Source organism: Megalops cyprinoides, chromosome 6, assembly GCF_013368585.1.
Source record: "Megalops cyprinoides isolate fMegCyp1 chromosome 6, fMegCyp1.pri, whole genome shotgun sequence".
In the NCBI taxonomy this organism is placed as follows: Eukaryota; Metazoa; Chordata; class Actinopteri; order Elopiformes; family Megalopidae; genus Megalops; species Megalops cyprinoides.
In genome coordinates, this window is record NC_050588.1 from 3,344,655 (window position 1) to 3,488,833 (window position 144,179).

The window sequence follows — 144,179 nt, forward strand, 5'->3', positions numbered from 1 at the left end:
AGCGATTTGTGTGGTGTGACTTTTGTGTTGATGCTAAGTGCGAAGTCAAATTTCAACATGCAGTTTATAGGACACATTTACTAACCTTGGTCTTTAATTAACATTAACCTTAATTTGTGTGTAGCCTACATTAAAGTAAATAATGGGAAAACCTGCCATGGCACTTATCAAACTCTCCTCCACTCTCCTCCAACTAACGTTTGTTGGGAACAAAAGTTTACACGGTTGTGTTCTGTAGAATTCCGATTGGTAGCCCATAAAGTTACCCGAACTTCAACTTTATTCTGACGCCCACACCGCCCAAGACGCGCAGCCAACGGTAATGCCGCTGCTCGCCGCCCCTCCCGGTGTGAACGTACGGTAAGTAGCAGCCATTTTTTTAAAAAAACTATGTAAAGATATTTTCCATGTCAGTATGGAATAATTTAAAATTTGGTTTCTCTTTGGTTCATTTAATTATATGCATATGAAAATTTCCACATATTATAAAATACTAATAAAATGTTACAATCAATTTCTTCATTATTAAAACTGAGCAAAACAATGTTATCTGTACCTTGAGTGGAATAGACAAATAATATATTCTGTACCACAAAATAGTCTTTTTCCATGTCTGTTTCATATTTGGATAGTGTATATCTGAGTGGGTATTAAATGCTTTATACTTTAAAAGATACCTCTTTCACTTTGTCAGACAGTACTTCCATATTGTTTTCCATACAGTTTGTACCATTGTAAACCAAATTCCAGTATACTTTGCAGGTAGGAAAGTTACATATACACACATTTTCATTTACATTCACATTTATTTATTTAGCAGACGCTTTTATCCAAAGCGACTTACAGAAGTGCATACAGCAAGTATAGCGACAGTACGGGGACAGGATGTGTACAGTTCCACAATGAGACAGTTCTCAGCTGAGAGCAAGCTATTACTACATTTCTTATCTGTACATACACCATCTAATAATATTTCAGATTTGACCTCTCCATCGGAGCAGCACATCTCCCCAAAAAAGACTTAAGGCCTGTGGGAATTGCATGAAATACAATAGCCAATTCCTTTACTGTAAATGGTTTTTCAAATTTTTGAGAAATCCAGTGTAATCGTATAACTAACCATTCTCTATAAATAACTGTCTCACCAACAAAGTGCCATTTTCATACCATCAAAAACACAGTTTTGTTCTTAACCCTGATGACTATTATTCCACATTAAATATTTATATGGAGAAAATTGTGCTTAAACAGGTTGACTGAGTTGTGAATGGCCCGATTCATGCAGGTCAGCATGACCCTCTTTATTGATCCACCTGACATATGAAGGAAGACACAGTGTCCAACACCATTTCATTGTATCTCCTGAAGCATACCCCCGGCAGTAAGCTAGCCAGCTCCATCGAACAAATAAAAACAGTATTATGTTTTATAGCGCAATGATATACACTACAGTTTAATTTCAAACCAGCTTTCAATGCAAACTGGCAAAATTCAGCATCACCATTTCATCATAATGGCTGCTGACATTTTACACACCAACTCTGATTATGTCAAGCAACAAATCACAAACTGAAAAAATCCATGCTGTAGCTTTTGTGGGGGAAAACACACAAATACATTAGCATTTTCATCATTGCAAACTTTGCTCTCAAATACAAAATAAGTTACAAAATAGTTTGAAATAGTTTAATAGTTGCAACACCTTTTCCTAACTGAATAATTAATATTTTGCAAGCACCTGGGCCCGTAGGTTTCTTTTGGGATGGGCCACACACACAGATTAATCTGCTTGCTGAGAGAGAAGGGTCTGGCTGCAGGCTCCACTGCAGGTCGGTCCTATTTTCTATATCTATGGTAGCTCATGTCACTCTTAGCCCTCTGACCTATCAGTGCAAGATGTCCCTTTGATCCTAAGCCAATGGGAATAGAGTCAACTTGAAGATGACTCGTTATTCTGTTTAAGTTTTTTGTGCAGCCAGACTCTGTTGTGCTGAGAACAGGATTGTAGGGGATTTTAGTCTTCCTCACGCGGGGTACCAATTATGTAGGTGACATGCCTATCCCCACAGAGGCACCGGCCATTTGGCGAGGATAGTTAACATTCCTCAATGAACATAATTAATAAAATGAGGTCTTTAAGCCTATTAGAAGCCAGTTTGTCAATATAAAATTAAGATGAGAACAAGTTTATTAACACAACGCAGACAAACACTGACAAAATGAAACCAAATAAACTAGAATATCTAAACAAACAGAACAGAAAATTAATATCGCGAGAAGGTTACTGTGAGACAGGACAACACGAAAAAGGGAAATGTGATGATAAGGATTTGTGTGTTTTGTGTGAGTGGTTATCAGCAGCTAAGGCAAACTACAGGAAATCATGAAGTGATAACAGTAGTTTGACATACGCTGGCAAACATTAGACGTGCTTCTAACCGTGCAAGTTTCCTTACTTGACAAGTTTAGATAACTATCTGTAAATCAGTCTAACCAGTCTCGTAATGGTAATTGTAACGGGGAAAAATTATTGTACGAGTCGCAGATATGTCTAATCACATCTCGTACAAGATCAAATCAGCTACGCAACAAAACGATGCAGATACAACGTTGCCTTGTACCGTGCTCGAGCACAATTGTCCCCCCCCACCACCCCACGCTGGCCTGAGCTCACATTACGCTAAATGTTCCGGGCCCGAGTACGCTTACGTTATCACGATGTGAACTTTTTGTGTTGAAGAAAAGCGCTCTCACACAGCACAATGGAGTTCATAATTGTACTTTGTGTCTTATTTTGAGTCGTTTTGGGTGCGGTGACACACGACCCTCTTACATGCCTTATAGATTTATCGATTATGTGTAGCAGGAGTAAGAAGTACCTGCATGTTTATACATTGAAGTTCCTCAAAATATTGCACTGTTGTTACCAAGAGGGTTATGTCCCAATGGTCTTTAATTAAAGAAACGTTTAATTGTATTTCTGGCGCCCTCTTATGGTTTTAGTTGGCACTGGCTGTGATCAAGTTCACTGTAAACGTCACTCTCGTCCCTTTTTCCCGCGACCGGTGACAAGTGTTGGGTAGAATCTTTGCTCCGTCCTTTTTAGCGAAGTAAAATGTTATAAACCACTTGAAAGTATGATCCACACGTATTAAGTGTTTTATGAATGTATATGCAATGATTTGTGTGACCACCTCCCAAGGTGGTCTCAGTTCAGTTCGTTTCAGAGGGGTCTGAGTTCATTTGGAGTGTTCACATATGGGCAAAAAATGCTGACTAATCGCTCTGAGTTCGTTTTGAGGGCTGAAAGAGACCAAGTGTGAAAACACCCTAAGCCCCTGACAACAGCAATGCTTACATTGCCACGTAAAGTATTGTTAGTTTAATTTCGCTTGCTAGTAATCAAGCTAACGTGGGGTGGACAGAGTTATTTTTAGGAATAGATCTACAGAACTAACCAATCAAAGATCATTTTGTAGGTAGCCAGCTTGTTATATTAAAGGAAGTCAGCTAGCTAATCAAATGATGATTTAAAGGATTTATTGTGACTGGGCGTGTAACTAACGGATATAGTTGTTAAATGGGAGTCACATCATTAACGTCGTGTTCGAGTTCCGTGCTCCGACACGGTTAGCGATCACACTAGATGCGTACCGTGCCCGAGACCTACTGAACCGTGCCCCGAGCCCACCTTTTCAAGTGGGCCCGAGTACGGTGTGGAGCGATCACACTAGTCAAATGAACTGGACTTTGGGGGCCAAAGGTGCTCTGGCACTGTACAGATTTCCTAGCGTGTGTACAGCCTAAGGTTGCGTCATTGGCCTCTTTTCCACCAATGCAAACTAGGTGCTAGTTCTAGGCTGTTGCTAATGCCAGCTCGGAGCTGCAAACCTTTGAGAACCGTTTTGCTTTTCCACGGGTTAAAGAGCCACCATAGAGCCACGTCATTACGTCACTATAAGTCTGTATACATCTCTGCTTTCCTGGTGGCTGGTGAGCTGGAAACAGGGGAAGCCCAAACACTACCTTTAAATCTGTCATTACTTTCAAACTGTTCCCCTTTATCCTCCTTGATTGACAATAAAAACAGATAATTCACAGAATAATTGACACCAATCGCATAAATAGAATAAATGATTATGCTCGCGAAACAGAGCAGGTTGTAGTTTGTGTGCTTGCAACAGCTAAAACGTGAGATTGTTTAACAAGGATGACATTTATCGATTTAAATTCGACTACATTAAATGCTTGTGACACATCACAGCTTTTGTGAAGTCTGTGTTCCAAACGTTATTGTTCATTGCACTCATCCTAACCTAGCTCCTAACTTAGCTCCATTCTGTGATTTGAATTTTGTAACACACGAAAGCTATAATGTGACACATTTAAGAGAAAGATTTGGGATTACTTGCCACTTAATTATTCAAATTGCCATCCTTGTTAATCTCATGCTGTAACTTTCGCAATAGCACACAAATTTCAGACAAAATCTGCAGTGTTTTGTGAGCATAGTGTTTCGCTACCTTGCAGTGGCGGCTGCAAGCTAGCGAACAAACAACAAAAACAACAGAGCAGTGCTTTAAAAACAAACTTGTCCACTACACTTTAAACAATGTTATCTTTTTGTGAAGCTAAATGTTAAGTGACATTGGTAGGTGAGTCAATTGCAATGTTAGAAAGTAGCATGCTAACGTTAGCTACTGTTACCAAGGTTACGGTAGCTGGCTAGCTAGCTGTTGGTCAGCTAACATTACCCAAACAAGCATAGCTACTAATTTCTCATGATACGAATGTCGAATGTAACATTGATGTGAGAAATTAGTAGCTATGCTTGCTTGGGTAATGTTAGCTGACCAACAGCTAGCTAGATAGCCAGCTAGCTAGCCAGCCATCAATTTTACGTTCGTAACATTGATGTGAGAGAAATTAGTAGCTTGCTAAACAGCTAAGAAATACATAGCTGGCTGGCAACAAGGCGAAACATTTGAAAAATAAAACCCTGCTTTTTCTTCTTTTTTTGGGCAGACTAGACACTACACTAGCTCAGATTTTTTTTTTAAATGGCGATCACAAAGTTTAGTTGGTCTTATTGGTCACGATAATTCCACCCCCAGCGCCTGACGTAGCGGTTCTTTGTTTGAGTTCAGAAAAAATTAAGTGCATCTGTTTCGGGGGGAAAGGACTCTCCCCCACTGCCATACTATATAGTATGCAAAAAGCAGTATGTCACAATCCGTAGGGTGTCCGAATGCTCAGCAGGCATTTAAAGGTAGTCGAACGGTACCCGGATGACCTAACTACATCTGTTGAAATTTTCAAGTATGCAAATGTACTACACTACGCTAGCCCATAAATCAGCTGGAGCCCGAATAACCGAAGAAGAATTCCCTGGAAAAAAAGAGAAAGACAGCGGTGTAGACAATTTGGTTAAGCTAACAATTGGCTTGTTAGGTAACGTTAGCCTTTCGTTTTACCTCAAGTTTACAGTCAGCTAAGTAAAGCAGACTGATTTTTAAAACATGTAAACATGTAAACATCAGAGGTCAAAAGACAGGTAAGATGGCAGCGGAGTACGTCCGAATTGTGTCCTTACTACTCGCTCGCATTCTCATAGAACGTACTACAGCAACGGTTAGGTAGTACGTTCTTAACCGAAGTTAAGCAACACCAGTGTGATCCTCTGATAAACCACCACTGGACGCATGCAATTGTATCACCTATAGGTCTCATAGTGCACCCACAGGAGGATGAGTGCTACTGTGCTGACAAGATCGCCTGCAGACATGCCCATCCCTATTCCTGGTGGAATGAAGCAAATGTGTTATTCCACTGTAAGCAAAAAAATGCAATATTTAAGTATTATGTGCTTTATGGGAATGAATGAAGTTTAAATGTTGCATTCAATTAAAACAGGACATACTTTAATGAGCCATGACACATTTCCAGGAGCAATGTTTCCTATTTTAGTAGTGGTGGTAGTTGCACAAAAGCTGGAATTCATAAACACTGTTTTCAAACAAATTTAATACATTTATTTACATTTAAAATGCATAGAAATTATATCAAATCAAATGTCAAGCAATTTAAAAAAGTAAAATGACAAAATTTAGTTTCTCAGTCAAATACAACATAATTCTTAAAAAAAAAGTTTAAAAAGTCAGATATTTTTTATTGTGGGTTGAAAGGTACACAATACCTGACAATCTAAGACTAAGATCAAAACAAATCCACAAGTAATGTTAAGATAAGCACAGAGATGGCTATTCTCTACCCACACACTTTGCAATAAAATGTCTTACATATCCCACAGGGGGAACTCATGGTAATCAAAATGGCAACAAATTCCATTGTATGGATGTTCAAGAGCTTCAAACAGACCTGATGTTCTTTGCTGTCTGTGAGTTAAAGAGCCTTCAACAAAAGTGAGGGGACGACACCTGTCCGCTTCTGTGTCACTTAAAAATTATCGCAGGAAAATGGGAAGACCGTACACTACAGGTGCCGCTCCAATCAGATGTTTAAGATAAGTGGCCTGCCGGGAGGAAGCCATGTGATTCAGGAGGGGGGCCCCATGGCCAGCAGAGAGCCACGACTGCAGAAGAGCTTTAGTGAAACGGTCAATGTCACGGTCCGTCACATCCCAAAGGTTGCCAAGAATCAGTGGGCTGGTGAGCAGTGGGAAAAAGACAAGATAAATAAATATGTATACAAGTAAGAAAATATGCATTGTGTGTGGATGGCAGTGTAACATAGTGGTCAGGAGTAGGGCTTGTAACTGAAAGGTTGCTGGTTCGATTCCCCACTGGGGCACTGCTTTTGTACCCTTGGGCAAGGTACTTAACCCAGAATTGCCTCAGTAAATATCCAGCTGTATAAATGAACAACATGTAAAAACTAACCTATGTAAGTCGCTGTGGATAAGAGTGTCTGCTAAATGACAATAATGTAATGTATATGCATGCATGTATATACACGGAGTGGCCAGTTTATCAGGTACGACCCCTGTCCATGAAAATGGATCACTGTGACATTGAGTCATGTGGCTTGCTATACAAAACAGGCAGACAGGCAGTGAGGGATCCAGTTACTGTTCCACTGAGTTTTAGAACATGAGTGGATAAAATGAGTAAGCTATGCGACTGAGGCCCTGTTCACACCTGGCATTAACATGCGTCTTGGGTGATCCGATCACAAGTGGACAGCTTTAAGTACGTCTGTTCCCACCTGGCATTAAAATGCTTCTCCACATGCACCTCGAGTGACCACTCGTGATCGGGTCTCACTTCCCCGCTCAATATGCAAATAAACACGTACATCATTTCTGTTTGCAAATGTAAGTCTAGGCATCATTTAAAGGTCTGTTTGAACAAATCTTGTTATAACTGTCACTATGAAATAATGTGTGTTGTATCTGTAAAAGAAAACCTAGTTGACTAGCAAGCTAGATTCCGTTCATCACTGAAATTACATACCCTTAACCCTGATCTTTTGTTAAATTCTGTTTATCGTTGGAAAAAGCAGAAACGCTAAATTAGAACATTTCGAACTTCACCGTATTTTTCTGTCACCTTGCCAGTATGGTAGGATTAAATAGGCTAAGCAAGATATTATGTTTCGTGTTCATGATCAGAAATGTGTTAGAGAAGTGTAGTCCTAATAGGTCGCTGTTTTGGTCCATAATGCTATGTTAAGCTTTTTCCTTATAATGGGGTCAATGGAGAGGCTTAAAGTGAGATATTGACCATACTCCTAGGATTTCAGTTTTGATTTTTTTGACAGGAAGAAGTGTTTCTGACAAGAGATGTCAGATAAATTTGGTGATCATTGATCGCAGTTTTGGTACATTAAGCCATGTTAAGTGTTTTAGAATGTCCCTTGATATTCATGATATCGTAAATCTTGACTCCCACAATAGTCTACTAACATTTATTTGTAGAACTACAACACTTCACATATTATTCACAATACAATTTTTCCATGTAATATATTGCATTACACCTTTGGGGCTTGGAAGCATTTGAGCCAGGTAGCTTGCGAACTCTAGTTGTTGTTGCCTGTTGTCGCACTTTAAAACCCTTTCGCTCGTAACTTATTTTTCATGCTATGCAGCACGTTAGGCTACGTTACATGGTTTATGTTTTCATTAGCGTTAAAAGCTTCTTATAGTTTTCAGTTAGCATTTGCTATATTTTCTAACGTTAAATCACTGTTTCCTCAAAGCTAAAATTAGCTAGAATTTTTCCAATCTCGTGTTCTAATCACACTGGTTTTAGCATATGCGCTAAACAGCTAACAACACTGGTGTGAATGCTGTTGGTGCGCAAATGAGTATGTACTTTTGCTTACGCAGAGGACATCACTTGAATAGACGGTCCTTCAATGTGGCCCAGGACATATTCACGTTCACACTGCTAAAAAAAAAAATGTGGCCGTATGCGACCCAGACCACCTCCGAATGTGGTCTGAGCGATCGGTTTTCAATGCGTCTTGGGTGCATTTACACCTGTACTTAGCTCTGTCCACTTGTGATCGGATGACCCAAGACACATGTTAATGCCAGGTGTGAACAGGGCCAAAGTATCTCAGAAACTGCCCCCCTCCAGGGCTTTTCATACATGACAGTGTGTAGGATTTACAGAGAATGGTGTGAAAAATTAAAAACATCCGGCAGCAGGAGTCCTGTGGGCGAAAAAAGCTCTCCGGTGAGAGTTTGAAGGAGAATGGCAACCTATGAGATGGGCCACAAACAGGCAAATAACAGCGCAATATAACAGTGATGTGCAGAACAGTATCTCAGAAAGCACAACTTTCCAGTCCTTGTTACGGATGGGCTATAACAGCAGACGACCACACCAGGTTCCACTTGTCAGCTAAATACAAGTGGCGGCTCCAATGGGCATGTGATCACCAACACTGGACAACTGAGAACTGGAAAAACATCACCTGGTGAATCGAATCTCAGTTCCTGCTGTGTCATATTGAGGGCAGAATCGGGATTTGGTGTAAGCAACATGACTTCATGGACTCATCCTTCCTGGGGTCAACAGCAGAGGCTGGTGGCAGTACTGTAATGCTATGGGGAATGTTTTCCTGGCACATGTTAGGTCCCTTGATACCAAGTGACCAGCGTTTGAAGGCCACAACATATCTGGACATTGTTGCAGACCAGGTGCATCCCTGCATGGCTACAGTTTACCCTTCATCACATTGATGCTTCCAGTAGGATAATGCACCGTGTCACAAAGCACGAACTGTCTCGGAATGGTTCCAGGAACATGACAGTGAGTTTACTTTGCTCAAGTGGCCAGCGCAGCCTCCAGACCCCAACCCAATGGATCACCTTCTGGATGAGATGGAACAGGCTGTTTGCAGCATGAATAGACTACCATCCAATTAGCAGCAACTGCATGATGCCATTCCATCAGCATTAACTAAAATCCCTGTGGAATGTTTCCAACACCTTGTACAATCCATGCCCTGAAGAATTCAGGCTGTTCTGGAGGCAAAGGGGTGGGTCCAACCTAGTACTAGATGGGTGTACCCAATAAAGTGGCCATTGAGTGTATATTAGTTTGACAAATGTACACAGCACAAAAACAGTAACATTTTCCAGCTACATACAATGTGATTGTTCATATAGTCTTTGGTTTCTGATTTGTGGTCTTCCTCAATTTCACCTGTGAAACAAGTGGCCCATCTTTTTCAAAAAGAAAACCTGTCCTGTTTAAGTCAAAGAAATGCTTGTCAGCTTTGCTCTAGATAAATAAGTTTCATCCAGGCATTGGTAAATTTCTAGGCACTTATAAATCAACGATATTTTAGCTTAAAGTAATATTTTATGTAATTATTCAACAAAATTCAACAAAAATTGACATCTTCACTTATACATCCTATTACACAACTGTCCCGTCACAAAAGAGGTTGTTTGCTACTTAAGTAAATTTCAATGTTTGATAACCAAAAGCAAATTGGGGCAATTGCTCTGTCGTTAGCTTAGCTGCGGTTTAGAGTTTAACACAGTTTTTCTTGATTGCTGTGTCTTCAAGAAATTTCATATCAGCCACTAGAGGTCACTTTTTGTGCGTATTTGCTTAAACCTGACACTAAGGTGGTTTGAGAGACTAAACCATCTCATTTCCAATATGAGACCTACATCACATCCATCACATCCTGTAGTAATATTTTGTTAATGTCTGCCCCAATGTAGGCCTATGTCGTCACTTACTTTGACCGTGTGAAATAAAAGCTATATAGACATATGTCTTTATATAGTCCTATAATTAAGGTTTGCAGAGATAACTTTCTACATCTTTGAAAAATTGTAGGCCGTTTAATCTAATCTGTTTAATTCTTTATTCAACACCAGGATTTTATTATATATATATATATATATATATATATATATATATATATATATATATATACACACACACACACACAACAAACAATTTAGCGATCAAACACATTTATTAATTTCACAGCCACTTTCATCCAAAACAAATGTCTATGCACATCCCTGATTACAATAAAGTTGTAACTTTAGTTCCCTTTCAGACACTTCAATGACGACAGGATCCAGGAAGGGCCTTATTCATTTATTGCAGGGAAATAAACTTTTTTTTGGCGGATGTGAAGTCTGTATAAGAACTGTATAAGAAATATATACGCCTAATAACTATTACAGTAGCCTATAATATTTATATTACATCGAGGATCCAACTCGCAAAGAATCATAAATTATGTCATTAAGTGGCATTCTTGTTAACTCAATGTTCTGGCAGATAATATCTATATAGATGGGCTCTGGTTCTGGGTAGATCTCCAACTTCCAGTTTCCAGACGGTTTAACTGCGAATCAGCTGAACCCGTGCATGTTGTTACACAGCAATCATGTTTATCTTAACACACAGCTGTGCATTAAACTCGTGATACTTCTGTTTTAAGTAGTACAGTTCTAAAGCACAGCTAACCTAGCTGACAGAGCAATTGCCCCATAGTGTTTAAGCTTAAAGGGGATCTTTGACATAAGCCAGTTTCAGAATGCATGGTTACAGGAGACTGGGGGATTCACTTCTTACACCATGAAAATTTAATGACTCAGTGGAGCTCAAATACAAGGCAGCGGCTTTGGACTAAATCAACACATTAATTTAAAAGTTTTAAATCGCTATAAAATGGAAACATCAGTAAATAGTGACAATTTAAAATCCAGCCATGTTAAAATGTACAGTCAGATGTCACTTACCAACCAGCCATGAGATAGTTGAGGATTACGCCAGCCCCTTCAATCTCTCCATGGACAGCCAGAGCTGCACTGCTGCAGCCAAACAACAAGGAAGCAGCGTGCAGCTCCCCCTTCAGCAACTTCTGGCCATCTAGAAACCGTGCTCCAGCTCCATGTCCCACATAACTGGAGAAAGAGGGGGCACAAGTCGGGCATGGGCACACACAACGCACATATGTACTGCACACATATAACCCAGGGGAACCTATCAGGGTTAAACCTAAAGGTAGTTAATGAACAAAAGCCATTTCAATCGTATGGGTCACTGCCTGGTTCTTTATGAGCATCAAACTCTGTGGATCCATTTTTCATGGAAAAGGCAGCCATCTACAAATTTTCACTGAGCAAACAGAGCAACATGACATTCTTTTTGTATAAATTTGGAATAACCAATGCTTTTCTACCATGCTTTCCACTACCTGCACTGGGCCTGTGCTGTATTTAGTAAGCGAACCTTTATAAATAAACCTTACCATATAAATAAACCTAGTGCTTTATTTACAAAGTCGTACATTTGTACAATTTGTTAGTTTGATGGAAAAGGAAATTGTGATACTTGTGTTTGTCTTTCTGGTTTTGGAGGAATCACAGTGAAGAGTATGATAAATGATACTAACAGGTGGATCCAACATACAACATGGGCATGAAAGGTTTTTCTCTAGCTTGATCTACCGACACCAGCAAGCAGGAATAAATAGCTTTCTGGCTGTGACATTTTACAGGATTCTTTTATGGAGCTGCTCTCATTTTGCCTGGGCTTGGGGCAAAATCTACCACCATACATTGAGCTGGCCAAAATACTGTAGGCCCGGGTAAATTTGCAGAAGAATGCTTCTGATATAACTGATATACAGTGTAAGTTAGTCAGTGGCAATGCAATCTAAGGTTGTACTGTTGATGCAACTAAACATAATGTGCAGCAGGCCCTGAAATACACTTGTCTTGTTAAAGAAATTCAGACTGTCAAAACAGATTTTAAAAATCTTCTACTCTGGTTCCACTGAGAGCATTCTGGCAGGATGCGTCACTACCTGGTATGGGAACTGCTCTTCACAGGACCATATGGCCCTGCAGAGGGTGGTGCGACTAGCTGAGCGCACCACAGGGACCGTTCTAACTCCCCTCCAGGACTTGTATACCAGGCAGTGCAGCACCAGAGCCAGTAGGATAATGAAGGACCCCCATCACCCAAACCAAGAACTCTTTCAGTGGCTGCAGTCAGGCAGACGCCTCCGCAATCTCAAGGCCAACACTGAGAGGCTCCATGGGAGATTCTTCCCCAAGGCCATCAGACTCCAGTATGTGCTGCATTTAGCGTTCTAACCATTTTTCTATGTTTTGCACATTTTTCTATTGTGAGTTTTATAGTATATCTTCCTTAAGTTATTTCTTTAAATTATATTTTGTTCTATTATGAGCATTATGTTATGTTCTATTGCACAGTCTGCCCTGCTGCCGACCATCATTTCACTGCTTACTGTACATTTTACATTTTACAAATAAAACTTTGTACTTTGAGCTTGAACTTGTCTCCTTTCTTTTTGTCATGATAGCTTTAGCTCCATGGTTCTGTCAGTAATTAAGAACAGTAGTGAACCTAATGACACACCAGTAGTGTGAGGTGTAGCCTGCAGCGACCAGCAATCGACCCCGCCTCACCTTCAACGGCCTTGTGCAACCACTCCTGGATGTGCGCGAGGGAACACATAACATATGCAGTCAAATATTTATGCACTCACATGTAGAGGTCTTTTGTCGTTACAGCCTCCTGGAGTTGTTCGGGAGAAGGAGCGGTTCCACACACACCCTGCCAGACAGGCTCACTTAGGAGAGGACCAAAATACACAGGACGTCAACAAAGCCGGTATCTCCTGAAGGAAAACTGCTGCACACCTCAAACGTCAGTTCTTGACTATCAGCACATTGAGAGTGAACTTGAAAAATCAGATGCATATCGTAGAATGTTATCTGCCATGTCTGTTGAATATACAGACAAATCCAGTTATACTCTCACTTTGGTCTTCCTCCAACTCATCTCTGTACTAGCTTAGCTTGTGGACCGCAGTGCGAAAAGAAGCAGCGGCTGACATCACGTGTCTCGGAGGAGGGCACGTGTTTGTCCACGCCCTCCCGTCTTGACAGTGGGGGTTGTGCAACGGGACCGAACATTGAGGACAAATTGGGCATTCCAAAAATTTGGGGAATTAGCCATTCCAAATTGGGGAGAAAATGGAAAAATGAAGAAGAAGAAAAAAAAAGCAGTCAACAGAAGCCCCACTAGAATAAGGACAAATATCAGTAAATTTTGAGGCTTGTCAAGATCTCAGACAAACACAAATATAAGGTACACCTAGGTTGACGAAAGAATGACAACAACCTCAAATCAGTTTGACTATTTAATGACTATTTAATGAACAGTAAAGATTAAGCAAAACGAACAGTAACTACTGAGTAAAACCTCAACATTAGCTGCTAAAATGTAGGCTATTATGAAACATCTGTAACCTGTAACACCTGTAGCCTGTTTAAAAAAGGCTATGTCTACATGGCATCAAATGTAGCCTATAGGCTACCGGGTAACACTTTCTTTTTTTTCCTTGCGACAAGTCCTTGCAAGTCCTCTGCTGCTGACTTGAAATCAAACGTGTCCAATGTGTCTTTGCGGCTTGCAATGCGCATAAGCTGCGTAACTCTCTCCTCCTCCAGATGACTTTGCAGCACCGTCTTAATTCGATTCTGCAGAGAGAAGCCCCTCTCTGTTGGCACGCTTGACATGGGCAGAACACAGGCAATTTTAGCCAGTGTAGCCCAGTCGGGGTACAGCTTGCTGAACTCATAAATAAGCACTTTTCGTTGTCAAAACACAAATGTCCTGTTTAGGGAAAGCCTTTGTTATAGCTACGTTTTGTATGAGCATTATTACCGGACATTTTGACCGGCAAGCTTATAATTTACCAGGCAAAAACTGGTACTTACCGGCTAACGGAACCCCTGCTATATATGTCGCACACACTCGGCCAGGAGAGTGGTCTGGATGGGCGGGTGAGTGTGTGTGTGACGTATGTATGCGAGTTTTTTTCTTTTTGTGTCTATGAGAGGGAGAGCCATAGGAGAGAGCGAGAGAAGCAAAACGCCAAAGCCAGTCTCATGCCGATGGCTTAAAAAAATTACGACAATCTGTACTCGATGTTCGCAATATAGTCATTTATTACATCCCACATAAAACAAGCCGCGATGCATCATATATTCGATATATAGCTCACCCCTAGTCCAAGTTGGATCGCAAATTACCAACACAACATTTAGCCAGTGCAAAATTGCTGCGACACAACAGATAAACATTGGCCGCTGCCATTGGTGAATGTCATCTTATTTGCCGATAGGCCGATGGCAGTCAACAAGGTGAATATTGACCGATACCGATGTACGGCTGATAAATCGGTGCATCCCCAGTTTAAACGTCTCCAAATGGGCATGTTTTGGATATTCTGTAAACACAGACTTTGCCACTCTCCATTCATATTACATGTAAATCATGGATGTTGCGCACATTTAACAATGGTGAACACTGGCTTTTTCAGTGCTTGGAGGGAAAGGATTAAAGAGAGCTTTTACTCCTGCTGCTCATGGAGACTTCCTGTTAAAGATCATGTTCACATGTAGCACCATTGGCCTGTTGATGACCAGTCAGTGGCACAATGACACATTTGGTGTCTCCATCCAAGATCACCAACATATCCTATCACTGTTCTTCAGTTAATTCCTACACCCCAACATCAACACTCCTCCTCCCACCTACGGCGGGCGCGCACGCGCACACACACACACACACACACACACCTGTTGGCTTCATTGACCACAAATTCTAGCTAATAAGTTCTGCAAAAACTGCATAGCAGCTCTACATTTTAAAACTCACAATCCCCACTAGTAAAAAAATACTACTATAAAACTAAAATAAAATTTAAAAGAGCATTAAATGGGCAATAATAGGACAGCCTGCATCTCAAAGGTTTACAGTGTCAAAAAGAAATGACCCTTCTGAGGGGGTCCAGGTCCACTTACTTGGTGAACCACTCTTTGAAACGCTCTTCTGTGTCTTTCAGGTTGGCATCGGGGTTGAGCACGTAGAACACTTGCTGTGGGTCCACACCATGATTCAGAACAGACCCAGGATCCAGCTGAGTATGACAAGGATATGATTTTAATTTTCTTTTTTTTCCACAAGACTGTAAACCATTACAAGTGGCAAAGACAAATGTAATCATTTCAGCAAAATCACTGCAGACAGTATTGGGTCGGTCAATGTCAGACAGCTGTCGGTCCTCGGCACCTTACTGACAGTGGCTTTTAAGGCTGGATGTGTCCAGTCTGACCTGTTTCAAGGCAGCATGACCCAGCAGAAAGTGGAGAGAGGGCATGCGGGTGACAGAGCGGGACCTCAGGCAGGAGATGCTCTCCCATGGAAGTTTCTGCAAGTACTGGGGAGAGACACACAGTAGTCAATACGTCAGAGTCACCAGCATCTCCAGTCCTGCTGGTAAATCCACTAATTGCTGAACTGGGATCAATCTGAGCAAGTCTGCCCCAACCAAGGAACATTACTTACAGTAGAGGTATTCAAAGTGTGAGGCACCAGAGTTAGAAAGGAGGCGCAAACTAAGCCACAGACATCACCAACATATATAATACAATTTTTGGAGAGAGGCTTCAAATACAAGTGGACTAGTTAGCTAGCTACGTTACAGGGAGCAGGTACTTCTCACTGTCAGTGGTGATATATTTGAAATAATCACATGGTGCTTAGAACAGACTGTTCCACAGAAAATTATTGTCTTAGAACGTTGCTGTCACCAATGACTTCAACAGAAGTAGAAAAAATTGCTTCCACTTTGTAACATCAAATATAAGGGGTAGTGTTCAGTGATTCAGAAAGAAAAATAGTGTGGTATTGATCACAATACTTGGAGTGTTCCAGCTTACGTTTTTGTGTTTCATAGACCAGTAATAGTTTCAAAATATTTGGGCTAAATATCTGCTAAAATATTTGTTTTGGGAGGGGAAGGCATACCATTGTTGCCATGGTCTTTTTAGAAAAGTGCGCAAAGTCAAACTCCTGGTTTAGCGGTAAAGTTTGAAACTGCAGACAATTTTTGCAGATAAATGTCCTCGCACACAGTATATGTTGAACTTGACACAACTGGCGATGCTACCTTGTCTAGCACAAGGACAATGTGACCCTGCGGCTCTGCAATGTCCTTTAGAGCAGACGCTGCCTTCTGCAGCACTGCCAGGGACTCCTCAGATCTGCCTGGACATAGGCCCTCTGCCAGAGAGCACATGTCTTGTTGTGAGAGAAGGGGGGCAGCAGACAAGATGGCCTGGAGGGAGAAAAAAATAGGAAATTTAGGGTGCTGTGGGGGAAATGAGGGCAATGGTTTTTGGTAAAAGGTAGGAGGTGTTCAGTGGACATGCAGACCTTCAGGAGTTCCTCAGTGGTCCGCGCTCCGCACTCTGTGAGGGTCTGATGCAGATTCCTGGCGTAGCTGCCGAGCCTGGGGTCAGAGGAGACTGGAAGCAGCAGCCCCTGCCAGCAACCTAGAGTCTCCCTCATGTCCTCCAACAATCTCTGGACAAAGAACCACAGAAAGGATTGCCACCTACTATCCACTTGCTGATACCAATCTCACCATCGGATTGTCTCCCACTCCTTTAAAACCTTTATCCAGACCTTTTTCTGTAAAGGCCCTCTATGGGAAAGAGACGTTTGCTTCCCCTCATCTCTACACTTCTCCAAACAGAGGAGTGACCAGACCCAACACTGTACATTTACTGTCTTAGCAGTAGTCAAACATGCTAGGCAAACTTTCCCTCTGTTCCTAAAAGGGTAGACTTGGAGTTGTTTAATGAAAGGCCTTCTGGCTGCGTGTATCACTGGAGGCTACTTTACCTCCATCCTTTGATCCAACGCTCTCCGTCCCTCCCACCACTGGGCCTTGTCTGCCACATTGCTCACCATCTTCTGCTGCTTCTGCACACCCTCCATCTCTTGGACAATCCTGCTTATGGGACACTACAGAACCAGGGGGAGAACATCCTGGATGAGCTGCAGCTTTTATTTATTTATTTATTATTTATTTATTTTAGGCCCCTAAAATAAATGACAATAATGTAATGTAATGTAACACACTATCCAGAGTGACTTATACAGGTTACAATGTTTTCCATTTATACAGCTGGATATTTACTGAGACAATTCTGGGATAAACATGGGTACAGCAGCAGTGCCCCAGCAGGGAATGCTGCTGGGGCATGTATTGCTGTACTGTGCCAATACTTTGTAGCACTGCCTACAAAGTATTGGCACAGTACAGCAATACATTTGTGGGATTGAAAGGCAATGTTTCAGCCATGGTGAGCCGGCAATTTTTCAGAAACGCTTCACAACTGGTGTATGACACCATTTTAAACTCAGAGTGAATGTTTTCCACCAATGAAATGCGCCATACCTCACTCTGAGTGGTTGGAATGCGGACAGTGATGGGGAGAGCGCCACTCTCCAGGCGAGACAGCAGAATGGTGTCGCCCATCGCACTGGGCTGTTCACCAACCACTGACAGAAGGCATACAGTCATCCCTGTGGAGAATTGGCAAATAAACAACCAGAGCTGCACATCAAATGCTGGTGTTCAACCGGGGGTCGGGTAAGCTTCTCCTGACCAGCAGCATCTTCACTTACCGGAAGGTATGTTCTCGAGCTGCCGTGTGAACTCTTGGCCATGCTGATGAGGGAAGGCCTCAGGTTTGAGAGTGAGGAAGGAAAAAATTCTCTCCAGCTGGCTAAGACGTTGCTGCAAATGAGGCTGCGTTGAGGGGCCATCTAGACTTAGAGACCCCAATTTGTCTGCCAGATCTTGGGCTGCTGCCTTTCTTAATTTCCTGGGGAGGCAGGACAGGTGCACATAAACTGTGTTACAAAATCTTCCATGGATGTCCTCTTGGGAGGAAGCAGAAAAATGTATCACTAGTCGGTAGAACAGCATTAGTAAATTGAAGAGTTTAAAGGCAAGAAAAAAAAAAAAAGGTACTTACGCAAGCCTTCCAGCTAGGTGCCGAGTCATGTGATGTCTAATGGTGACACCCAAGGACTCTGAATGGAGCATTGCAGTGGTCACAGGGTCGCTCTGTCCATGACACAGTGCCAGGAGGCCACAAAGCTGGGGGTAGAGTCTGGGTGGGGGGAAGTGTTGGAGGGACAGCCAGGCACTAAGCAGGAGACATCGCACCGAGTCCAGTGACAGCCCGTCTACAGAGGGACAAGGCAATCCTTACAGCAGTGCAAATAATGAACAGCCCATGGACCGATCTTTACTGCAACTTGGCATTATCCTGTACCCAGAGCACCTGGAGTGGGCAGGAGTCTGGGGGTCGACTAATTATCAGCGTGGCCGATTATCAGATCCAGTATTCAGCATTTTTACGATTATCTAAATCGTTATGTTTTTTATCCGATTGCCGATAAAATAAATTAACTTAAAAATGTGCTACTTTGCTCAAGACCACAGAGTGGTGACTACAGACAGAGAGAGGTGGCTGCATCAGAGCCAGTGTCCTGCCCACAGCACTATCTGATTGGTTACATGTCACTAGTAATAGCCTATCAACACTGAAGGCTACTGTGCCACAGACAGGCACAGAGGAACGCATTTGCAGACTGGAGCAGCTCCGGTGAGCAAGTGGAGCTGTGTTTCGAAGGTAAGGCAGCAGATATTGCCAAAATCGCAATAAACGTCAAAATCCTCTATGCTGAAGTTGCAAAAACACCACAGTCTAATGTTCTATTTCTATAATGGCAAGCATGCTCAGTTTCCCAGTTGCACTGAAAATGCCAGAATAATGCACTTTGTTGCAGTAATATACAGTTAACTATAACAAGACAACAGTTTATTTACGTAGTGATAGCTATATCTTTGAGTAACGTTGGTGCCAGTGCAACTGGAACTTATTTTAGCTTCCATATTCCGAACATAACATTACTCGCCCGTATGAGTTGGGGATTTTACATGTTATAGGTAGCCGATGGTCGTAATAACGTAAGCTAATGTTGAGTCTTGTACAGCTAACTTGAATGCGATAGCGAACGTCAACAAGTTCATTTGTTGATCCATAATTTAGCCAGCTGACTAGCAAAAAAATTGATATGCTATAACGTTATTTCTTGCATGTCACTTACCAGGGCTGGTCATGCTCTCAGTCTCAACCCATGACTACTAGTAACATTACTGAAGTGTGTTCTGAAGCTGTCTCTGACTGTTTCTTGTAGAGAGGTGCAGGATATTGTTGTTAGAGACTTTAGACATAATGGAACTGCATCTCAGGCTGTTTTCACACTTGGTCCGTTTTGCTGGTCCCCCCTCCCCCTGCCCCCACTGGTCTCCTTTCCCATTACATTTTTTGGTTACGAACCCTGGTTTACATCATCAACATATAAGGAATGTGCAGCTTTTCTTTACTGATGTCGCTAGGCAACAATGCAAAAGGGAGGCAAAATAGCATTTACTTCCTGGTTTTACATCAGACCGCTTTCACACCAAATGCAAACCGCACTGGAATTCAGGTGAACCGTACCCCAGACCCCTGTTTTCTGGAGGACTCAGGTATGGTCCCTTGGTGTGCACCCAAGTTCGAAAACAACTGTCACATAAACAAAACGAACCAAACTAACAGCTCGGGTGGACTCGGGTCCGCACCAAAAGCTCTAGTGTGAAAGCACCCTATGGCCTGTATTTATCCATACATGGACTGCATAGATGGTGTACAGTTGTCTGAGTTGAATACAGTTGTCTGAGTTCACTTCTACTGCTATTGTACATATTCAGCTATACTAATCATTAGTAATGAAGTAGCCTAGTTTTGAATGGCAGGTTCCCTGCTATCACGTTGTTAATATAAAACATTTGCATAATTGAAACCAACTAAATTTTGACACCTAGATTTTCATTTTTATTGCAAATGTATATCGGTTCCAAATATCGGTTATCAGTCTCCTTGATTACTAATAATTGGTATCGGTATCAGCCCTGAAAAAAAAAAAAACCATATCGGTCGACCCCTATAGGAATCAACAATGGGTTTTCCCTAAAATGCATAAGCAAATACATCCATAAAGTCTCACCTGGCCCTGTGCTGGGGTATACTGTAGGGAAGGGCTGGGTGCCAGTGTGGTCTGCTCTGCCGAGTTCACCAAGGTGCTCCATCTCCTGGTGTACCCACAGATCCCTTCTAAGCACTTCAAAATCTGTGTCTGGGACATTCTGAGGCCTCCCTGTGGAGTCATGGAGTAGGAAGGAGACATTTGTATGTATATTTGTGTTCCCCCTTTTTTACCTCTATTTTTGGAATTAACATCTATACATTAAGCTCACCTTACAATAGCATCATCCTCTGTGCCCACCAGTAGCAGTACAGCACAGCAAATAATGCAATTTCACACTACAACTCCCACAATGCACCAGAACAGCAAAACCAAATGGGGAATAGGCCCACATCCCTGATGTCATCTGATCCAGTCAGGCATCTACTGAGCCATCAAGTGAAGTGTTCTGCTGCTATGGATTTTAACAGCTCTTAGCCTTAGCTTGTGCTGGGAATGAGTGCCTTCCCCAACAACCACTCAGGATCCATTTGAAAGTTAGTCAAGACCAAGGAAGTTTACACACACAAAACGGTCTCCAAATATATCTGGATCATAAAGACATAACTCCCCCAAATCAGTATTAAATGGAAAAATACATAGGGTAACTCTGGCCATGTAGTTTGCAAACAACATTGCGTTGCACAACACCTGTACCATAGCAATTGCACTGCATAGTAACTTAAGAAGTTTGAATCTCCTGCAAAGGCACCGCCTCTTCTGTAATTAAACAATGCCCAGACTAGGCATGCAAACAGCTTCTAGAGGCCACCGCCCCTTACATTTCTTTTTTGTCTAAAAACAGGGGCCAGTAATCAAGCGTGTCCTTCCAGGGGGTCGAGTGAGACATTTAGGCCAATCTGACAGTACGCAAGAACAGGAAATGTCTCACCATCTTTTTCCTCCTCCACCAGGTCAGACACTCGCAGCTTCTCCACACTTATGTCCATGCTCGGGTCCATGTCCTCTTTTATGGCCCTCAGCCTCTCTGGCTCCTCCTTGCTAGTGGAAACACCTCTGGCCGCAGTGGAGGGCATGCTCTGTTTTTTAGTTCTGCCTCTCCTAAGGGAAGCATAGGAGGAGACGTCCTCCTCTACAGAGGAGCTGCTTGGAGAAGGAAGGGCCGTGCTCTTCTTGGTCCTACCTGTTTTTTTCTTCTCTGATGTTGCTTTAGAGGCACAGCTGGTTTTGGAAAGTGGCCAGATCGCCCCAGGTGCCTCTTGAGTGCTGGTCTCGGCATCACTCTCATCACTGAATTCTACCTGCTGCAGAAAAAAATTAACACCAATAATTTCCCCAAAACAAATCAAGTGGAGGCAATGACTGAAAAAGTACAGAAATGATTAAAAGAAGCAAATGAATGTTTTCTGATAGATTCCAACTTTCGACAAACCCTGCAGTAGATACACACAGAAGCTAAGCCATGGCGCGTAGGCCGCCTGCCTGTCACCTCACCTTAAAGCGAGACCTCTTGCTTCGTTTGGGAGCAGCAGGTACTGGTCCTGGTTTGTTTTGTACTGGGGAAGACTCATCATACACCTGGAAATGGAGCTTAGAGCGTGGCTTTGCTTCACCTCGTCTTGCTCGGGGTGCACCTTTAAGCTTCTGGTTGGGGGTGCACACAGCACCAGGAGAGTGTGTTCTCACAGAAATCTGGGGCACTTCATCATCAAAGTCAAATCCGCATTGCACTTCCACAGCAGCTGACTTTAATTTGGAGCTTTTAATTACAGGTTTTTTTTTGGAATGTTTGCTCTTGGTGGAAGGAAATGTTATCTTAACCTTGGGCACTGTTAAGGATGCAGCTGGGTCTTTGCATTTCTTGGTGTCTTCTATCACCAGGATCTCTCCAGGTTGCTTAATTGTTTTGGTTGAGCGGAGCCTTTTAGGCTTAGTTTCACACTTGGACGCTAGATTCCAGGACCAGGCCGCAGAGAAGAGCTCTGCTGTTCGGCAGTCTTTATTGGCAGCAAGAGCTAGGATGGAAGCCAGGGCTTTGGTAGTCTGCAGGTGGGCTCGAAGGGGCACCAGTTCGGGGGAACGTTGTGAGGCCATGAAAGTGAGACCAGATTCCAGGAGCTCCCATGTCCCCTCAGTTTTTTCCAAATGCAATTCTAGACTGGTGAGGGACATGTGCAGGTAGATTTTGCCCACTAGATCATGGACAAAGGAAGGTGAAGGCACCTCCTTTGTGGGGATGTCATTTTCCAGCATTAAACTGGCAAGTTTGAACCCAAGTTTTGCTGTCAGCGTTTTACAGCGTGACAAGGCAGCAAGAAAGAGCTTACTGCTCTGCCTCTCTCCCCCTTCCTGCTCTAGCTGATGGGCCAGCTCAGCCTGGGCCGCAGCCCATCGCACCACAACCCGGCCCAGTCTAGGGTCTGAGCAGCAGGGGCAGTCACAGTCTGCTTTATGAGCCAGGGAGGACAGCCAGTTCTGAGGCTTGGTCTTGAGTTTAGGTGAGGCTGTCAGGGCCCACTCCTTCACTGTGTCGACAGGTTCCAGAGGAAAGGCTGCTGTGCTGAGAATGCTCCTGTAGTCCTCCTCCTGTGTTAGCTCAGGGGGCACCAGCTTCTTCGTGGGGCACCCTTTCCTCAGCTTGATTTTCACCTCCGCCTTTCCCTCTTTACTGATGAACTCTGAAATACGAAACACTGTTCAATTGTGACTTATGCTAAAAAGATGTGGCATACAAAGCCACAGGACCTGCTATCAATGTAGGCCTAGCGTAACGTAGCATACTGACCAGTGCCCAGATCCAGTAGATCCTTGACCTTCTGCAGGTCCATACCACTCAGGTCCCTCTCACCTCTCTGCAGTTCTAGCTCTGCCTTAACCACCAAGAGCTCAGAACACCTGCACAGAGCAGAAGCAGAAAAACACAGCCTTTTACACAGTCTCCACGAACTCTCAAACAGAATGGTATAGTATGCACGCCATCTGTCTGGAGACCATCCTAATTTTCGTTTCACAAGTTCCAAGGGGCCAATCCCAGCCTGCTGCCTTTTTCACAAATCCTCCCTGTGACTTACTGGCTGATGGTCTGCAGTTTGGTGGCCAGTTTGAGAGCCTCCAGGCACTGTGCCTTTGCCTCAGGGACAGCTCCACTGTGGCTCCTCACTGCCACCATCCTCAGGGAGCAGCTCAGCACCTCTGACAGCAGCTGCCACTTCAAAAAAACACTGTCCCCTGTGGTCCCAGCATATGCATATGCATCAGCAACACTGGCATCTCAGAACTGAACAAGGGCATTTTTCATTCACATACAATGCACCCTAACCTATGAATGTTATATTTAGCATCCTGAGCATAGTGCGTAGTACTAGAAGAACAGGAACAAGTCCATACTCTGACTTGTTAGTCAGTATATTAATACAACCTGCTGTCAAAGGAGCCCATCAATCTAAAAAGGTTTATAATCCCTGTTTGTAAAGTCTGCTATGGCGTTTGCGTGTGATGTAACTTTACCTTGGTCAACAAAATGTGTGTCGGCGCCATTGCTGTGGGCACCATAGAAGCCGTTCCCTACCAGTGTCACCAAAAGGCTACACAATAGCTTCAGGCTTTCGTACAGTGCTGTGTCAGCAGTCTTCAGCCCTAAAACACAGACTCACTATTAGCAATAAAAACCACCCATCCACTATGGTTAAAACCATTATGAAGCAAGCTCATAATCGGATCCAAAATGAGTTCATCAAACAAAAACAAATCAAATAACAGCAAAACTGTTAGGATCTGATTGCGACAATGGCTTGCTGAACCACCTGGCTAAGAATACAGCAGACACAGCTTGCACGTGCTATCCAATAACAGCCCTGGGGGTTTAAAAAAAAAAAAGGGGGGGGGGATGGCAAAAACAAACACACAAACACAGGATTGAGGAACAGAGGGACACCACAGGCATACATCATCTACTCATATGCCCACCATGTTGTGTGATTTTTTGGCGGAGGTAGCAGGGCAGTGTAGACACGTCGAGGCCGAGGTACGCGCTGGCCGTCTGGAGAGCCATGGCCTGCAGCAGGTACCAGCTCTTGGAGTGCTTGCGCTCAGTCACCTCCTTCATCACTTGGTCCAGTAGGGAAACCCCCATCTCCACCTGGTGACACAGATGACCACACTCTGTTAACAGCAAAAGCCATTTGCTATGGTGGCACCCCCGATTCGTCAGAACTGAGGGAATGAGCACAGAATTGCTTGAATAGTCAACAGCAAAACCTTCACCAAACTGAAATAAAGGTTTGTTTGTAATCTAAACCCCTATGGCCATTTACCTCCTTGTGCAATCAAGCTCCCTGTGTTTAGGTGGCGTGATAGAGGGGTGCCTATAGCCTGTCAGCTGGAATGAAGTGTATCCCTCAGAGAGGTGCCACAACTAAAATGAAAAAGTCTCCTTTACCTGAGCAGTACTGTAGCAGAGCTGAGCTTTCAGAAGTCTGGCCAGCACACTGAGTGGGGAAAGCCCATCAGAGTCCACAGATGGCAGCAACTTCTCCACCTGCTCCAGCTGCAGCTGAACATGGTGTACAGAATGAAACCGCCACATTTGCATGCATTCACTGACTGGTTTTATATTGTTTTACTATTCTAATACTAGCAGAACCTTTGAGCCAATATGAATATTACAGTACCCACTGGCACAGGGACACCAATGTGCCTCCACTGCTTTGCCGAGGTTGTAGCAGAACTTTGTGATATTGGCCTGTAGATGACAAGCATCCCAGTATCACAGTATCCCATGGAATCCACTGTAATATCTGACAGCACATAACTAATTTGTATTGCTTGCCGGTGGGAGCAGCGGCATTAGAGAATACACTGGTGGAATAAAATTATTTTCGCTATTTAACAGTATTATTACTTTTGCCTTTTCATCCACTTGGAGTTCATGATTAAAACATACAGCCACTCACTGCCATTTTCATCTCAATGGCAAATCATCTTTTCCACGCCAGCATAACCAATTTCTGTTGTTTTAGAGTATTTTTTTAATCAAGCTTTTCATGTCTGCAAACAAAACAAAGCCAAATACTGTATGTCTAGCTTATGTTATTCAATAAGAAAAAAGCAAACTGGTCTATCCCGGATGAGTATAGCAATGTATCTAAGCTTTACTATGGTGAGACATATGACCATTGTGGGACTGCGGGTGGGAGCAGGTTGATGCCTGGGGAGAACAGGATCAGTTCAGAAAAAAGTCCCACATGGTACTCTACCATAGACTCTCCAGAGTTATTGCCAAGTTAGTGTTGGTCATAAAGAAATTGTGTTAAAATGTAAAGTGTGTAGGAAGTACCTGTGCCAGTTCAGGGGCACCAACATCCAACAGCAGCCTGACCACATGACACATGGAGGTGGCACAGCTGTGGGTATCGCCCAGTCCACGGGAGAGACCCGTGGCCAGCTGGTAACTCTCAAGAGCCTGCAGTGGCTGGAGCAAGGGAGGTGATACAGACATAATCGAATTGGCCCATGCTCGGGCAGACATCGCCAATGTAACATCATACCTTTCATGCAACCACCAATCAGATACATCAGTCTGCCATTAAAATCCACTAAGAGCAGGGTTGTTTTTGACCTTCACCTTGCCCATCAGCCTGAAAAGGCCTCCCATAAGAACAATGGAGGAGACTGTCTGCTTGGCTCTTCTCACAGCTGGAACAGTGCCTCTGCTTAGTAGGCTCCTCCACAGCTCCAGAGACCTTTGCAGTGGCTGGCACTGCCCTGAGAACCACACACAAATGTAATTGAACTGCAACATGGAAACACACAGAACTTAGAAGCACACATTTTTTTTCTTGTTGCCTTAATTCAAATGATATGGCACAAATGCTTTTAATCTAAAAGCACAACTCCTCTAAGGTCTTACTGCTCTCAGCTCTGAGGCTGAAGTGCAGGCAGTCGTAGACAAGCTGGCTGTCCTGTTGCTTCTGCTTGTCCTCATAGTCCAGGTCGTTTGTCCCTAGGGGCTCCGCGTAGCTCCGCACCTGCCTGTGCGCCTCGCACAGCCTGCGGTCCCGCTGTATAGCCTGCAAGTGGAATGAGTTTTTACATGGAGTGCCAAAGCAGCGCAACAGCTAATATAGCCAGCAGCGGCACTCAAGGGTGGCTACAGCCCATTACCTCCTTCAGGTTTCTCTCCATGGTGCAGATGTACAGCCATAGCGATGCCTGCGCCTTGTGGTCCTTCAGCTGGTCACCGTTCTCGGCTGTCTCCGGCTCCTCTTCCAGCAACCTGAGCGCCTCCTGGGCAAAGTCCACCGCCGTGCTTCAACAGCACAGAACATTTAAAGGTAAAAATTATTTTGTGCTGACATTACTCCGTTCTAAAGGTAGGCTGATCAATGCCTCTGTCTCTGTACTAAAGCTATACGTATTATCATTAGCACTCTTGTCTAATACATTGTCATGCTTCTTGTAATGTGATGGCCTGAAAAGCAATTTTGCAAAAGTACATGCATAATCACATTTGTTCCCCATCATATATAATGTATACAGTATATTACATATTTTAAATATAATACACATTATAATGTAAATTAACAAATATTTTAATTTTTTTTAACCAACAAATTTTATACATTTATAACATTAATTGCTTGCAAACAGGGCGAGACAGTGACTCATTTACACGCTTCAGACCACCTGTACGGAAGTACCTACAGTGTGCATTTGTCAAAGAAACAGGGCTAGTGCTAAACTGAAGCAGTTCCCACCAGTCGGTCTGCTGGCTGAAGTCCTGGAAGCAGACCACCTGGGCCATCTCGCAGAGGTAGACAGCACGGCTTTGTGTGTGTGCGCTGCCCTCGTGGCAAATGTCTAGCAGGTCACACAATGTATTGTAGCGCTCCTGAGCTGTGTCACCCACCACCTCCCTGTACGCCCTAAGCTCCTCCTCCAGCAGGCGGAGCATCACCCCCTCTGCGGGGGCGTCTGGCCCGAAGCCGTCGCGCAGGGTCCTGGTGCACAGCAAAACGCAAGGATCAAGCTAATTCAACCTACACACAAAGTAGCAAATGTAATCGAGTCTTTAGTGCTAACGGTGGAAAGCTATGAAAAAAATCAGAGCCGAGAAGTGTGAAATGTGAGCAGACTTGCTGTTATTTTTCCCCTCACCAACCTGAGCCGCACATCTTCCTGGCCCCCACGGGCTGCATCGCCCTTGATTTTCACCCAAAGAGAGACAGGCTCTGCCATGTGATCCACAAGCCGGTTCCCGAGGGCCCGCATCCAGTGCACAACCCAGTCCAGAGCATGCTCAAGCTGGCCACCTCTCCTGGAGCTCTGAACGGCCAGCATGAATGCTCGATTCAACTGGAAGATCACACAGGTCAGGGTGGGTGAAGCATCGTTTATACTCATTGCTTCATCATGCTGAGGTAGGTTATGCAATGAGTACAAGTCACGTCACTAACGATCCCAGAAAGCCCAAGTTCAATGGCCCTGACAATCTGTCACAGAGTGCCTTGCATTTAAGGCGGCTCAGTTTTAGGGATGCACCGATTGTGAAATTCTGGGCCAATGCCGATACCAATGTTTTTTTTTTGTTTGTTTGTTTATTTTGTTTTTGTTATTTATTCCCCCTTTGTGCCAGGGAAACTAGCTAGTTACCCAACTAATGTTGCTAGCTAGCTAGCAAACGGTACTTAAGATCAGACGTCAATACCTTGGCTTGCCATACGAATGTTAATTTTAACTCTTTGTTCATAAGACGTGATGAAACTGTATTCGTTTGATAGCTAGCAAAGTGAGTGAAAGCCAAATTAGCTAGCTAGCTACTTGCACATTTAGCTGAACAAAAGCTGTACAAATACCACCTTACAAAGACAAATCTAGCTAACTAGCTAGCTACAATACAAACAAAACAATAAATGTAACTAGCTAGTTACTATCACATTCTGCTGACAATTATATCACCTTGCAAACACATAGCTAGCTTGCTACAATAAAGACAACACAGAAAGCTAGATAGTGTGCTAGCTAATTTGGCTTTCACGCACTTTGCTCAGCTGTCATATTACTAAGAGCTAGCTAGCCAACAAACTAATAAAGCCTCATCACATCTCATCTGATCAAATAGTTAATTTTACCACAGACACTGCAAGCAACCTGTTCTGACAACTTGAGTATTGTTAGCTAGCTAGCTACCAAATTAACATTAAAGTTAGCTAGCTAGTTAGCTAAGTGTGCCAGGTCTTTCTTTAAACTTAGTGGATATAACCTTAAAACCAGCTACTGTTTTGTTTTATTTCTTCAAAAGGTAGATATTGACACACGTCAAACTTTTGGTCCACTTTGCCATAGATGCTGACTGAAGAATTACCCTGCTCCCACCCTGAGCATGACATAAGAGCAAAATGGCTGCCATGTGAATAATCTAATTATAGTACCACCTATTGGATCTTCTCCAAAATCTGCAGCTGGGTAGGCTACTGTTGTCTGAGTCAGACCGCAAATAACCAACACAACATTTAGCCCGTGCAAAACTGATGCGACACAACAGATAAACATTGGCCACTGCCATCGTTGAATGCCATCTTATTTGCAGATATGCCGATGGCAGTCAACAAGGCGAATATCGGCCGAGACTGATGTTCGACCGATATATTGGTGCATCCCTACTCAGTTTGAGTTCATTTCCACTTTCCACTTGAAAATTTCCATGAAATTAAATTCATGGCAATGGCCTCTTAAAGGAATTTCTGCCAAAAAAGCAACAATGACAAGTTAGATGCTGGGAAATTTACATATATCTCACTATGCATGTAGCAATTTTTTTGTATTGAAATATTTTCCAGGAGTTTACAGGAGTTTCACCTGTTTGCTAGGGGTCAGGGACTTTCAGTTTTTCCCCATGGATCCCATCTGCTTGACTGGCCCATGGGTTTCTTTCTAGTTTTTTATTTCCCCGGAAAGCCTTTGTACAACGCTTTGTGACTGCCCTGGTTGTAAAATGTGGTATATATAATACATTTTTGCTGTTAATTTCATGTTGCATGGCCTCTTAAGTTTTGCACTTCACACCTCACACATGCATGGATAACTAAAGTAAATTAAACCTAATCATAATGCACTTCCTCCCAGATCCCCCTTCCCCCAAAATTGCCGTAACAAAGGCAAAATACAAAAGCGTGTTACCTTATTGACAGGAAATGATGGGTGGCTGTTCTTGATGAGTTGCTGACAAAGGATCTCAGCCAATGAGAAAGCCTGGTCATATAATTTGCGATTATACAGTCCACAAACTAGATTGTTCACTGCAGTAGCTGTAGGAACATAAAAAGACTGATTAGCATATATACATGTCAACCAGTAACATGCCAAGAGCATGTTGCTGTACGTTTTATCAGTGCATATAACCACATCAATACATCAAACCAACATGACTTGAATTATGTCATAGAGCATAAAGGGTCAGATCTGGACAGAGGACAATGGAAAGAGCACATCCTAAACAGAGAGTAAATCATGTAAAAGGAATGGTACCAGCTTTAGTGAAAGTATTTTCAGTTGTCAGCTTCTGCAGTTCACTCATCATCCGTGCTGCCGTGGCTTTGCAGTAGAGTAGCACTTTAGAAAGAGTCTCACAGTCCTCCAGCTGCACATAAAAACACCACCCATCAGCTACTTTATCTTAAATGGCCAAGGACTGATCAAGCACGGTATTTTATAGTGATTGCTAAGACAAGAGGGGCACTTTGAGTACACCAATTCACTTTGATCCCACTACCTGCGCTTCCATCAGACTGTCACAGGCATTTGTGAAGCCTTGGTACAAGCTGTAGCACAAGGTCTTCTGGAGGAACAGCTTCTGCTCTTTTGGCTCTTCTGTGGCCTTGGACAGAACATAAAATGTTGATGTGTAATTTTAAATCCATAGCCTCAGTTTTGTACTACTGTTCTACCAATAGTTGTTTCTTGACAAGAACAACTACTTGATTTCCAAAACAAAATGGTTTCAAAACAAAACTTTCAGTCCAAAAACAAGGCAACAAATGGCTTATCTGAATATATCCTGAAAGGCATGCTAGAATTTTCCAGACACTCACTACGTGCATCTGTCTGAGCAGGAGTTCCTGGTATTCCTTTAGGAAGGAGAACCAGGCCAGAAGAGATGTCCCTCCCAAGGCCTTGCATGGGCCAGTCTCGAGTGCCCAGGTGACAAGTTGGCAGCCCTGCAGGACGACGTGACACTCCTGGTAACCCAGAGAAGCGGGAAGAGCCCTGAGAGAAAGCACACACTCACTCAGTGCCTCCCTGCACTGCTCTCCTGACCTAAGCAGGTGGTGGATGCCCACAGCCTGCCTGGCAAGGCCCAGGACCAGACGGAGGCTGGGCGACTCCTCTGCCCAGCTGACGGCCCACTCCACCTGGCCTGCAGCCCGGTCCCACAAGCCTGCTTTGCACAGGCATTTGCAGATGTGAAGCGCTGCCTCACACAGCGCAACCCGGCTCCGGTACCCGCTGCCGGCCCGAGGTCGGAGGAAGCACTGCGTTTCCTGCAGCAAGCAGTCGGCATCATCCACCGTCAGCATCTTGCAGCCTCTCTCAAATTTCGCCACAGCATCTTCGGTGTACGCAGGGACCTTGGAAGGGGTGCAGGGCTGGCTGGGGTCTCCGTCCAGCAGCAACAGGAAGCTCAGGGCCTGCATGTGGCAGCCCAGCCTCTGATGAGCCGTCTTGACTGGCGCATTCCACAGCACCGCAAAGCAGTTTCGTACCAGTAGATGGTAGTCCTCCATCTAAGGACACGGAAATCGAGATGCCATTTCAAGCGCAGTCGACACATTAAATAGCAAGGTACATATTAGAAATGACTACCCCACTTCCCTATACAGTATGTGTGCTGTCATATATGTGTGGTGTTATTTATCAATGCTTTGCTATTATTGACAGGCAGTATAATTTAAATGTGTCTTCCTACCATACTTCAATATTATAGAAAGGATATGACTGTAGCGAAGGGCGAGAGCAGTCACCCCACCTGGCCTTGAACCCGGGTCTACAGGGTACCAACCATGCGACTTTGACCGCGACGCCAAAGAGCCAGGCTCGTTGGTATGGCAGTCAGAGCACATACTCAACCGTAGTGACGGCACTCCGTCACAATGACACTTACTTTAAGACGGCATAAGTAACATATCTCCTGAAAGCATTGGCTGTGATCTTTGTCAAAGCTAAATATGGAGAGCCAGGCATGTGGTTAGAAGGAAATGACTCCACCCCTCCATTCTTTGCTTACTTCTGCAGCTGAAGCCAGTCTGTTATACATTAGAGCTCCCAGCTGCTGACAAAGCTGGTGGGCTCCCTGTGTGGCCAGCTTCTTGACAATGTGGAACAAAATCTTTTCCACGTAGAAGGGGGTGCTCTGCATCCCTGGCTGCCCCGCAGCCTCATAGCCATGGACAGCCAGCTCCACCAGCTCCACCAATTTACTCAGGTGTCCCCCGTCTAGGGGTGCAGTCCCTAGCTGGTGGTTGCAAGCCCTGATCACTCGGTCACACAGCGTCCTACCCTCCGGTCCCGGGCCTTTATTCACATACTCCTGTCGGGAACACAAATCACAATCACAGCAAGCCAGGCATTTTTTATTCTAAATTGTTGGCGTGTCAGCTATCGATTAATTGAAATTAATCAGACATCAGAGTTAAATGGTACACCACGCAATTTCGTTTCTTAACACATCTAAACGACGTAACTTTAACATTAGCTCTACAAAATAAGACTTCTTCACGTTACCTGTAGCTCTCCACAGAGAGCATCGGTGTCTTTCGGACAAGCGGTCCGTTTGACGTACTCGTCGACTTTCAAACACTTCATTCTCAGCTTCAAAGGTTTTTAGAGCTGTGAAATTGGTGAACATAAACAAAATTCGCTGGTTGATAAAACCTGCTGAGAAAGAGCTATAGGCTAGCTAACGTAAGTTGTCGCAAAGGTTTGCCAGTTAGCGTCTTTTCAAAATATACGTTATATGTACAATATATGTACAGAGCTACAGATGCACTAACCACAACATTTTACTAACACAAGCATAGCCAGAGCTAACTAGAGTTAGTTTTTCGGCTAGAAAGTCTCTTAGCCTCAGCGAACATAAACGTTGCTGGTTAGTCTAGCTGTGGCCCGCTAGCATCTTCTAGCTAGCTGCACAGTTTCACGTTAACGAGCTGTATGACCAAATTACATCGGTTCAGCATTGTTCTTACCATTTCCTACCTAGTTCTTCCGAGATATGGAAGCATGCCTGTTGTAATCTTTAAAATTGAAAACGCGTATTCCTGTTTACATATGAACATGAACGATGGTTCTTTCGTTTGATTAGAGACTACAAGCTTACGCCACTTCAGATGACAACCATCCATGCAAAGAAAACCGCGCACCTTTTTTAAAAAAATTAACGCCTAGCCAACCATAGTACGCGACTGAGAACGTCATGCCGCTAACGTGGAGGAGATAGTACTCGGTCATTGTAGTTCTTTTACTGTACGCCTTTCCGTTTGGTATGCAATTAAAACTAGAACACTAGATAGCAGATCAGCAAATTTTCGCATAATTTTTTGGATTTTATACTCCAAATGCTTTGAAAATAACTACTTTAAAATTACCTTTTAAAAATAATATACATGTCATTATCATTAAAATCTAAATATTGTCCACACCTCACGTAGCATATTCACCTACTTTTTTTTTTTTTTTTTGCCATAATACTCTTTTCAAAACTCTCCTGTCTAAAAGTCGTATGGGGCCACATGTATCAACGGTGCGTACGCACTAAAATCGTGCTGAGAACTTTTCTACACATAAAACGGTATTCATGAAAAGATACTTCCCGGCAAAACATGCGTACCTCTGTGCATGGTCTCGAGGTGGCGTACGCATAAAATTTGTAATTAGCTAACTATATATACATGAACTATGAACATCATGTGTCAATACGGAGTGGGCACGGAAAATGCACTACTTGAACGCGGCACTTCATGCAAAGGCGTCGGACCCAGTGCCTCTGATTCTGGAGCAGCCGCCGCTGCATTAGCGGAAAGTTGTTTAATAGGAAGCAGAAATCGCTGCTTGGCTGTTCGACTGTAACTATGCAGGATATCAGAAGTCCTCCACGTAATTTAGCCAGGTAAGAAATTATTTAAATTGAAAGCAGACTAGCTCAGAAAGCTAACATTAGGCAATAATCTCTATAATTCTTTGACACTATTCACACCTTGGAATTATAACCAGACACTTTCTAAGTAAGGAATAAAGCACGACTGGCGGTGCAGTTCTATGGAAATAAACCACGACAGGGTGGTGTGATGCGGCCCTACAGGGCCAAGGGGCTGTTAACCACCCTGAAGTGAAATAATGGGGAAGGGAATAATGCACAGCCCTCCAGCTAATTCGTCTTCAGGGAAAAAGTGATTCGTCTACAGGATTCCAAACGAGCGTAACTACTCTGACAGGTATAGCCTACACATGCTTCTGGCCAGAAAATTTGGGTGGGCAATGCCCACCCCTGCCCACCTCTAGATCCGGCCATGATTATAAAAATAATTACCCCGCCTTAGCTGTACACTATTATCTCCAAGCCCACACATATCTAGTATATAAAAATGATTAAAGAATATCAATCCTGCTTCGGTTGCCCTCCAATATTGCAGAGGCCACGCATACCTAATCTATGTATAAAAATAACTATCCCTTCTTGACCTGTTCTGCCTTGGCTATATCCCATGAAGAATCCCTGTTCAGCAGCCCCCCTGGACACAAGAAGGTCGTGTGGGTGTGATTGCGATGAAAGTGACCAATCATAAGAGGGCCAGTGCTTCCCTTGGTTTCCGCCCCCAAACAAGGACATGTCCTTGTTTAGAGACGCGTGTTTTACGTCCCAAAACGAGGACATGTCCGGGAAAAATCTGACGCCATACAAACACTGCTTGTTTAGCCTACACACTGCAGTCTCCATGCTTAACTTGTGCGGACTTGAGTCGAGGGAATTCACTTTTTGCGCAGATTTAAGAAGGAAGATATCTGGGAGCCCAGTTGACCAACAGGGGTCGCCGTTGAGCGACGGAGTGAACAAAGCAACTGGCCAACCCCTCCCGTATATCCTACGGCGAAACAGCCAATTTGTTCCGCTGCTATGGGCTTCCGATAGACACATGGGGCCCTATCTTAAACCCGGTGCATGGCGGCTGGCGCGGCGGCGCAGTTGTCTTTGCTAGCTTACAGGCAGCGCATTGTCAGTTTTCGCGTCATGCGCTCACGCCGTCAAAATAGCAGGTGAACATGCGCGGCCTTAGACGTGGTCATTAAAAAAAGAGGTGTGGTCAAGCGCATGGTCTATAAGACGCTATTTTGACAGCAGTGAAAATGCGCCGCTGACCAAGTGCCATTGACCAAGAAAAACCTGGTCGGAAGTCAGTGGCGCATTGTTTAATGTTATTTTAAGGGCGCAGTATCAACTTACTCATGTCAGGTTGCGCGATCATACACCCTGCTTCTGTCATACAACAACAAGCAATAGCACACATCCATGCAATTTCCAGGGGAATTTCCAATGCTGTACTAACAAGGCTAACTTAAAAGACGTCTATATTATGCTGATATTTTGTATCTTTTGTGATATATTGAGTCTTTTTGGGTGTCTTATGCCTAGAATTAGCCAAGGTTGTATGGTTCATTTGGTTCCTATGATGAATTGTGCATAATGACATGTATATTTAGCAATAGGGTAATAATGTAATAATTCGATTCTCTTTTTTATTTGTATTTATATATGTGGCAGACCTGAAGTGAGTAGCTTGTGTGAGCCCTGCGTAAAGCCTTAGGTAGCAGGTAGCCGAGCAGTTACGTCACTTCCTGAGACCTGGTTAACTAGCGTTGTTGTCGACAAGCTAGGGGAAATTTGCCTTTAGCTCAACTGCCAACGACGCTGGCTATAATGGGTTGGTAGTAAGCAGTAAGAACGCAGCTTCGAAACTCGCTCACTCGCTGACCCACATAACATCTATTTAAAACACACAACGCAGTCTACACCCCTTACATATACTGCAGTTTGTTTCTATTTGTCTTTGTTACTTCTTTTATATATTTATGAGTCTTATTTTTGTGTATATATTTATATTTATATAGTTTTAAATGTTATGATTACTTATTTGTGTTGTTCCAAAGTTACTGCAGAATGGTGCATTTTTTTGGCCTGGGGGGGCTGAAGGGGGGGTTCGCCCAGGGCACCATACAAGCTAGAACCGCCACTGCATGGTAAATATCAGCTCTTCAAACATAACATCAAACAAATTGCAATGCTCAGGCCTGCTACACTAAACAGTCTCTCAACAGGTGCACACAACACTGGAATGGCCAGATAGTATTAGCTGACTGATATCCTTCTCTTGTTTGCAAAAATTCAAGGAATCAGGATCCTCAAGGACACATGACACCTTCCTAAACAAATGTTCACTCAAACATACACTTAACAAGGAGAATACATACTCAAACAGTACATAAATAACACCACAAGAAAATGAGCTTTTCATGTTACCCCAATGTTAAAAGTTCCATTGCTTTCCAGGAGTCTCTTGAACATCTTTTCCCATTTTTTTCTCAGTTGTTCCTGGGTTTTATATTTAGTAATTCCATCTAGTACAGTAAGTGCCCTATATTACATTTTTAGCTCTTTATGCCAATTTCAAAAATAAAAGCTGGTTGACTGATCAACTGAAGTTCATCTACATGCACTGAGAAAGTGTTAGTCATTTGCCATGGGAGAACACACTTGGGAGAACTGTGATATCTGTGTTAGAATTACTGTATATGGTGCCTGCAATATATATACATATATATATATACATACATGTATATATAATGTGCATTCAGAAAGTATTCAGACCCATTCACTTTTTTCACATTTTGTGATGATGCAGCCTTGTGCTAAAATTGTTTAAATTCATTTTTTCCCTCATCAATCTACACTCAATACCCCATAATGACAAAGTGACAACAGGATTTTAGAAATTTTTATTTATTAAAAATAAAAAACTGAAATATCACATTGACATTAGTATTCAGACCCTTATTTAGTTGAAGCACCTGTAAGATTTTGGTCCAGATCCCTAAACCAGCTCACTCAGTGCAGCATAAGATAACACAGATCCTTTCACTTAAGGTATGCAAATACCTGTATTCATTTGTCTAGATGGCCTTATTGTAACCACAGTTCTGCTCACAGACTTCAATTGTCACTTTGGCCGCAGCTAGCCATTGCAGCAACTGATACTGTTAAAGAAACTGGTGATAGGTGATTGAGAACTGTTCTTGTTAGGGAAGATAATCTAATTACCAGACCTCCTGTATTTCACCACCTGTATGCTAATTATTGTTGATCCTGATCAAAGCTCTGTATCAGTATAAAGAATGCTTTCACTGAGTGCTCAGGGTTCAGATTGACTCCGCTGAACCCAGAGTGCGTTTTCATGTATTTCTGACAACTGCCATTCCTGTAAATAAAGAAGCCTTTTCTACGATAATCGAAATTGCACCTTGTTTTTCCTTACACACCTTTGGCAGTGATCACAGCTTCGAGTCTTCTTGGATATGATGTGAGAAGCTTTACACACCTGGATTTAGGGATTTTCTGCCATTCTTCTCTGCAGATGTTCTCAAACTCTGTCAGGTTGGATGGGGACAGTTGGTGGACAGCCATTTTCAGGTCTCTACAGAGATGTTCAATTGGGTTCAAGTCCGGGCTCTGGCTGGGCCACTCAAGGACATGCACAGAGTTGTCCCTAAGTCACTCCTGCGTTGTCTTGGCTGGGTACTTAGGGTCATTGTCCATTTGGAAGGTCCACCTTTGGCCCAGGCTGAGGTCCTGAGTGCCCTGGAGCAGATTTTAAGTAAGGATATCTCTGTACTTTGCTCTGTTCAGCTTTCCCTTTCAACCCCAGCTTTCAACCCTGACCAGTCTCCCAGTCACTTTATTTTGCAAAATAAATTTGCAAACATTTCTAAAATCCTGTTTTCATTTTGTCATTATGGGGTATTGAGTGTAGATTGATGAGGGAAAAAACAAATTTAAACAATTTTAGCATAAGGCTGCATCTGCATATGCCTTAAATGTTCTCCACACAATTCAGTTCCCTTCAATCTCTTACCCATACAATTATTTAAATTAGTTTGAAGTTAAATGGGTTGCCCCTAGCCTGGGCTGCAACTCCGACAATGGTACAAACATTTGTTCCCATTGCTTTTGGCTAGTCAGTGCTAAAGCTGGTAGGTGCAGTGCGGAGAGTTTTGACTGTAGGTGACATAGCAAAGTAACGATAGCCTAATCATAGGCTGCATTGACTCCTCACCCATATACTTAACACATTTTACATTTTTCTCATTTAACATATGCTCTTATCCAAACCAACTTCCACAGATACAAAGCTGCTCAAAAAGTGTATCCTGGAAATGGATACAAGGTAAAATATAATGCATTAATTTCAAAACCTGGTTGAACTATCGCATCAATAAATGCTCAGAGGCGAAATACACTAATAACTGATACAGTTACACCAAAAATAGATATAAGGTATATACACTTTACCTTTTAAAAAAAATCTTAGACCACATCAACCTAAATTAAAGCACATGTCAGTTATTTATCACTGTCAACTCATCCTGACAAAACTTTAAAATGGAACATATTGTCAGGATCGGAGATCGGGACACAAACGCGGACCACAGGGTACACGGATCCAAGCGTATAATCGGAATCGGTAGGCAGTTCGTAGTACAGGGACAGGCAGGGTTCGAAAACACGGGGAAGCAGTCCGGGGGCAGATCCAGAATAGGTAGTCGGGGCGGGCAGAGTCAGGAACCAGGCAGGCGAATGGCGTCAAACAGATCCGAATCGGCAGGCAGAAAACGAAGTCAGGAATCAGGCAGGAACGGCGACAGCAAACAAATCACGGGAATTAATGCGAGGACGAGACAGGGAAAAATCACTGAAATGAACTAGCAACAAGACAGAGACACGCAGGGAAGATATAGGGCTGGGGTAACGAGGCAATGGGATGCAGATGAGCAGGCAGGCAGGTGCAGGTAATGAGATCAGGTGGGCGTAGACCAGGCAGGGAGCGGGGCGGGGCTGGAACACAAGGGAAACAAAAGCACAGGTACGGGGAAAAACAAAAACACCGCGGCTTAAGGGGGCGGAGCCCTGACACATATAGTATGCTTTTCATATTTATAAAAATATTTAATTACTTTTTACTATTAGCACTGTCATAGTGGGACAAAAACTGAAACAAAGTCACTTTTTTGCTTTATTGCCACTTTTATGGGCATTTATACTCATACATTTTACATACCGAGCAACTGAGAAGAATGAATCTAGAAACTGACAGCTCTTGTGAAGTTTCTTTCCTCTGTTGTTTTCAAATGTAATATATTAAATGCAAAAATTTAAAAAATGACACATCTGATTTCAACGCAAGTACAGCTTTCTTTAGTAGGTAACATTACCTTCAGTGCACAGCAGATAATTGATTACTTGATGATCATTGTTTACTTTATTCATGAAAAATAAATTATTTCTGATTTAATTGCATGCAGATCATGATGTTTTTGCTGGGGTTACTGTCTTTGACAAATACCAAAATGGCCAGACATTCTCCCACTAAAAAATGTTTATTAAAATAGCATCTGCATTTCAGTCATCTGTTTCATCGTGATTAACCTTTATGCATACACCCCATTATGTTTACATGACTATCCCAATGGTTAGAGATCTAAAAACAGACAGCAGCGGGTGACTGGGTCTCATTCTTGAACATGCATGGGGTTGTAGACTGTGGTCGTAGCACCTTTAAACAGTGGATTTGGAGTCTGTGGAACAAACAGAGAAAACAGGTTGGGTTGAATGAATATTGTATTTCAGCTCTGTTAATACCTAAATATTCAATGGATTGTTTGCCTACAAATTGTTGAATACTCTCAAGTTAAATTCCTCTACAGAGACCAACAAAAGCAGGAGATATGGGTTCCTAGGGATGAGCGACAAAAAATACAAAAATAAAACAAAACGCAGCAATCAAAGGATATCACTAGGTGTAGACAGAGGCATGTCATAGTGTAAGTCCTACATCCTTCTTACTTCATCCCATTTGGCATTGCTCTGTTCCTTAATGAAGTTGTGGTACTCTCTGCGGTAGTACATCTCCAGCAGTAGGCGGTAGACAATAATCACAGCGATGCCGATGAACACAATACCAGATACAGCACTACCAGCAATCACCGGGGTCTTGTCAGTAGGGCCTGCAGGGCCAAAAGGACAGAAAACAAGGGCAGACAAGAAGTGGGGAGATAGAGAAAACATATTGAGGGAAAATGTGCATAGGATAGGCAGAGAGCAGCAGCATGGGGGCTACAACAGCTTATGAGACTGCTATTAACACTTTATACATCCTCATACAGGACAATTTATATACATTATTGTACATCCACTCAAGCAAATACTGACAGGTTAAATGCCTTGATCAAGGTCACAAGCCAGGATTCAAACCTGCCACCTTTTAAAGCTGATTTCTGTACCCACCATTCCATACATCACACTGCTTCAGTCACCTCAGCAGTGAGTTCAGATCAAAGGAGAGGTGGTGCACAGCCCTGTCATCAATTTCAAACCTGTGCATTCCCTGGAGAGTGTAACAGATTGGCCTGTGTCTGCACAATTAAATGTTTTAAAAGGACATAATGGTATGGGGCTGTTGCTGATTGCATATTCACAAGATTCACAATTCTGATTATAATAAGACTACTACTACTACTACTACATTAATAGCTACTGAAACTGTGTTCTTCAAAGTACCTTCTAAAAAAGATTAAAACATGAACTACAACCATGATAAAACAGGGTAAAAAAGATACAATAAAAGCAACAAAAATAAGAATAAATGAAACACATAGCAGGTTACAAATTAGTTAAAAGCCAAACTGAAGAAATGAGTCTCAATTGTTAAACAAAATCAAAAACAAAAAAAAACTATGAACAGCTCTAATTGTCAGGGCTCAGGCATGGACCACAAGTGCTCTGATTCCTGGCGTTTATTTGCAGAATCGTCAAACAAGCTGGCAATTGAAATCAGGCAGAGTCAAATAACCAGGCAGGCAGTCCAAGGGCAAAACAAGGATCAAGACTGGAACAGGCAGGGTCAAACCGTGAAGGCAGGCAGATCAGGCAAATCAGGGAACGAGACAGGCGGGAACGAGACAGGCGGGAACGAGACAGGCGGGAACGAGACAGGCGGGAACGAGACAGGCGGGAACGAGACAGGCGGGAACAAGACAGGCGGGAACAAGACAGGCGGGAACAAGACAGGCGGGAACAAGACAGGCGGGAACAAGACAGGCGGGAACACTGTAACGATCTGGCAAACAAGACAGAGACAAGCAGGGTTGATATAGGGCTGGGCTGATGAAGTGATGGGAAGCAGGTGTGCAGGCAGGCAGGTGGAGATGATCAGGTGGGCGGAGACAGGGCGGAGAGCGGGGCAGGGCTAGAACACAAGGAAAACAAAAGCACATGGACAGGGAAAATCAAAAACACAACAGCTAGTTGGCGGGAGCACTGACACTAATGTTTCTGGGTAGACCATTCCAGAACGTATGAGCCCTAACTTGGAAGCCCAATCTTTTTTGTTTTTAGTCTGGTGACAGTGGTAGACAGAAGGGTCTTATTTGCAGAGTCAAGTTCTTCAATGTAACAAGGAGCAATGCATTTTGCTGACATATTAAATTTAAAATCTTAAATTCAATTCTGTAAGCAACAAGTAGCGAGTGCAAAGATGTCACAGTCAGGGTGATATGAGACATCCCCTTGATTCTTGTTAGGAGGGCAGCAGAGTTTTGCACCAGATGAAGCAGAGATGGGACATTTAAATTAAGGGAAACACAAAGGTAAGAACATGAGAAGCTAAAATAACAACACATTATTGTGATTTAGTAGAGGGTGGTCTCAGAGTATGGCTGGAAAGCTCACCTGGGGGATCAGTGTAGAGGATCGTGATGTCGCTGTTTGTGTCAAGATCGATTTTGAAATGGACTTTGGGATGTTGACAGGTGTAATTTTTGAGGTCAGGTAATTTTTCAACTTTTACAGAGTCACATTCTTCACTGCAGCTTCCATTTATTGCGCACAGGACACAGGCCCTAAAATATGACAGGATTACAACCTGAGACATTTGTCATCAAACTTCAAGGTATCAGCACACAGTGGACACAGTTTAAGCACACAAATAAAAAATGTTTTCTTTTTATATCATTTCCCTTTTTGCACCCCACTGCCACAACCTCTGCAGTCAGGCAGGAGAGTAATGGACGGCAAATCTGCCAATACACTCATACACCTGCAATGACTATTTTGTAAACAAATGCTGATTGGAGTATAGCTGCATCTCTGCTGATGTCATCTGAGCAGCTGTGGCTCACAGGGTGTCTGTGAGGAGGGAGATGGGAAACCCCTGCTGACAAACTCCTCACACCCCTACCCCATGGAAACAAAGCAAATTTGTTCTGTTGCTGTGGGCCCCTGATAATGGTCTTGAACCCAGGCCTTTGAGCTCAGAATGCACTTGGAAACCAAGGCTTAGTAGAGTGAGCCAAGTAAGAGCTAAAAAATGTGTTACTTATTTTACAATGTATAACACTTACTAGTTTTATAATTTGCAAACATTTAATAATACTTTTACATTTACGTTTGTTGTTTATGAGATGCTCTCATCCAGAGAAAAGTACAAGGTGAGTACATTTAGCACTACATTTACTTCCCTCCTAACTGCTACACTCTTCTACCGAACAGTGCCTGGTGGTCCTGTCCCATTGCGACCTAAATTACTTTACAGGACTCTGCCATTGACCCCCGACGGTGGAATGAACTTCCACACTTCACCCATTCTGCTAAGTCCCTCTCTGTCTTCAAGAAACATCTGAAGACACAGCTCTTCCGCTCTCACCTGAGCACCTGAAACACTACCCCCTGAAGGAACTTCTCATGTCTCAAACTGTCCCCTACTAAACTATAAATTAAAATAATAAAAAAGGTAATCTAATGGTTAACACACATGTTAGCTTTACCTGCTAGTTTGCATCTTGCCTTGCCAACCTTGGAAACCTGGTCATGCAGTGTTTCTAATATTGTTAACTCCATATGGTTTTTCGCTTGTGTTGTATCGTACCTCACAAGTTGCATTGTATAAAAGCGTCTGCCAAATGAATAAATGTAACAAGAAGAGCCAGTGTCAAACACACAAGGTTGAGGCCACTAATTCTCACCTGGCCCAACAGGCATCAACAACACAATATACCCAACAGGATCGCACCCATCCAATACAATACCAACATGTACTTAGGGCCTCCCTTTGTGCCCCAGTGGCCTCCTAGACAGACTCCCTTGCCCTTGAACAACTAAGTCTTCATACAGCAAAGCTGAGAAACAAGACCGCCATTTAAGAGGAAACCAATAAATTCCCTGCTTTAAACTAGTATAAACTACCGTTCTAATAAAACGCACTGACAACAATAACCAAAGCAAAAACAATCAATTTCACCCATCAACACTTCTATATGTAGACACATTAAAATATCAAGATGCAAAAAGAGGCTTTTTAGAGGTGTGCAAAAATATAGTTTTTTCAGTTAATGGTTTTTTAAAATTCGTCCGATTCGATATCGATCTGTAAAATTTATGGATCGATCTTTTAGGCTAATATGCATTTTTTCCGGTTTTGTAGGTTCATTTCCGAAATGGTTAAACATAGCCAGAAAATTAAATAGACGGGCTCTGACATAGCCTAACTGTCGTATTAAAGGCAATTACTAGTCCCCATCATTAGATGTTGCTCTCTCGTTTAACTTTTAACGTTTAACGACCTGCGATACAGGAAAACCTGTTACATCAATTTTTTAAACTGTGATGCGACCTCTCAGTGTTCACCATGGCTAACCCTACGGTCACACGGACGACACAGGAGAGAGACAAAGCGACCGGCCGCCATTCATTTTCAATGAGAGTTGGCGATTTACAGCGACAAGACACAAGTGACCTTTGGCTTTGCAACTAGGTGGGGCTAAAATAGACTAAACTCGAGTTCTGTTCTGCGACACGGAGAAGGCAGCGTGACACATGTTACTGAAACTAATGATCCAACATTTGGTTCCAGTCAAACATGGAGGAGAAGCTTATTGTGGCAGTGTCGGGTTTCCCCCATAATCTACAATTTGTCTCTTGATACGTACAGAGATATAAATAAAAAAATGATGCGTGGAGAAGGGTGTCCGAAATAATGGAGATGCCTGGTATACATATTCATATACATTTACACTACAGTCACAGCTTTTTAGCTTTAACTTTAATACAGTGCACAACCACTACCTAGCTACATAGCTAGCTAAACTGAACAGCAGCACTTGCTCACGAATGCAATGTAATTTAGCGCAACTCAAGAGAAACGTAGTTGTTCATGTTCGTTTGCTAGCTAGCTAGCTAGCAGCTAGTTGTTCATATTAGGCTAGCAAGAAAACGTTCACAATTGCAAAGTTGCTACTGGCAGTCAGCCAAGTTTTGTCAGTCATTGTAGCTACCTTACAAACCAGCTTCACCTGTGTTAACTAATGCAAACACATTGCTGCTTCGTGTCATTACTAAGTAGGCAATGATACAGGTTGGTTTTGTTTTCAAGGAACTATACCCATGTGTTCCCCAAATAAAAAGATTTTGGTATACAGTCATGCGTCGCTTAACGTCCACGATACGTTCTGTGAAATAGGACGTTATGTGATTTGGACTTTGTGCGAACACCATACTATATACAGTACTTAGCAAACCTATGTGGAGTAGGCACGAGATTGGATGCTGCTGCCTACGAGTGGAAGCATATAATGTTATACGGTAAACTTTTTAATTGTAAGTATGCAAAGTTCACATTAAAACAACGATAGAAAGTACAGTAGGTTAGCCTACAGTACATACATAAGACATTAGCATAGGCGTTTATTATAACTATCAAGACATGTCTATGTATTATATGGTATAGTATGTACTGTACCATTATACGCCTGGCAGCGCAATCTCTCTTCCATGAGACATGAGATACACATGTTATTTGCGGGAAGCGTTGCCTGCGCTACGTCCGGTCACGTCCGCTATGTCCCATTCCGCGATCGGGATTTTTAAACTTTACTATAACCTTATGGGACTACGGACGTTGAACGAATGGACGTTAAGGGGCGCATGACTGTTCAAGCCTTTGGCCTTTTCTTTAGTGATTTTCACAATTTGTTTTCAGTGACTCTGCATTTGTAAATTTGTGTTCCCTTTAGAGCTTTCTAAACATCTCTCCAAATATGGAAAGCTGCTATAGTATTTCGTATCTCATTCCTATCGAAAAGATATCGAATTGAATCAGAATGAATCGAATCATTACCTTGTTAATTGGAATCGAATCGAACTGGGACATCTGTGCCAATACCCAGCCCTACTTATGATAATGCATTAAATGTAATAAAATACACAGATTTGAACTGCAACGTAAAGCACTCACAAACACAGATGCGTTTGACACACACAGATGCACAAACACACATACAAATATGTATTTGTAACATCTTCAACCTGCTTATACATCAAAGTCTTTGATCACTTCCATCACTGACAATCACAAACATGTGGCCAATACATTTTCTCTTTTCTCTTGTTTAGTAAGAGATGTTCTACTTCCATAATAAACAGTAGCAAATGTGAAGCCATCTGCTGGAACAGAAAATGGCAAAGGTCATTACTGCTTTGGTCTTTGTCTGTTGGTGTGATACTCACTGGTATTTCTGGCAGTTAGGCTTAATCATGGAACAGTGTGCTCCATAGAAATCCGGGTGACAGTTACATTTGTTACATTTACACTCTCCATGTCCACTACAGATCTTTCTGGATTTTGCCTCGCACCCATCTGTGAGGCTGGAGCACTGACAATCCTGGCCTGTGTAGTTTGAGTGACACTCACACACGCCGCACTTACATGTTCCTTTGCCTGCAGGGACAAAATCAAGAACACCCTTCCTTACTGTGAGATGACAAATCTGAGAGGCACTCTATCATGATACCAGTTCACCTAAAGCAGGCCTCACACATGGAGGCAGGTGCAAATGGCAATGGTATGGCACAACAGACAGTAACTGTATTACATTAGAAATGACATATACATTAACCAAAATGAGAGCAAAAAGCAGTACACATTTCATACTGATCATCACTTCATTAACTCCCTCCAACTTATTTGTGGTGATGCTAAAATGGGGTTACACAGAAATTGCACAGAATAGGACAAGCCTTATTTTCTAGTGAAGACAATATCTGACCAAATAGATCATGTTACATATAGTACTGTAGAAAGAAGTGTAGCTTTAATATTTATGATTGTAGTATTGGAAAATGTGATACAGTTCAAATTTCAAAATTTCAAATTTTTGAGCTATCTCCAGAAAGACCAAAATGGAAAGGAGGCAAGACTGCCTTTTCACAGGTAACTAGTGCAAACTTTGTTTTGTTGTTCTCACAAATCTTCAGTTCACAGCTAGAAGGCTATAATATCAGTCAAAATTACCAAAAAGTGGAATCTTTGCGTTTTCTGAAAAAGACCACTACAGCCAGAGAGGAAATCACTGAGGTTTTGTAACTCTTTAACAAAACATTTGAAAGTCACACTCTGCCTTCCTCCTCTTTTCTTTTTGTAATTAGTGATCCTTCAATTAAGTTATTTATCTTGATCTGAAATTTCCATGAAACTCTGACTTACTATACTGAGGTAATATAATTCAGGATTAATAATTGGGAGCTTCCCAGAGGTATCTGATGTGATCTTAACCAGAAACAAATATTCACTTTGTGATGAGCCAGATTAGTTCAAGGGTCAGGTTATTCTTGGTGTGTCAAATACCTCTAGGTAGCTCTGATTGTCAATACTTTCTTTGTTTTAAAAAAGAAATAAAAGGATAATCATTTACATTCACATCAGATGCTTTGTAGCCAATGGTACTGTGGTGGGGTGTTTAGACATTAGACTTTATGAGCCAAGAATCGGATCGGATGTCTCCAATTCGACACCTGCACCCCACGAACCCCACCCCTCCAACCTTTCCAGCAGCTCCCCTGCCTCACCAGCACACAGCTCGTTGTTGTAGCGAGGGCAGCTGGTGTCATCGCACTCGCAGAACTGGCCCCTGTGGTTGCCTCGGCATACACAGTGCCCACATTCACAGTTCCCTTGACCGCTGCACAGCTGGGAGGTGTTGGTCTCCCAGCACAGTGCCTCCACAGCCAGCATGGTGTCTCCAGCAAGCTGCTTTTCACACTCACACCTCTGCCCCAGATGTCCCTCATCACAGCTGGCCAAAACAAACACCGACATAATATCAGCAGTGTTAACTGTAACAAATTGCCCACATCCACATCTACCAAAATGCTAACATTGCTCTTAACACTCAGTAGGCTGCTAGTATTAGCACTGCCCTATACACATACAACTACTGTACTTTTCAAGCAGAATATAATATCCAACTGTCAAAATGCACTATTACATTTAAATGACAATAAGTTACAATCATTATAACTATTAGAAATCAACTATGATCAATCAAAAGAATTTACTACTATAGAGTGGTGTGTACATGGAGGAAATAAGCTTCACTGTTACAGCTGGGAACACAAGCCACACAACAGCACAGCCATATTACCACATGACATGCATCTCCCTGCCCAACAGTCGTGATTGCTGCAATAAACTACAAAAAATTTAAATAATGATTTCTTTTCATGTTCCTCTGTGTTAACAAATCTTTAAATAAATCATTATTTATAATGAACATGAACATGTTGATGGATTTCATCCAAAAGCTGAGGGAAAGCTGGTGAAGTAAAGATCAGGTCAGTGATCTCTTTACATCTGTGCACAGTTTTCACAGTTCACTTGTTTCACAAAGCTTATGAAAACACAATGTTCTTTATATTGACTTTTTTCACTGGCCTAAGTTGACACATTTTTTTCAAAAGTATTGTCCTTGAAATGATCTTGCTCTTAATATTTAAACGCTCAAAAACATGCATGAATCCCACAACATTCTCATTTTGATTTACAGCAGGGATGTCATTTCCTGGAGGGGCATTTTTATGGCTTTTGGTACTGCAAATTGCTGTAATGGTAAATTTAGACCTATTATATCTAGCCCACTGGGCAAACATTTATACCTACTTCCCAAAACTACACTGCAGAAAAATATTTACTGTGCAGAAACAATTTTTAAAATTAATTTATCATTTCCAAAAATGTCAAAAAAAAGTATGATTAAATGATTGGGTTAAAAAGTAAACATCGAACAAAAACCAACTGCTCTTGTCATGGTAATGTCTCATGCATATAGAACACATACAATAATATATTCCTCCTGTGAGAAGTGGGATCATGTACACCCTAATTTACACATTTAAAAAAAATAGTGGCAGCTGGGGCATTATGTGGAGACCTGCCTGCAGATGCCGCAGCTGAGGGTGCCACTCGCATTGCAATGAGGCGACCTCTCCTCCTGGTCCTTGCAGTTGCAATCGCATAGTGTCTCCACTGTGATCTTCAGCTCCTCGCTGATACCTTGAGGTTTGATGACGAATGTCTCAGACTTCGCCAGGCAAGAGGAGATGTTCAGACTCACAGTGAAATTCACCTGAGAATTGAAAGTGAAACATAATGAGTTGTACTCCCGGTCAGAACACAGAATACAGCTGTGCCTCCCTTCAGCTCTGTTAGCCATGCTGCACCCCCTTCTACCCGCAGCAGGAGCTATCAAACCTGCTGGTTGATCTTGACATTGCTGCACTCGCCCCTCTTCCGCCACTGGGAGTGAACTCCAATGCTGCAGTGCGATTGGTAGGAAATTTCCAGCTCTGGAGGAGCGTGCTGGTGTTCCAGTAAGATGGTGGATGATAAATTCTGTGGATGTCCAGAAACACACCACCATCAGGGGCTGCCATTACTCCCCCTCCCATAATGAACATTAACAGTAGATTACACAGATACGATCACTATCAGTAAATTATACCCCATGCAGAAATGATTTCTAACATCACATTACACCACCTCCCTCTCCCGAAGTAATTGGTGACAGTAGATAATTACACCTCTTGCAGGAATTATCACTAACAGTAGACTACACAAATACAAAGCTCATCTTAAAGAGGATGCAGTGTTCATGCTTCATACACTGCTATAGCGGCAATGCTAACGATTACCAAGACTGTTGCTTCCCACCGCTGACCACTGCTCAATAATATCTGTAACCATTTTCATGTGGTATTACAGCAAATGACCAATTATCTTGAAAAACCGACTTCTGAATTGCATTGCAATCAGACAAGAAAATGTTTTCTGCTCTACACTGACCTCCATAGTTACCCACGTTTGACTAGCAAATTGAAGCTGCAGTGTGGAAATGTGGACAGGCAACTATGCCTGCTGTCACAAGGAGGCAAACTGGATAATATGTGAAGCACTTCATTACTTCAGGAAATAGGCAGTTATTCAAAGATAATGTGTCAATTCAAACTATCTACAACACCCAAGATAATGGCATCTCCTACAGAAATAAACAGTAAGATAACCACCTTGGGTCATCAGTGAGTAGAAGGAGAGACTATGCTGCCTGTCCAATTGAAATGTCTACATCTGGCATTGTTGGTAATTGTAATAAATATATTTACACTAGAAAGCTCACACTGTTAATTTAAACTCATCTTCAATACATAAACTCACTGCTTCTATATGACAGCTGATGTCAGCAGAAACTGCGCTATTTCACACAGACCTACATACACATATCATACACAATATAGCAAACGTGGTATGTGTCACATATATGAGACATTGTACTTTGGGATGTGAAAGCTAACTTGAGGTAAGACTAAGAAAAGGTCAGGGGCTTTATTTTCTAATATGTGATCACAATGTTCTTACACAAATTATGAAACCCCTCACCACAGGCCAGGTATAACTTTTATGTAACTTAACTTTTACTTATGACTTTTACTGTTTTTTTGAAAATTTCACTCCATTTAGTCCTTTTATGTCTTTCTTTATTGAAATTTCATGAATTCTGATAATGTTGACTTGATTCCATTTTACATCATTATGCTAATTTAATGACATGAAATAAATAAATTATATCTTAAATTGATTTCACAAATAATTAAATGTAAAAACATGTTCTCACTATATATTGTATTGAAACACTCTTCAGCAGAGGAATAGAATAGAATATAATTTGAATGTAATGGCTGACCACTGAACCATTTCCATACACTGCTGCCAACTGAAGAGGAAAACCCCTTTAAGGACTGTGACATAGATATGGAGTAAAGGGTGCTATGTCAAACAGATATTAGTGTCTTGACTGATGGGTGGACGGATGGATAAATAGACGTGTGGGCTTAGGATGAACCCCAGGACTCACCCCATAGGCCTCCGAGATGAGTTGGACCACGTTGCTGGAGTCATCCTTCAGTACACCCACTACTGACTGGGGGATGAGCTTACTCAGTGCCTGGGGAGATACGGCGGGTACGGGGAGGGAGAGGTCAAATTCATAGCCAGTCAGAAAATTCTTAACACCTCTTCAGCTCACAATACTGCTAACCTGATAGCTGGGAATGCTCCTCTCTGTGACAGCAAAGATGAGCTGAATGTTGTTGGCTGACAGAACCTTAGACAGATGGCCAACAGAAGGGTAGTCCTGAAACATGCAGGGAAATCAGCAGCCTCTTGAGACAGGGGGTGGGCAATGCTTAAAAAACAGCCTTTCAAGAGCCTGAACCATTCTGTAGAAGAGGAGAGCACTAAGAAGGACCACAGGACAAGGAGGAATGAATGAGCATCAGTGTCTTACTTACATATGTGGTGCCTTGTTCATAATACCCTTCGCTGTTAAGGTGACATTTCCCATCGTTAGGCTGGTAGATTCCAGCCAGCCTGCCATCTCCAGCCATGTGGAAGGTGTCATCAGAGGTGTAAACTAGGATGCGTGTGTCATTGTTCCAGCCAATATATTCCTGCAGAGGTCAACCCATGACAATCATCAGCAACCATCTGTGGCTCCATTGTAAGCTGTAATTAAGTTGTTCAACTACATTTAAAATGGCAAAGATGTGAAATTTAACCACACTTTATTCATTAATAAATTGTTGCTATAACAATACGAATGCAGTAATAACAATAATCAATATGTTGTAAATAATAATAACAATTAGTGGGTTGTTCTCCAAAGACTGTACATCTGCCTTTGACTGATTCAGACGCTCAATTTTTTTAAATCACATCAAATGCAGGGTCCAAGCCATTCTGTGTGGAAAAGAGCTTAAGTGATAAGATTAGCGGGCAACTGTTTTCAGTTTTTTTTTTTTGCCTTTGATCTTCACATTTAAGGCTGAGGAGTATTTTAAAATTTCAACACACTGTATAATACAGAACATTGGTTCTCAAACATGCCTGCGCCCCATCTCCTGTATTTTTTCAGTGAATGCTAACTGCTAGCATTCCTGCACTTGCAACATAGGATAAAGATTAGACAGATGTAAGTCATGGTCTCTAATCAGAAACAACCTGCATAGATTCAGTGAAGTGTTCAAGTCATTGATACAATATGGATGTTTTTATTTTCTACCAGCATTCCTAACCGATCGCTACATTTCTATATTACATTTTAATTCACACACAGGATCAACTACAGACTATTGACATTTTCTAAATTTCCAAATAGGAGCATTATAAGATGGAGCTTAATTTCCAAACCACAAATACAAATAGTAAGATTCCAGACACAATTAATGAATAGCAGCCAAAAGGTTTGACAGCAAATGTACACAACAACAGAAAAGCAACTCCAGGGGCAGAGCTATGAAGGATAAAAGCTGGCTAGCTGAAAAATAAATACATGTTGAGAACAAATGCATAAATAAAAAATGAAATAAATAAATGTGAAGAATAAATAAATACATAAATGTGGTCATGTAGTTATTTATTTAAGATCTAAGTTAAGTCTTCAACTGTCCCTCTCTAGCTCTGACATGAGTAATTAGCAAAATTTGCTATGATCAGACTTTTAAAATAAGCTCTAGACTCACACTTGAACAAATGTGTGGAATCATATCTGGCTACATATGCCTCATTCATGTATGCTAGTGATATTTTATTTTAGATTTACAAGTGCACTTCATTTAATGTTGAAGCAGTGTCACCTTGGCCACATGGCTGTTGATGTGCATTAACCACTGCTTGTCTATCGGGTTCTTTCGGAACCAGCCAATAACTCATCTTTCAGAACAAAGGACGATGTTACAGTAATATTCAATGTTAGGCTAGTTAAGGTATCTTTTTCAGTACTGGCAATGTATTAGCCACTGGAGCCATTATTTAGTCCAAAGCATGTTGAACATGTTCACTTTATAAGGGATGTGTGTGGCACTTCCTTATCACTTTCATCTCTAGGTTGGGAAGGACAGAACCCCACTATAAGCTCTAATGTCTTAGGGGTATGCCGTCATTGCTGGCTACAGTACATAGCACCTAGCACAGTACATACCAAGTCATATAGCTAGATACAGGAAGGTTAGTGCTGCTATCTAGCTTACTTACTGGTGGTTTGTGCTAACGTGTTAAAACATAGCTAAGAAAAGTTGTGGTATGCGGACCTAGTGGCAGAGCGCAGAGAGAAAAGCTGGAGAGAAACAACCTACCCAGTAGAAGTTGGCTGCCGTGGCTTTGTGAGCCTCTCAACCAAGCGCTTCCTGAGAGACATTAGCTTCATGTCAGCGAAAGTCAAGAAAGTCCTAAAAGATCTCCAAAGAAGCAGAAAAAGGAAGTTTTTGGCTCTGGGTGCGAAGAAGAGACAAGAGCTGGGGGAACCGAGAAGCCACTTAGCGACCATTTAAGTCCAGTTGCAGGGAGCAGCAGGGAGACGTCCCTGACCGCTGCCCCACCATCCTGAGATGTCGTGGTGTTAAAGTGGTGAAACATCAATGAGGGATGGCTCCCAGCTGAAGACCCTGCAGCTGGTATCCAGGCACTGGCGGAAGTGCGACAGGCAGAAATGCCTCGCAGGTTTCAACATCAGCCTGTCCCTAAAATAAGCTAGCTACTTAGCCAGCCAAATCATGATACAACGAACGAAAGTGGTGCCCAGTTTGGAATTTTGGTGCTACTGTGCCCACCCATATTAGTGGGAGGATGTGCGTAATTCTCCTGATGTCCCTTCAAAATGAGCAAACTAGAGACCTTGACAGTACTACTGTACATTACTGAGATGGCAAACATGATGGAAAGCCCTGCCTACTGGGAAAGCTCTGTTCATCCCCACCTGACACACAGCTGCCTGCATCATAGCGTCAAAGCCACCCTCTGGGGAGTCCAGGTTGCCTGAGATCTTCTGGTTGCTGACGCGATCTTTAAACTCTGCGGCATCACTTGTGAGGGGTAGCACATTCTTGAAGCTGAAGGCAGGTTGGCAGGTGTCCAGGCGGCTGGGGCAGGGGTTAGCCAGCTTGGCCTTTACTTGACTGACGTATGGCATGGCTTCCTTGTCCACAAAGGAGCCAAAGCCTGCAGGGGTAGAAGAGTAGAGTTTGGCCAAGAGGCAATAAGATAAGTAGAACAAAGATAAACCAGGAGACCAATGACTTTCACAGAAAGCATGATCTCACAGTTATCACTCCAGAATAGACATCTGCACTTGATACTGTTCATCAATATCTCACCAATTTCAAATCAGGTACCCCTGCTTGCATTATGACCTCATAATTCTGCTGTATGAGTAAATCTGAATGTCATGATCACTGTCAAATCTGACTTCTGTACTCACCAATCCTAACTGAGTTTGTAACACGCGTTAGGTTGCTGAGAATCTCCTGTCCCAGATTCTTTATTTTCTCCAGATCGTCTTTCATGGAATAAGACAAGTCCATCAGGTAATACAGGTCAATGGGGTAGCCCTCTGCCCGTTTGAACATCACTTCAAAGGTCTGGGGGACACCTGACATGAAGAAGGAATGGGAAATTTGCATCTGAATCAGGGACAAATAACTTCCCACAGAAGTAGGGTTACTTTCCATTGTAAAAAGATCATAAAATAATTAGGCACATGAACAAGAATTAATACACAAAATTAAGTATCACATACTTATTGAAGATGTTCAATGTTGATGGTGTTTCAACAGATTGCATATGAAGTTGATGACTTGTCATACTGTGCCTATATTACAGTGCAGACTGCAATTCTATTTTCACTCAAGATATTCTGATGTGAATAGCCTTAATGTCAGTTCTCTCCACATTATGAAAATTCATGAATTGCTAAAAGCATGAACTCCAACTACCTTTTCATTCAAAGATAAAGAGTTTCAACACAAAGATTCAATGTGGAAGCGGCAGTCCTTACCGATCCGCAACTTGAGATGGAGGTTTTGTGGTCGCAGCTGTACAACATTGTGTGGGTCATTTCGGAGGTTGTTGTCTTTCATGGGGTCCTTATGGGGCTTGGGGTCAATCACATGCTCCTCTTTACAATCCTTTTCCTTAAGAGCTTTTGCTGTAGCACATCTTCGCTCATTTGGTTCCCCAGGCATCAGGAAGACCTACAATATACTCATCTGAGTTCCCTCTTAAGTGTGGAAATGCAGCTTCACACATTGTGATTGATGTTCTTCCTTTCTGTTTCACCAACAGCTCATACTTCCTTTTGGTGCTGTGCTTCATTGACAGCTCCAGAGGCTAAGTTTCAATCAGGAGCTAATCTGGAGAGTAATAAGCTATGGCAATTCAAATCAGTCAAGCTTCAACTATAAACAAAAACTTAATTATAACTGTAATTATAATGTGCTTACTGACAAGCTGCAGCAGTCAATTATGCAGTTGGGTTGCATAGTAGCATTCAGCTTTAAAATGGTGCACTCATGTCAGATGTGATAAAAGAGAGTGCTAGAATCCTGTATACTGATTGATTAATCAGTTCTGCAACAGAATGTCATGTGACTAATGCTGGAAATGTCTGCTTGAGAGATGATTTCTGATTACCATCATAGGTTATCATCGTGGCACATTTTGAGTGACACATTCACATGTTCTCACTTGCTGCCTTGGCAACACATAGACTAAAATGCATGAACAAAACCCTTCAGTTCCCCTTGAAGGAAAGAATGCCCAAACACAACAGCTAAACCCAACCATCACAATGGGTGCTTGATGCTAATAAGGTATTGAACAATGATCTTAGTAGTGTGGCCAGAAACACATCAAACATCTACACATGGGCTCAAAAGTGCTTCAGCAAGCAGAGCCACTGGCCAGCCAGGGCTGGGGCCAATTCAGATTTAAACTGAAGTTCATGGGACAATTCATAAATTCACTCATGATGTGGAGAGTTTGTCATGAATTGGAATATCAACAATCTTCAAGCAATGGAATTGGAACTGAATCAGAGTAAGACATTTAAAAATTTGAACTTAATTAGAACTGAATTAGAATTGTTCACATTGCATACTGGGGCTGGAATTGGCATTTTCTAGTTAATGGAATAAACATTTTAAGTCATTTCTCCTTTTATTTAAATGTTAAGCACAGCTGGGCTACCTGAACAGTGACATTGCATGTAAAGTACAGTATTTAGCAGTTATAATGAAACAAAATAACTTGGTGTTAGTTAGTGTCTTTGGTAACAGAGATGTCAACAGCTTCTCATTGCATATAGTTTTATTAATTGATTGAAGTGTATTTGTTAAACCATACTTTTCCCATGCAAAACTGTCACAAAGTGCCGAACATGTAACGTAATGTATTTTCCAGAGGGAATAATCAAAAACAAAACAAAACAAAAAAAAAAAAAACGAAAACCCATGTCTAGTTATAAAAAACTGACAAATTATTCCCACGAAAAGGTGGTTGAAAGAGTCCTGGAAAACATAGGAACATATAACATTGGGATATCAGGAAAAGGCATTGGTTCACTATCTTGTAGTGTTATATATGTACTATACTGTTATATACATTCAGTACAATCAATAATCCCCCCCTCAAGCCTGGGTGATGATATGGGCAATGATGACGGTCTGAAGTGAGCAGTGATTAATAACTAATTAATTAACTAATAATATTTTAAGAAATAAAACACAATCTGCAGGTGAAATGCTTCAAATACATGGTTGACCACTCCAATGGAACACGCTGGAGTGTGGCCATCAAAGATGCCTCTGATGAAGTTTAAGCATATTTAATGCAACCATGCCATGTGTCCTTGAGTGTCCAAGGTCTCTTGACTTTTTTGGAAAGGGCAAGAAAAGAACTTTCCCCACCTGACAAAGCTAGCTCTCAAGTATCTGACCATACCAGCATCTTATGTGCCTGCCGAGAGACTGTTTAGTGTTGCAGGCAAAGGTTTTAGATCTGAGCATTGCAATGTGCTTGATATTTGATCAGATGTAATGATTTAAGGGATTAACATTGTGTCTATATTGTTTGCTGTAGACCTACTCATTACAAGTTTTCTGGCCTTGGAAATTACTATCGTGTTTGTGTATAGATTATTGGGTATGAGAATGTGTAAAGAACCCCATACAGGACTGCAGTCTATCCTGTCCCTGTAGGTTTCATCAATGTTTCATCAACAGTTACATACTGTTGGTAGCACTGTTGTGTCTAGTGTGCCTGGCCTGCTCCATATATTACCCTTTAGCAAAATTTACAGGACCCCAGGGAGAGATTTAAGCTTATTGCTGGATGATTTTTTTTATAGGTGTACTCTGTACCTGTCAACTGGCAATTAAGCAGAAAAAAACTGTTTAAACCATTAATAGAGTTCACAGTAACAGAGTTGACATTTTCCACCACTTTGTGCCTTAACTCCATGTGCTAACCTCAAACCAGATACCACATGGAATGTCTAAAAACAGAATTTCATGGATTTTCATCATATTATTGTTTTTTAAAAATTGAATGAGAGATTCACTGGACTATCACAATAACAGAGTTGACAAATAATTAATCTACTGTTGGTGTATTCTCAACATTTTGTACAGAATAATGAGGGAAGAAGCATGACATACCTCACTGCCTTCCAGATGTTTCCCGCCAGGGGAAGACACATCACTGGGTGCAGCTCACATGCTTTTAATACAACTCTTTGCATATTTTTATGCGGTTTTATAACAGAGGTAACAGAGTTGACCAGAACAAACATAAAATACTATTTTTTATTACTGAAATTACATATTATACAGAATATTGATATTCTGTGGAATTTATTTTATAACTGTTAACAGAGTAAGCACAAAAAACTGAAAATTAGACTTAATTATTTCATGTTAATTCAAGTTGAATGTATGAATCAGGAGCCAAAGACAGTCAATAATGTGTGGGGTGGGAGTCATTTAGTTAATAATTTATGTATAAATTGCACCTAAACTATACATCAAGCATTATTATTAATGAAAGTTTAATATAATTAGTATTATTATTCAAAACTGATTCAATAAAGTTTTTTTTTGGAAAAATAAATCTGTGAGACGTGAATTCTAGAATGTACCATATATATATATATATATATATATATATATATATAGTATATATGAGACCAAGACTTGCCTCAACCACCTCTAATGTGTAGCAGGCATTTTGCAACAGAACACTCATCACAGATCAACTGACATGGAGAGGGAGGTGATCATTCAGCTAATAACACTGGTGTATTATTAAACATCCAGATTGACAGAACCTGAGTAGGAATGTTGCCATTACACAAGAGAACCCCCTACTTTATGCATGAAGTCCTACAGGATCTTTAATGACCACAGAGGGTCAGGACCTCAGTTTACTCTCTCATCTGAAAGAAGCCATCTACTACAGCACAGTGTCACCCGCAATTTTGTTGTACCCCACCGTGCAATGACATTAAGTCTATTCTGATTCTGATTCTGATTCTTACTGCACTATTGGTCTCCTGTTACAACCTGAGGGAAGACTGCCCCCTAATAAACATCACTTCTAGCAGCAACCTGTTCTTTTCCAGAAGGTCTCCCATCCAAGTACGAATTAAAGCCCATAGAGTACCGAGGTGGCTACGTCATCACTGGTTCTTCGCTGGTGTCAGAAGTAAATTCCTTATGGAAAACTACAATGGGCTTCGCACACTATCCATCTTTACTCAAGTTCGGATTCGTTTATAATATAATATAATATATTATAATATAATATAATATATAATCCGGAAATAGAAGTACTTTAAAAGTGTTTTTTAAAAAATGTCTATGCCTAAAATGAATGGGGAATTTCACTCTGACACCAGTGTGACGTAGACACCTCAACCTCTACGCAGAGGCAGGGCTGGGGGGGGGCTTCGAGGTGCATGGGCCACCCTGCAGATTTGATTGGCCAACCTGGGGGCCACCCAAAAATCCTAGTCTATTATTGGTCATCCACTAGGTCGATGGCGGGACTTTTCTTGACGGTGGTTGAAATCAGCGCGGGAGTCGGGAGTGACTGATTTCAAAAATTTAAGTACACGTTTTGATATAGCCAAGAAACAGCCATTCTATGTGTGTAATTGGTTGTTAGTATGTGAGTTAGTTTACAACAGTATTGCTGTTGCTAGCTAGCTAATCTAGCTAGGTAGCTAGCTAACGTTATCTAGCTAACTAGCTAACATCAGCTAGCTTGATAATGAAATACAAAGCTCACCAGGCAGCTAGCTAGTTAAATGTAAATGATTATTGTAAAAAAATGCCTTGTAGGAATAGGATCTTTTCATTATTTAGTTTGCATGTGTTTGCTGATTTGTATTTATATTTGTATATATTTGTTGATTTGTATTTATATGAATTTCTTAAAAGATGACGTGAAAATATGGTGTTTGTCCTTCTTTGCAGTTTCATCCTCTGAATATGGTGTTCATATGGTTAGTTTATGATTTATGGTTTAGCTCCTGCATTGTATTTGTGCTAATTTCACATCTTGCAGTGCTTTTAGTGTATGGGGGGCATTATGAATATTCGTTATGTGCCTATTTCTGTTATTGTGGATGTTGCGTTATCCTCATGCCACCCTTGAATGAATCAGTGCTCCACTTGGGCCACCCCAGTCAAAAAAGTCTAGAATAGCCACTGCCTCTAGGCAAGAGCAAGCCACAAAATGGTATTGTTGCTGACATGGGATGACATGGCTGCTGTAATAATTACATAAGAATAATTCTGATAATTTTTATATGTTATGCAAATTGTTTTAAAACATACCTTAATACGAAACGCAAACATTTATTGGCAAAAATATATCTGCAACCAAATAACCTTCTTTGCTATAATTCCCTTAATGTTTGATGGATTTTTAGTATTCAAAAAGAGTTACATTTTTTGTTTGCATTATATACCATCAGGGTAAGAGCCTGAAAGATTTAACCGCTTTACAACTTCAGGCAAATTTTAGCCAGGGTGGAAATTAATTGCGAAGACATGGAAGACTCACCTTCTGTTTGCACCAAGCACAGCCTGGGCTCCTCAAGCACTCTGTGCAGGTGGGCTGGGGCTGGCACTCCTTGGATGACCCTGGTAAACACAAGCACTACAGTCAATCAGAGCTAACTTATCTCTGATAAGCCATGACCCATCTTACATTTACACGCAGAGCAACTTCCAAAGTACAAGTACAAAGCCGAACAAAACAGAATGAAATGTTGTACAAAGCAAGAACACAACCAGGCATATTCAAACATGTGTCACAGTCAAACACACAGTCAAAAAATGTACTTGATTCAACACATAATTGAAACACAATATTTACATTATGATGGAAATGAAAAACTACAAAACTACAAAAAAACTGCAAACAAATTTACAATACGTAAAAAAAAATACATAAAAGAGGAACAAGAAATCCTCTGAAAGAAAGAGGAGAGAAAGAAACCCTCTGGGCAGGGGAAATGTGGTGTAGTCTTCTTTAGTCTGTGATGAAATGTGGCTAGCGATTTTGCTATTTGGACCACTACAGGAAGCTGGGGGGGGTTGGCAACTTGTAGAGGTTGACTGCAGTGGCCTGGATGGTATGTAGAGTCTAACAATAGACTGTGGTCAAGGGGGAGCCAAATCCTGCACTGGTAGGCTCACACCAGTGTTGAAAACAGATGCTAGTCACCACCACTAGCCAGCCAGGGAGAAAAGGAAAGAGAATGGGGGGATATGGGGACACTATGGACCAACTGGGCAGCAGCATTCTGAATGAGCTGCAGGGTTTTGATTGCATGTGCAGGTAGGGCAGCAAGCAGGAAATTACATAATCCAGATGGGGAAAAGACAATTGTCAGAATTCAGGCAGGGACTCAAGTGCAGACAGAGAAAACTGGGCACATGGGTTTATTAAGTCCAGAGGGCAATCCAGAAACGAAGTCAAGGCAGGCAGAGTCAAAAAACCAGAGCAGACACAGCGACCAAAACCACAGGGCAGGAACGAGGAGCAAAGTCGGAAAAACAGGCAGGCAGACACGACGAAAAGGCAAACGGCGAGTAACAACACAGCGAACCAGGACGAACCAGCAATGAGACAAGACACAAGCAGGACTTAAATAGGACAAAGCTGATGAGAAGACGGGATACAGGTGAAGACAGTCAGGCAATCAGGTGGGCGGCGACAGGGCGGAGAACAGGGCAGGGCTGGAACACAGGGAAAAACAAAAGCACATGGACAGGGAAAACAAAACAACCAGCTAAGACGCCGCAGTCCTGACAACAATGAGTTGAGTGTCATCAGCATAACAATGATATGAGAAAACACGAAGAAGAAATAAGTCATCAAAGACAACTGATAGCTGTGTCCTGAGAGGTAAGATGAGACACAGCTAAAAACAGTACCTGATGTGTCCATAGCTTGCAAGATCTAGATCTAGACAGGAGACCATGGTGATTTACTGTATCAAAGGCTGCAGAAAGGTAGAAGGATCAGGACAGCAGATTGAGAGGTATCTCTTGCAGTGTGAAGGATGTGTGTGAAAGAACAAAGAGCTGTTTCAGTAGAGTGGTCAGCCTTGAAACCAGGATTGTTGGACTTATGTAGGTCATGAGTTATAAAGTTGATTCAAAACCACACGTTTAAGGATTTTGGAGATGGAAGGGAGAAGGGAGACAGGGTCAGCATTGAGGGCCATTGTAATTTTTTGAGCAAGGATGTGACATGAGCCTGCTTGAAGGTAGGGAGGGAACACAGCCGGTGGTCAGGGAGTTGATAATAAGAGATGATGAATGGAGAAGAATGGCTCAAAGCAGCCTGCCTCAATCCCTGCTTGCTGGAGGATTTGTGGTTAGCATTATCTGGCAGTCTTCAAGGGCTAAGGGCTAAGGCCTTACAGAATCAACAATAAACACCCAGATGCAAGATCCAAAGCAGAAATGTTCAGAAATAGCAAGTGATTGTAAGAGACCATTATCACATAAAATAGTGTGGAATGCACCTACCCACAGTTCCTCTTAGTCCCACGCAGTGGACCAGAACAGCTACCAGAAGCCACGCCTTTTTCATGATCTGCACAGAGACAGAGTGACAGACAGAACACCGCAGACTGCACACTTCCGTCTGACTGGCTTGCTACATTCTTGAGCCCCACCACAATTTTTTCCATTGCATTCAGGAGTGACTCTGCTAAAAGGCTGCTTTGGTATTAATAAAATCAGCCTTTAATTAGAATAAGCTAAAAATTACAGGCTGTTTCCTGTCAGTGAACATTGACTTGCCCCAGAAAACTAGCTTAAGAACTGATGTGGAACTTAATGTCTCAATAATTAAGATATAGTCTTATAATGTATTATTTTCACCAGAAGAACATGGTTAGCTTTGGAGTGCCCTGGAGCGAATGCTAGTTAGCTGGCTAATATTGGTCCTGGTCAGGGTGATCTACACCAACAACAATTTATTCAGGAAACAAATTCATGATTACATTTTCTGAGGTGCAGAAAGGACACATATGTGTTGTATGCCATATGACACATGTCCTAATGTCATGTGACACTGTTGCCAGAGTTGTGGGATTCATTGTTACATAACTAATGGTATGACGTGAGAAATGTGTCACATATCATGCATAATGACATCAGGATAATAGTGTTTAAAGCACCGATTGCACCGTACCATGCTTATGTGGACTTTCTGCACTCATGCTAAACTATCTGAAAAAATTTAAATTCAGTATGATGGAAGGTGGCTCAGTTCACAAATTGCATACTCATTCCCCAATCTTGATTTGAGTGTTTAAATTCTAAAGCTGAAACTATAAGCCAAACCAAACCAAAATCAATAAACCAGAAAACAATACAAACACGACAAATCTGACATTACATTACAGTACACTACTTATCAGAACAGAACTGAGTACTGGTGTCAGAGAAAGAAAACAGTCAGTAAAATCACTAAACATCATGTCTAAGTTTCACTGATAACAGTAAACCTGAAGGGGTGTGGACAATAAATAAATTCATTTTCAAATGTATGTTTTATTTGTGAATTTTAAATTAGATTCACTCCACAAATTATAATGAAACTAGACCCTTCAACATTACATCAAACAACATTAGATTAGAAACAACCACCAACAATTTGGTGCCAGGGAAGTCAGCATGAATATCTAAAACCACAGAGCAGCCCAGTTATCTGTTTCAGTGCAGCATGTTGCAATTCATTAAGGCAACAGCACAGGTGCGGTCAAAGTGAAAGTGAACTGCTGCAGACAGAAGCAGCAATGACAGCTGAGAAGTGAGGAAGAGAGCATAGATCTGAAAGCATTATACTCACTCAGATATTCTCTCATGATTAATGTGTTATTGTTAAAATCAAGAAAAAAGTCCTACTGCAATTTTAAATGTAGCCTGTTTTATAATGTACCGATGTATAAAAGAAAAGTACTGTAAGAAAAAAGCTGTAAATTTATCATTTGCTTGAATTTAATTTAGGGTCTCAGTTGAACCTCCAACCACCAAGGTAGAAAGGCTTACAATTTTTCTGCCTGACATGAAAATTTACTGTCTGAGATTCATTCAAATGACAAATAATTTTTTTTCTAACATATTTTTTAAACATTTTTTCCTAACATATTTGGAACAATATTTCACAAAAAAAAAAAAAAAAAAAAACTTGTGGGCTGTGTGATTTGCACTGTTTATTACTATCCTGTCTGTACACACACCATATATGCTAATGGATCAGGTCTTTTTAACATAGGAAATTAATTCTCAAATCACAGATGTCCAGCAGTATCCATCACTTAATAAAATAAATTTCTGCAAGTGCCAATGTAAATGGTGAATTTACGCTATATTGAGATAGTGTGCAGCTCCCAGCTTTGATGTAATCCTCTATCTATAGAGACAGTACGATAAATCTGCGGGCAAGAAAAACAAACATTTTCTTCCAGAACTTAATCTGGGACACATTAATGGGACAAAGGAAAAGTGAAACGTGAAATATGATCTGACACTGACACTCCATCTCAGACGGATTGGTAACTATGCAAGCAACCATGCTTAGAATGAATAAGACACTTGCTTTGTTGGCTGTTTGTTATCTGTGCTATTTGACATTTTTGCAGCCTTTGTGGTGAGCCAGCTTCCTCTAACTGACTTATACTTCCTGTAACCCAATTCTCATGTCTTTCACTTCATACTTCTCTCAGCTGTTTTTGTGCAATACTACTATAGAACTACAGACCTTGAATGTCATGAAAGTCCTAGTTTTTATTAACCGACCATTCATGTGAAAGTTAAAGTGATCTTTGCTGAAATGATCTCAGCTAACAATTAATTTAATTAATTCATTAACTGAGAGTAAGAGAAGTCCCTTCGCTTCAATTGGCACCTGAACATTTTGAAGAAATGCCTCATATAAAGAATTGCACTGTACAATGGTAACAGTAATTATAATGTTGACTGGTAAGCAAAGAGGGGGAGTTTGAGGAAAGTAAATCTTCAATATTTGTTAGTGAAAAAATCCCAACATAAATGAGGGTAGGTGATTATTTTGGGTAGTAATTTTAGTGGGCAATTTGTGATCAGGCTGTATGTAAAAACTGGGCCCAGACACCAGGTCCTCATGTCGATATTTCATATATTGGCTACTCAGGATTGAAGATAATATGTGTTATCTTAATATTCTTATAAGAAACTGAGTGCAACTTAGTTTGCTCAGTATCTGATTACTGCTACTATTATGACTACTGCTGCTATTAATAACAATGGATTATATTTATGTAGCACCTTTCTTGGTACTCAAAGCACTTTACAGTGAAAGGAAGGGTTTCATGTCAATCACCACTAATGCATAGCACCCATCTGAGTGATGCTTGGCAGCCATTTTGTACCTTATCACACATGAGCTAAAGCAGAGAGTTTAACAAATTAAAATAACTGTACACCTGTCCAATCAGCATCTGACAGTCATGATCTTTGTGCTGCTTTTAACACCATTAATCACCAAATCCTCTTATATTGGCTTGAAAACATAGTTGAAACTGTATCTATCTGACAAATTGCATCTCCTTTGAAATACTTAGCATAAATGATGGAATTCCTCAAGGTTCTGTCCTTTGCCCATTACCTTTCTCATTATAAATGTTCCCCCTAGGGGATATCATTAAAATATGGGATAAACTTTCTAACATTTCTATACATTCTAATGCTGATGACACTCAGGTACATTTCATTAAAATCCCATGACACTATGCTGGTTGAAAGACTCATGTCATGTCTCCATGATATAAAGATCTGGCTGTATGCACATTTTTTGCTTCTTAAACTGAGATTGTTCCTCTCAGCTCCACGACAGTATGGCAGACTTTATGCTAAATATTGATGAACTCTCCGTAGCCCAAAACTCGAAATCAGAATCCTCAAAGTAACACTTGACCCAAATTTCTCCTCTGAGCACATTAAAAGCATGGCCCAAGCTACCTTCTTTCATCTTAGGAAAATTGCCAAATTAAGATATGTTCTGTGTTGTAACAATTCAAAAAAGCTTATTCACGCTTTTTGTGTCTTTAAATCCTCACCTTTACATAGTCCAAAAATACAGTGATAACGCTCCTGGCTAAGCCCAAGAAATATGACCACATAACACCTACTCTTGTTTCTCTTCATTGGCTTCCAATCAAACACCGCCCTGATTACAAAATCCCGCTACCAAGTAGGGCTGTAACAATAACCGCATCACCGGTATTAGGAGGTGTACCGCGGTGTTGTGCCCGTCACCGCCATTACCGACATAACAGCTTTTTTCCCCTTATCTGAGAGTGCTGCCATCCTCCTGTAGCTTTGGCTTGGTCTGCGGCCTTGTCTACACATATCTGGATATTTTCGAAAACTCACTTTTTTCTATCAGTTTTGAAAGGGATCACGTCCACAATACACACACATTTTTTAAATATCTCCAAATGAGAATGAAAAAACGATTCTAAAACGCCCAGACCTCTGCACTGAGCATACACATAACATTTCACACTTTTCTGCTTCTGTTACATGGCTACATTTGGAGCTGCTGAGCTCAAGGAGTTTAAGGAATTAAAAACGGCCCTTTTTTAACCCTTTCAATTGTAGAACAATTGTTTTATTGTTCATCAAGCAGGATAAAGGGGAACAGGATGAAAGTAATGATAGATTTAAAGGTGTTAGTCGGGCATTCTCTTGTTTGTGTTGTGTGTGCCCCTGGCGACGAACGAACGCCAATGTGTTCCACCTGTGAGCTCCCGGTCAGTGGCGGCTAGTGATATGGTCGGGTTCGAGCCCGAGCCGTAGCGCTCAGTCTACACTCAAAACGAGTACCTTACCGACTGAGCCACTCGGGAGCCTAGTTAGGAGAACTAAAGTTTTATTCTAAATCTAATAGTCAGTCAATGTTGAGATGTCAGTACAGGTGTAATGCGCAGTGCACTCTCTTTTAGTTCTTGTTCAAATATGCGCTTCTGCGTTCGGTACAAATTTCAGCTCATCAATCGCTTTTTTGGGGAGACATCAGAGGACAGCGATGCAACAATCTAACCGGCTCACCAAAGAGGTAAAGGCTACATTAACTTTTTCTGTATTGGTCCGGGGCAGAAAAGGTCTATCTTTCGAAATGTACAGATTGTTGTCCAGAATGTCTTATAGGCTACAATGTATTTTCATATCCAAGTTTTAAAGCAGGGCTCCACATTAACGGTTGCCCAGTTCTCCTCTCATAACCTTGCAATGATGGGCAACAACCAGCTATCATCTCTCACCATGGCAACCCGACAATTAAATAGCCAATTATCTTCCCCTGTCTTCCTTAGGGCTACAACCGCACAACATATATTTTAATCCGAAAAAACAAAAAAACTGACACATCTGACATTATGAGCCCCGTATGTGAAATCCACGTTATAACTACTCGATCTCAGCGAGTTTGTAATTCACGACTGCTGTAGACATTATTATATTTCCCATCCACCCGCTTCTGCGCTGTAGCCTACGCGATCCTTTCACTGTAGCGCATAGCCTACTTTAGAGTGTTTTTCTTACAGTTCTCAGTCTTGCATGTCTTCAAGTGAACAGAACTCCTTAACAGCTACACGTTTTTTGTATACCGTAGTGTATCGCGTCTGTTTGAGTATGAGTATGGTGTGGATTTTGAGGCTGATTTGTACCGTCCTATTTACTCAAACGACCTACAAGCAGCTGCAAGCAAGCTAGATATCTAAGCAGCAAGTGTTCCGAACGGGTGCAGCCCCTCCAAAAGAGAGTGCAAGAGATTGTTTGGTATATTGGCATGCACTGTGACTCATTTTATTTAGCTCGCTAAATTAGTTTTATTTCTAGCTAGCTGGCCAGCTGGATAGCCTACCTTACATTCAACTTGGTTCAGTCGTTGTTGGTTTTGAGAAACACGTGAGTATAAGGCTATTCATGATGTTATTTGGACAAACAGCCTACCCAGCTAGGAAGAAGACTAGGGCCGGGTCCGGAAACTGTTCGGCGCCTTCGGTTAAGACTGGGCATCAGTCAACCGTCATCTGGCCGAGTGTGGCTTGCCACCTGCCAGCCAGGGCGTCGGCAAAATGCAGTAGCGGCGATGCCGTGCGTGTTTACTCGGCTCAGATGCACGTTAACCTGTATGTGCCGCAGGAAACCGCGAAGGATAACCGACAACCGACAACCACAGCCATAACCTGAATAAATTAGCGCTTACAACAGGGCAAGCGCTACGTGCATTTTAGTTTCCACTCAAGCCTAAGGCTAATGGCTAAGAAATAAGCTACACATCCTGCATTGGATATTATTGTATTGAATCTAAAGTGTTATTGCAACATAAGTGCATTGGTGGATGCAATTATGTTGCAATAAAATTGACAGTAATAAATTATTTGACTTCACCGTCTTGCTGAAACAAATTCAAGTAAACGGTCTCTCGTCAGCAGTTCACTTTTGCAGGGGGTTCAGGCTGTCAAAATACAATCAAAAACTAATGACTGGTTTACCATCTACGCACCCACATGGTAGGCTAGTAAGCGTGAAGTTGACTAAGCGTCGAGTGCTGTAAAGTGTTGCTTTCTTTCTTCTTTTACTAGACCGTTGTCTAAACATATCTTTAGCCTATACCATAGGCTACTTCTACATTCCATTATTTCCCCTCTTTTACATGTTCCTAAACATCAAACTTTAAAAGACTTAACGGTCAATGCTATTTTGTTGTTTTTAATCACAAAGTGTTCGACAGAAAGAGCAGGCTGGTAAATTGGGTTAATAATATTTTATTTTCTGAGTGACAATTAAAGTCATGCAAGTTGCAACATTGCATCTAACGAGGATTTCATTTGGTAGCCCGGTGTTCAAATATTAAATAGGCTACTAAGGACAAGCATGAGACCACATAGTGTTTCATAGTTGAAAACTGAGTGAAGTTCTACCACACCTATAATGTAGAGAGAATTCGACGGCTGCAAATTGTAACAATCACTATGCCTCTACAGGTACAATTCAAAAAAATACAATTTAGACCTACGGGTACATGTCCATGCAACGCTAAATATCTATAGTGTTGTTGGAAGAGATTATGTCACTATGTGGAAACGTTGCTAAAATTATGATGGACATCGACAAACGTCGCTTTCACATTTAAAATAAATTCAGCAATGATTTCGCAAAGCATTGGACTGTAGCCTTATAGGTTACAGCATTGCAGACAGCTACAAAATTTTATAAATTAATAGGCTATGGAGTGGTTACCTTGCAAGCGCGGAAGAGCTTCCACCATTACGAACCGATAATATCGGGCTGATGCATTCGACTGATTCCAAGCAAAATAACTAATCAACATGCATTATTAGATAGTGCTAAGGTAATATTTTTAGATTTGGGAGAGAAGCCGTCCATAATATGTTACTTTTTCATGAAACATGCTATGCAAGGTTGTAATCAACTGCATGGTTAGATGGCACTGATCATTTTCGAGGCTCTGCTTCCTTATTGACCTATTCCCAATACAATGATATCATACAAATATGAAATAAAAGTTAACCTAAACGTTTGTACTAATCAGACATCAATATTAAAGGTGATTTGTCGAGTCCCCTGGGTCGTTCCATCTGATCCTTCTCTTTTTCATCATACAAGGAAAATGCCGTGCCAGTCTCAAGACAGCAGTTAAACTAATATATAATACAACATCTTCTGAGAATTTCTTTCGAGCGCTTTTTCAGTTTTAAGTCATGTACTCACATTTCTGCGGCTTTTAAGTTTGCCAGTGGTTCCAGAGAGCGAGGTTGTTGGATGTGTAACGTACTGTTCAACACGTGAATCTCTTGCCCGACGCAGACACACCTTCCGCCCTCTGTCTGACTGGGTGCCTTGTCTTGACTTGTGTGATTTTGTGTGGTTTCACAAAACAAATTGCAAATTAGTATGTGGCAACTATACAAGCCTTATATCTGAAATTATCTTGCAGATACCTGAACAAATTTATTAGTGATGTCTGATTGCATGTGATGCACTAGATATTCTTAAGGCCATTTTTGGAAAAACAAAAAAAACTCGCTGCCACTTGTCACGTTCAGGTAGATCAGGTGCTGTAGTTAATACTAGACGCCGTTACGTTATGCCTCTAGAAGTGTTAGGTGTTACTGCCAAATATAGGGAAACTGCCATTTGCTTCGGTGTCCAGGGGCCACTTACAGAAAGCTGCCACTTGGCAACGTAAATGTTATGCATCACCTCCCAGTGCCAGCTCTCTCAGAATCTTAAAGACTACACTTTAAAATATTTTATACAGCTTTCCTTTGGATGTGTTAAATGATTAATACATTATAATCTGAAATGTCTGAGAATGAAAGAGAATGTGGGAAGAGGAACTGTCAAAGTACAGGGCAGCTGACATTAGCCCACAGGTAGCTATCTAGTTTAAATGTACATTACTATAGCCAAGTGGCAGTGAGACACAAGTTAGTTTTCCAAATATAATACTCTTTATGTTGTACATTCACTGGTTCTTTCTAGTAGGTTCACAGAATTTGCTGTAGGTAGCATTCTTGAGACCTGCTTCATGAAGAAGAATCATCAAAGTTACTTTTTTTTATTTAGGCAGTTAAAGTTAGCCTGCTGACTGAATACATGTTATTTCTGCTTCACAAGGGCAAATTTGAGATTTGCCAATGTTGTCTGGTTAACTTAAGTTAAATTTATGATTAGTGTGACAGGGAGCAGAGTGAACCCGAATACAGACAGGACTCGACTCAGGAGGATTGGTTCAAAATAAAGTTCTCTTTACTGTACACTTGCAGGATACAAATGGGTTTGGGCACACACATGGGTACACACACACGGTGGCATGCAGAACACAAGGGAATTATGTGGCCATCTGGTGGCCAACTTGGGAAGCAACCGCTGCATTCCAGACTAATAGGCTGATTGCAGGTACCCGTTTCACTTCAAAAGGCATGAATGTTGCGAGTCAAATCCTCCACATACATTATATACATACATTCACTTGACTTGCACCCCTGGAGGCCCACATTGACCGCTTGTATAATGAAAATGCTCTTCTTTAAGCACTTTGTAACAGTAATAGAAAAAATATATTTATTTATACTTTGGAAAAAAATACTAATAAAAAACTATGCTGCACGACTTGTATCTGTGAGGTGTGCCATTTCCTGTAGTCTCAAGTCTGTGTTTGAGCCAGCTCCTGTGTTTTGTGTGTTCTTGAAGGCTGTGATATAATGCAACAGACAAACAGCAGATGCTTGAGGAAGAGACTGAGCTGCCGGCACATCTCTTGGAGCCCCTATAGGTGTGACGCACACAATATTTTTTAAGCTCCCACGATGTATGTACTAATCTTCACAAGGTCAGAGTCTTGGATGTCCTTTTTGAATGTGCACCCTGCCCCCCTCTTTGAATGAAGGAGTCCGTGCCCCCTGTTCAGCATCACAGTATTCCTTCATGTGTGAGCGGCGAAGGAAAAGCACTTCAGCATCTGCTGACAGGTGGTGAGATCACATTCGGTTTAGTTTGCAGCCGTGCGGTAATTCAAACGGAGAGGCGCCAGTGGGCAAGTGATGAATAGTGCAGTAAGTTTTGGGAAAGTCAACAACTGCCTGTTTCTACGGGCAGGACTAACGAAATACAGATGTTACGCATTCTTTGAATATTTGATTAAACCTCTCTTGCCTCACTGTTGGCAGGATGGCACACAGAAGATATGAGTAATGTTTCTTTCACTCAGAGAGGAAGCAACAGTGATAAATTTATATAGTTAACATTCCTCAACGAATATAAAGATTAATTAAATAGGTAGGCCTATTTTAAGCCTGTTAGAGCCCGGTTTGTCAATACAAAATACAGACGAGGCGATGATGTAGTTAACAAAACAAATTTATTAGTACAACGCAGACAAACGCTGATGGAACGAAATAAATTTGAACAGCTGAACAAACAAAACGATGGACAAGAAATGAATTCATGAAGAAATTATGAAAAGGGCACTGCCAGAAAAAAATATGAAAAGGCGGGTGTAAAGATAATGCTAAGTGTCAGTGATGGATTTGGCGTTCAGCAGCTGAGTCAGAGATCAGGAAGTGATAACCGTAGTTTGACGTGCGCTGGGAAAACAGACATTAATTAGAAGTCTAACCATACAAGTTTCTTGTTTTGACATAAGCTTAACGTAACTATTTGTATGTTAGGCCCTGTTTGCACTTGGTTTTAAAATGCGTCTTGGGCAAACGGATCACAAGTGGACAGCCGAGACAGATCGCCGTTTACACCTGTGTCTAACATGCGTCTCCAAGGCGTCCAGCTGACCACTTGCGTTCAGATTTCGTTACTGCCTATGTCACCCCGCCTACGTCAGTCTCTGTCGCCAGATTTGTTTAGCACGGGCTAGCTAAGAAAACTAAAATGTTTCAAGAACTACCCAAGTAGCAGAAAATACGCCGGTTGAATGCGGCCCCCCGACTCGGCCGAGCTCTGGCTTTGAATCTAGGTCCAGGTCCGGCCCGAACACTCGACTTGAATGCGGCCCGAGTATGGTATACCGCATGCTTACGACTCGAGCCGCTTCCGGTGCAGACAGTAAAATACCCTTTGCCATACACTTGGCCTGATACCAGAACCCCGAGTGTGCAGGTGCTGCTTCGGTTTCATCCAAAAACTTGTCACTGCATACAACTTAGCTATATAGGTTTACTGCTTAGCTATTAATTTTTTTCCACTTCTGACATAAATAAAATAAACCCCTTAATGCTTGAGTTGCTACTACAGGCATTACTGTGCTTTAAAAAAATATTTATAATGTAAAGTAAATACCATTTGCACATCTCTAGAAAACATTCATAATAATATGTGGGGGAAGCTGTTATTACTTTGGCAGCAATCAGCCTTTTTATTTTACAACAGTGAAAACCAAAATGTAGCACACTGAAACTGTTACAGTAGGAGGGAAGTACATCATTGATGAAGACAGTTACATTCACGGTGGGCTAAGCAACAGTCCATCGCCCCCAAGGCATGCTGGGAAGTTCCGCCCACTTAACCCCCAACACATTACAATAATAGAGTACCAAGGTGACTACGTCACACTTGTGTCGGAAGTAAAATTCCCCATTCATTTTATCATAGACTTTAAAACGCACTTTTAAATTACTTCTAGTGGTTATGGTTTACTATCAATTTCTGGATTATATATTGTGATCCCAACTTGTGACTTATATTTCAATTGTTTTGAGCTGAATTTTACGTAATTTAAATTTCTTATACGCTAGTGCAACCACGGGCTAAAAACTACACGTCCCATGAAGCCACGAAGTGTTCTCATTCCCGCTTTCCGGCCTTGCTAACTAGTGTGTGGCTAATCATCACTATCAGCTATCGATGTAGCAGTTAGGGTGTACTCACACTAGGCAACCCGTACTGTACCCGAGCACATTTGACCCCCAAAGTCCAGTTCGTTTGGCTAGTGTGATCGCTCCGTACCGTGCCCGGGCACGGTACGCTGAACCAAGCCTGGGCCCCCGCTTGAAGAGGTAGGCTCGGGCACGGTTCAGTTGTACTCAGGCACGATACACATCAGTGCGAGTTCGCATCGTGATGACTTTCGTTAAGCGCAATGTGAGCGCAGGCGAACAGGGGAGTGGGGGACAAGGCAACCGGGCCTAGTGTGAGTACACCCTAACTTGCAAGCTCGTCCTTAGCAGTCATCGCTATCAGCAAGCTCATCGTTAGCAGCAGTGGTGTCGCTTAGCCATATTCTCTTCAAGGATGAGACCCGAAGTTTTCAGCAGGGCGAAAATCAAATCAGGGCATGTGGAGGAATTTACTTTTGAGGGCCATATCACCGGTTTGGTCAGGGACGAGCATGAGGGATAAGACCTACAGGGTGTCTGAGTGTAGGCCAGTGTAACGTTAGGTAGTATAGCTAACCAGCTAGCTAGCAAGCAAAGTCAGGTTACCACATCACCCATCAAACTTGCTAAGTGGACCGATTGTTAGCCCACGTTTTTGGATGAAAAATACCAGAAGCCTTTGAGACATATCTACAGAGTCAGAAACACCTTGATGTTTAAGCAAAAAAAAAAAAAAAAAAAAAAAAAAAAATAGATTTGGGCACTCGACTTGAGTGAAAATGCACATCATTAGCTACATTTGATAGACGTCTCCCTGATCGTGTGCTTACAGGAGATAACCTTCATGGTTTCCATAATGTAAAACTAGTTTTGTTTATATTAAACATACAAATTGTTAGATGCATGTGGATATAAAATGATGCAACTCCTAAAGATTTAAAATTGCTGTAAAAAATATATTTTTGGGCATCAACACATTTTATCATGGCTCACATTAGGGCCCTTAGAACGTTAACTGTAGGCTACAGTTAAATAGCCTACCTCCATAACAGGGGCAACAAACATTAAATGACACGAGAAATTAATTGAAGATGGTTGCCATTAAGCACCGTATTGAAATGGTCGATTTATACATATTTGGATTATTTTGGAGTGATCTGCTGATGCAGATCAACTTCAGAAAATGAAATAAATTTGTCTTCGAGTCCCCGCTCCCCCACGCCAACGTGGTGGGCTGAAAGGGGAGCGCATCCATTTAGCTCAGTGTTTCTCAACGCTCTCCTGGAGGGCCCCCTGCCCTGCATGTTTTAGATCTCTCCCTGCTCCAACACAGCGGATTCAAATGATCAGTTATAAACTCCTGAAGCTGCTTAATAACAAACTGATCATTTACATTTATTCATTTAGCAGACGCTTTTATCCAAAGCGACTTACATAGGTTACAGTTCTTTACAATGTTATCCATTTATACAGCTGGATCAGCCATTTGAATCAGCTGTGTTCAGCTGTGTTGGAGCAGGGAGAGATCTAAAACATGCAGGGCAGGGGGCCCTCCAGGAGAGAGTTGAGAAACACTGATTTAGCTTTAAAAAAAAAAAAAAAAAAAGTGCACATCGGGCCACATTTCAAAAGTAAATTTTAAATTCATATGTAATAAGCCCAAACTTACTGCAGAAAAAGATCTGACTTCAGGGACTTCAGTGACTAAAGTACAGACCAAACCAGTTACGAAAGAAAGCAAGTTTAATTATATTCTTTGTCATTAAAGAGTCAGACAATCACGCCAATAGCCACTCATAGTTCAGACATAGACACATCAGTTACAAAAGCTATAAATAACCACACCAAGAAGCCAAACCCTAAAATAACACTGCACAACAGATAACATGGTGAAATCACAGCAAATACACACACAGTGACACTTCAGTAACTGGTCTGACCCTGCTAACCGTTCTAAGCTATGGCAAGGGCCTGAATAAGTTAGAATTATAAAAACACAAACCTTTCCGCTTGCTTGCTTGCTTGCTTGCTTGCTTGCTTGCTTGCTTGTCTCCGAATTCGCACAGGCTTCACCGGTGAAACAACTCTCAAACACAGCCAAATGCGTGTTATTTAAAGAGCCGCTTGGCTATCAATCAGTCGCTCATTGGTCAGACAGCCGCACGCATACCTGTAATCAATAAACCACTCAGTGATTCCCAACCCAGGCAGGAAAGACAGGTAGGAGATAATTTCAGCCTAAAACAATCACGATTACCTTAGCGGGTTTCAGAGGTATATCAATCGTTTTCATTTGGGATGTAAATTCTATAAACGCTTACTATAAACACTTATTCACACTCCCGTTAGTCATAGACTATACATGAAATGGCCAGATATATCTATTTTTGATTCAAACTAGCTCACAACATTAATAATAATAATTGTCAGCCTCTGAACATGACATCATGCCTCCGCGGAAGATTTTCCGGTAACTTCCTTTCGAAGTATTTTAAAGGCGCATTTAAGGCCATTAAACGTTTTCCTTATAGTTGAGAAAATTCCTTAACGTTTGCCGATTAATAGTTTAAAAATCACATCCCATCCCATTTACATAAGATAGAAGGCAGAAGCTTCTGAGTAAATGTCTTCACTTGCAAACATGTAATCTCTAGGGAAATACTGCACGTTTCTGAGAAATTGACAGCTCGATTATTTGTCATTATTTGCCAATATTGTAATAACTATTGTGAAAAAATTTAATAAAAAAAAAATCCAAAGCTTTGTGTGGTCTATTTCACAGATGGACAGATAGGTACATACATACATCGACAGACACAAGTTAATTCAAAGGAATCTTCACTGACATGATGAAGGCTTGCCAAAAGATTTGCTTTGAAAAAGTGACCAGCATCTTCAGTAACTGCAAGGTTCTTGGCATGTATGTTCCGTTTTGTTCCTTAAGAATCAATATGTGCAATTCAGATTGCTATCCTTCACTATGAAAAAATAGAACATTTGGTATGAACTCCTGTAAAGGCAAAGTTAAAAGGTTAATTTCTTCTTCACCTGACTATAGTAATGCCACTGCTTATTTCTGTCTGGCAATTATCTGAGTAAATGGCATCAATATCAAATATCACATTCCATTGCAAGTGTGTAAAATAAAGGTTGCTGAAATGATTTTTCTGAACAAACCTCATTTTATGATTCAACAGATTTCCCTCAATGCTACTGGCATTTCCTCCACAACATGTGAATATCCAAGGGGGGACTACCGGTGTAGTCACTCAGCAGCCCTGGCCATTTTTGCATACCACAATCTGGGGCCAACAGATGTGGAGTGCAAATGGAAAAAGCCTGCAGGACCATCCAGGGAAGTGAAAACATCCCAAGAGTTGTATCCTCCGCCCCAAAATTATGAGGAGGAAGACCGACAGTGGCTGCAGGCACAGCTTCAACAGCTAGGGCGATTTTCTGGCCTTTCATGGCTCCTCTCCCCTGAACCCGTCCAGCAAGATAATGTCCCCTTTCTGGATCTGGCTGTTGAGGCTGTTATAGAAAACCACAGAAACCAAGGTCATGAGGGCATCCTCTCTGGGTTGCAGGTGTCGTCCGACCTTCGTGAGGCTGTGGAGAGGGCAACAGTGGGGCAGCGTGCAAACCCATTGTGGCACACATTACAGAGAGGGAGAGTTATGGCCAGTAACTTTGGGAGCATCTTGAAGGCTAAAAAAGTCACACCCTCCCTCCTAAGCCATGTCCTGGGACAATACTTTCTGGATGGCATGATAGCTGTTCAGTGGGGTGTTGAAAATTAAAAAGAAGCCCTGAAGGCTCTCCAGAGTCTTGGCCTACAAGTGAAGGACTCTGGGCTCCGGCTTTCACCTTCAGGTATTCTTGGGGCCTCACCTGATGGACTGGTTGGGGATCATGCTTTGGTGGGAGTAAAATGTCCATACAGGGAGCAGGACCTTTCCATAGAGGAAGCAGCACAGAGGCCAGCCTTCTGCCTCAAGGAGGAAGGAGGGGTATATGTCCTGCCAAAAAACCATACCTATTGGCACCAGATTCAGGGGCAGCTGCAAATCACAGGGAGGGACCTCTGCTACTTCGTGGTGTGAGCAACGAAGGAGGCATTTGTCATCACCATCCCACGCTGTGATTTCTGGCAGGAAAATGTGTGTTTCTTGGAGAACTTCTTCAAGCAACACATGCTGCCTCAGCTAAAGGCTGAGTAGATCAAGAGCCAGAATACAATGTATACTTTGTACAATGTACTTTGTAGAATGTACTTTTGTTTTTTATTTAATCAGTTCTTGTTTCTTGGTTCAGTGCCCTGAGGCTTTTTTTTGGGTGGCAATGGATCAGCATTCTCGTCGTGCCACCTGTCAGTACCTTAGCAAAAGGGAAGCCAATGATCCAAACCTCAGTCTCAATTTATGAAGCACACAAAAACCACGATTCTCTTAAAAAAATTTTTATTGAATATCGAAACAAGTAGTATCGTCACACAGATGAAAAGTAGTTTTATGTCTTCAAAAAGAAGTTTGGTACAAATCTCCATAACAAAGTAATCATATATCTACAATTTACTAGTATACAATTTTTACAACCCCAGTAATAAGCAGTTAAATACATTTTAAAACATAAGTTTCCTGAAAAAGGTGAGGGGAAAAAAAACATCAGTGTCTGAGAAGCACATCACAGGCTAGGAGAACCTCAGTAAGAGAATATTACATAGACAAAAGTTAAAATTTACCATAAAAAGCTAATGTAATACTGGTTAATATTGTATAATATAGTGTAAGTGCACATTTCAATGAAAAGGAAATTAAACGCCAGTTTGTGAAAGAATGCAGACTTTACTCAGAAGACACTGGAACCTCTTTGATAAGGGGGTTCTGGAGATTTACCAATGCACAACAGACCTGTACTAGCACGTCAGCATTGCTACGCAAATATGGAGGGATCAGTCAAAGAATTCTGAATTCCTTCATGCGTGCAGTTGCTCTTTCCATATGAATTCTGTTTCATGCTATTTCTCTTGTCAACTTTATCTGACTTACTGTGAACTTGCCATGATTAAGGAAAGGAGGGATGTTTACACATACTCCATCAGGTACAATGTCTTGGATAAAGAAACCTTTGCAAAGATTAAATCTCCTGGTTTTAAATGATGGACACCACTTTCCCGCACAATGACTTTGTCTGACACAGACCCTGTGAATAACTTGCTACAGTATAACTGCATTTCGGGCAATACCCAGAAGCAGCTTGAAGGAATGCATGCCCCTATAGGATGAGTATGTATGTTTCTGTGTAGTACCCCTGGGAAATTGCTTTTATTTTTGAATAAAATTATTTACAAATAGAGAACAAGGTAAAGGTGTATTTACAATGGGCTAGTTGCCATGTTTACAAGTGGTTTCGTTTCATATGTGTTCATTACGATGTCAGTAATCCTGTTAAAATTAGTTCATGGGGGCAAAAATGTGGGAAAAAATATGATTGGTTAAGTAGTAGCCTATCGGATCACTGTTGCTATGTACGTTGGGATTGTGTCTGGTTAATGAGGGTAGAGAGAGTTCGAGTTGTGTTGAGAGAAAAAAAGTTTTATTGGCATTAAGCAGAGGTGGAAAGAGTACTAAAATATTATACTCAAGTAAAAGTACTGTTACTCTGATGAAATATTACTCAAGTACAACTAAAATTACCAGTCTAAAAATCTACTCAAGTAAAAGTAAAAAGTAGACCATATAAAATGTACTTAGAGTAAAAGTTACTTAGTTACTTTTTTAACAGCGGGTGCTGAATGGCTCTTTTGTATAGTGCAAAAGGAGAAGAGGATATCAATCCCAATCAAGACTTTTTTTATTTCTACATAGCAAAATTAAATGCTACATGAGGTATAATGTTGCATTTTGCATTTTTGACTTTTCAAGCAGTCTGTAGACAAATACAGACTACAAACAAACACCAACAGTAATGGTGTAAATCTATAAATCAGAACAGGTCCATAACCAATCTAAAGAAGACAAATTTCTTTATCAGGGACCTTACAAATGACCTTAACGGTGCCATCCCTCAATATTACAATGTACCTGTCCAATAACAAAACATGTTAAAAGAACTCCAAACATGTCAAATGGACTGCATGACAGCTACTATATAAACTTTTTAGCGCAACTGTATATTTAGATTACAGTTCTTTTATCTGTGTCTCCACCTTTTTATTCTCTGAATTTCCTGTTAAGTTTGAGCAGCAGTTGGTTTTCGAAGTTAGTGGAGTTCATCCTTGCTCGCTTTGCAGTGAACAACAGCCCAGCACAGCTGAAGAGATGTTCACAGGCGGCTGAGGCAGGCAGACCAATATTGAGTTTGAGAGACAGTTTTTTGATGTGAGGAAATGAATTCAGCAGATCCATCTGGTTTGAAACACAGGCAAGGTACCCATCCAGCTCCCCTGTACCTTGTGACCGTCTTGACTTCATTGAGAAGAAATCGTCTTCGTCCGATGAATGCTGCCCGACTTGCTCTTCCACCTCTGCCATCTGGTCAAGGTGTTGCCTCACATAGACCAGACCTGTTGAGAGACAAACACACAACAAAGTATATTGAATATTTCTGCCTAATTAATCTTTGATAAATTAGGCATCAGGAGTTCATTCAAATGCAGAAATTACAATAACCACCACTTGTGTAGAAACACATATTATTGCATTTGTGGCACTCTGTAGAGTAAAAGCATAGTGGACAGAACTGGAATTAAAAATTAACATGATTACAGCATAATATCAAAAAATGAAATCATACCTGCTTCAATGATGTCCGCCCTCTCAGTCCAGGTAGTCTTGAACTTTGGCAGGAGGATTGCAGCAGCAATTAGTTCAGGGTCTTCCATCATCTGACCAAATCGTTTTAAGACACCATCCTGAATGGCTCTGATGAGTGGCAGACATATCTTGGAGGATGTTTCCAGTCTGGTGAGTTTCGCTTGTAGCTGGAAGATCACTGGCAGGAGCCACCCCATGTGTGTGTTGGTTTCAGACTGAAGGATGTTTAAAGCCTTCACCAAAGGTGTCATCACAGTGTAGTACTCCGTCAGGAAAGCAATTTCAACTGGACTCAACCTGTATGAAATGAAGGCAAATGTATACAACTTTAAGGAAATTTCCTGCAGGAATAGGAATAGAATGTGCATCAAAGTCTGGAAATGTACTCTGCCCATTGAACAAAAATCAATAAGATACCTTCAGGCACTTTCTTTTGAAATGAGAACTCACATTTTCACTTTGAATTCTTCGCAGACATTCCTGATAGCGTCCTCCCCCTTCTCTTGTATGATCCGAAGAATTCTCTCTATGGCCATGTATGTCGAGTTCCACCGAGTTTGATTCGGCCGGATGAGCTGTAGCTTGCATTCATCTTGAACAATTTCTGCTGCCATGTATGACCGACCTGACTTGTTCCAGATTGCTTGGCATTTCCCAAAAGTTGTACGTGTTAGTCGTTTGTATGTGTCATTCTTCTCTTCTGCCATGGTAGCATTTGTTGTGGCGATTAAGTTTAAGAGGTGGCATGCACACCTTTGGTGCGGAGGAAGTTGGAACTCAAGACCATTATCTTCTTCAAGGATGGTGAATGTGTCCAGGTAGTCAGCTTTGGGTTCTTCAGATGAGTCTTGGTCTGATTCTGACTCTCCTTCCTGAGACTGGCTTTGCTCACCAAACACATGGAAAGCTTTAATAAAGTTTGAGCCGCTGTCTGTTGTTGTTCTTACCACTTTCCCCCTTATTCTGTATTGACAATGAATGTCATCAAGGGCACCTGCTAGGATATCAAAGGTGTGGGAACCTTTCAACCTCTTACAAGCAAGGGCAGCAGATCTCCTCTCCAAGGTTTCCTCCTCTATCCAGTGAGCTGTGACCCCCTATGAAACTTTGCTGATGTGCTGTCCAACAATCAGTGGTGGTGCCAACATAGCTGACTTTACTGAGGTGTGACATCAAAGTCTTCTTCATCTGATTGGCAGCTTCCTCTATTCTGGTCCGAAGACAAGGTCTGGAAATGACCTTGCATTGAGGATTCAGTGTGGTTACAAGTTCTTTGAAAGCTGGTTGTTCAACCACAGAAAATGGATGAAGACCCTCACAAATGAAGCTAATCACGAGCTTGTCGACCTTTGGCTGTGGCACACGCCTGTTTGCACCCACTGCCATCATGTCACTTATTTTTGCTTGCTTGGTTGGGGTCTCTGGTGATTCCAGAGCTCGCTTTCGTGTTGCCACAAGGTCACCAAAGGCCTTCAACTTTGAGGGATGTTTCCTCTGTGAACAAAATATTTTCAACAGTATGTAAATCGCGATTGCCTTCGTTAAACACTCAGAATTTTAAATATTTACATTCAAAGATAAAAGGTTTTCTACACACATTACATTTTGTCTTTCACTCACCATAATGTACAACTGTTACTCACAAAGATGCCTGAAGATATAAGCAAGGCTATCAAATGCTGTGTTGTTGGCCCTGTGCTCAGCAGTGTATCTCTGGTGCTATTTGATAACACACTGACTGACTTGGCTCAGCTCTACAACTAGTTATCACTAACATTCACACAGCTGTCAATTTTGATGACTGTATACGTCATATCCTTCTTTACAGTCAAACGTGGTCATTTTAATAGGACAATTTTCCTTCATACTGTTCATAGATTAGCTAAACAGAGGACCTGTCATGGAGGGAATAATCAGAATTGTGTTAAATCTTCTGGGACAAAAGGAAACTAATGGAGTCAGCACAGTAATGAGCCTGCAAAACATCAGAGGAGCTGTGATCTAAATAAGACATGTAGGCATATAGTGTCTCGGTTCATATATGTCTAACAAAAGAACAAAAACAACTTAAACGGAGATAATGGGCTGATTCATTTGAGTGTAGTAAAATAGTACTCTGTACTACTTTTTGGGAATGAGGTGTTCTGCTCTTCCCAGTATGTCATGCTAAAGCGAGTGCTGCATCATTGCCAGGTTGGACAGTTGTGTTACAACTTCTTTGTCTATAAACAGAATAATAAAATCCTCAACTGGAAACTCGTGTGTGATAGCCTATTTACAACACAACGAATTCACATATTACATTATCATGCTTTTATATTGCCGCATATCACTGAACGTTTCAATGGCACCACCAGATTCTTCATCAAATAAAATGTTTACTCAGAAGCAGGACTACTTAAGGAAAAGACAGACAACGAGACGAACTTTGAAGACTGCTTTTCTCAACTGCCCTGAAGAAATCACTTAGTAGGGCAGGAAAAGATTACACTGCATTTCCTTTTTTGGCTGCCCGTCATCCCGACCAGCTGCAATCAGAACGGCGTGCTATGGTTCAGTGAGTTGTCTTGTTCCTTCTTCAGCGTCTGTTTTAGAGCACTGATAGACTTGTGGGGATTGTGCGTGATTGTGGGCAGTCTTAAAGACTAGCACCGGGACCTAAGCAGCCTCGAAATTGCTCACTACACAGAGTGTACACACAAATAGGTAGAATGCAAGTTTCATGTTCGCACGCACGCGATTCTCTTGTGCTAAACCCACTGCATCCGTTTAGTCTACATATCTGCAGTTATCAATTCAACTCAACATTATTTGTTTAGGATTACTGTTGGATGCTTTAAAAACGAACTAGGTGCAGGCCCCTTCTCGATTCGACATATGTTTTGACCACGTCAGGTTGATTAACAGCTAACATAATGTTGGCATAATTAATAATATCCTCACTTGCTAGGCACCATTACCATACCAACAGGTTGCTAGTGCAACAATGTCCACTGATGTATTTTGGGGTTATAGCAAGCCTATTACCAGTTAAACAGTGAAAACCATTAACTTACCTCAACATGCTTGCGCAGGTTTGATGTAGAGTTTTTATAAGCAGCTAGCGTTGTCTCTTTGGGCAAACAGAGTTTACACTGCATGATAAAACTATTGCCCCTCTTGCACTTGAAGCCGAAGTGGTCACTTAAATACGGCCAGGGGTGCGATTCATTTATTTCAAGTTCATTTTCAGCAGAATTTGACAGGGTTTCAGTCCCAGCTGGGTCTTCACCACCGGTGTTCATTTTGTCGGTCTCCATGTTCGCCAACGTTTGCACGACTCTCGCGCCAGTTCTTCCTCCCGTCATTCATTGCAGTTTCCAGGACGCGATTTCAAACTTTATATTATTTATATAATTTATACTCAGTAACGGTTGTGATTTCAAATGTACTGAAGTACAATACTTAAAACAAAACATACTTAAGTAAAAGTAAAATTACACTTTTTCATAAGTACTTCAAAAAGTACAAGTACACAAAAAACCTACTCAATTACAGTAACGCGAGTAATGTAATTCGTTATTTTCCACCTCTGCTTGTACCACACACACACACACACACACACACACACACACACACACACACACACACACACACACACACCTCATCCACTGTAACACACACGCACACACACACATTGAATTGTAAATGGATGATGTCTGTAATGTTCTCTAGTGTTGAGTGTAGATAAACAGCAAGCCTAACTAATGTTTCCAAAGCACACTGGAAACAAATGAAGCAGATGAACAACATGAATGTTATAGCGACAGATCCAGGATCTGTGCCATTCCTTCAATCGTTGAAGCATTTGAGTAAAGTAATGGACGCATGAGAAAAAGTAAATTCAAGAAAAATTCTTTATTTATAAACACAAGTAAAATTCACTTTCCAGAATCTTCTTGAAATAAAAAGGTTTCACAATATCAACAAGCACAGTCAAAAAACTGTGTTGCTCTGTGCTTCTATGATACTTCCTTCCATTCAACTTTCTTCTAACTAAAACTGCCAGTGAATATGCATCTTTATGAGCTAGGATCATACCAAAACTATATCAAATTATGCCTTATTGTTAACATAAATTGATATTAATGACTTCAATGAAATATTTGATGACAATAATACAGAAATAAGACAAATATGAAATTCTTATCTATGGCCCTAACATTCCATCCCCTAATTGTATAGGCAGGATGCATAACAATTACAAACATACAAATAGAGCCATATCCATATCACAATTTATAACTATTGTATAGATGAACTTGTTAAATCTTTCAAAGTCCTCTGTCTTGTGAGTCCGATCTTGTCTGATGTCTTTTTGGGACTCAATCTGTTTCCTGTAAAAGTTTGTTAGTAGGTCTGTCTAGTATGCTAAGGTCTTCCTGATTCTTCCAATCACCCAAGCACTTCTTGGGTCAGAAGTATCCACAATGAGCACTCCAGGAACGAAATTCCTCCTGAGGGAATGCCATTTCTGTCTCTCTTGTAGCAATGGCAAGTATTCCTGGGTCCATCTTAACCAAAACAAGTCGGCCATATACTGTATTTGTCTCCATCTTCTATGAGAGTATGCGTCTTCACTGTTAAACACCCCATGGCAGGGCTGGTTGTTTCTTCAATAAAAGAAGATGATTTGGGGTCAAAACCTCTAAGTCGTTGGGATCATTTGAGGAAGTGGTTAGAGGATGATCATTGATGATGGCTTCAACTGCGCACAGCAGAGTGTGAAAACCATTGTCATCTAATACCTGAGTCCATATCAAATTACACAGTTTGAGAAAAATTTCCCAGGTCACCCTCTCAGATTCCCCTGAAAAAATTCACAGGTGCTCCTATACCAAACTTGTGGAGAAATCCCAAATATTAGGTCTGTAGCTCAAATAGTTTTGAAACTACAGTCCTTTGAAATTTTAATTTAATGCATTTTGCTGAAAAAGCCCTTCGGTCCAACTTCCGACATTCATATCTCCTTGGACAGCTTTGAAACTTTGTGACTAGGGCTAATGTTTTCTGTAGAATTCAAAAATGTAATCAGATCTGGTGTATCCAGTAGTGCATCAAGCAGGGGGAGCAGAGGTTCTGGCTGCCCCGGGCCCACGGTTCTTCCAGTTACAAAGGGGCCCATCTTGGGCCCAATCTGCCTGATGGAACATGCATTTTTGTTGTTTAGCTGAATATTTTGAATAAAGTTTGTTTGTGCATCTTGACTGTGACAAAAAATAAAAAGTCAGACTCAGACCACATGTGTGTCTTCTGCAGAGCAGAGAGGGGCCCCCACCACTGCCAAGGGGTTCTCGTCTTATGCAGCAAACAGTACCAGCGGGGGCACTGTTGCCATTTGTATTGTCGTTGATTCCACCGGCTTAGTACCCCCTTAATAAATTAAAAAAAAAAGTCCAGATCAGAGCGTTTCTAAAATCAGTTTAAAATCAAGAGGTAATGTGACATCATCATTACCGATGTCAATCTCTCTCTCTCGCTCTCTCTCTCTCTCTCTCTGCATATAATTCCCTCAAAGCACAGGCAGACACAAGTGGCTTTCTTGCTACTGGTTTATTTGAAGGCTTCTCTCCAAATCCACCATGAAAACTAAACGCATAGTATTGACGAGAAAATATAGCAACCATGTTAGCTTAACATAAAACAATAGCATGCACAGCATGTGGAATAACATTTTACCAAAGTAAAATACAGACAAACAAAACAAAATACTTGTCTGGTCATTTATCAGGGCTGCAGGCAAGGGTCAAACAACCCAGAAGGCATTTTACGTGCACTGCTGCGTACACAATCTAAACCTTATCCTTCTGGATGCAGCATGTTCATTGTGTAGCACAAAACTGTTTTTTGGTACTGTGGTAGGAAAAACTGTATTAGCCTAGCAACACTGTGTACTAGCATGAGCTCACTGCCAAAGGTTGTATTAAGTTCACCATGCTAGCTTAAGGTTATTGCAGGACAGGTGTAATGGATCCAGGAAGTCTGGGTCACTGCCAACTTAAGTCTTGGGAGGGTTCCACCCATTTTAAAAAATATAGCCTAGCTTAGCGTGAAAATATTGGAAGGAAAAAACCTGAGAAACCTGAGAAAAAGTAAGAATGTGTGGGAGAAATAAATAAATAATCGTGTAAAAGTTTAATCAGACCAAAAAGGGGAAAAGAGGGTGGACCATGAGAGAGGGAGCTAACAGGTAAGCCCAGCAATGGGAAGGTTTAGAAAAAGGTATATAAGAAGAGGTAGTTGAGGGGTTTCCCCAGACCTGGGTCTCAAGAGAGGGTGTGACTGCTTTGCTCCACGTGGACCAGCCCGGTTTACTGTATGTGATTTCTGATCCATATACAATAAACCCATTTACATCAGAGTTTGAGCTATAATTTGTATTAATTTTGGAGATTGTTATTTCTGTATTTAACGCAGCATATTGAAGGCACAAGAATGGAAAGGAACCTCTGGCCTGACCGGTAGAGGCGGGGAGTGGTGGAGTCACCACAGTACACTGGAATCCCTCTATCCTTTTCTTACTTCCAGCCTTCCACGATTTAAGATCCTAGAGGAGGAACAGGCCAACATGCAGCTGGAGGAAACTATATACTAACATTAAAAATCTGTCAGATACCAGGTGGGCATCCAGGAAGCAGGCCCCCAAAGCGATGATGCAAAGTCTACCTGCTATACTTGCGACCTTGGAGAGGATAAAAGAACACAACCTCACTTCACCGAAGACAACCTTTGAAGCAGATGGTCTACTTCACAAGCTAAGTACATTTGAATTCAAATTTATGCTGTGCTTTTGGAATGCTATACTGCAGAAGACATACATATTATCCAACTACCTCCAAAAAGAATCACTAGATGTCATCATGGCTGTCCAGCTGATATAGCACACCTGTATAGCACAGCTGAAGGAAATGTGCACAGATTTGTCATTTGAAAAAATGATCGAAACAGGTCAAGATGGATGGCAAAGAGATGCAACTCTTCCACTGAGTTTACAGGGGGGAGAGGCCAGAGACGAAAACGCTTCCATGATGAGGTGGCAGAAGACGAAGTGATCCAGGATCCTAAAACGCATTTCAAAGCGGAATTTTATTTCCATATTTTAGAAATCCTTGTGCAAAAGTTTGAGAAGCGCTTTACAGATTTTCACCAAATGGCAAAACTTTTCTTCATTCTGAACCCCAAAAACTTCTCCACAGATGACGCAACCAACAGAATCCAGGATCTAGCCAATTTATATGCTGGAGACGTGTCCACAGATGAGCAGGTGTTGGATGAATTTCTTTCTTTCCGTGCTATGTGTCACGAATTGGAAATAAAGCTCAACACCACAGAAGCTTCTGCCATTCATTATCTGCAACGATATGGGAAGGGCATTTCCCAACATCAGTATTTTGTATCGTATTTACAAAACACTACCAGTCACCAGTGCAAATGTGCAACACAGTTTCAGAGGTTAATCTCCAGGCACGCATGAAGGAGGAGGAGGAGGATGGTGCTATAAGATCAAGTCACATTACTGTATATAGTTCGGGAATACGTTCAAGTTTGGCATGTTCAAACATGTTGGAGTTTTTGAATATTGGATATTGGTCCAAGATTTTGGACTTTGGACATTTCATGTAGGCTACAATGGATTCCATGTTATTTTTGCTGGATTGGATTCAAACTGACAGCTGCTGGATGAAAACATCATTGGTAAGTCATTTCATATTCATTATTTGTGATGACATAGGCTTGTCATAGATGCTGGCTATCTGGCCTTTTTCAAAAATAGGGTTTTTTGTTGCTGCTTGTGTTGTAGACTGCTATATCTTCTTGGTTATTGTAGTAACAGCAGGTCACACATTGCTTGTACACTTAGTAGTTTGTTTTCATGTGTTGATGTGGCTTGATTGTGTAGGTTATATGGCGGTGTGGCTGTATCGGGCATCCAACATGAATGTCAAAATGTGTATTCATTTGCCTTCTATCCTTGGTTGCCTGCCCTGCTAGTTTAGTCTGCATACTTTTTTATCCTTTATCTGACTGAGGTTTGAGCAAATTTTTGGTAAAATCCACAGAGCTATAATAGGTTGTATAAGGGCCCACTACAGGTCCTCACCCCCTCTGCAATGAGCCATCAGCTCCGCCCCTGGGTGTATCTTATGTACTTTTCCTACTACAAGGCTCTGAAAATGGCCAAAAATTCAAGACTGTCGTTCCCATAATCCACCTTGATGAGATGCGGTTGGAGTGTTAAAAATCCATGTTATTCCTTTCTGCTTTAGGACATCACTTATTTTGGAGTGATCAAGCTCCTCTAGGGCCTCTCTCAGCTCTTTTTCTGCGCCAACAAAATTGGTGCCATTGTCAAAGCGGATAGTAGATACTTGCCCTCTCCTGCAGATAAATCATTGTATGGCATTTATGCACGATAAGGTATCTCGATGGGGACTGCCCTAACTGCAAGGCACGTAAACAGAACTCCATACCGTTTGACCAAAAGGTCCAAAATAGTCTACGACAACATTCGTAAAGGGAGGTTTGTCTAGCAGTACACGTTCCTCAAGTGAATCTGCCATTTTTGTGCCAGGCTTGCAGATCAAATGCAATGCAATGCATGTGTAGAGGAGCCGGGGTAATGATTGGAGCTTTGTGTCGACTACGCCACCTACTGGAGGTCTGATCCCTATGTAGGAAATTAGCCTGGGTTGGAACTAACCACCAGTTACCAAATACAACCAGCTTCCCGTATAATACACACCAAGGCACACAGGTTCGTGCAAGGATGAAGCAGAGACAGGGTTCTATTAAAATTGTATATACACTTTATTTTATTTATATTATAGGTTACACTTTAATTAGTGGGGCTAAACACCCAGTTGGACACAGAGGAATATTGTACTGATAACAGATACTAAAGGCAACACAGACACCAATATGGACACAAAATAAACTAAAATGAGCAGGAGCAGAGCTTACCAGAGGGAGACCTTGTCTGGATGGAGGGTCAGAAGGACCACACGTGGCTACACACACACTGCACTGCACACCCCGGTGACACTACACTGCATATGACGGTGGAACAGAGACACAAATACCCACCACCAGGTGTCAAGCCTCCCTGCTGGATGTCCCCAGTCCTGCCAGAAAAGAAAAGAGAGACACAATAATGAGACAACATAGAAGGGCCCCACCAGTTAGGTCTGAGCCCACAGGGCTAACCAATTCGCAATTATGGACACAGGTGATAACACACATCCAGATCACAACAAATAACGCATCCCCAATGGGCACAGCAAGGCACCTTAACCAAGCCTGGAACATGTGAAAACTGAAGGTGAAACACACGGGCCCAGGAGGGCAGACTAGTCACAGATGGGGCCTAGCAACAGACGCAAGACACCCAAACCGAAAATAACAATATAACAATAACAAAAGAAAACAACAACCAGAACAGCTAACAAGGAAAATTATGTTTTACAATCCAACACAACAGTAGACCATTCCTCATGCTACCCACCAGGGAACCCCATACCCACTGTCCACACACACACACACACACACAGACACACACGCACAAGCATGCACCCTGCACCAACACTGAGCACGTCTACACACACCCAGCACTCTCAACAATAACTCACACAATCACCTGCACGCACACACGCACCAACACACACAATCACACGTTACCACTCGGATGCTCCGGCCACCCTTGTACGGTGCCGCCGTGGTAGAGCATTCACTCAATAGGAGTCATAAAACGAAAAGAATCATTAAAGACAAAACAGCAGCCGGTGAACAGAATGCAGCCTTGATCTTGTGCACTTCCGGTAAGCGACCCACCACGGCCAAAGACGAAAAGAGATGAACTCCCGCTGCGAGGTACTGACACAGCGACACAGCAAAGCAGCCGGTAACTTAAACAAGGACGCGCACACACCAATTAAGTTGTACCCCAAATACGGCACACTGCGAATCACAATATGGGCAATATTCCAAATGTTTTGCCCTACACGGTCGAGACGTGGGCACCCAACTACTGCTCGACAGCGATAGCAACTGGAGCAGAGGATGCAAAATGCCAAATAGAGCAGAATTCAAATCGCCTACCTGGCTGCAGCAGTGCCGGGCTTTTAAAGGAATCCCACGGCAAACAATTGGCATGACTAGCGTCGCATACAGTGACGTCAGTCGATGTGACACCACACTTCTGCTGTTGCTTATGCTTAAAGGTGCAGGCACTCCGTTACACATGCAATTTCCTACATGCATCTGGATATTATTGTGTGGGCGGCTCTGTTCAATTCTGGAATCCAATATCTTTGTCTGACTTTTGCAATTAACTGATTCCTTCCACAGTGACCAGTTTGATGATTGACATGCTGCAGAACCAGGTTTGCAATGTGGTGATCTTTGTGTAGCACAGCTGGGCATCTGGCTTCTTCTGGCATGGCTGACTTGTTCAACTGACCACCCACTCTGATTACACCATCTTGCAGAACAGGATCTAACTTGTAGAGCTGACTTGACTTCTTAACTTGGGAACCTTTACTTTGCAGTGATACCAGTTCCTTTAGATACATCTCCCTTTGACTTTGATGTATAAGCACCAGTTCTGCATTCTCCAGATTCTGTACAGATAAAGGCCTCTTATCCACTGACTGTCTCAGTTTCACCTTTACTTCCTGTACCTTTGAGTTCTGTTTTGTTGGCTGTTTCTGTCCGAGCAACAACTGCTTCACATTCCTTTCTCTTAACAAAGTACGTCAAGCACACCAACTTAAAGTTGGTTATCGATTATGAAGAATATATCATCAATCATAATGTGTGTGACAATGTCCTTAGCGAGATTTGACCCATATTGCACTACAGCAGACTGTCAAATAATTATCAATCAGATAGTCAAATCAGACAGGCAATCGTATAATTTATTATGAATATTGTTCGACATAGCGTGGTATCATGAACAGCAACATACTAAAATAAAATAAAGTAAAACAAAACATTACTCCATTAACCCTTTCGCACGTATGGTCACACTGGTGTGATTTGCCAACGCGTATACTAAAACCGGTGCAATTAGTAAATTGGAAAATTTCTAGCTAATTTTAGCTTTGAGGAAACACCGATTTAATGTCGAGAAATATAGCAAACGCTAACTGAAAACTATGAGAAGCTTAATAACTCTAATGAAAACATTAAAAAGTTAAGGTAACATGCGTGCTACATAGCATAAAAATAAGTTACGTGCGAAAGGGTTAAAATAATAAGCTATAGACTGCTTCATCTTTGGAACACTGTAACAGCTAAATAGATTGTTTCGCGTGTTTCCTTATTAGTGTGCGTGTGCAGGTAGGGAGAGACCGACTGAGCCAGTGAAGAAGAAAAAGTACTACTTTCAACCACAATGGCTAACGCAGTGCCCGTGCTGGAGGGGCACCATAACAGCCTAATGATCATCATTCACTGGCATGAATACGACCACATGAAATTTTAACTCGCACACTCTCAAACAATGGTTGCATATGCGGGCATATTTGCAAGTCACACTGGTGTGCCTAGTTATAAAATTTAATCACACCGTCTCCAAAATGGTCGCAAAATGCGACTAAATGGTCGCAATCTGGAGCCCTGAAACATTCTTGTTTATATTCATTAGTGGTTTCTATTGGAACAATTTTAAACTTGCATATAAAAAGGGGGAAAGCCAAGTTAAATTAAACAAAACAGTATTTATTCAAATTGTTGTTTGCTCAACATCTTCCTTGCAATACCCGAACCAGATGATGGATCCAGTGCTGTTTCTTTTTGGAACCAATTCATCCACCTCCATCTTCTATTACCGTTTCCGAACTCAACATGTATAAACTCTCTTTGGCGCTTCACATCTTTCGCTCTCTCCAGGCTGTTTCCCTGTTCCCTCCAGATACTAGTGATGTGCAGTTTGTGAAGGAATGAATCTTTTTGAATGAATCTTTGAGGTGAACTAAGTATACTCGTGATGTGCAGTTCGTGAATAACAAATCCTTTTGAATGAATCTTTGAGTTGAACTGAGTGTACTGAATCCCTAGTCTAAAAGATTCATTCCTTCCTCTTTGCAAACATGCGCGCTGATTAGCTGGCATAGCAGCTGTAACTCTCCCTCCAGTGGATATTAGCCATGTGGTATGTCCATGAAGCAGCCTATCACAAAACTGTATCAGCAGTACGTTCATGATGACAACTAGCCAATGGCTGAAATGCTAAAACACTTGAAGCACCTCCCACTGGCCATCTCGTCGCAGCGGCTCAGTGAATATGCTGACCATGGTGACTACAGCATGTGACTCACGCTGGAAGACTCGAAACACCCCCACTGTGTACTGTGAACTGAATGACCTGATGTACTGTTGACAAGTTCTCAGTACAATGGTTCCTTCAGACTCGACAGATTCTCTGACTATGCTGAGGATGTGGGACAATGCAAAAGATCCAGTGACCATGAAGACTCTAAACTCCCCCTACTGACCTGATGAACTGTTGACAAGTTGACTCAATACAAAAGTTCCTTCAGACTCCTAAGATTCACTGACTATGCTGACAAGTTCCCAGTACACCGGTTCCGTTCCCTTCAAAAGAGTTACTGCCTATGAAGAGCTGGTGACTATGTGTTGCCAGAATCGCTAATTCTCAGTATAGCTTGGCTTGGGCTACATCCGCCATTGACTGTGACAATGGAAAAGGAATCAGAGCACTTCCGTGACATTATTATATGAATTAAAAATATTTTCCTCATCTACCTGAAATATTTTTTTGTATATTTTTAGCAGTAGCATATTTTAGATGCACACAATGTATCGCAGTTCTTGTTTATCACAACTGCAATTTTACGTAGGCTATGATTTATTTAATGCTGACATCACATTTCCTTTTATTGTGAATGAAGTCCTTTTTAATGAATACTGACAAATCAACATAGTATGCTACAAAACAAAACAGAAACGTGATGCATAAGCCAATGCATTACATTTGTAGCGTACCATGTCTACATTAACAAATAAAAATACGACATTCACAAGATTAAATAATTTTAAAAAAGATTCAAATACAAAAATGCACAGATAGGTCTTTTCCTTGGATGTTTGGTTACTGAACCGAGGGCTATTTAATCATAAAAAGGAGTGGCTTTAGCCGCTTTACAAGCACTAACTTTCAGGTCTTTATTTACTTTTTCAGCAATATGTCCAACCAACCAATCACCAAATTTCCGCATGGCACTTGTTCTCGGAGGATGCTCCTGATTGGGCAGCATCTGCTGTATATGCACAGAGTGCATGACCTGAGGCACCCCGGCATCTCCTGGCAGACACTTTTTTGTCAATCCAAGCTGGCAACGGTATTCAATTAAATTCAGGCACCATGAGTGATAAAAGACAACAAAGTGCAATTTGGACCATTTTTTCCAAAGCTTCCACAGAATCAGCAAAATGTTCAATTTGGAAGAATTTGATTTCCACCAAGGGTGGTTCCACAGCCAATTTACACAGGCACCTAAAACGCAAGCACTCAGAAGCCATCCAGCAAGCAACTCTGAGGAGACCAGAGGAGTCAACAGAGGCAAGTGGCCCTGATGCAGATGTTGCTGAGAGCAGTGCTGGCACTTCTGCCACAACATCTAGTACTTCAGTTACTACACCTGATCCTGCAGTAAGGCGTAAAGTGTATACTCAGCAATCCATGTCAAGTTTTGCTGTAAGGCCAGTTGGGCCACAAAAACAAAATAAAGTGGACAAAGAACTGGCAAAAATGGTTGCTCTAGATTTTCAGCCATTTTCAATTGCTGAGAACAAAGGCTTCAGGGGGTACACCAAGACACTGTGTCCAACCTATGTTCTACCAACCAGAACATTCTCCAGGACACTCATGCCACAGTTGTATGAAAAAACACATGCAGATGTCCAGAAGATGGTGAATCAGGCCTCACATGTCTGCATTACCACTGACTGCTGGACCTCCATCAACACATGTAACTACATGGCTGTTATATGTCATTTTTTGATTTACTATAAGATGACATCACATGTGCTGGACTGTTTTGAGCTCTCAGTAAGGCACACTGCTAAGAAGCTGGCAGGGGAGCTTCAGAATAACATTCAAGAATGGGGTCTTCATGGTAAGGTTGTGGCATGCATTAGTGATAATGCTGCAAACATCACAGCTGCTGTGAGTCGCACAGGCTGGAGTCACCTTCCTTGTTTTGCCCACACACTTAACCTTGTTGTCAGGGAAAGCCTAACGTCCATTAAGCCAACGTTGGACAAAGTTAAAGCAATTGTGGAGTATCGCTCCCCAATGGTGGAACGAACTCCCCATCCCGCTACGAACAGCTCCAACACTCCAATCCTTCAGAAGTGGTCTGAAGACATCTCTTCAGACTGTACCTGGACTGACCTGTCACACAATCGCTGCCCCCCGGATCAGTGCTGTTATAAATTGCTGTGTGCTTTTGTGTTTTTTTTTTGCCTTTACTCTGGTACTTATTGCGCTGTTTGAATTTGGATCTTATTAGTTGCCCTTTGTAGCTGTATAAATTAGGAGGTACTGTGTCCTCAAACAGACTTTGCTCTCAGGTGAGAACTGTCTCATTGTGGAACTGTACACATCCTGTCCCCATATTGCACTTTTGTACGTTGCTTTGGATAAAAGCATCTGCTAAATAAATAAATGTAAATGTGCACAGAAGTACCTGTAACGGCTCAGGCAAGGACTCAGTCGCAGACCAAGAGAGCTTCAGATTCCAGGCGGGTTATTTAATAACGACAGGCAAGTTACGAAACAAAAAGCAGGTAGGGTCGAAAACCGGAAGGCAGTCCGTGGACACAAACAAGGTCGGGAACCGGAGCAGGCAGGGTCAGGAACCGGGCAGGCAAATGATCCGGCAACAGGACAAGACGGCAGGCAGAAAACGAAGACGAAGGGCAGGCAGAGTCAAACACGGAGAAATCAGAAATCAAGAAAAACTGGGGGAACAAAACAGGTACAAAAAAACGCTGAGACAAACTGGCAAACAAGACAGGAACAAGCAGGGTAGAAATAGGGCTGGGCTGATGAGGAGATGGGATGCAGGTGGGCAGGCAGGCAGGTGAAGGTAATGGGGCAATCAGGTGGGCGGGGACCAGGCGGGGAGCGGGGCGGGGCTGGAACACCAGGAAAACAAAAAGCACATGGACAGGGAAAAAACAAAAACACCACAGCTAGGGGGGCGGAGCCCTGACAGTACCATTGCTTCAGAACGTTCCACCCAAAGACAGATGGGATTGCCAGAACTATGCCTGAAACAGGATGTCATTACAAGGTGGAACTCGACATTTTACATGTTGAAAACATTTCACGAGTGTAAAAATGCCATTATAACAACACTGGCTCTGGTCAATCCCACGCTGGAGACTGTGTCACCCTTTGAATGGGATATTATTGCTGAAGCTTGCAAGGTTCTCCAGCCTTTTGAGGAGGTTTCTGTGGAAATGAGTGCAGAAAGGTATGTATGTAATATGATAGTATTAGTCCTGTGTAAAAGATGGAATTACCTGAGATTTCCCTTGTGTTGTCTTTTCATATCCCAATGTCATAATAGCATCATTGTATTAGAGATTTCTGCTATACATATTCTATGATTAGTAATACTGTTTCTATTTCAGATTTGTGACTGCATCCAAAGTGATTATATTGACCAGGGACGTCCACTTGGCTGTTCTCTGCATCAAGGTGGTTCCAGGACCCAGTCATGCATGTGATGAAGGCCATGAGTGCAGAGATGGCAAACCGCTTGCATCAAATTGAAAGGCATCAGTTGCTTGCAGAGGCAGCACTTCTAGACCCTAGATTTAAGCAGCAAGCTTTCATAGATAGCAGAGCTGCTGATGCCATCCAAAGCATCACCTCTGCAGCAGACAGAGTGGTGCATCAGGAGGAGCCCCAGGTGACAGAGGAAGAGCAGGAAAGGACAACCAGCTCGTCCATCATTTGGAAGGATTTTGATGAACGAACGGCTGGACTTGTCTCAGCTCAGTCCACCACATCAGATGCAGTCATGGAAGTGCATACATATCTGAAAGAGCCTCTGCTGCACAGGAGCTCGGATCCCCTAGTGTGGTGGCAGAACAGGAAACTGTTCTATCAGAAACTTTCAGAATTAATGGTGTCCCGTTTGGGCATTGTGGCTACATCTGTTCCCTCTGAGACGGTCTTTGCCAAGATGGGACAGATCTTCACAGAAGGAAGGAACAGGATCACCAGTACCAAAGTGCATCAGCTGGTGTTCCTAAATGCAAACCTAACTTGATGAAGCAGCCTATCACTTGAAACCTAACTTTTATCTTGATCTTATATATATATATATATATATATATATATATATATATATATATATATATATATATATATATATATATGTATATTTGTGTGTAGTTTCTTCAATTTACATTTGTTGCATGTCTGCAGATTATTTACAAATTTATTTACTTATTTATTTATTTATGTTACATTTTCATGGATTTATCTTTTAGTTAATAACGCTAATCAATTTGATCTTGTATTTTTATATATATTTGTGATTTTCAAAACATTGTATTGTCTATGGACTATCTGCACAATTTATTGTTGTATTTGATTTTTGATTTGTTTTTGTTACTCTGATTGTAACTGATATTTCTTTACATTTATGTTATTAAATAGGGAGTTGCAAATGAAAACTCCAAATATGTAATGCTGTTTTTTTCTGATCTTACTGTTTGAAATACTTTTCAAACTATATGACAATATTTGATTCTAGAAGACTGGAAACGCCCCCACTGGCCAGAAGCAATTTTGCTGTCAGTACAACGGTTTTGTCCGATGACTCAAAAGACTATGCTGAGTCTGACTATGAGACCCGAAACACCCCAAAATGTTGTCAGTACAATGGTTCGGTACGACTTCAAAGAGTACAGCGTGAAACGCCCTCTACTGACCTGAATCACTGTTGAATAAACTAAACTAATCTAAACTACTGTTGAGTAAACTACAGTGGTTTTGTGGATTATTTTTAATTATGATGCTTAGACTACATAATATATTGTAGCAGATGATAGTTAGCCACTGCTGCTATTGAAGTGTGTGTTCCCATGATTCTTTTTTTTTTGTCGTTAGCTTTTCTTTATGATTAATATTCTTCCTTTAAGACTTTGTTATGTAGGCTATGTTACTTTGTTACACAGTTATGTTAGGTCGTGTGTGTTTGGGAGACCCCATGTGTTTGTTTGGTGCGTATAACGAACTACTGTATGTGTGACAAATAGCGGGGGCAGTCACATGCCTTCACTGTCACGTTACCATTTAAGCGGTGACTATAAGTATATTAAAATGGTTGGGCTCGGTTAGTTCAAAACTTGTCAAACAAAGTTTTTCGCTTGGGATATGTGTGGCTCTTAGGAGAGCCATAGGAGAGAGCGAGAGAAGCGAAACGTTTCATGCCGGCAGCTTAAAAAAAATTATGTGACAATTTGTACTTGATGTTCGCGATATAGTCATTTACTACATCCCACATAGAACAAGCCGCGATACATCGAGTATATTCAATATATCGCCCACCCCTACTGGACTCCTAAGGCTCTTTCTGTTGGCAGAGTGTCTTTGCTCCGGTGTAAGTCTTTCACCTCCATGGCTTTCTCATTAGCAGGGACAGCTGACAGAACTCTTCTGCTATTGCTGACCCACTTCATCAAGTGAAATCCACCTCTCAAGCATAAGGATCTCAGAGACTGTGAAAGCGCTACTGCCTGCTCTTCTGAAGCTACAGATTTAAAGCAATCATCCATATAGAAATTTCTTTCAGTTGTTTCAGCAGCCTAGGCTGTTGTCTCATCTCCTCCATCTTCTGCTGTCTTTCTCAAGGCAAAACAAGCACAGCTTGGAGAGGAAGTAGCTCCAAAGATGTATACAGCCATTCTGTACTCTACTAGCTCTCATTTCAAGTCTCCGTCGGGCCATCAAACGCAAAAAGTCAGAGTCCCTGGCGGGTACCTTAGCTTGATAAAACATTGCCTATATATCGGCCATCATTGCAACAGGCTCTTCCCTAAACCTTGTCAGCACTCCAACCAGGGTTATTTGTAAGATCAGGGCCCTGGAGTAACTGATTGTTCAGTAAAACTCCCTGATATGTCACAGTGCAGTCATTTTCTTCTTTTTAGAATGGTACACCCATGGTGTGGGATGTACCACACCTCTCAATCCTTGCACTGACAATTTTCAGTAAGCACCTTTGCTGCATAGCCCTTTGATATAATGGCCTTGTAGTCATTCTGGAACTCTGGATTCTTAATAAGTTTCTTTTTAAGGTTGATGGCTCTCTGCTCTGCTAGACTGCAGTTGTTAAGCATCTTCACTGACTTGGTTTTAAAGGGAAGACTGATACAGTAATGTCCATCAATGAGCTGAACAGACTGTTCCACAGATTGCATGAACCTCCGATTCTCCTGTGACATCTGTTTTGTCTTCACAGCTGCCCTTTGAGAAGTCAGAATTGAAATGCTGAGTTAGCAACTCCTCATTGCTTGCCACAGATATCCTGTTTGCAGTGAAACTCTGCAGTGTACTGAAGTTCATCCTCTTTCCTGATGGGACCATTAACAGTCCATCCAATTGCTGTTCTGACCACATACGGACCATCACCTTGGCTATTAATGATTTGCCATGGTTCTATTGCCTTGTGAGTATTGGCATCTATCAGCAGGCTGATCTCTGCTTTGATACCTTGAGCAGGTATGCCTTCCATGTAATTCCATTTCTGCAGATCTCTCTGCTGAGGAATATTCTCCTTCTTGACAGGAATTGCTGGCTCTGTAAATACTGAAGGCAGGTCAATGTAGTTTTCCTCTTCAATATTTCCAGGTCTGACAGGGTATGACTATGCACAGGCTTTTCCTGACCCATAGTATGGAGCAAAATCTCTGCCTTCCTGCCTCTAAGGTTCAGCATTCTCATGACTTTCTCCATACAAAATGTTGCTGAATTACCTGCGTCAATGAAGGCATATGTTTCCACTGCTGTCTGTGTACCTTTCTTGGACTTAAGCTTTACAGGATCAGTGGCCAAAACACATTCTCTGCTTCTGGCCCCAGTATATGCACATACAGTATCTCTTGTCCTAATGATGCTACAGCATTGGTGGTCTGATTGGTGGGCTGTTCTTGCCATCCTTGGTTGATGCCTTTTCTTCATTATGCACATGTAGAATGCTTGGATGTTTGAGCAAGCATATTTGAGATGTCAATCTTCTCATATCCTTACTTAAGTGACCCTGTGTAAGGCAACCAAAGCAGAGACCTTTGGATTTCAAGAATTCCATCTTATCCTTGTGCATCTGCTTCTTGATTGTCTCACAGTGTTCAAGCATGTGCTTCTTTTCACAGTACACACATGCCTCCTGAGCAGCATTCAAAGATTCTGTCTTGGTACTTTGGTTTGACTGAAAATGTGTCTGTTTTTCAGGTGCAATACTTGTAGCAAAACTGCCCTTTGTAGTGCTTCTTTTTACAGACTTGGCAGAAGTGCCTTTTTCCTTATGATTGGCAGGTCCACTGGCTTCCTGAAGCTTACCAAACAAAGGGTCTGTTGCAACCTTAGCTTGTCTCTCTACATAATTAACTAGGTCTTCAAACCTTGCCCTTCTTCCTCAGCTGCATTTCAAACACCACATTTCCACTTTTCCCTCATTTTGTAAGGCAGTTTGGAAATTATGGCTCTCATATTCATGGGGTTGTCCATTTCATCCATGTACTCAACATCCTGCATGGTGTTTCAGCACCCAATCAAGAAGAGCGCATAAGCATTCAAGGCCTTAGCATCCTCTGCCTTTATCTCTCGCCATTTCAAAGCCTTTTCAATATAAGCCATTGCTATTTTCAGCTCATTACCATAGTGTTGATGAAGTAGTAGTCTGGCTTCCCTATAGCCTTTCTCAGGTCTCATTTGTTCACAGCTTCTTACCAGATCTTGTGGCTCTCCACTGGTATACTGCTCCAGAAAGAAGAGCTTGTCTCTGTCATTCTTTGTTTTGCTGTCAATAGCATTGTCAAAGGCTCTGAGAAAAGACCTATATGTGAGCGGATCACCAGTGAGCACAGGAATGTCTCTTTTGGAGACTTCCTTATTATCTTTTGGATAATAGAGACAGATTCCGCCAGTTGAACCAACTGGGGCGCCAGTGTAGCATAGTGGTTAAGGAGCAGGACTCTTAACCAAAAGGTTGCTGGTTCGATCCCCGTTGGGACACTGCTGCTGTACTCTTGAGCAAGGTATTTAACCCGTACTTGCCTCAGTAAATATCCAGCTATATAAATGGATAACATTGTAAAGAACTGTAACCTATGTAAGTCACTTTGGATAAAAGCATCTGCCAAATGAATAAATGTAAATTTCAGTTATCTTGCTTTGGTGGTGCATCAATTGATAGATATTGTCACCTGCAGGTATGAGAATTATCAGGTGGGGGTCTAGCTGAGTGCGCATGATGACGAAAATGTGCAGTATGTGCAGGCCCCATGTTTCTAGCAGTAGTGTTGGGTATTTGATAATCATGCCTGTAGTGGGGTAACTGATCTTGACCTTCAACAGCATCGCCTGTAATTGTATCAACTTAAAGTAGAGGGTGGGCATCAACAATATCTGTATGGGATCCAGCGTGATGTCCAAGAATCTCTTCTGCAAGACTATGTACGTCTGTGCTATGTACTGGGATGCACATAATCATTCATCACATCCCGAGGACTTTCATGACCCTCAGACACCTTCAGCTTGGCAGTAGAGGCTGCTATGGCTGTTTCTAAGTCTAACTGCTTCATCTCAGCTCTTAACTTTGCTTCTTGCAATTGTTGGGCTTCCTTCTTTTTCAATGATGCTGCCTGTGTCACAAGAACAGCTCTTTTAGCCTCTTCTCTTATGCGTGCAGCAGAGCTTGTACAGGACACAGCTGATGAGCATCCATTGATGGAGCCAGCTATACTCTTGCATCTTTGGCCACTTCCTGCTACCTCAGAGACACTGTCCCATGGAGCAACCTCATCCTCTATTTCAGTACTCCCTTGTCTTTTAATTCATTTTTCAGTCCCAAATCAGCACAAATCCTTTAATAGCAGCTGACTTTGCCTCATACCAGTTTGACTGATCTGCACTTATTTCATCATCTGGTAACAACTGTACGACACTGTCATTGAGCATTATTAGCTCTTCATACAGCTTGGAAAAACTTTGCAGAATTTCCAATTCAGCTTTATTTACTTGTTCCCCATTATTCTTCATATTATCTATTTCTCTCATTTTAGTTGTCAACTGAGCCATTTTTTATTTTCTTTGACTAATAAGCCTATGGAGCTTCTCATCCGGTGCTTTTTGCGTGTACTTGGGCTCCCTCTTGTGGGCAGTTACTTGCGGGTCACCACATGTTGCACCAACTAATGTTTCATCTGTCGTATTGGAAACTTGTTGTATGACAAAGACATATTTTCTAACGAAGTTTCAAACACTCATAACCAGGTTCAGTTAATTAATTAACTTGCAAAGGAACTTTAAAAGTCTTCTGCAGGGTTTTCATTAATTAGCCGTTACTTGCATGAGCTTCTACACATCCTTTTCAGGTAGTCTGAGCACGGGTTTCCTTAGTCTATGTTCCATTTTACAGCTCCGTTAGCATTGTGGCACCTGCATTAGCATGTAAAAGCTGTACTTACAAAGTTCCGTCAGTTTCGGGAATGGCTCAGAAATTCTCACCAACAGTCAACTTTGTCCAACATCTGTTTCTTCTTCAGGTTCCATGTCCTTTCTTTCCGTATGGAGAAGTTTTTTGACAAATTTTATGGCGACAGATCCAGGATCTGTGCCATTCCTTCAATCATTGAAGCACTTGAGTAAAGTAATGGATGCATGTGAAAAAGTAAATTCAAGAAAAATTCTTCATCTATAAACACAGATAAAATACACTTTCCAGAATCTTCTTGAAATAAAAAGGTTTCACAATATTAACAAGCACGGTCAAAAACTGTGCTGCTCCATACTTCTATGACCCTTCTATGGCTTCAGATTTATGTCAAAAGTCACGAGCACAGAAAACAGAGGCTTGTTACATTTATTCATTTAGCAGACGCTTTTATCCAAAGTGACGTACAAAAGTGCAAATAGTGGGCAAACAACAGGCACAAGGGCAAGATGTGTACAGGTCATACAATGCAGATAGTGCTGAAGCTGAGCGCAAGGTCAGTGTAGCGAGATCTGAGTGAATCTGATCTGAGGTTACATATATCAAATACAGTCACTGGGACAATAAACTGCTGCTATAGCCTACTACCTAGGCCAAATGTGCTACAAATACAACATAAGAGATAGTGCTACAAGTACGAGCCAAGACTCTTAGATTTACAAGGTCAAACGGCAAGGGTACGAGCCAAGAATCTTAGATTTACAAGGTCAAATGGCAACGGTGTCAGTCCAAGTAGAGTCTGAAGAGGTGTGTCTTCAGCCCACGTCTGAAATTTCAAACAACTGACAAATTTCAGACAACTGAGTCCTGAAAAGTTCGGAGTTGAAGACACAGTGGACGGAACAATGGCGGTGACACCTGCAGCTGGTTGCACTAGCAGAGCGTAAGGTCGGTTGCAAGTTCGGGTGTAAAGTCTTAACCTTACGTTCGGAGTAGCTAGTTTCAAACTAGTGCCGCACTGAATTTTGGTTGCACCACGAACACTTAGGACTCAACTTAACTAGGAGTGCGTAAAGTGATCCTTAATCAAAATATTGTCGCATTTAATGATAACCACAGCAAAAATAACAGTCATTATAGAAGAGAGACAGGCAATATGTAGACAGGAAAGCTAAAGGAAACGTGTGTGATGATCTTTTAAGAGGTCTGTAGGCTTGGGCCTGCCTTATTTGAAGATAAGCTCACATTGACGACCTTTCTGGGACGCAGACAGGTTAATCACCATGTCATTGAAGTCCGGTGAGTTTTGGATGAAGTCCCAAAGGCTCAAATAGTTCCTAATAGTGGCTAGTCACAAGCAGTGTTGGTCGTTATTTGAGGTATAATCCGAACAAAAAAATATCCAGCAACAACGTAAAAATTTGAATCATTCTGATTTTTTAATGTTCAGCTTGCTAGATCGATAAGATAAATTTGAAGAACAGTCAGGGATTCATTTAACAGAGTATTTCCCGTCATTTAGCTACCGTTTTTAAAAGCTTTGAGGGATAGGTCCAAAATCACCTCTTATTTTAACCAACAAAATAAGCCTTCAGTATATCATCACTATATTAGATTGACTGATAGCTATTTGACAATAGTGAAAAGGTTATCTAACTAGAGAGCTAGTGATAGCTAATGTCAGCTATTAACTAGCTACTTATTGACAGCCACTTTTTTTTTAGGCACTCTACTTTTGCTGTGATCATGTGATTATTAGAAGAAATGTGCAAAACAGACAGTCAATAGGTGTCGGTTACTTGCATTCTAAATGGCAAATATATAGTCTGATACAGTAAATGATCTAGTTTCGCCGGACTTTCTCGGATGCTTCTCAATAGTTTCCGATGGAAAGCGGCATTCAAATTAACCGGCACGTGACCGCCTGAGACTTCCAGGTACTGGGCTGAATGAATTTAGCCCAAATGATCAGCAAATCAAGGGGGCGTGCCACGACAAATGTCACTCACTTGACACAGAAGATGAATGGAAGCTGATGCCACTATCTTTGGGCTGTGAAAAATAAGCCCATTTAGATATATCCTGTGTTTTTCTTGTGACTATTTGGTGCTGTTGCTGCTCTAGGTTCCACCAAATCTTTTAAAAAATCTGTTCTAAGGTTTTTTAACAATAATTTTCTTTATTGTAAAAGATAGTGAAGGCTTAGCCCTGTTAGCCCATTTATACCAGCCGTCCCTGAATGGCACCATTCAATGTAAACAGGAAATACAGCATTTTCGACATTTGCTGTGCACAGTAGCCTGCATGTGTCATTGTGCTGATTCAATTGTTCCAGCCTTCCGAGTCAGAGGGAAAAGGTCTATGTCTGTCAAGTTTGTCATAGACAATTTTTTCCTCTTTTAACCTTTCATACAAGCCTGTTGATAGCTGCCCGGCTGCCCTAACTGAATGTACCCCATTAGGTGTGTGTCTTACAATGACTGTGGTGTATTTTACAATAAAGTAATTTACTTAACATATTCATTTCTTGTGTGTATTTATTTTGTACCAATGTGCATTTGCTCATTCCCTATGGTTTGTGGAGTGCGCTTTCTCTCGAGGTGCTAACTTTCGCTGAACAGCTAACAAAAGAGCCGGAGTTGCAAACCACATTAAAACACAAGAACGAAGAAACAATAAGAGGTAAGTTAACGTTATAACAATAGTAACAGAAAAGTTCACTTTTAACTGACTTATTATGGTAATCTTTAGTGTAACATTGTTCAAGTTGGCGATAACAAAAATGTGTTATGCTAGCCTGTCAACTCTGTTAGCTAGCTTTATGTAGCGTATACTTCATTTTTCATTCAATGTATAACGGACCATGGTGTTATATATATATTTCAGGCTTGGCCATGTCTGGTAGATCGAGACAAAAGAATTTCACTGATGATGTCATTTTACTAGCCAAAAAGGAGCATAAGTGCCTGTTGGAGTCCAAATAATTTAATAATGGTTTTTTTATGGTAGACGTTGCACCTACTTAGTGTTAGGTGTAAGTTTTAAGATATAACTTAAGTCTACTTTGAATGTATGTGATTTGGTGCAACGGTATACCTTTTAGTTGTTCGTAAACTGGAACATAGTGCCAATTTACGTTCAAACTAGGTAAAGATCAAACTTACGCTCTACTGGTGCAACCAGCTGCTGAAGATTTATATGTAAGTGATACTAATAGATGGCTTCATCCAACAACCCAGCAATTTACTTACTCAAATTTGGTTGGAACATGTAAATAGCTAATGTTAGCTAATTAACGTTAGCTATGCTTCCCCTATCATTCCCCTATCTGCACTTACAGGCAGCTTTTTATGCTTTTACACAGGAGCAGTGTAAGGCGTTTTTCATTTACTTTTTCATCTTTAATGTTTTAAAAATCAGCCAGCTGTACTTAGCTGACTATCAACCTGAGGTAAAACGAAGAGCTAATGTTACGTAACAAGCCAATTTATTTGTTAGCTTAACCAAGTTGACTACACCTCCGATGACCTTACAAGCGTTGTGGATATTGATACAGTTACAGTTTTCACTTCTGACATAACGAGTAAAACGACAAAATGGTTAAACAACCAGGAACAGATCAGTTTGCAGAGTGTCAGTCAACTTCAGCTTAATAAAAAGCCAGTAACTAGAATGTTTCACATTTTAAGTAATATTTATTAGTCAATCAATTTCAGTGTAGTTATTCAGTTGTCCTTTTTGCATCAGAAATCATTAAGATATTGCAAAATATTGCCTAAATGAAACTCCTCAAACTAAAACTATATAAAACCATTCATTTAGAGACTTTAAGTCCAACATCCTACTGCCGCCTAAATATAGCAGTTCCCATCCTGCGGCTGTGCTTCAGTTTCGGAGACCTGACACCGGATCGATCTGAGATGCCGTGACACATTGAGGTGCTTTTGTTTCTGTATTGGCTTGCCCATGCAGCATTTTACCCTGTGGTGTCAAGGGCTTTTGATATGCCTAAGTCTACTGTTCATGACATTATCCACTGGATCTGCAAGGCTGTCCTGGCCATTCTCTGGAGGGTGATTTCACTTCCTGTTCATGAGGACCTGGAAGTGGTGGGTGCTGGTTTTGCACAACTGGCTGGGTCCCCAGCATTTAGTGTGGCAGTCGGCCATAGATGGCTGCCACATCCACATCAAGCCACCAGCGGCTTATGCAGCCTGCTACGGGTGTACCAGCGGGTGCTGGAGGGGGTGCGGCACCAACAGGGCCGGGACAAGGAGAGGTATGATCGGCAAGTCCGGGACCTCCCCTTGCTGCCTGGTGACCGGGTGTTGGTGCGGAACTTCCGGCGGCGGGAGCATGGTAAGTTGGCCCCTCGTTGGAGCCCCAGACCGTTTGTTGTGCTGCGCCAGGTCGATCCGGGGAAGCCGGTGTATGTGGTCCGCCCGGAGGCCGGTGGTGAGGAACGGACCCTACACCGGAACAACCTGCGCACCTGCCCGGTTGGCGACGTTCATGGGGGGCCCCCTGTGGAAGAGACCCGCCGGGTGGCCGAGCCAGAGGAGCGAGGTCGGGTATGGGGGTGGAACCCGGTTCCCGGCCCGGAACCCTGGAGTGGTGCCCGCTGCTCCCCTAGAGGAACAGGAGCAGGGGGCAGTGGCAGGGCCTCCCGCACAGCCGGAAGATGCGCCCCTTCGTCGCTCCTCCCGTGAGACGAGGGGCCAGCCCCCGCGCCGGTACATTGAGGAGGTGTAGTCGGGGACGACTACCCATAAAGCGGGGGGGAAATCTGCACTCCCTGGGAGAGCGAGGGGGCTCGGGATTGAATAATTGGCAATTGACGGTGTTCGCTGCCTGGTGTGTGCTCCGCACCTGTTGCCTGTCTGTAAGCGATTTCGCTGGGACTATTTAGGCAGGTGAGTGGGAGTAGCACGCCAGAGACGCTGACGGAGGTTGCCACACGGGGTTTTAGCGTGGAGCCAGGTTTTTTGATTCCTTTTTTTCTTTTGAACATGCCGGCACGGCTGAGTTTGGGGTTTGTTATTTTGGTTTGCTGTTTTTTTCTTTGAACTCTGGGAGTCGCGACCCAGAGCGGGTTTTGAGTTTGCTTTGTTTAATTTTTCTTTCGGTTTTTTTTTGCTTTGGTGTGCTGGATGTGCGAGTGTGTTTGTGCGTTTTAGGCGGCCTCAGAAGAGCGGCGACCGAAGGGGCTCTAGCGGCGAATCCCTGAGGGAGTGGGGAAAACATCGCTTGGTTCCGGACGAAGCCGGGGTCGAAGAGAGCCCCCACCCCGTGGAAGCGCGTGCTGGGGAGGTGGATCCCCTAGCTGGAAGGGAGGTGGCACCGCGGAACCTCAAGAGAGTGCGTGGGTCACCAGCACGGGGTGGAGAGGGAGGGCTGACCGGCTGCTGCTCTGTGTCTCCCTCAGTGTGATCCCGCGGAGCCGGCGGAGTTACTACCGGGGAGAAGACGTGGGTCGCCGCCGGAGCCGCCAGCCCCCGCAGGAGTGACGCGGGGGCCTTGTCTGGAGTTTATTTCATTTTTTTTGTTTTTTTGGGACGTAGGCGAAGCCCGGCAGTGTGGCGCGGGCTGAGCTACGTCCCCACTTATATTTTCGTTTTGTTTTGTACGTCTTGTGTGGTGTGCGTGCGTGTGCGTGCGTGCGTGTGAGGAGCCTCCCCCGCAGTGGCAGCACTTCCCCCCCGGTGGTGAAATTGAGCAGTCCTCTCTCTCCCGGTGTCCAGGTGGGCGGGGACGCCAGATCATGGGGTGTTTGCAGTGAGGCTAAGTGTGTGTGTGTGTGTGGGGGGATTCCTTTTTTTTCTCTTCCTTTTTTTTGGTGTGAGCGGTTGGGTAGCGTTCCCGCCTGGTTGTAGCCGGGGAGGGCAGACAGGGGTGGACAGAAGGAAAGGGGGAAGGGCTTCGCTGGGAGAGGAATAGTGGCGTCTCAGATTTCATGAATTGTGTTGTTAAATTTGTGTTTTTTAAAAAAAAGAATAAAGAGTTGCTATCCTACTTACCTTGTCCTGGCATTCTTGTGGCGGGCGGATCCCTAGGAGGGCGAACTATTTGGGCATAGTGTCACTCCTGACATGACCACTAGGCCAAATTTATTGATGTTTTTGTTGGGTACCCTGGCTCAGTACACGATGCAAGAGTTTTGAAAAACAGCCCTGTTTACACAGGTGACCTGTACCCACCTGCGGGCTGATGCATCCTTGGGGATGGTGGATATCCGTGCCTGAGTGAACCTGTTCACACCATGACGCCATACAGGGAACCAGTTCAGAACCCTGTACAGGCCCACTACAACAGCAGACACTTTCGGGCCACATAATTGAGAGGGCATTTGGCATGCTGAAGGCAAGGTGGCGTTCCATTTTCTTTAAAGCCTTGGAGGTCAGCCCTGCTTTTGTGCCAGAGGTTGTGGCATGTTGCGCTGTCCTCCACAACCTCTGAGTTGCCAACGGGGACATTGTCGAGCCGGAGGCTGACAATGGAGATGACAATGATGGTCCTGCAGACGTGAGGGATGTAGAGACGAGGCTTGGCGAGAACACGCGGGACAATCTGGCTGCAGCCTTCTCTGCTCCAGACCGCTGTGTGCCAGTGCTTCAAGAGCATGATTACCTGTAAATAACTATTTATTCACAACATTATTTATAAATCAGTTCTAAATATTTAAGTATGTTCCAATCAGTTCAGATTATTTATCACGTGTTATAGTTTCCTGTATATATATATTCCAAATTTGCCTTTGTATAATAAACTTGTATAATAAACTTTGTGTTGCTTTAGCGTGGTGACATTCCCTTTTAATTGTGTTTTGCAGCATCCCTTCCTTGATGATGTAATTACACAGACATTAAATCTAGAATTCACTGTCTGTATTTCATTTGGTTATGTTTGTCAGGATCGGAGATCGGGACACAAACGCGGACCACAGGGTATTCGGATCCAAGCGTATAATCGGAATCGGCAGGCAGTTCGTAGTACAGGGACAGGCAGGGTTCGAAAACACGGGGAAGCAGTCCGGGGGCAGATCCAAAATCGGTAGTCGGGACGGGCAGAGTCAGGAACCAGGCAGGCGAATGGCGTCAAACAGATCCGAATCGGCAGGCAGAAAACGAAGTCAGGAATCAGGCAGGAACGGCGACAGCAAACAAATCACGGGAATAAATGCGGGGACGAGACAGGGAAAAATCACTGAAACGAACTAGCAACAAGACAGAGACATGCAGGGAAGATATAGGGCTGGGGTAACGAGGCAATAGGATGCAGGTGAGCAGGCAGGCAGGTGCAGGTAATGAGGAGATCAGGTGGGCGTAGACCAGGCAGGGAGCGGGACGGGGCTGGAACACAAGGGAAACAAAAGCACAGGTACGGGGAAAAACAAAAACATAAGGGGGCGGAGCCCTGACAATGTTTGTCATTCCCAAAGACGTCTTGCTTTCTCAACCAAATAATCCGTTTAGCTCTGTTTAGCTCTCTGATATATCTGTGGTACACCTTGTTTTAACGCCTCTTTTTTATTTGCATGTGTTTGTCATTTCACATTGACATTTAGGCTATACAATGTCTTCCTATATCTTATACCACCTCACCCCTTTTTCAAAGAAGAAAAGGTATATTAGTTGCTGGGTGGAGGCACTCATACTATTTTGTAAATCAGATACACATCTAATAACTTTTGTAAAAGCCTTAATAATGAGCATGAGGCAATGTGGTTACAAAAATATATTAATGTTAATTTATAAATTTTTCCAACAGCAGGAGGAATCTTTCCTCTTTCTCCCTCGTCTCTCTTTCTCTCCAGTCTCCTCTCCTCCCTCTCCTGTGCCTCTCGTTCCAGTTAACGGAAGCTGTCAATCAAGGTCCAAGGAGGTAGTGGGGATGTGATTGCCTTGAAAGTGACCAATCATAAGAGGGCCAGTGCCTCCCTTGGTGTCCGCCCCCAAATTGTCAAAGCTCAGGTCGATTCGCGTGAGCAGAACTCAACTTCGAGAGCAGAGTTAACCCACATGAGCACATATGCCCTCCAGCCCTCGCCAAACAGAAATTCTCTCGCGCGTGGTGGCTGCTTTGTGCAAGAGAATGTTTTCTGTGCTCGTGACTTCTGATGCCATACCCTTCCAATTCAACTTTCTTCTAGCTAAACTGCCAGTGATTATGCGTCTTTATGGGCAGCTAGGGTCATACCAAAACACAGTCAAAATAGGGGCCTCAAATTGCACCTTATTTTTAACATAAACTGACATTAATATGACTTCAATGAAATATTCAATATTAATACAGAAATAAGACAAATATCAATTTTTTTATCTATGGCTCTAACAATGAATAAGAGTAAAACTATAAGAAAAAAGAAATGACCACAATTAGACTTAAAACTAATCTAATCAGGTAAGTATAAATGATTTTTTTTTTTTGTGGGTCTGGCCATAAGACATAAGCTAGGCAGCATGGAAAGTATCGCCTGGAGTGCCGTATCCAGGCCTGGCATGACCCCTGATCAATGTCTCCATAAGCCTCCTCCATTGCCTGTAGAAGGGGTATGCGTTGGTGGGGCTGGCGATCATACACCTTCTAACGCCATGCAGAGAAGAATTCCTCAATAGGATTCAAGAACAGAGAGTATGGGGGGGATTGAGTGCGATGAAAAGTGGGTGACCTGTGACCCAATTGTGGACCAAAGCAGCCCGGTGGAAACTAACGTCCCAGATGATAATGTGTGGGGGCTACTCTGGCCCCTGGTCATTAGGAATTAGTCTGTTGTGGAGGGTGTCCAGAAATGTGGGTTGTCAGAATAATGTGTGCAGTGTTGTATGGGCCTAGGATTGCATGATGGTGAAGGATGCCGTTTTGACTAATAGCCTCATTGTTATGTTGCCACCATGTTGTCCCGGGACGTTGATGATGGCACAGTGGCTGATGATATTTCTGCTGCGGCCCCTTGTTTTTGCAAGATTGAAACCTGCTTTGCTTCTAGCTCCATGACTCTCTGAAAGAGACAAGACAAAACAATGTAACAAAGTACAAAAAGACAGAGATCGGTCAATATGATGTTGCACCATACACTTTGTGATCCTTCTCATTATGAAAGTACAGTACATATTACTGTACCATTAAGACCATAGCACTTATAGTTACTTACCGGTTCTCATTTCAAAATATCCAGATGAAACCTGCAACAGTATAGTGGCTCAGATTTGGTTGAACCCGTTGCCCAGCCTCCCTCATGCTCATCCCATGGTTGACAACATGGTCAACCACAGTCGATCTGATTTCATCAGTTCCTGACTCCCCTTCCTCTTCCCTGTCCTCTCCTTCTCCCCTGTCCTACTTCACCTCCTCCTTCTCCTCCTCCTCCTCCTCCTCCTCTTACTTTTTCACCTCCTCATCCTCCTCTTTTTGCTCCTCGTCCCCCTCTAGTTCTCACCCCTCTTACTCTCTGTCCAATATTGGCCTCCATTGTTGTCCAAACCAAATGTTTACCTGTGGCCTATTTATAGTGCTCAAGCTCTGATTTGTAAGTGAACTCATTATCTAAAAGTGTTTTCACATGTGTCAATGTGGAAAGGCAATTGGCAAAATAGTGTTGTAGTGTAGAGACCAATGTTTACAGTTTTGCTAGAAGTGTATTATTAAATTGCAAACTGAGTGCAAAGCAGTGAGTTGTGTTTACAGTTTTGCAAAAAGTGTGTTATAAAATTACAAACTGACTGTAAAGCAGAGAGTGTGCATTCAGTTTGGCACACTTGGGAAATGCTTTGGCTAATGGTTTCAGAGATAGTGCTTCAAGAATCACTGTTAGTGATTAAGCATTCAGAAAAAACTGTACACAAAACAGAGGGGCAGAACAATGTCAATGACCTGCAGACAGACTTCCGCACTTCAGGGCTGGTGTATCCTTGGAGATGATGGATACCCTTTTCCTATCAGAAACGATATGTCATATGACACCCTACAGGGAACCAGTGCAAGACCGAGCCATCTGTCAAGGATAAATGCACTGCAGAGCAGTATTTAGCATATTAGAAGAGCAAGAGTATTTAGCATATTAAAAGCAAGGTGGTGCTTCATTTTCTTTAAAGTGATGCGGACACAATGGAGCCAGAGGTGGCACCTGTGGGCAGACAAGTACAACTTAGCTCTTGATAGGAATTAGGTGACTTGTGGAGACAGCAAGAGGGATCAGCTTGCTGCAGCAGCATCAGCACATGCTGTCTATATTCCAGCTCTCACAGAACATGATTAATTCACCCCCAAAATCATTGTCATTTGAAATGCAAACCAACAATCATTTGTGTGTTCTGCATGGTCTGTTCTATTCAGTTTTGGGTTTCTACTTTGTTATTTTTCTCTGCACCAAACCATTTTATTCTAAATTTGAATTAAACCAAAATTATTTTTAAGAATGTATTCATATTTACTATCCTTTACTAATTTGTAATGTGTCCACATAGTTTAAACTGCTAAAATATTTTACCTGACCTCAGCATCTGTTAATCACGGTAATAAACCCTCAAACCACATATATCAGATTAATGTTATTATTGCATGATTAATTGTTCTACTTTCTCTCTCTCTAGGGGCAGATCAAGAACATATCCGGGCATTTTAAGCGTTCCTGGTCACTTGCGTTCTTCGGTATTGGAATCATTGTGACGGAATCCTGGCTGCACTCGCAAATCCTCGACGCTACAGTGGAGCTAGCAGGACGGACCATCCATCACCACGACCGGAACAAAGCCTCCGGTAAGAGCAAAGGGGGGGGACTCTGTGTTTACGTGCTTGAGGGCTGGTGTTCTAACAGCAAAATAATAGACAGCCACTGCTCACCGGACCTGGAGGCCATGTCTGTCCAGTGCAGACCGTTCTGCCACGGGAGCTAACTGTAGTCATCGTTACCGCTGTCTATATCCCGCGGGTGTCGCGGCTCAGGCAGGGACTCAGGCGCGGACCACGGGAGCGTCGGGTTCCGTGCGTCTTTAATGGAATCGTCAGGCAAAGCGCTAATCCGAAAACAAGCAGGGTCGAAAACCAGGAGACAGTCCGTGGACACAGCGAGGATCGGGAAATCGGAGCAGGCAAGGTCGGGGAACCGGACAGGCAGGCAATCAAGCGAACGAGGCAAGGAGGCAGGCAAAAACGAGGTCAGGGTACAAGCAGGGTCGAGAAACGGAAAACAGGCAGACAGAAGCATAAAGCAAACGCGGGGACGAAACAGGCGAAAAACACTGTGACGAACTAGCAACCGGACAGGGAAAAGCAGGGAACATATAGGGCAAGGCTGACGAGGGGATGGAAAGCAGGTGTGCAGGCAATCAGGCGGGCGGGGAGCGGGGCAGGAAAAACACAAGGAAAACAAAAGCACGACAGCTAAGGAGGCAGAGCACTGACAGTACCCCCCCCTCTACGGACGCCCCCAGGCGTCCTAGCGGGTGCGCCAGGATGCCGGTGGTGGAAGTCCCTGATGAGGGCAGGATCCAGGATGTCCCTGGCAGGGACCCAACACCTCTCCTCGGGGCCGTAGCCCTCCCAGTCAACCAGGTACTGGAGTCCGCGCCCCCGTCGCCTAACCTTAAGCAGGCGGCGCACAGTGTATGCCTTTGTCCCGTCGATCAGGCGAGGAGGTGGAGGAGCCCGCGGAGCCGGGCAGAGGGGGCTACGGACGACGGGCTTGATCCTGGAAACATGGAAGGTGGGATGTATGCGGCGGAGAGAGAGCGGTAGCTTGAGGCGGACCGCCGCGGGACCGATCACCTTGGCGATAGGGAACGGCCCGATGAAGCGAGGAGTGAGCTTGCGGGAGTCTGTCCTGAGGGGAAGATCCCTAGTGGAGAGCCACACCCGCTGACCCAGGTGATAGCGGGGGCTTTTGAGCGGCGGCGGTCGGCGGTGGTCTCGATGTCCCATTGCGCCGCTGCGACCACGCATCGGGCAGACAAAATGGTGCTGGGTTCCTGGATCTCGTCTGCTGGCGCGAACAGGCGAGACAGAGCATCGGGTTTCCCATTCTTGGTTCCCGGTCGGTAGGACAGAATGAAGTCGAACCGGGAAAACAGCAGGGACCAGCGAGCCTGTCGGGGTTTCAGACGCTTAGCCGACCTGATGTATTCCAGGTTCTTATGATCGGTCCACACCAGGAAAGGCGTCTTCGCCCCCTCCAGCCAATGCCTCCATTCCTCCAGCGCCAGTTTCACAGCGAGTAGCTCCCGGTCACCGATGTCGTAATTACGCTCAGAGGGTGAAAGACGGTGGGAGTAGTAAGCACATGGGCGGAGCTTGTTGTCGGAAGCAGAGCGTTGTGAAAGGACGGCCCCCACTCCCACGTCCGAGGCGTCCACCTCCACGACGAACTGTCGGGCAGGATCGGGCTGGGTTAGAATGGGCGCTGAGGTGAAGCGGCCCTTCAGGTTGCGAAATGCCTCCTCGGCTCCCGGGGACCAGGTAAAAGCCCTATTGACAGACGTCAAAGCAGTGAGGGGAGCCGCTACCGTGCTGTAATTCCGAACGAAGCGGCGGTAAAAATTTGCAAAGCCGAGGAAGCGCTGCAGCTCTCGACGGGAAGTGGGGCGAGGCCACTCCTCTACTGCTCGCACTTTCTGCCGGTCCATTTGGATCTCTCCCGCTGTGATCACGAAACCCAGGAAGGAGACGGTCTTCCGATGGAATTCGCATTTCTCCGCTTTGACATACAGGTGATTCTCCAGCAGGCGCTGGAGAACCCGACGGACATGCTGAACGTGTTCGGACAGGGAGCGGGAGAAGATGAGTATGTCGTCTAGGTAAACGAAGACAAACCGGTTCAGCATGTCCCGGAGCACATCGTTTACCAGAGACTGAAACACAGCGGGGGAATTCATTAACCCGAACGGCATGACCAAATATTCATAGTGCCCGGATGGAGTGTTGAAGGCAGTCTTCCACTCGTCTCCCTCACGGATACGGACCAGGTGGTAAGCGTTGCGGAGGTCGAGTTTGGTGAAGACGGTGGCCCCTTGCAACGACTCAAAAGCAGCGGACAGGAGCGGTAGGGGGTAGCGATTCTTAACGGTAATGGCATTGAGACCCCGGTAATCAATGCAGGGACGGAGAGAGCCGTCCTTCTTACCGACGAAGAAAAACTCCGCCCCGGCAGGCGAGGAGGATGGGCGGATGATCCCGGCGGCTAGGGACTCCCGGATGTAGCGATCCATGGCCTTCCTCTCCGGCGGAGACAGGGAGTACAGGCGCCCCCTCGGGGGTGAGGAGCTGGGCAGGAGATCAATCGCACAGTCGTAGGGGCGATGCGGAGGAAGCGAGGTGGCGCGGGACTTACTGAAGACTGGCTTCAAGTCCAGGTACTCCAGCGGCACTGCTGACAGGTCCGGGAATTCCTCGGGTGCGGCGGCGTCAGGTGACATCGGAGTCAGAGCATCGCGAAGACAGTGAGAATGGCAGAACGGGCTCCAACCCAGAATCTTGTTGCCCTGCCAGTCAACGTGGGGGTTGTGCTGAGCTAGCCAGGGATGGCCCAGGACCACGGAAGCTTGTGGGGTGTCTAGCACGTGCAACACGATCTCTTCGCGATGGTTGCCGGAGATGAGGAAGCTCACAGGGGGGGTAGCGTGGGTGATGCGGACCAGAGGGGCCCCGGTGATGGCGTGGGCTTCTAGCGGCGAGTGCAGCGGGATACGGGGTAGCTGCAATCGGGCCGCCAAGCCGGCATCAATGAAACTCCCATCGGCCCCCGAATCGATTAAAACAGAGACAGCATGGGAACGACCCCCGATGAGCAGAGTGGCCGAAAACAGGGGGCGGATCTCAGGGGACTGGCTTAAAGGGGTCACGCTCACCTGTACTCCCCCTGCTACGGGTGAGCGCTGGCTTTTAACAGGGCAGGTCGCCACGAAATGCCCTGGCTGACCGCAGTACAGGCAGGCTCCGGCGCTAATCCTCCTCTGTCGCTCGGCAGGGGACAGGCGAGTCATGCGAGTGCGGTCTACTTGCATCGGCTCCGGGGAAGTAGGCGGCAGAATGGCGGGGCTACGCGCAACCGGTGCGGGCAGTTCTTTGAAGGGGCTCAGCAATCCACTGGCTCCTCTCTCCCGGCACCGCTGCGACAGGCGCTGGTCGACACGGATGGCCAGATCCACCAGGGCGTCAAAGCTGGCCGGCAGTTCCCGAGTGGCCAGCTCGTCCTTGATGGACTCCGAAAGGCCGTGAAGAAAGGCGTCGTACTGCGCCGCTGTGTTCCAGCCACTGGTGGCAGCGAGAGTGCGAAAGTCTATCGCAAAGTCCGACACTGACCGGCGCCCCTGGCGAATCCTGAGCATCTCCCTTGCAGCCTCGCGACCGTGTCTGGATCGGTCGAAGACCTTCCTCATCTCCTCAGCAAAGGCTGTGAAGGACTGGCAGAAAGAGACGCCGGCGTCCCAGACCGCAGTGCCCCACTCCCTGGCACGTCCCGTCAGCAGGGTAACGACGTAAGCGATCTTCGCCCGGTCCGTGGGAAACGTGGAGGGCTGCAGTTCGAAAACCAGGGAGCACTGGGAGAGGAACGACCGACAGGTTCCTGGATCCCCCGCGTATGACTCGGGAGGAGGCAGACGGGGCTCCCGGCTCGGGGGTACTGGTGAAACTGGTGGGGGAGCTGCCGCAGGCGGCGAGAGGCGATTACCCTGGCTCAGCTGCAGCTGTTGCAGCTGGGACGTGACGCTGGCGAGGCTGGCAGCGATGCCCTCCAGGGACCGGCCGATGGCTCCCAGCTGGGATTGGTGCCCCCCCAACAACGCGCCCTGCAGCTCCAGTGCAGCCCGCAGCTGGGGTAGGTCCGCTGAGTCCATGGTGGCTAGTTCGTACTGTCGCGGCTCAGGCAGGGACTCAGGCGCGGACCACGGGAGCGTCGGGTTCCGTGCGTCTTTAATGGAATCGTCAGGCAAAGCGCTAATCCGAAAACAAGCAGGGTCGAAAACCGGGAGACAGTCCGTGGACACAGCGAGGATCGGGAAATCGGAGCAGGCAAGGTCGGGGAACCGGACAGGCAGGCAATCAAGCGAACGAGGCAAGGAGGCAGGCAAAAACGAGGTCAGGGTACAAGCAGGGTCGAGAAACGGAAAACAGGCAGACAGAAGCATAAAGCAAACGCGGGGACGAAACAGGCGAAAAACACTGTGACGAACTAGCAACCGGACAGGGAAAAGCAGGGAACATATAGGGCAAGGCTGACGAGGGGATGGAAAGCAGGTGTGCAGGCAATCAGGCGGGCGGGGAGCGGGGCAGGAAAAACACAAGGAAAACAAAAGCACGACAGCTAAGGAGGCGGAGCACTGACAGCGGGATGCTAACATTAGCACGGCGCTCGGACATCTTCAACACATTGTAAACAAATAACAGAGGACTCATCCCGACGGCATCCACATAATCACCGGGGATTTCAACCAAGCATGCTTAAAGACTGTGCTCCCCAAACTCCACCAGCATGTCAAGTGTTCTACTAGGGGAGAAAATACACTTGATCGTGTCTATACCAACATTAAGCATGCTTACAGAGCGACACCCCTCCCCCACCTAGGACAATCTAACCATATTTCTCTGCTCCTCATTCCGGCCTACACCCCCCTCAGAAAGCAAACAAAACCGAGCACACAAACCATCAGAACCTGGACTGAAAATGCTCTCCCTCAGCTACAGGACTGTTTTGCTTGTACAGAATGGAGCATCTTTGAACAGCAGGACCTAGAGGCATACACAGAGACTGTGCTTTTCTACATAAAGAGAAAATGTCATAGTGGACAAACGCATCTGGGTTTTTCCAAACAGGAAACCCTGGATGACGAATGACGTCCAGACTCTGATCAAAGCTCGTAACTCGTAAAAGGAGCTGAACAGCTTCTTTGCCTGCTTTGAGACCACCACACACCTGCACACACTGCCTCCCCACAACTCCAGCACCCCCCCTCTCTCTCTCCAGGAGCATGAGGTGAGAAGGACACTGAGAGCAGTGAAACCCAGGAAAGCTGCTGGACCTGACGGCATCCCGGGGACTGTGGTCAAGGCATGCGCAGACCAGCTGGCAGGGATCCTCACCAAGCTGTTCAACCTCTCCCTGACGCATGCCACCGTCCCTTCATGTCTGAAGGCCTACACCATCATCCCCATTCCTAAAAAACCTGCCATAGACAGCCTCAGTGACTACAGACCCATAGCCCTCACGTCTGTAGTCATGAAGTGTTTTGAGCGGCTAGTCTCTCAGCACATCAGAGACTGCCTCCCTCCCTCCTTCGACCCCCACCAGTTCGCTTATAGAGCGAACCGATCTACGGAGGACGCCATCGCCATAACACTTCACAGAGCGCTGAGTCATCTGGAGAACTGGAAGAGCTATGTGAGGATGCTCTTCGTAGATTACAGCTCAGCGTTTAACACAATCATCCTGGACAAATTAGTTACCAAACTGGTCAAACTACAGATCCCCCTCCCCACCTGCACCTGGATCAAAAATTTTCTCACAAACCGCCCACAATCTGTCAGACTTGGCCCCCACCTCTCCTCCACGCTCACACTCAGCACTGGTTCTCCTCAGGGCTGCGCGCTGAGCCCCCTACTGTACGCCCTATACACTTATGACTGCACTCCGTCCCACCCAACCAACGGCATCATTAAGTTTGCGGACGACACCACCGTGGTTGGGCTCATCTCCAATGGGGATGAGATGGAAAATAGGGCTGAGATAGAGAAACTGTCTGAGTGGTGCTCAGAAAATAACCTGTCACCGAACGTCCTTAAAACAAAAGAACTTATCATGGACTTCAGGAAACACAGACAAGTCCACGCTCCTCTCCTCATCAACGGAGAATGTGTGGAAACTGTCACCACCTTCAGGTTTCTGGGCACCCACATCTCTGCAGATCTCTCCTGGACTTCCAACACCAAGGCCTTAGTGAAGAAGGCTCAGCAGCGGCTGCACTTCCTGCGTGTCCTCAGGAACAACAACCTGGACAAGAATTTTATTCTGATTCTGATTCTGATTCTGATCATACTTGGGCCATGAAAGATGATGTCAAAGACTGGTTTGTATACATGGTCAGGAACATGTGTAGAGGTATGCACACTCTGTTGTCAAGTTCAAGGTTGATCAATCAAAACATTGGCATGTTTTTCTGCATACACAGATTTCACAATGAAAGTTCAATGCACCCATACTACATAAGTGTTTTGTTTTATTTGCTTAGTAGATGCCCCTATCTAGGGAGATGCATGTCACCTATATTTTACATAACTGTTAGTTCCAGTGGCCAGACATGCATCCGTACTGACACAGTTCATGTGCCCTGACACCAAACTCCCAAGCAAAGGTATGGTGAACCTCTGATCATATTCACAAGATTTACATTATATTGAAAAACAATTGACCCATCCAAAAATTAACCCAAATATATTTCACAACTTTTATAACTGTACAAAAAGACTGCTTTGGATCCATGTTATTGCTGCTCTTGTTGCCACTATAATAAGTACTGCGTCATGTCACACTGGCTTAATAAATTACTTTAGGAGCAAAAAATGTTTGCCAAATAACAACATAACTGAATACTGTTAGGACTTGGGGCACAGACATATCACATACATGCATTTGGTTACTGTTTTGTTGCTTTTATTTAGCATGTACTACTGTTGTCATTGGACAGGTAGAGGCAGCCTCCTTTTCAGGTAAGCATAAAAAGGTGAATTCCTCACTGGAAGAGTAGACAAAGACCTTACCGGAAAAATTACACAGAGACGGTGGAGACTGATGCAGTTTGGTTTGGAGGGTGGAAATTGCCCTGTTTGTGTTGTGACCCCAGTAGACAGGGTTTGTTTGGGCCTACAACAACTGTGAGCCCTAGGTTATTCTGCCTACACTGTTTGTTTTTCAATGCTATTGAAAGACTTGCATTTTAGAGTCACCTGTTCCCCATCAGTTCCTAAAGTGGAATGGTTTTTTTTTTTTTTTTAACTTTCTGTTTCTAGCTTAAGTCCAGGGTATGTTTTGTGGTCCAACCCATGTTATTTTCCCCTTTCTCCTCAAACCACCTTCACAGACACCACAAAGGAAGTTGGACTGTCACCTCTGTGCCATTGTTCTAAATAAACCATACTGAACCTCAAATGATCACCACCATAGTGGCTGTGGGAGCATGGAAGACAGAACTGGCCCCAAAGGACATCCTGAGTCGACCAGTTCACCTTTGCTTCAGCAGTTTAGGAGGTCTGCCACATACTGCTTTTGGTTGTTTTCATTTCCTCCCTTCACACACCACACAATGCACGAATAGGTTACCCAGTTATTTCCCTTTACAGCTGCATATCATTGTTTGTTCTTGAGCCAGGGAGGCTAGGCCATAGTGATATTTACAGAAACGATTCAGATTCACTTCATACGTCAAGGGTACAACAGCTGTGCCCCTGAACTTGCAACCCTTGAGTAACAAGTTCCAGAACAACTAAACCTTACAAACGTAAGACATGTAAATCACACAGATAAGGTAATCTGTTAAGTCAATGAATAAAATAAAGTCAGTGTTGCCTCCTACTGGAGAGCTGTAATTCCCCCAGTCAGCGCCCCATCTGACTAGCACCAATCCTCCATATGTCATGCCATGCCAGCTGCCATGCATACAAGTTCTCCCACCATGTCAATGTCTGTGCTTGCTGGGCTCCATGGTCTACACCACAGACATTTAGCTCACTTTGAGCATTTAGTATGGAACATTTAGCTGCAGCTCAGAATTTTGTCATTGATTTCAGTGTTCTTGCTAGTGTAATGATAATCAGTCCAGGTGTGTGTGAAGATGAGTAATGACCACTGCAGTGGTTTTTAAGGGATATTGCCAGCCTACCTGAGCTTGGTACGAAGTTTAATCGGACACCCTGAAGTGAAGTTAAATGCTAATTTATTTGCTTAATTAGTGTGAAAGCCCCGCATAACGGGCATCTTAAGTATTACTGTCAGATAGTCTTGGTTATGCACTACCCCCAATATAAACATGAATGCCATCCAAGTAACAGGTATAAACACATTATTACGTGTGTAGTGCTTCGGACTTATCTGATATGCCTCAGTTACATATCCTTCAGCGTTGCTTTAAAGACAAGCATACCCAACACAATGCCGCATTCTACAGAAATACATTTGGGTTATTTGTCAGTGGCGTCACTCTCCGTGCACATTTTCTCTAATCGCGTCATGTCGTTTATACGTGCGCGCCCCGTCTCTTTTCTGATTGGATGCATTTTAGATTGAACCACGATTTGACCAATGAGGTCACTGCATTGATGTGCCCTGCAAAGGTACCGTTTGAGCCATAAACAGCTAATTCAAGGCCGTCGTATTACTAGAAAATCATATTAGGCAAACGGGAAGTCATCTGTTTTATGGGATTTAAGTCCGTACTGGACAACGGAGCTCTAGACTGCTCAGTGCCATAAATGAGTGAGTAACTTTAACATTAACAAGCTAGCTATTTAGCTGCAGCAGTATACTATACTGTAGCTAACGTTACCCGCCTAGTCACCTAACCATCCACCCTGTTATGTTCAGCTGTATCCTCTACAGTAGCTGAGTTAATGCTAACTAGCTAAGTAAAGATACACTTTAGGACTCGGCTAGCTAGTCATATGGTTTGGTAGATTAAAAGATAACGCTACCCAATTAGCCAACTCGTCGCTTGGCGCGTTGACAGCCCGTTGTACCTCCTTTAGCTTATCTTAGCTTAGCCAACTTACCTAGCTAGCTCGGAAGAGAACCTCTAGCCAACTAACCAGGTAAAAAAAAAACTAAACGAAATGTGTAGTGGTGAACCCAGTATAGGGAGAAAATACAGTAATGAAAACAAAAAGGGTTCGTTGTGTACGGAATGTGTGTCGTACATAGACAGATCAATGACTTTCCACTATATGGATGACTTCGACTGAAGCTTGCAACGCACGCTTAGCTAAGTAAGCGTCTTGCATGATACTTGTTTCTGTTACTGATAAACTCTTCTCCCCATTGAAGGTCTGGAGGACTGATTTATGGTTAGGGACCACTGTGTTGATCAAGACAGGTGCCGCCAGAAAGAACGAAAATGACGACGGAGACCCACGTGAAAGACATCAAACCGGGACTAAAAAATCTCAACGTCATTTTCATCGTTCTGGAGACAGGTGGTTATTTTCTTCCACAGCTAGAAGGTTAAAAACAGCTAATCTGGGACCGATCAAAAAGGTATCAGTGGCGGCGGGTGAGCTGGAAACAGGGAAAGCCCGAACACTACCTTAAATCAATCATTACTTTCAACCTGTTCCCCTTTATCTTCCTTGATTAACAATAAAACAAATAATTCACAGAATAATCGACACCAATCGCGTAATTAGAATAAATGATTGTTCTCGCAAAACACCAAAGATTGTCTGTAATTTGTGTGGTATTGCGAAAGCTACAGTATGAGATTGTTTAATTAACAAGGACAGCAATTTGAATAATTAAGTGGCAAGTAATCCCAAAGCTTTCTCCTAAATGTTTCATATTAGGCTATAGCTTTCCTGTGGTACAAAATTCAAATTACAGAACGGAGATAAATTTAGTGAAATCGATTTAAATTACTGAGAATAAACTTTTATGTTAGGTTGAGTGCAATGAACAATAACATTTAGAACACAGACCTCACAAAAGTTGTGATGTGTCACAAGCATTTAATATAATTTAAATCGATAAATGCCATCCTTGTTAAACAATCTTACGTTGTAGCTTTCGCAAGCACACAAACTACAGACAATCTGCGCTGTTTCGCGAGCATAATCATTTATTCTAATTACGCGATTGGTGTCCATTATTCTGTGAATTATTTGTTTTATTTTTAGATTTAAAGGTAGTGTTCGGGCTTTCCCTGTTTCCAGCTCACCCGCCGCCACTGCAAGGTATCACACATTGACAAAAAACGCGCGTCTGATATGTTGGGCTGTCAAGATGCAGTGTTCTTCCTAATCATTTTTTGGGTTTGTGGTACACCTGAAATGTTAGTGCTGAAATTTTACTGAAGCTGGCCCAGCATACTATTTTATGGATCAGATCCTCTGCGTTATTCAGTGCAGCAAACGTTTGCCAATACGTCCTACAAGAGTCTGCACGACTTTGACTGCTTTAAATTTAATCCTGCAGATAATAATTTTAGGGAAAAGATCAGGGCTTTAACCACGACAGGAGGTTGATTAATTACTTCCATGTAACCAGAACTAAAATCTGCTTCAGTGCTGCATTCAGACCAGCCTGAGGTTCCTCCATGTAAATTAGTTATGTGGTTGTAGGAAGTGCAGCGGGAGAATGCAGCGAGCGCTGGCTGCATGCAGCTCATCTGCTGTTCCTCCATTAAAGGGCGTGTGACGAAGACGAAGGACGGGCACGAGGTGCGGACCTGCAAGGTAGCCGACAAAACGGGCAGCATCAGCATCTCTGTGTGGGACGAGGTGGGGGGTCTGATTCAAACTGGCGACATAATCCGACTAACAAAGGGGTGAGTCAGTCGGGACCCACAATGCACTGCTTCTCAGGGACACAGTCACAGTAGATTCGAAGGGGACATGCCCTTTGTGTTATTCCCAATTTGGAAAGAGGAAGAGAACATTTCCCTTAAATGGAAAGGCTGATGCTTAAATAGAAATAAAAAACAGCTCTTTACATCAATGTGAATAGTATTTGAGTTTGGAAGGGATGAGATAGAGGGGCAGGAAGAGAAAGAAATGAGTATGTGTGTTAGAATGTGTGTGTATGTAGATGATTACTAGACAAAATTTTGTTGTAAAAAATGAGAACATAATTTTACTTACATTTTGTTCATTGAACTTCAAATGCTTTGTTTTAATTACTCCTCCAATACAAATAAAGCTATTTTTATTTGAAAATTGATTATGCAGGTGTATGTGAAAAATGTTGGTTCACATAAAACTATCCATGTCTCTGTACTAGAGCGTAGATAGTTAACTATGTAGGGGTGAAATAAGAATATAAGCAATGCAAAGGCTATAACAGGCCCATTCAGGCCATCAGTGCCCATTTCTCTCTATAGTGTAGAGTATTTCTGGCACTGTGTCAGGGCCGCTTCCACTGTGAATCCTGTTAAACAACTCAAATGCGTGTATGTGACCCTGAGTGGAAAAATTCTTCCGTGTTTCAGTGTGAAAGCTACCTTTAGTGAAATTCATGTGACATATGTACTTTGCATTGTGTTTTAGACATATTTATAAGGTATATTGGCCAATGATATGCAACCGTGGTTTAATATTAGCAATCCCACCCTGTTCCCTCCAGATATGCCTCCGTATTTAAAGGCTGTCTCACTCTGTACACTGGAAGAGGGGGTGATCTGCAAAAGATTGGAGAGTAAGTCCTGAGTGGTATTCAAAAACAGTGTGTGGTGTTAGACTGCTCTCAGATGTTAAGACTCCGCTTGCTGTTGGTGGAAATTGCCATTTTCTGCTCTCCTTTGAAACACATGATGTCATCCACCAACTGACTGACCAGCAGGGATCCCTGATGAGCAACAGGATGGACAAACCCCTGGCCGACTTCCCCAACCCCATATCCCTGGCAGAACAAAGCTGATTTATTCCACCACTGTTGGCTCCTGGTCACCATCAGATGATGACATGCACTATATGGACAAAAGTATTTGGCCACACCTGTTTTTCAGGGTTTGGGCTAGGCCCCTTGTCTCCAGTGAAGGGCAGTCTTATTGCTTCAGCATGCCAAGACAATGCTATGCTTCCAGCTTTGTGGCAACAGTTTGGGGAAGGCCCTTTTCTATTCCAACATGACTGTGCCCCAGTGCACAAAGCAAGGACTATAAAGACATGGTTTGATGAGTTCGGTGTGGAAGAACTTGACTGGCCCACACAGAGCCCTGACCTCAACCCCATCGAGCACCTTTGGGATGAGCTGGAACGGAGATTGCAAGCCAGGCCTTCTCGTCCAACATCAGTGCCTGACCCCATAAATGCTCTACAGAATGAATGGGCACAAATTCCCACAGAAACACTCCACAATCTTGTGGAAAGCCTTCCAAGAAGAGTCGAAGCTGTTATAGCTACAAAAGGGGGACCAACTCCATATTAAAGTATATGCATCTGAATGCAGTGTCATTACAGTCCCTGTTGGTGTAATGGTCAGGCGTCCGAATACTTTTGTCCATATAGTGTAGCTGAGATTAGACCCGGTTCAGAAGGAAATTGTCATTTTCAATGAAATGTACCTTGATTGGTGTAGTAGGTGTGTATTTGGTCAAACAGTGTTGGATTTTATTTGCCCTGATTTCAAGTCAGTGTCTGTTCCCACTTCCTCTAACTGCAGTTAGAGACATCCAAACACACGTACATTCAGCACAGCGACTCTCTTACCTCTCACCAGTAGAGTTTAGGAGTCCCTGAGCAGGTAAATGGGAACCACACCTGCTTCTACCGAGTCTGCTGCACTGTTTGACAACACCACCTCAACAGGATTGACTCTGGTACCTCCCACAGAAGCAGCCAATGGCTATCATTGTGTCTTCCTTTTACAGGTTCTGTATGGTTTATTCTGAGGTGCCAAACTTCAGCGAACCTAATCCGGAATACTTGGCCCAGGCAAGCAAAACAGTAAGCTCTGTCCACCCAATTCAACAGTAATCGGGCATTTCAGCGTCAGTTCACTTTCCACGTAGAACACCCTGCCTGACCAAATTTGGAATTTCCTCACAGGCTATGGTATAAGATGCAGATCTTATCCAATATGTCAGCTCATTGTTTGTCAGTGCTGTAGTTTAATTTTTAGCAACTGGAGCATTATAATGACTGTGTTAAGGATCTGTGATAGACAACTTGACCTTGTGTGTGCTGGAGCTTATTGACAGCAGTTGTCTTTCGTCTGTGCCACTCCCCCAGGCACTCAGTGACCAGGGAAATGCAGTCAACAACAACAGCAGTACCCCTGCCAGCGTGGCCGGTGAGTCTGCCCTGAAAGGGGCCACGGGCCCCCCCCCCTCCCGAGTCAGTGTCACAGCCCCCCAGTAACTGTGGGGCCACCTCCTGAGTCTCATAGGCCCCACAAATTGGGGGACTCCCCTTCCTGAGTGAGCCTTGTAGGCCCCTGCTACCTGGGGGGGGGGGGGATTTCCTGAATCAGCTAGTAATTGATAAACTGGGCTTGTGGAGGGCTTGAGCCTATGGCAAGTTAGGAGGGCAATGATCCTTCAGGCTCAAAAGTAAACTGCTATAATGTACATGTCAAGGGGGAAAATAACCATGTTAAATTCAAAAGAACATGTTAACATATAAACTGCAAAGACCACACAAGTATGAGGAAGCTCAGACCTGCAGCCACCAGACAATGATAATGTTATCGTTGTTAACGCAGCTTCATGCTAGTAAACTAGCTGTTAGAGGAGCTGTCCAGCACCTATCCATAACACGCTGCCATAGTGACATTATCTCCCCTTAGCACAACTCCCTGACTGCGTGCAGAGCTACATTCATTTAGACATGGGCTCATTGTGTAAGGTGAGTAAATCGTGAGTACAAACAGATGTATTAAGAAGTCTACATATAATTACTCCTCACCTTTCCATCTCTGAATGTGATCAGCTCTGTAGCTTAGTCCTCTTAAGTAACATGCTTGCACTCCCACACCAGTCCCTGGCAGCAGCGGAAGGAAGAGGAGGGGAATTTATGTGTTGTTGCCTGTAATTCAGTGTAATTCAATTTTATTTGCATAGTGCTTTTTACAACACAAGTTGTCACAAAGCAGCTTTACATTGTTACCAAGCCTGAGAGCCCCTGAGAGCAAGCCTAAGGCAACAGTGGCAAGGAAAAACTCCCTAATTAACAGGAAGAAACCTTGAGTAGAACCTGGCTCAGAGGGGGAGCCCATCTACTTCTGGCCGGCACTGGGCAGATAAAATTACAGAGAATACTTAAAATTGTATAATCTACTTAAGACATTAGACAATATCAATTACACAACAGAGGAAAAATGTAATCCTGGAATGTCCAGTTCTTGGCACACAGTTAGCTTGATAGGCAAGGCAGCGAGGTAGCTGAACTGGAAATCGGGATGTGGCGCTTGAGCTACAGCTCAAGTAATATGTAATATGTCCTGAAATTGTACCTCTTGTGCATTACTATTCAGGGAATGAAGCCACCAATGGCAATGGAGTAAGCGCTCCAGCTCCCAGCAACTCTACCAATCCCCATCCAGGAGGGCGAGGGAGCAGTGGGGGCAACAACAGAGGGACAGCCAATCAGGGAGCAGGAGGGACAGCCGTGAGCAATGGAAAGGAGACCCGGCGCTCTGCTAAGAGATGATTGAGGGTGAGGAAAGGAAGGCCCCCCTCCCTCACCAGAACACCCAACACAGAGAAAGACTGATTTGTTCCAATGAGGACTGTGTCTCACCTACACCCTTCCATTGTACCGTCATCTCCATATCAGCCATGGCATCTGATCATCTCAACTCTCTTCTCTTCTGTCTGGGTCAGCCCAGGTTCAGAACATCACTGGGCTGATTTTAAACCAAATAGCTTTAGCATTGAAGCTTCAAGAATGCATTAATGTGTACATCGTGGGAGACTAAATTCATAAATAAATGTACAAAAAGTTCAGTTTCACCGATGAGGTTATCATGGAGACCTCAGGCAGAGCTCAGATATTTGGTCATGACTTTTGTGGGACGGAAGTGAAAATCAGGTCATATCATGATGTCAGTTTATAATATACTATAATATATACATTTTATATATACTCAGAATGTTTTATGAATCCTTTCAGCTGGGCTGTTTTTATCTGTCTCCAGATGGTGGATGGTTCAGTCAGTTCGCTGCACAAAGTGGGCAAGGTAATCTTTTACCACCCACTACCCATAAATCCTACTCCCTAAACAAGAGTTGTGTAAAGTCCCACTGTTGTAATGAATGGGACAGGGGTCCCTTTTGTGACGTCTCCAGTGTAAGAATGTGACCTGCCCCCCTGTCCCCCACTTCAAAGCAAAGGTTCACTTAACCTTAATCCCTATACATTTCTATTACATGGCCTGGATAACTGATGTCACATTCTCTGGTTGCCAGGTACTGTGTCTATAAAGTATATTTACTGTTTTACAGTGTATGTGGGTCTTTTGTTGTTAAGATTTGTTGCTTTCATAGGAGCAAGCCAATACTAAGTAAATGCTTTTGGCTGACTGAAACATTCTGACTTCTGTGTTGCTTGTCTTGTTCATGTAAATTCATGTAAATTAGTATGAAGTTTGGTGTTGTTCACCAGTTGACAGCTTGTCATTCATTGTCATTCAGTTGATTCCCCTTGGTGGGTATGTATCTGATGGAAGAGTGGAAGGAACCATTAGAACTGGAGCCCCAGAACAGCACCTTGGCCATACCCAGAAGTCAAGTGTGTACCGGCTTATTGAGGTGATGTTATGTAATTTTGCATTATATTTTAGTATTGGAGTCAATATCCTCCACAGTCATTTATGTGGCTAGTTGTGCCACAATGTATATCTTTCTATCTACGGCCAAGCGAAAACCAATCTGTACAACAGACTGCATCTAAAGAACAAGTTCAGGACAGCATGACTTTTTGTAAACTGTAGGTCTGGTCAGAACACCTGCCCATGTTACAAGGCATCCAACCACTGCAAGCCTACCTGCACGTGGTTGTAGGCAAACCAAGCCGTTTTCTTGAGTAAGCATATTTTCAGGTGGCTGTTCAGGATTTCTGTTTGACAGTTCCCCTCTTTGTTGGGAAGGAGGAGCTGGAGAAGTCCGCAGATTAAAGGGTCCACTAATGTATTAGTGTTCACAGACCAAAAACTGAGTATTATGTATCTGAAATCCTTTGATTTAGTTAATAGTATAAGATGAGGGCCACTACAGCAGAGCGCTCAAAATGTGCAGCAAAGTAGAAGCAACACCAGTGCCACACATTTCTGTTTTTCGTTGTTTTTTGGAATGTGTTACCGGCAGAGAGGAGCACATCAATTCCTATAGGAAGCCGGAGTCTAAATTACATCTAAATTACATCACAGCCCTAACATAAAAGGTGTGAGAATGGGCTAGAATGAAACCGAAATGAAAACAGAGCTGGTATAGAAAGGGTCTGGGCAGAAGCTCACCCGCAGGTTTCCTAAGCTAGCCCTGGCAGTGATTATCATAGGTGGGTAGCCCAAGTGCTGTGTCTCCAGGAGTGGCTCTGCTTGTACAGGATTTTTGATGTTTGGATAATGGATCTCAAAAGACAGAAAAATGGCTAAAAAAAGAAAATAAGCCAGGGCACAGTCCTTGAGGCAGTCACAACTGCTGGTTAGTGGCATTCAGATGACTTTATGACTCAGTTCACCATAGCCCATTCTTTTCTTGTCTGTCACAAAACCCAGCATTTTATCAATTTTCAGTTTCACACCACACCAACCTCACTACCTCTATAAGCCAGGCCCATTAATCCAGCTCAAGGTGAAAATAAAAATGATAGAAAAGAGTATGTTTGTATGTGCCTTTACTTACCCTAACAGCATGGAAGCTCTACAATACAATCAGTGAAAGCTTGAACCTCACAGGAAAAAAGCTTGTTATTAACAGTTCACCCCACCCACAGAATCAGAAGGCAGAGGCATCATGACACAAAGGCAGATGTGAACTCAAGCAACTGCAGCACCTTGATGTGTATATGTTTAGAGATTTGAAGGAGAACTTGGTGGTGAAACAACACATTTGCTGTTATTTTTCAGCTTTTTAGCCCATACAAGTGTGTTTATAGTTTGCCTAAGTCTTCCCAGCACTAAGAACATTAAAAGCACTGAGGATTTTAAAGATGATCTCAGCTTTATGAGTGCCATCAGAAAAATAGATGCACTTACAGCTCAGTGGTTTCAGATGCAATGCAAAGGAACAGACACATTGTTCTATTTGCATAAATACAACAATAGTACTGCAAATGAGGTACTGCTCTGAATTGTGTTTGGTGCACTTGACTTGTTCTTACATTCAGTAGGTTGATGAGAAGAAAAAGGGATATTAGTGCATTGTTATCTTTCTTTGATGCATTGAATTTATTCCAGTGCTACCATTCATAAGATTTATATAAGTAACATAAATCTGGAAAAATAGGTATGATTTAAAAAGAATTTTGTCACAGCCGTGCCCAATCAAGAGACTGCACACATTACAGGCACTTCATAGGAAATATGGGGCTTATCATACCAGGGGCTTATTGTTCAGTTGCCTGCATTAGCCTGCCCTGAACACAGTCAAGCAGAACAGGAGACAATGGCAGACAATGGCACCAGCTCATTTTAAATATCACAATTCTTATAAATGACATCAACTTTTCCTGTACTATGTGTAAAATGGAAACAAAGACACAGCTGGAGCTGAGTTCCTCAGCGAGGTGCATTGCAGTGTATGAGGTAAGGACATTCAGGGGCTAGTTACAGTGAGGAGAACACGGATACCCATGATTCCTAAAGGAGGTGTTCTTTTTGACTAATGATGGCAATAATGGGACACAGTATACCCTCCTGTTGAAATTTGTGGGGTAGATGAGATGACCCCTGCCAGGTGGAAACTGTACCAGCTCCTAAGACATGCTAGATTTCTCATAAATCAACATTTTTTTCTAACTTTTGTTAATGTGCTGCAAACAATAAATCCTTTCCTATACTCAAACACTAAAAGAAAAACTACAGAAGATACTCATCTACATGAGCATATGATGCTCATCTACAAAAGGAAAATGCTATTCTGTGAGAGCACTTAATGCTAGTTCTAGGAAACCACAATTTTTTTTTGACTCGTTTGGGGGTCCCCTATTACCATGTCATCAACAAAAGTGCTGTATTTAAGACGAAACATCTCTAAAACAGAATGTATTTTGTTTTGATGCAAACAAGAACTAATGAGAATACACATGTGAATGACCATAAGGTCAAAACCAGAAGCAGAGCAAAAATAAACAAATTGAAATAATGCATCAACAACCACCAATGTCAACAATTTGTGCTGGGAATTTCAGCACGTCCATGATGTTACAAAGCCTTACAAATATGAATGTGTCTGTAATGTCACAAAGCCTTAAGCATGTGACAGTTTCCATGATGTCACAAAGCATTGAGAATGTGAGCATTTTTATGAGGTCATAAAGCATCTCACCTCATTAATAAATGGAGACCTAAATTTGGCAATAAAACTGTGTCAGAGAGAGCATAACTCAAAATCACAGTGCTCGGTTTTGTATATCACTGACTGAAAATTACAGCCTTGTTGATTCAGACACTCAGATCCTCATGATATATATGTAAAATGTAATCATGCTATAACAAAACAAAGTACACAAAAACCTATTTTTAACAATTTTTAACCTTCTATTTTTCATAATGACTTGCATGGCTACAGCCTGTTAAAGGTGACAAAATATTAAATGCACAACAGGAAATTAAACCTGACAGGGTGTACGCCCTGTTTAAGGGGTTAAGCTCTCTGGGGAATTTAAATGGTATGCCATTTGCCTTTCTGTTGCCTTTTAATTATTCAAGTCATGGAGTCGCCGATGTCCGTGGAGATAAGTGGAACTACCTACCTTTGTAGCACATTTATAACAGAATTCTCCCAGCGGACCAGTGCAGGGCTGGCACAAAACTTCACTCTTATTAGACATTTATTACAACAGCCATGGAAATAACATCTGAGACTCATGCTTGTTTAGTTTGTCAAGACTGCTACAATCACAAAAATGGCTCATTTTTCTGCCTGATCAATTGAAGTTGAGCCCTTCTAACTTTGCCTTTAATTCAAATAGCGGGTAAAGAAAACTGAACTTTGGTGAGAAAAAATCTGCACAGGTCTAATTCTTACCACTGAGACACCACTTCTCTTTTCCAGCCTGAAGTCAATACAGGTGCTGGTAATTTCCCACATGGATCTCATACCCATCCCAGAGACACACAGCCCAGATCTTCCCAAACTGGTAATCCATGCACACTAGCCTAGCCCACCTCCCTCTCAGTTCATAGCACTGCCCTCTCCTCAATATGGAAAATTAAAAAAAACTTGCAAACTAAAACAGCCCTTGCTGATGCCAACTCATTCAGAAACCAAAGAAGAGATGGAAAAACAGTGAAAATGAGAATCACTGCTGCTTTAAACCAGTGGGTCTGAAACAACTCTTGGCATTCCATCATTTCTCTCAGTGCCTGATACCAGATATGTCAACCATATTAGACAAGATGAAAAATGCAACAGTGAAGATTCACCACTGCTGGTGGAGTAAGCTAGTAAGGCATACTAGAGATTTCAAAACAAAGCAAAAAAAGATTTTCTGACCAGATTTCAATGCCAATTAAACTAAGATATTGTTGGTGAATGAAAGACTCATGTAGCACCAAGGAGTTTGAGTCTATGGAAATCTAAAGTCTGTAATTTTTACACATTTTGAGAGCCTGGCCCTTGGTATGATGTTAAGTCACTGGTATACACACCAACAAAATCATTCAAGATCAAAGACAGCACTGAGGTGACTTCAAGAAAAAAAATGTGAGCAACAATCATTAATAAATATAAGTTTCTTCTTTTAAGTAAAGTTTAGTTACTGAAATCCCAAACAAATTTAAGTCTGTGAAATAGAAAAATGAAGCAAAAGAATGCAAAACAAAATTTAAAACATTCATTTAAACAATAAGTGCATGGCACAAGATGGCTCTGTTTAGCATTTTTCAATGTTTCAGATATGAGCATTACGATGAATGTGTGTGCATCGAGCCAGCGCAGAGCCAGTTAAGATCCCAGGGTGGACCTGAGGTTTCATATGCCATTAGCACAGACTGGCAGCACGTCTGAATACAGGAAATTCAGGGGGATGCTGGATGCAGACAAACAGGAAGAAAGCATTGAGATGACTGCAGGCTGTGGGGGTTTCCAGCATTGGCTCTACATGGGACTTGGTTACAGCATTCCTGTAAGCAAGGCCACCATGCTGTGGTTTTCACATGAAGCATACATGAAGGTTATGCTAAGAGCAGAGACAATACTAAATGAAGTGCCTCAGTAATAGGAGTCATTACACAACATGTCCTTCTGTTAAGTGCCATAGTAGGTGCAGGAGGAGGTTTGTGGATATAGAAAATGTATTTGAGGATACAGTATGGTAGAGTTCAATGTTAGTTGAACCAAAATGTAGTTTGAACAAATGAGTTTAGTTTAGTTAGTCTGTGGTGGAAGATGGACAATGATTTGACAATTCTGATTGTTTTGGCCGCTCATTCTACCACTGGGAAGCCACAGTAAAGAAGACACGTTACTGAGACAGTGGACCATTTCATAGGGGGATAGCAATTCAACTTGAGGTTGCCAAGCAGAGTGGTCTGGCAGGAGTCCCTGCTTTGGTAATGGATTGAAGAAAACAGATTAAAAACACCTCTCTCTCTCCAACACCAAGACACATTCACATAGGCCATTTTTGGGTTGAAAAGTTTTCTACAGATGAAAACATTGAGATGGTGAGGTATCAATAAAAGCTTATTTGTGTGCAGTAGTGTTGTGTGGAGGTAAGGAGCAGGGCTTGTAACCAAAATGGTTTCAATTCCCCACTGGGGCACTGCTGTTGTACCCTTCTGGAATGTACTTACCCCACAGTTACTTCAGTAAACATCTATATAATTGCCACAGCCTGCACACTTGCACGGGAATGTGAAGGCAGGCTGAATGCAATCCTCCCATACTCTCACACACAGCTAGTGACCAACATTTTCTGGGCCATATTTTATCCATTTCTAGATTATGGTTTTTACAGTGTTCCATGATATATTTAAGGCCTTTGATATTTTTTTATAACCCTCTCCTGATCTATAGCTTTAAACAGTTCAGTGCTGGAGATATTTTGGCAGCTCCTTGTTGCCCATAGTTGTTTCCTTACACTGGCATACACTGAGAAATAAGGAAACATGCTGAGAAAACCTACAGGAGCAGCTGATTTAGTTACAGGTGTAGTAAATTAGCTTTAGACACCAATTGGACAGTGAATGGTTAGACCTGAGCGCAATTACCACTCCCATGAGGGGGTGTAAACTTATGCGACCAACGTGTTTTAGTTTATCTATTTTAAATTAATATTCAGAAATATATTGTCTTTTTACTTTAATGTTGTCTAAATTTTGTCTTAATGAAACTGCAAAAATATTTGATTTAATGGGTTTTCATTTCAGGCATCAAGGCAATAAAAACAAGAAATTTTGAAAGGGTGTGTAGACTTTCTAGGTCCACTGTACTTTATCTGAAATGTTTGTGGCCACTTTGCCATCAGACTCACCCAGGTGTTTTTGAGCGTCTAACCCGTAGTCTCTTGGAATTGTTTGCAGCTGTGTAAAGTTCATGGAAAATGCCATTCATTCATAGCATTGAGCTGCTGAGGCAGTGGGTGCAGACAGGCCCTGCTGTGAAGGTGGCTTTACTAAGGTGAATGCCCTGTCCCCAGGGGAACCAAGCAGGTTAAACCTCAGACTGCCTGCCTGCTGCTTTGAGTACCACAAATGTAGAAGAAGAGGGGCTGTTTCAGTCAGGAATTCAGTCTCTCCAAGAATGTCTATATGTGACCTCTCTATATTGTGCCAGGAAGGTGACAGTAGACTAGGTGGATGATGAGTCAATCATCTGATATTTATTCGGGGTCAAAGAGACACACCAAAAGGCAAGAATGATGAAAGCTATTTGGTCTAGCTCTCAAAACACATCTTGAAAATGAAACAAACGTTTTTACATCAGCTGAAAGAACATCACTGTTCTGGGTTTCGGCTAGTTACATTCAGGCCACATACTGAGCATTGCAATCAACTGAAATATCCAAATAAAATAATAAAAATGACTTTTAATGGGGTTCTATTGACATCATCAGTAATAATAAAGATAAGACTTTTTAAATAACGTTCAAACATGTTTAAACATCCTAATAATGCAAAAATATACTGATATAGCATACACCAACAAGTTCCCCACAACTTGTTCAACTAATTCCAGCTGTGGTGTGGATAACAACTCCATACATATAAAATGTATAGATCAGAAAATCCGCCAGTGTAGTGTCCCAATCTGAGAATGAATTTAACAAAACTTTATTTGAACCATTACATATAGTCACTACTCTTATCATACAAATCGATCAGTTGAGCAACCTACTCTGGCTCCCCTGGTCCAGCTCCTGATACCTCACTTGCTCTCCTGCCTGTGTCCAGCCTCCTTCTCCAGCCAGCTAGCAGTCCCACTGGTCTGACCATCCCCTCCTCCCAGATTTTTCCTCTCTTCCATTCCCTAATTCAATAGCCTGGTGCCAGCCAAAGGTAGCTGGGTTCCCCTCTGTGTCAGATTCTGCTGAAGGTTTCTTCCTTTTTAGCTAGGTAATTTGTATTCTGTTCTTGCCACCCACAGTAGGCTTGCTCTTGTGGGTTCAGGCCTGGGATCTTTGTAGAGCTGCTTTGTGACAATATCCTTTGGAAGAGCGTTATACAAAATCCAATTGAATTAATCGAAAATTGAAACAAAGAGGTGTTGAAAGCTAAGAGGTTTGACAGGTACAGTATGGAAAGCTGAAGAAACAGGCAAATAATGGGATGTGTATAAAACCAGTGCCAGGATGAAAATGTTGTCCTGTGGTGATGTTATGAAAAATAGGAAGTGTTCCTGATTAGTGCTTCTCAATTTGAAAACTAATTTTGCAGACAGCTTGCAGATACAGCATGAATGTGTCCCCGATATATTACACTGAACACAGAAAACTGCATTGGAAGCGAGTGTGCACTAGCAATGGGAGGTGTGGCCTGGCATCTGCATGACATTGCTTTCAGTGACAGAGACCCCGCTTTGGTGTCCAGAGGAAGATATAATATTTCTGTGGAAAAGGCTGAGTGGACCTAAAGGTTTCAAAATGAAGATATGACAGAACCACAGATGACGGGACCTCTAGCCTAGAAACAATTGAACAAGTTGGAAAACAATTCCTTGATCCCAGGGAAATTTACAGCAGAAACCACAAATACTGGAGTGGAATCATGTGAAGTCAAAGAAGATATTAATCGTTCTGCACATAAATCCACAGACTGTCAGGGGGGTGGTCATTGGTGGGCTCCGGCGGGCTTTGAGATTTGTCTGATCCAATGGTGGCCATGCTCAGGGCCGTGTTAACCCAATGGGCTATAGGGGCTGCAGCCCACTGCCTTGGCCACTAGGGAGTCTCATAGAAGCACAAGTTAGAAAATCTGTCGAGCAAAGTAAGCTGTGAAAATGTCTAGCTATAGGAAACATGAAAGAAAAGAAAAATGCAAGCTCAAAAACAAGAAAGAGCCCCAGAGCTACTGAAAAAGACACCCAAATTAACGACTTTATGGAGAGAAGGACAACCTGCTGCTCCCACGACTAGCCAGCCTGCCGTTGCCACAACTAGCTAGCCTGCCGTTGTTGCTAGTAGGACTGATGTTGATTGTGAAGAGCCAGGTACTTCATATATTAGCAGAGGTGAATCAGTAGGCCCAGACAGCACTGGCACAGCCATGGAAGTGGAGAAAGAAATATCATTAGATGCTGGATGCTGGGGAGAAATCATAGATGAGAAATTGCGTTCATACTGGGTCAGCAAAGAAGTTGAGGCCCCCACACTGTGCCAGAACAAAGATGTTGATTTTTCGCCATCGGAAAGAATATACAAGAATCAGAAATGATGTTTAAGTAAAACATTGTTCACCCGCACACTCAGGTTTCAAGAGAATGGCTTGTGTACTCCCCACTGGGAACGTGTATTGTTTTTTTGTAGACTGTTTGGCGAGAGAACTTCATCTGCTTTTGCTCATTCTGGTTTTTCGGATTGGAAACATGCAGTTAGCCGGGTGGAGGAGCATGAAGCAGGCCCGACACACTGAAATGCTATGCTCACTTGGCTTGCTTGCACACAGGTGCATGGAATAGACTTAGCACTTAATGCACAGTGCAAAGATGGAGAGAGAGTTTTGAGGCAAGATGTGTCAGTCATGCGGTTTTTATCAGAACGTGGTCTGGCACTCCGCGGAGACAACGAAATTTTCAGTTCTCCACACATTGGCAATTACTTGGGGATTTTGGAACTACTCAGCCAATTTGATCCTTTTCTTGTAGAGCATACAAAAAAATACGGGAACAAGGGCCGAGGGACACCGTCATATTTATCTTCCACTATCTGCAATGAATTTATCAGTCTAATGGGTCAGCGGGTTCAAGCTGAAATAATTTTTCAGCTGCAGAATGCCAAGTATTTTTTGTTAATTGTAGACTCCACACCCGATTTAAATCATATTGACCAGCTAACATTTGTGGTAAGTTATGTTTCTCAGGAGGGCAAAGTCTTTGAGCGATTTTTGAAATTTCTGCCGATATTCAGTCATACAGGCAAGTCCCTCTTTTTGAGTCTGTTACCAATGTCCTACAGGACATGAATGTTCATATCAAAAATTGCAGGGGACAGTGTTTTGATAATGCATCTAATATGTCAGGGCCATACAAGGGATTGAGGGCTCGTATTCAGGAAATAAGGCCCCTTGCTGATTGGATTCCATGTGCAGCCCACTCCCTGAACCTTGTAGGGGTGTGCAGTGTAGATAGCTGCAGTGAGGCCAATATTTTAGGTTAGTTCAATCAGTTTTTAACTTTTCCTCAGCCTCGCCTGCCCGCTGGAAAATATGAATGAATGGGTTCAACTTGAACGAGAACAAACACATCTAAACAGTTAAAGGACTTTCATCAACAAGATGGTCTGCACATGCACAGGCTACAAAGGCTCTTCGTTTGAATTACAGAAATATTCACAGTGCTCTAACAGAAATTGCAGAAGATGATGCTCATAATGCTGTCACGCATGGTGAGGCAAGATCCCTGGTCAAAAAAATGGATAGATTGGACACAGCATTTCTAATTATCTTATGGGACACTATGCTGCAAAGATTTCAACCCACGAGGCCGGCCCTTCAGAATGTTGAATTGGACCTAATTACTGCTGTGGAATTGATTCATTCCCTTATAGACTTTGCATTAGGTTTGCGACCCCAGTTCTAAGACTTGGAATCCAAAGCTAAGGCATTGTCTGTGTCACAAGAATACAGATCTGATACGTCTCGACCAGCTAAGAGAAAGTCCTGACCAGATGACTCTAAAGAGCCTGACCATATGCATACCGGTGAAGACAAATTTCGTGTAGAGACATTCTATGCCATAATAGCCAGACTGATTAGTGCTTTGCAACAGAGACATGAGGCCTATAAGGAGACATGCACGTACTTTGGTTTTCTCACACAACTCTGGAATCTCTCCCCTAGTGAAATACGCGAAGCAAGTCTCAAATTGTGCAGAAAGTATAACAACAATCTACAGGATTATTTTCCTGATGAGCTAATACAGTTTGTGAGTTTCTCGCGTGGTACAGTCAGTGCCCCAACACCGAGAAACACCTTCTATTAATAAGAGAGAGGCACCTCCAAAGTGTTTTTCCCAATGTTGACATAGCACTGAGGATATACCTTACGTTGCCCGTAAGCAATGCCAGCGGGGAAATATCATTTTCAAAGTTAGGGATTATAAAACATAGACTGAGGACATCAGTGGCTGAGGAAAGACTTAACAATTTAACTTTGATGTCAATTGAACATGATCTACTGCGAGAGCTGGATTTTGAAGACCAGATTGATGACTTTGCCCTTAGTTAAAGGGCCCTTTAACATCCCCAGTGAGTCAAACATTTATTCGCGTATATAGCCTAACTCAATTGTAAAGCGTTTTAAATAGGCTACTTCTAGTGCCGGATAGACAAGTTCAACTATGTTTCCTGTATTCTGAAAATGGTGCACTCTACATGTGTCTGTCTGCCTTTTTCGTTGTGTTTTGGGTTTGTGTGGAAATGTGCTATTTCAGTTGGTTTTTGGACATCAGTATTAATTTGTTATTAAGTTACAGTATATGTCCTAAGCAATAGGATTTTTTTTTTTTCATCATGGCTTGAAGCTGGCAGCCTATAGTCAAATTGTGATTATAATAACAGAGAGGGGTTCTGTTGCGTGGACATCGATGCGCTGCTGTGTAGCCTAATTCACGCATGCGCATGTTTATGTGTAGGTTTGTGTGCGTATGCTGCACGGGAGGGCCTCCTCCCGAGACATAGCCCAGGGCCACAGAATGGCTTAATCCGGCCCTGGCCATGCTACCATGGTGCAGGAGGAATACGGGTCATAGTGAGCATGTGGTAGCAGTTGGGCGGGCTGCAGGTGCACTCTTTACCATGGGTGGGGGGGGGGGCTGGTCAGAATAAGAGGAAAAACGAGCGCAACATACAATTTTATGATCTTGTAGCCAGGTACAGTAGCTTAGTAGCCAGGAAAATGGAAATGTAACTTTAAACTCCCAGAAGATTTTCACAACAGTGGAAACTTGATTCTAAGCGAACCTTTCACAGCCAACCCCAGGACTCAGATATGAATATCAACAGCAGCAGCAGTGGACATTTACATTACATTCACATTTATTTATTTGGCATACACTTTTATCCAAAAGCAGCTTACAAGTGAGGCACAGTACAACACAAGCAAAAAGCGATATATGGAGTTAACATTAGAAGTGCCATTGTCACTGATTCAACACATATACTCAGTAACATCTATTGCTGAGAGTATTTCAACTTTCAGCCAGAGTGCGGGGGCAGCCCCATAAGAGAATGTAAATGAACAACACATAGAAAGAGGCATTACTTTCATCTTCCCCCAAGAGGAGGAAAGAAGATACTTTTAAACTGCAGTTATGGTGGCGATTTGCAAAGAAGAGCGTGAAAACAAAGTGATCAGCTTGAATGAGGAGAGACCAGTGCTGTATGGTATAACAGAGAATCTATACAGCAACAAACTCATGAAATCCAGTCTCTGGCAAGAAACTAATGACCACTTATAGCACTGCTAAGTTAACTCAGTGCTATTTCTCCCATGTTAGCTAGCTTCTTATGTTATTTAGTCAAGCAAGAAATGGAGAGAGTCCTTTTCTGATGGAGAAGGTAGCTAGCATAGGTTATTTACCTGCTAACTACAAGCAAACAGGTTAGTGACAGCTGCAGAGAGTGCTCCCCTCCTGGTCTAGAGTTTGTCCTGTACTGGTTTGGTGGGCAGCAGTGTGGTGTAGTGGTAAGTAGCAGGGCTCGTAACTGAAAGGTTGCTGGTTTGATTCCCTGCTGGGGCACTGTTGCTGTACCCTTGGCCAAGGTACTTAATGCACAACTGCCTCAGTGAATATCCAGCTGTATAAATGGATAAAATTGTAACCGATGTAAGTCGCTCTGGATAAGAGCTTCTGCTAAATGACAATAATGTAATGTACATGGCAAAATTTAAATGTGAAGTTCTTGTATATGTCAGAACTCAGGCAGGGACTCAAGCGCAGACAGAGGAGATGGATGCAATATAATAGTGCTAGTATAATAGTGCTAGTTCTTCCTGGATGACTGTACACAGACCCTGTGCTGCAAAGTGATTTACCTGGATGACTGAAAGCAGTCTTTGTGTTTGTGCAGTGCACGCTGCCCTCCCTCACTCACCTGCAGCTTCCATAAAGGCCTGGTGGAGGCAGAAGGTCAGCAGCGGCTTTTTGAGGCTCCTGAAGAAGTCCTTCAGGAGGCTGCAGTTGACATGGATGTCCCTCACCTTGCCAAGAAGAGGGACTGCCTTTATATGCTGGAACTTCTCCTTCAGCCCCTTCACCATGCGCTCTACTCCAGAGAGCCGGTACAATCCAGTCTATCAGAGCATGAAACACCACTCAGTTACTGACCTCTACTCCACATATTTCAAACATCAGAGCTTCAGTCATTCATCAGCTCTTAAAATAATGCTTCTGAACTTTCAAATGTGATGCATTCTTCAAATTGCAATTTTACTTTCACCTATACAATATTCCAATGTTTAAATGCTTAATGCAGGGCTTTCTACATTATGTGCACCCACCCAAGTGTATCCACTCACCTCATGTAACCCTCTCTGTTCTATCTCATGGACACAGTGGACCACCAATGACGGAACCATGGGAGAGCTTACAGGGACAGTCTGCCAGAAAGCCCAGGATAGACAGTGGACAACACTAGTGTATTTCTCATATTTAAGTCCTATGCTGTATGTGAAGCCAGCTGGAGACTGAAAAAGTAAGCATGGAGATTGTGAGCACAGTCCCACAGTCCTGATGGGGGTGCTGCTCAGGCAGGGGGTTCAAGGCGGGGGGCACTTCAGGGACAGCTTGCCAAACTTGATCTTCCTCCCACATGGCATGCAGGTCTCAGGCTTGATCACCTGTGTAGGAGAGCAGCCAGGGGCACAGTTTTGACAAACAGACGCACAACCCAACTACAACATGGATTACCAGGAGGACAAGTGGCAAATGCATAACCCCACTACTGCACTGAGCAACTCACAGTGAAAGAACCCTGGCTGACAAACCCCTCCCTATCCCAGGGGAATGAAGGCAACTGTGTTCCGCTAATATGGACTCCTGTTCCCTGTCAGAGAATGACACAGCTCAGACCCAAATGAGCCACTCAGGAGCCCTGGTTAGTGTCCTCTTCATTGAATCAGGCTCTCATACAAGCTAAATGTCTCACTTAGATACGAGTACTCGGCATCCTAGCTGGCAAGTTACCTTAGCTTACATAGGTAGGCAACACTACCAGGGTAGCCAGTTAAAAGGCATGTTTAGTACCTAGCAAAAAAGGGAACTCAGAGAGCAGCTGACATTATACACTAATGCAGTCACTGTCTCCATCTTAACATGCGCCTGGTATTGCCCCTGATGCCCCTCATTGCACTTTGGGTATGCTTGGCAGTTTGAACCAGAAAGCTCTAAATATCACCCACAATACCTTGCAGACTACTAAATACTCAACACAGATCAAGAACATCTTCGGTCAAAAACAAATGATAATTCTATTTTGCTTTCACAGTGTTCAGACTACAATGCAAGGTAAATTTCTGGCTACTTTTTATAATCTCACATGCTTTAATTCATGTTATTATTATGACATACACCCCCCGTCGGGGAACCCCAGACTCAAAAACCCGCATAAAAATCTCAGCTGTAATCTTGTGTTTCAACAGTGTCAATTTGTATCATAACGGAAACCAATGCTAAATTTGAAAACTTAAGAATTGGCCATTTCACAACACCTTTGAGTTGAGATTGCTATTTTCAGGTGAGTAGATGAGGACCATCCTCTAATTAAACTCCAATTAAAGAAAAGGACAGAAACACAAGCCCTCATCCCTCACCGTTTTGGAGATGAAGTCATGCGGTCGGGCTCCACAACTCCCCTGGGACCCTCCATGGTCTATGAAAGTCTCTTTCTCCATTCTGCAGGGTGGCTCTATCACAACCCCAGACTGAACACAATCAGCCTCTGTGCCCTGCAGAGCTGCTGCTGGGGACAGCGGCCACAGCACACAGACATGGCAATGAAGCAAGTCCAAACTTCTGATGCCATAATTGGGATTTCAAATGTCAAGGACATTAATGCCAGTCACTGTCTAGAAAAGACTGGGCACCACATTTATAGGAGAGAGGCTGTATTTATTGGTTAGGACTGGAACTGTATGAGTTCACAGACAGCTATTGGTGTATGCGCGCTGTGATGAGTCAGACAGCCCTCTCACCAGTCTTCCTACTGCTGTGGGTCCAGTAGGGCACAGCCTAGATGATGGAGATGGCCTCGAATTGAAAGGCACCAACACTGTGGTCTGGGCCATGAGGGACTTATTCCCCTACAGCAGGGTTAGGGAACAGAAGCAGATTCAGTCAGACCTCTAGCACAGTGTTGTCGTCACTTTGGCTGCGGTCATGGGCAATACCTTCTCTGAGGTATGGCCTGAGCAACGAGACTTCTTCATAGCACAGGGCAATTCCTCTGTGTGATTTCGAACGGAGCACTGAAATCCCAAAAATTGGAACGTTTAACATTGTATTGACTATATGAGAATATCAATGCATCAACTCCATGTCAAAAACCATTCAACCATTCCATTCAATCACAGCAAGTAGGCCTATATAAGCTGTTTCTGAAAATGGTTGGTCTTGTTACATCAGCTTTACAAGAATACCAGCCAGGGTGAAGGGAGCCTTCTCTAGTGTTAATCCCCGAAGGGCTGCTGGTCCAGACATTGTGAATTGAGCCAACTAAAAAAAATAACTTCTGATCAACAAGAAATATGTAAGCTTACCCAAATTAAGTCAGTTATGTTAAAGAATGACAGACTTAAAGAATACATTTACAGGCTACATATTTTACATTTGTCCTTTCAACATATATCTTATTTGTAGTAGTAAAATTTAAGTTCAATTAATTAAAACATTAGGTTTTCATCCAATTTATTTTTTACAAATTAGTTTGGCATAATTCTAATTTGTCAACAGGTTCCACACAAATGTATTTGGTATACCCAACATATTTTTGTTATTTCCTTTATTCACCAATACAGCACTGATTCAGTTAACATTTTGGTGCACTTGGTACAAAAAAAAAAAAACAATACAGTAACGTTTTTGGCACCATAAGTGTAACGCATATAATTAGAGCTGCAACTATTAGTCGATTAATCAATTAGTTGTTTGACAGAAAATTTATCGCCAATTATTTTGATGAATCAATCTTTTTGAGTCAAGAAGAAAAAAAAATGCTAAAATTCTCTTGTTCCAGTTTCTTAAATGTGAATATTTTCTGGTTTCTTTAGTCCTTTGTGACCAAAAATAATCTGTCCCCGGGTATCAGAGAGGCAAAGAGGAAGTATGGGCAGAACCTCAACAGTCACTTTACAGACAATAAGGACACATGCCCCTTGTGGCAATGTTTCTGGACCATAACAGACTACAAGCCCGTCCCTCAAACATACCACGATGACCCCTCCCTTCCTGACAGACTCAATAATTTTTACATGTGTTTCAAGGCCTGTGATAACACCGCAGCGCAGAAATTGACACCAGCACCCAGCGAACAGATATTATAACTGCCTCCATAAAGCGAGGATGTATGCCTTAGAAAGGAGTTGCATACAAACAAGCCATAGGATGACAAGGATGTTAAGGATTTTAAGGATGCATTTTTAATTAGGAAAAATGAGGGTGGTAATGTCTCTGTTCCATTCATTGTTAGTGATCTCAATAGTAGACACACATTTACCTGAGTAGTTATTTCATATTTACACACTGAGTATTAACTTACTCTCTAGCATCAGTCCCAAAACATCTCTTAATGACTGCGAGTAATCTTTTATCCACTTCCCATTTATCATTCACATTAAGCAATAAAAACAACACACATGTAGCTACTGGGAAGCAAAAAAAAATCCTCTGGAGTAGGCCCTTTAACCTGCTTTAAAGTATTGATAAATCACAAGGTCTGAAAATATCTAGACTAGTGGGAGGCAACCTTGCTCCTGAAATGCCACACTTCTGGTTTTAGTTGGCTGAGCCCTTTATTTCCTAAATGGGGACCATATGCTCAACATACAATTTAATAAGACCTAGAGCCAGCATTGTAGCAGTCTAACATGCCCCTAATTACATTACACCTAGAAAAGTATACTTACTCTTTTCTGATGTTTCTTCAATCGCACTGTCCTCAGATACAGTGTGTCACCAGAAGACACCAGAACCACATGATTTACAACTTGAATTACAACAATGATAACCATCAGCACACTTAGAGTGCTCTATTTGGACATACAGCTGAAAAATAAACTACTGCATGCTGCTATTCATGACCCTATGGACAATGGTGTACTTGTGATTGGTTTAGGGCAGATAGCCTTCTGTGTCTACAGCTTCATCATCCACAGTGACAGTCACAAGACAAGGCTTTGTTTTCACTCCCTACTGAAGAGCCTCAAACACAGGAGAGCAAAAGTCCCCAGAGTTAAAAATCTGAAATGGTGCAACCGTTATAATTTACCCAGCTACATTGTCCTCAGTTTATAGGAGGTGTGATCAGTTTGACACATGAATGTGCCTAAGTTACCTTTTACCACGTTGATACTGATGGTCCTGGACCTGGCTTTAGAAATCACATCAGTGTTGCTAAAATCTCTGCAGCATTAATGGCCTCTGTATGCTCTTGGCTTAAATACTACTATACTAAATATATTAAGTAGAGAAAAAATTCAAGGAACATTACCATGGAGTCATCAGTCTTGTCATTGCAGACTCATCAATGGTGGATAACCTGTGGAACCAAGGAAACAAAGCTGAAGGATCCTAAAATGGCTCCTGTGAACCATTTAATGTGCATTCCCTGTAAAACGGCATTTCAGCACTGAAAATGCATTGCTTCTAACTCAAAGGATGTATCAATTCCAACAAATGATACTACAATCCAATATGTAATCTGATGTTTCAATTGTAATCTATAGCAACATATACAGAAACTGAATCGAACAAGCAGTCAATGCTATTTGACAAATTTGGTTGATTAATGTACTTTCCAAACTATTCATCTGTATGCTTCACCAGTGTTACACCCTTCCTTTGATAATGATCTCATAAATCACAATTCATGGACTGCAGCACCTATAAAGGCAACTGGTGACTGTATCTATGTCATCCAAGACCAGGTTAAAATGCTGTCAGTATTAACCTGCAGCTGGAGTTGGGGTTGGGGGTGGCGTATAAGTGTGTGTTTAGGAAGGCCAGGGCCTC

The 144,179-nt window shown here is 42.7% G+C and overlaps 3 protein-coding genes across 8 annotated transcripts; 1 reads left to right on the forward strand and 2 right to left on the reverse strand.

Annotated features, from left to right (window-relative positions):
* Positions 1–6,432: 6,432 nt before the first annotated feature.
* Positions 6,433–32,780, reverse strand: espl1 (extra spindle pole bodies like 1, separase). Its single transcript, XM_036530653.1, has 32 exons — positions 32,681–32,780; positions 32,217–32,321; positions 31,720–32,022; positions 30,530–31,219; positions 30,208–30,312; positions 29,964–30,075; positions 29,616–29,743; positions 27,598–27,791; positions 27,194–27,436; positions 26,601–26,745; positions 26,347–26,506; positions 26,062–26,201; positions 25,774–25,908; positions 24,877–24,990; positions 24,405–24,576; positions 23,946–24,074; positions 23,510–23,666; positions 23,224–23,333; positions 21,933–23,116; positions 21,370–21,739; positions 20,460–20,609; positions 18,377–18,590; positions 18,024–18,223; positions 17,794–17,921; positions 17,235–17,357; positions 16,764–16,913; positions 16,498–16,665; positions 15,661–15,765; positions 15,350–15,465; positions 13,024–13,107; positions 11,246–11,410; positions 6,433–6,665 (listed from the first exon to the last, which is right to left on the reverse strand). The coding sequence occupies exons 2-32, from the start codon at positions 32,295–32,297 to the stop codon at positions 6,464–6,466; spliced, it is 6,477 nt and encodes a 2,158-aa protein (XP_036386546.1). The 5' UTR covers positions 32,298–32,321; positions 32,681–32,780; the 3' UTR covers positions 6,433–6,463.
* A 6,205-nt stretch (positions 32,781–38,985) lies between these two features.
* On the reverse strand, positions 38,986–68,446 carry LOC118778803 (integrin beta-7-like). Its single transcript, XM_036530527.1, has 16 exons — positions 68,278–68,446; positions 61,018–61,084; positions 59,039–59,118; positions 53,970–54,165; positions 53,394–53,564; positions 52,893–53,134; positions 50,431–50,589; positions 50,178–50,273; positions 49,995–50,084; positions 48,338–48,478; positions 48,022–48,212; positions 46,657–46,883; positions 45,319–45,529; positions 41,488–41,657; positions 39,604–39,764; positions 38,986–39,335 (listed from the first exon to the last, which is right to left on the reverse strand). Exons 2-16 carry the CDS (start codon positions 61,079–61,081, stop codon positions 39,270–39,272), a joined length of 2,265 nt encoding a protein of 754 aa, XP_036386420.1. The 5' UTR covers positions 61,082–61,084; positions 68,278–68,446; the 3' UTR covers positions 38,986–39,269.
* A 51,312-nt stretch (positions 68,447–119,758) lies between these two features.
* On the forward strand, positions 119,759–127,914 carry si:ch73-190f16.2 (SOSS complex subunit B1-B). Of its 6 annotated transcripts, none has more exons than XM_036532020.1 (8): positions 119,759–119,905; positions 120,470–120,618; positions 121,826–121,964; positions 122,759–122,830; positions 124,005–124,080; positions 124,366–124,426; positions 124,922–124,980; positions 125,609–125,726. In XM_036532020.1, the coding sequence occupies exons 2-8, from the start codon at positions 120,540–120,542 to the stop codon at positions 125,636–125,638; spliced, it is 516 nt and encodes a 171-aa protein (XP_036387913.1). In that variant the 5' UTR covers positions 119,759–119,905; positions 120,470–120,539; the 3' UTR covers positions 125,639–125,726. The 6 variants fall into 6 exon arrangements, with proteins under 6 accessions (XP_036387913.1, XP_036387914.1, XP_036387910.1 ...); XM_036532021.1 differs by having other exon boundaries at positions 124,005–124,068; XM_036532017.1 differs by lacking the exon at positions 124,922–124,980 and having other exon boundaries at positions 125,609–127,914.
* The last annotated feature ends 16,265 nt before the right edge of the window (positions 127,915–144,179 follow it).

Bases quoted from the DNA above. Each gene is read 5' to 3' on its own strand.
- espl1 (XM_036530653.1), bottom strand. From the start codon at position 32,297: ATGAAGTGTTTGAAAGTCGACGAGTACGTCAAACGGACCGCTTGTCCG. The intron at 27,792-29,615 runs GTAACACGCTTT...GTGATCTTCCAG, and splicing joins CATCATTTCCTGTCAATAAG to TTGAATCGAGCATTCATGCT. The intron at 16,914-17,234 runs GTAAAGTAGCCT...TTCTTTGTCCAG, and splicing joins CGTTGGATCAAAGGATGGAG to AGATTGTTGGAGGACATGAG.
- LOC118778803 (XM_036530527.1), bottom strand. From the start codon at position 61,081: ATGAAAAAGGCGTGGCTTCTGGTAGCTGTTCTGGTCCACTGCGTGGGA. The intron at 59,119-61,017 runs GTAGGTGCATTC...TGTGTTTACCAG, and splicing joins GGGACTAAGAGGAACTGTGG to GGTCATCCAAGGAGTGCCAG. The intron at 41,658-45,318 runs GTGAGTATCACA...GTCATATTTTAG, and splicing joins CCTAACTGCCAGAAATACCA to GGCCTGTGTCCTGTGCGCAA.
- si:ch73-190f16.2 (XM_036532017.1), top strand. From the start codon at position 120,540: ATGACGACGGAGACCCACGTGAAAGACATCAAACCGGGACTAAAAAAT. The intron at 120,619-121,825 runs GTGGTTATTTTC...CCTCCATTAAAG, and splicing joins TTTCATCGTTCTGGAGACAG to GGCGTGTGACGAAGACGAAG. The intron at 121,965-122,758 runs GTGAGTCAGTCG...TGTTCCCTCCAG, and splicing joins ATAATCCGACTAACAAAGGG to ATATGCCTCCGTATTTAAAG.